Here is a 110,745-nt window from a genome sequence, read left to right as displayed (position 1 = left end):
CAAGGAAAAAGGACATGTGCAAAATCACAGCATATGTCAAGTTTCAGAATGATGGAGGCAAGAAAACAGGACAAAAATACTACCCTGACAGTTGAAGAAACCTTGTATTTTAGGGACTTCCCTAGAGCATTTCTGATTTTTGTCAACTAAAACACACACCAGACACAAAAGATGCTAAACTTCATATCAAACACAGTAGCTTTACTTTTAGTCACGTGAATAAACCAGCACTTACCACGACTTTCATTCCAGTAGCTGTGCTGTTATTCTTGTAACTGCATACGGTGAATATAGTATCATAGACAGCCACTACACCTTTTTTTTTTTTTTTTCAGAACCGTTAGGTCCATGTTTTTGCAGTCCTGCAGTGTAGTCTCTGAGCTGCTCTGCCACAGGGAAGGGGAACTCTCAAACTCTTCTGCTGAGGCTGCTCTACCCTGTATAAAGGACGAAAGCCAGACAGTTAGTGCATTCTCTGAGAAACAAACAGATTTGGGCCCGTTGCCCTTCTTCCAAGGTTTATTTCAGTATTTTTAATTGGTAATTATTTACAGATTTTAAATATGTGTGGATCATGAATTCAGGCCCATTCACAGGAGAAACAAATGCTTCACCCTCCAGTTGGGGAGTCAGGCAGAACAGCTTTCACAGGAACAGCTGTGGAGGCCTCCAGTACAGCCCAGAGCTTACTCCTCTGCTAAGCTGGGAAGTTGAGGCTTGTCACCTTTCAGACAGCAGAAGAAATTGTGGTCTCTTGCTGAGCACAGACTCCACTGTAAAAAGGGCTCATAGGCCACAGACAAACTTTGCTTTTTGTTTTGCCAAAAGAGGCTGGGCCCCTACCTCCAGGAGAGGTTCAGAGATGCGTACGGGTATATCCTGTAAAGAACATGCAGTCAATGTGCCAGACCCCATTCCAGGGCACTTGATGTTCCTGTGGCTTATATGGGGGATCCAGCTACCTAAAGACCAATCCTGAGCACCTCTAGCTCTTTGTATGATCCAGGCCTACAGAAACAGTAAGGATTTTGTGAATTTTAATTCCTCAGCCACCCCTTCAAGTTCTCTGTGACTGGGTACAAGAAATTTTAGGGAGCTGAAGCTATTCAGTGAACTAGAAAAAAACGTATTAGCAAATTAAGGAAAGATACTGTTAAACAAGAATGCTGCAGAAGTAGGGACCACAGTCTGCTTCACAAAAATCTGCAGGTCAAAAGAATTAAGAACTGTAGGTACAGATTTCTCACTTCATTGCATCACCAGATTAGGAACACTTTCTTACTTCTCTTTTTCTGTTTTGTCTACATTCTACTTTTTTTTCTGAGAAAGTTATTGCCTTTACCACCCCCCTGACACCAATTTAGAGTAAGTAAGAACAACAAATGCAAGTAAATATAGCAAAAGCTGCTTAACCACAGCCTCCACAACAAAAGATGAAGTAGACATTGCCAGTGAAAGCAGTGGTTGAAGAATTGTCCAGCAGGCCCTTTAGGGATCTGAAATATTACCAGCAAAAAAACCCCAAACCAAAAAACTCAACAGAAAAAAAGTGCAGCTAATGAATAAGCAGCTTACAGCTTTTAGAAACAACTTCAACTTTTATTTTTCCAGAGAAAACAGTAGAAGCAACAGTACTAATTTTTTCGTATTAATCTCCTGTTGTACTAAGTTTCTCGACTGTTTGATAACCCTTAGGGTCTTCTATTTAATTGGTTTAGATTACTTGTTTGGGTTTTTTTCTCAGCAAGCCTATAGAGGACTGGCTTAAGTCAGGAAAGGTATTGGATACTTGTATGAGTGTGTATAGGCCTTTTAAATTCATATAGCAAAGGAGGGAAGGGACCCTGAGCACCTGTTCTGGTGAAATCAGAAGACTGGCACTCTGGGAAATGCATCCTATCCCTCCTTACCACAGCGAATCTATTAAGTGACTTAAAACAAACTTTTGACAGGTGTCCAAACTGCCGAAGTTCCTTATTTTTGGAGTTTCCAAATCGAGTGATAAGAGATGATTTGCAGAAGTAACAAGTACCAAGAACTGCAGCTGAGAATGACTGAAGCTTTGACCATATCAAGGGATATATGAAGCTAAACACACTAAGTCTGCATCCAAGTGTTGGGAAGCAACACACCCCAAGCTGGAAGAGAGCTGATGACTTTGCTTTGGTCTGCCTTTGTTTTGGCTGTTTCTAAGTGACCGCCACAGGGTCTCAACAGAAAAAGCCTTAATAATTGCAGAGCATTTTGTCTCCCAGGTAACTGCACTACAGATACCTACAGCATGACTTAAATAAGGCCTAAAGCCATAAAGTGAATACAGAGGAGAAAATAAGCCATTTAATAAAAATATGTAATGTTTTCTTGATTTTTTCCTAACTGAAAGGATTACAGATACTACTGTACTTTTTAGAATCAAAACCAGTTACTGTGCAATAACGGGTATTTATACTCTCCTCTCTTGAGATACTAAAAAATAATTTTTTAATTTTTTTGCCATAACTGAATGAAGGATCAATACGGCCTTTTTTTTTTTTAATCTCCATTTATATTTAAGGCCCAAACCTCTTCAGCTTTGACATATCTTTTGCTTACCCATTTCTTACCGATGGCAGAACTTGATCCCTACTGAGTGTGTATTTCTACGTATCACCCAACTAGAAGACACTATCCTGATCTGTTAAGTAAACGCTGTGGCTTCTCATCTATTAATACAGAGCTGAGAATTACAACAATTCAGCCAAAAAGTTCCACAGAAATTGGTTCTCAGCCAAAGCAGGAAATCATCTTTTAAAAATTAATTAGAAGGTGACGCTATTAGAAAGTTAGCTATTTAATACCTTCTCTAATCCGGCCTGTCTCCTCAAAATTTAAACATTTTCTTGAACCTCTAACAAACCCTCTAAGCATATCTAAGGTGAGAGAGGTAAGAATTATTCTTGAATTAACACTATTTTCCAATATTCAGAAGAACAGAATACTTAACTGTAAACACCACTGCAACAACTGCCAAGTTATTCAACATATCCTTGTGCAGTTTACAGTGCAAGTTTCCGATACCATGCCAGTGCAAGATTCCAGGCAACAGTCCAAAGAAAAAGAGAAATCAGCTGACTTTATGTTAATCATGCGAATAAAATGCCATATTCATCTTAGAGGAGGTTCTATTTATTCTTGAAACAGAGACCGAGAGATTTCTCAGTTATTCATACCAAGGCTTTGGCATTGATAGTGCTCTACGATAGAAAGGCCATTATTTGCTCTGGGAAGCCGATTGGCTGTGAGGTAATGGCAAGTGCACAGCAGCAAATAATACAGTTTTGAACTACTTTATGCTATATGTTTCAGTCAGCAATTAAATGAAATCTTAATATATTTCATAAATGGTCAGGGTTTTCCTGCATACAAACCTGAAAACCAAACAAAAATTCATAAATTCAGTGTAACTATCTTTCAATTTTGTGCTGTTGAAGCAGTATTTGAGGCCTTACATCACTTTTAGGGTGTTGCTAATTTTTCCAATGTTCAAATAATTAGTAGTTAAATCAGAACCCTGAAAAAATGTTGAAAACAGGATAGTTTGTTCTGCAAAATCCTAGAAAACACTGGAAACTTCTAACAAGTTTTGCTTAGATTTATTTATTTTAAAACAAGGAAGAATGCTTTTCTAATAATCCCCAAATGAAGAAAATCTTGGTTTAAGTAATGATTCCTCTAGTGACCAAGGATTCTTTCTAGCTCCTAATTTACTCTAAAAGAAAATGATAACTCATGCAATACCTTGAATAATCACACAACATAATTTGACATGGCTTTCTAGCAAAAGGTCACTAAAATCATTTGCATGGTATAGTGACAGTCTTCTGTGGGATTATCTAATAGAGTTTGTTAGGAAAACAGATAATCCCTACGGTGAATCAGTGGAGACAAGCACTGGAAGGAGGGAAAATAAAAGAAACATTTATAGAATCATAGAATCATAGAATCAGTGAGGTTGGAAGGGACCTTTAAGATCATCAAGTCCAACCATTAACCTACCCTGATAAAAACACCACCACTCCTAAACCATGTCCCTAAGCACCTCATCTACCCTTTTCTTAAACACCTCCATGGATGGTGAATCCACCACCTCTCTGGGCAGCTTATTCCAATGTTTAATAACCCTTTCAGTGAAAAAATGCTTCCTAATATCCAATCTAAACCTGCCCTGACATAACTTGAACCCATTTCCTCTTGTCCTATCACTTGTCGCCAGTGATATTTTCTGGTTTGAAATAAAATAAAAAAAAAAAACAACAAAAAAACCCCACCAAAACACAGGTTCTGTTTCTTTTTTTTTTTGTTATATAATTTAATCTCTAATGAAATCAGTTAGCAGTACCAGAGTAGTAAATGAGATACCAAATGTTGTGACAGGCTAATTCTCACCTCTCCCATAGAAGCAAATACTGTTTTGTCTGATGAGGAACATAGCACACAGTTATTTTCTGGTGCCTTAGAACAAAAATGCAACGGCTCAGACAATCCAGCAACATTACAGAATTAATACATTCAAATCATAAGACTTGCTGGCAGAACTGGGCTAAGAGGTGAAAGAAGAGCTGATACAGTAGCTGAGATGAATAATCTGGCAGTTGAGAAGATGCGGGACCTCCCTCCACTGCTTAATGCTTCTGTCAGTGCAGTTCCGGGAGCTGCTTCTGAGTCAGAAGCCTGTTCTATTTGAGTTATTGTTAATAAGTTGCTCACACACAGAAGTGCATACAGTAAATGAAGTACAGGTCAGCTTCAGGTATGCACATAATTATTTAAAAATTATACCTCATGATAGCTCTCAAAGAGTTTATACCTTCTTTGGGTGTGAAAACCTATTTAAATATTTTAATATTTTAGGCTATCATGAGCCATCCCATCAAATTACAGACTGACCATTCAGTTTTTTAGTGCAAGTCTGCTGTACTTACTGACACACTATGAAGTGTTGTTTTAACACTACAACAGCCAAAATATGACAACCACAATATTAACACCATTAGTCATAAAATACACCTTTCCCCCATACAATTACAAATCCTACTGAGAAGAGCTTTACCAGTTTTTTTGATGCATTAGGTATTGTCTTGCTCTAATAATAGGTCTTGCACAAAGCTACTTTCCAATTAATGTTTTTGAAGTGTTCATCTTAGTAACTTCTGTACTTACTCAACAGATACATTCCGGTTTAGTTAGATGTTTTAGAAAAGGCTAGGAAGCTATTATTTTTGCAGTCTTATTTAATGCTAGTAGCTAGTCAGATCTACAAATGACTGCAATTTATCAGATATTCCTTGATCCTGCACTTAGCTGGCGGGACTGTTTTCCCCCATTATTGTGAAACTGTTGTCCTTAATCTGGGTTCTCTACCACGTGTGCAAATAGCCAATCTACAGAAAGTTGAGATACTTGTTTATTTCTTGTCTGCGCAGAGATGGGTGCTAGGTGGAAACTCCACAAAGCTAGCACACCTTGGCTTATACGTTGTAAGCTTTTATATTTTACAAAAATCAACTAATTGGCATACTATACTTATCATTGGCAGCTCATGATTTAACAAAAAGCTCCTATTGCTGACTTGTATTCTTGCTTTGAATTAAAAGTATAGTACATTTCTAAACTACTATGCATGCTCAGTGAGTAGGGGATCTCATCTAGAAGGTGTAGAGCGTAAGATTTGGAGGTGTGGTTTTCACATTATAATAAGCTAAGTTCACCTAAAGGACATATACTTTTTATTTTCAACACTTTGTGACAACCAGCAACCTTGAAGTTTTAACGGAATGCCCCAGTTTTCCCTAGTTGGTTTCCTTGTATCTTTTTGCTATCTACAGGCTGATACAACACACTTGTTTTCTTTGACTGCCCAAGGTCCTTTCTTCCTTAGCAACATCTTACCCGCTTTGCCTTCACCAGAACCCTTACCCATATCCTGAAGCTCAGTTGACTCCTTTCACTTTCCCACTTCCTTAACTCTGCCGCATAATCCACCTGCAATTTAAACAAAAGCAGAAGACATCTTTAACCGAAGGGCTGAGTTACCCATGTGACACTAGTAGTACACCCACAGTATCGTCATACTGAACTGCCCCCCAAGAGCTGTATGGCAAGAGGGGCGCAGGGCCCGCCGCAAGGCAGGGACAGCACACGGGGTTTGGCCCAGTGCTGACAGGACAACAGACTGTTGGTGTCTGCTGATGTCCTCAAACGGGACACGCAGGTGTGTATCATATATGTACATACATACTTTCTCTCCACTACTTTTTCCTTTTGGGGGTTATTTTCAGCAGGAGGCCTCAGAGGGCCTGTCCAGGTTGGTGTGCTTGGTGCGCACGCAGCCGTCACCGGTGGAGCGGACATCTTGAGACGCTGGACGAAGGCTCCTCAGGCTGCAGCGTGGCCCTGAGGAAGCCCGTGCCGCCGCCCCGGCCTGGGCGAAGGCTGAGAGCCCAGAGGTGACGGGGAGGAGCGGGGCAGCCGAAGGCACCTCGGCCACACGGACGCAAGTGAGGCGGCCGGTCTTCCCCGCCGAGCCCAGCGCCGGCTGAAAGGGGGTCGCTCAGCTCCGAGCCGCTGCCAAGCCCCGGCCGTGGCCTCTGGGCGACGGGCAACCCCGCGCTCCCGCCCCGCCGCCGGCTGGCCCCGAGCAGGCGGCAGCCCGGACCCTTTTCCCTGAGACACCTCCTGGCAACCCTGGCAACCACCGCGCCTGGCAACAGGGCTGCAGGGCCGGCCCGGCCGGTCGAGGCGGAGGATGAAGCAGGTAGAGGCGCCGGCGGGCGGCGCGGTGCGGGGCGGGGGGCGGCGGCGCGGCTCCCCCGGTCCCTCCCCGCTGACGGGCTGGCTCCCCGCCGCAGGCGCTGGTGGACGACACCGAGGATGTGTCCCTCGACTTCGGGAGCGAGGAGGAGCTGGCGCTGCGGAAAGCAAAGATCAGGTAACGGCGCGGGGGAGCCGAGCGGGCCCGGCCCCGGCCCCGGCCCCGGCGCGGAGGCCTCAGCCTGGCGGCGCCCGCCTCAGGTACCGGGCCGGGGCCGCCCCACTGCTCCAGCCGGACCGACGCGCTGAAATACAACAAACACCAATTTAAACACTCAATTCCCGTTCTTTACGGAGAGGGAGGTGGGGCGCTGGAAGAGACTGCCCGGGGGGCCGCGGGGCGCTGGGCGGCCAGCGCCGGCCGCCGGGCTAGAGCCGGCCTGGTACCGCCGGGCCTATCGGCCGCACCGCCGGACTCGGCGCCCACCTGCCGCGGGAAACTGAAGTAATTTTACATACCCAAAGTCAACATATCACACACACACACACCCCAACCCAACAGTATTTCCGTTAGAGCTGGAGAGAGTTCTTGTCTTCAGCAGAACAGGCTGCTCAGCAGAGTGCTCTGGCATTGCACCACGCACCTGGCTGAAGGGAAACAGCAAGTTATTTGCAATAAAACCATCATGTTTTCCTAGCGTGGGATGTGGTCGGAAATACGTAGAATATAGTATATGTTGTCCTTGTAGCTGTTACCTGAGAAAAGCCAACCCATTGACCCATCTGTCAGGTTAAGCAGTCTACCGTTACTTCCCAGAGGCGTCACTCAGCAGCTCTGTTCACACCGCCGTGCCGGGTGGCAGCTGTTGTTCCATCAGCGGCTTTTGAAGAATCTCCAGTCAAAGACTGTCAAGGGAAAAGTCTTATGTCAAAAGGAATTGCACTTGTCAATAATGTGTATAATCAGCTTTGAATTTTGCTTTCTTCCCTTCCACCTTGCCCCAGTTTACTCTGGTCTATTACAATGTTAGCATTTCATGTAGGTGTAAACAAAGGAAAGTAAGAGGTGTTAAGCCTAACAGGAATGTTACCTGAGATGTGCAAACAAGCAATCACATAGGCTTTACAATAAAATTACTCTGTTTTACTAGTGCCTGGTGAAGCATTTCTGCCCTTCCAGTGCATCTGACTTTGTACCTACATGATGAGCCAGCCGTGACACGAGATTAACATTCCCAGAGTTGCTTTGCGTCTGTGCTTTAGCAGCAGCACACATCTTAAATGAGGGGTTATAGTTTGGTGCATTCTTCAAGAACATAGTCTAAAGGATTAAAATAAACTGGCAAATGCATCTTAGGAGTGTGTCTTGAGCATGGAAGCCACAGATTCAGTCTATGGGACCAGACTAGAGTTAGTGTGAAGTGAAACCACCCTGAAATGTTTGTAGCAGGTCCACAGCACCAGTTACTTTACTCTAGACATCTGTTCCTACTGGTTCTTGCTACCCAATAATATAGACAGGCAAAGTATCAGTGACTATACTATTAATTGATCCACTTTGTGTAGATACTTATTTCATTAGAGACTGCTCTTTTTCTTGCCCTCATTGTGACAATACTAAAAGAATCTCATACTGAAAAATCTTCTGCTATAGAATACAGAAATGAAACTCATTACATCGTTCACACAGAAGTTTGTTTTTATATTTCTGAAGAATCTTGTGCAAACAAGCCTGGAACACACCCATGTGCTGCAAATTTTTTTTTGTCTCAGAGGACATAACAACATGTTCCAATCATTTATCTTTATTTAACTTTATCCCAATTTCATATATCTTGAACTTGGTTGGAATTTGCATAAGCTATGACAAGTTGTGCTTTTGTGATTCTCCAAGGTACATGCAAGTGCTCCTTAAAAACAAAAGGCACGTGGATAGTGATGTAGTTAGTGGCTCCATTCATAAGACGGTTAGGAAAAAGGTAACTTAGACCATCTTAGCAGCTTATTGCAGTTTCAAAACATTTGATCTGGAACAGTTAGGAGCGTGTGATCGCTTCTTTTTCAAATCAGCCAGGTAAGACAAGGCAATCAAGTCAGAGAGCCTATTTGTTCAAAATTTGCCTAGATATATTTGAAGTACCAGGCAGAGGTATAAAAAGCAGCATGTAGAGTGCTGCTGTGGCACTTCTGAGCAGGTACTGAGAATGACTTTCCTGTGCTTCAGTGGTATCCTTTAGGGTTGACCCAATTTGATTTCTTAATATGGGATGCAACTAAATTCATGAGACCTCATTCCTATCCTAATAGGCATCATGCTTGCAAATTGAACGGAGGTTATTGTAACAAGATAAATGGGAATCATTTAGCCTCAAGGCTCCAGTTCTGCACTGTATGGATGTTTAGGTGCAACAGCATATCTAAAAGTACAAGCAAGTGGGTTGCTGTGCTTTCAAATGTATGCCAAGCAGAGCCAATGCAGAGTTCTGGTTACCTTTAGCCTTTATTGGATTTGAATGCAAAAAAAAAAAAAAAAAAAAGGTTATCATGTTTTGAAGCCTATACTGTTCAAGAAATCATGTTAATTTATACAATGATTTCTTAATGCCATCATATTTCTGGAAACTAGCTTTTTAAAAAAATTTTATAAAGTATAATTGAATTCAGTATAAATGCATTCACTTAAGAAAAGCTGTATGGTTTTGTTTCAAAAAGGACGCAGATGGTTTAGCTTCAAGTTTTAAGACAATTTTACCTGGGATTATCTACTTATTAAAAAAAAATCTGTCCTTATACGATAGGAACTACAAGTTTCATCTGGTGGCTGTGAATTAAGAAAACACATTTTTTCTGTTAAGTGAGGAAGTGAATGATTTATTTACTGGATTCCATTAGTTTCAGGATTATTAATTTTTTTAAAGGTGTATATTTTCTGAGATTGAGAGAGTTGACCAAAGAATGAGGTGCAAGTTTTGCTATATCTCCATATTCCTCCCCTGGGACAAGAACCTGCAAGTCTGTGTCTTTGGCTTGACTAGCCATATCCTTGTGAGAGGACTGATAGTTCATAATCTCAATAAAGTGTTTTGTGCTGTAATAAATGTGAGCCACTTGCTCATGAAGTGTTTTTTTTTTAGAAAACACACTTCAAAGTTTGATATTGGAACATATTCAGCATCCACACAGTAATACATCGTCTGACTTCCAGAATGAAACATTAACTACTTCTCCAAAGTTACTTTCACATTTGAAGCATTGATATGGTTATAAAAACCCAGTCCACCCTGATGCGCTTCAGGGTTGCGATCTATGAGTAGCTTGTATTGATACAAGATACCATGTATGCAAGTGAACTCTTACGTCTTCTTGAATGAGATCAAGACTTGAAGTAGCAAGACATTATCTGTTTTTGACAGTTCACAATATTCCCTCTGCTCCACCCACCCACCCACCTGTCTGCTTATGGCAAAAAAAGCTCCTTTCGCTTAAAATGTCACATGTTTAGTTTTAAGTCAGAAGTAGTTTTTGGAAAGTTTGAGGTTAGCATGGGCATGATTAAATATAAACTACAGCTGTGCATCGTTTCTTCTCCAGTCATGCGCATGTAGTACTACAAGCACAATATTGCTGTTATAGAATAGGTAATTACTAGAATAGTTAAAGAGCTATAGAATAATAGTATTACGATAAAGATATAACCATTATAATTGAAATCTAATTATAATGGAAGCTTGTAATACACAATTATAATTGTGTCTATACTATAAGTATCATTTTTTTATACACAATAATAGAATAACAAATTTAATAGTTGATTAGTTAATTATGACCTAGGCCATACTACTGTTCATTGTCTATAGAGGTAGAGGAGCTTAACAGGACAATCGCTGACTTAAAAAAAGTATTATTCAGAACACAAGTTTTATTCACTCACCTTCAAGGGAAGAAGGTGCTTAAATGCAATATTCTTTAGTTAATTGTCACTTTAAAATAATTAACACAAACAGAACTGTACAGAATAAGTTTTTGTACTTGGCATGTTACCCTGAAGATTGTACTGTGCTCATTATAGCATCCTCCAGTCCCCCTGGCTTACTGCGCTGGCCAGTATTCCATGCCATGTAGTTACTTCTTCCACTGAAATTCCCCTTTATTTTGTTACAGGCAAAATTTTTGTTTTATGAGCAAAGCACAAATATCTAGTGAAATTAATGAACGTTCATTCATAAGAATGGTTAGATTCACAAATCATACTCCCTCTGTAAAAGGAAGTGTTTGGTTTCAGACATTACATATGAAGGTTCATTTTATCTTATACACAACAGTTTTAGTTATTTATTTATTTATTTTTAGTTTCAGAGTTCCTTTTCTTGTTTTCAAAAGAGTTCTGAAAGTCATCAGATCTGTCTCAATTCTTTTGTGCCTTGCTATGCTGATTTATTTCATGAAACTATGAGGATTTTAGGGTGCAGTGTTGAACACAACCATTACATTACTTCATGCAGTATCAAGGAAATTGGTGAAAGACTAGATTTTGTTCTATCTTTGAGAAAGTTTTGACATGAACAACATGTTCCATCTTTTAGCTTTAGATTGGAGGTTGGCTATTGGAAATACCATTGCTTTGATAATGAAGATATACATCAACATATGAAATAATAGCAGCTACAAACCGCAATACCATTATAGACTACAAATAGTTGTGTTATACTACATTGTTAGCAAATTCTGTAACATTCTTTCCTGTCCCATAAATTCCTAAGTGCTCTGGGTTTTTTGTTTGTTTGTTTGTTTTTTAGGCATCCACTGGCCACCTTTTTCCACCTGTTTTTCCGAGTGAGTGCTATTATTACCTACTTGTTCTGTGACTGGTTCAGCAACAGCTTTGTTGCCTGTTTTGTCACTATTCTGCTCCTTCTATCCTTTGACTTTTGGTCAGTTAAGGTAAGATGACCCTGAATAGTAATTGCCTTTGAAAGTATTTTGCGTGCCATTAAATAAAACATAAAGGGAAATAGGTATACTGACAAAAACATTGTGATCTGATGATTTATTCAATGTCTACCCCACTTAAATTTAAGACATTTACATATCTTATATACTGTTTATCACCATGTTCTCTATGGCTGATGGGAGCTACTAATATAGTGAGAAGATTGCCTTGCCATAGGTAGATTTGTTTGTATGTTTGCCCTCTTAAAAAGGCAAAAAATAAAGTAATCCTGGCTTTCAGTACTGGGTGCCAAAGGGTGTCTGAAGCTGCAATACTGTGCCCAGACCCAGTGTGCAGGAGCTGCAGAAGGCTGCTGGGAGCCCAGCTATGGCACCAGTGCCCTGACCACAGGCAGGGGGATCAGGCCAGCCCAGAATCCCAGGGGCTTCACATGTGGAACAAGGCTTTTGTTTTGTAGAAGTGAAGCACTGATGTGACCCCAGTATACTGAAAACTAGTATTCATCCAGGTACAGGAATATCTTCTTAATTTCTTTGCTTGATTCCATGCAGCTTGCTTATAATTAATATGCCATTTTTCAGTGTTTTTGTTCACAGTTCTCCTCTCTTACTGAGAAAATTTATTTATTGGGTGCTTCTCCAGCTGACTGACTTAGAAAAGATACATCCTGTTATTCCATACCTAAATCAATATTAATGTGCTAATTATCATATTAGAAGAGAACAGGCCTCTAAATTTGTGGTAACTCATCCATCCTTAATGACTGTTGTGCACAAGCTGGCACAGCTTTTAGAACTAATTTTAGTATTTGACAAAAGGATATGATTTTCAGACAGACTTGTCTTTTTTAAAAATGTTATTCTGACAAGTGAATTATGCAACTGATTAATGCAAATAATTGTTTCTGTCACTAGAATGTGACAGGAAGACTCTTGGTTGGTTTGCGTTGGTGGAACCAGATTGATGAAGATGGAAAAAGCCACTGGGTGTTTGAAGCAAGAAGGGTAAGTATGTTAATAAAAGTAGGCACAGGGCAAACAGAATCCATAGGAAAGCTTGCGAAGCTGATGCTAAGTCAAATAAAGAAGTAACAAATAGAACACCTTTGTAACAGTTACTTTTTATCCAGCTTCTATAGAAGATAATCCAAGTATTCAGTTGCAAGCACATGGGATTGTCACATCCTGGAAGCATTCAGGACAAAACTGGTCTCACAACATTATCATCATATGCATCAGCAGAATAAATATCCACAGCATGGTACTATTGGTAGGAAACATTTCTGGTAGTTCTATTTTATTTTCTAGTGAGAGCATCTTGTAGTAAACAATGCAGAATCCTCTTCAGGAAAGATCTACATCAAAAGCAATGCTGAACAGTTCAAATTCAATATTTTCAAACAAATGTTTTGTTCATGCTCAGGAAATATGGTGGGGAACAGAACCTGAATCCCAGAGTATTCCAACACTGCTAGAGCTCCCCCGAATACCCCGAGCGAAATAAAAGCTATAAAATGGCACTTGGCATGGTTGCCAGAGTCAGGACTGCAGGTTTTTGCTCTCGCTTGCTAACATTCTCTCCAGATCCCCGTTGAGGCAGGAGCCTGGCAGGGCAGCAGCTGAGGCGCTGCTGGCTCGGGCATCCCCCCGTCCCAGGGCCGGGGCTGCCCTCTAGCAGCGGCAACGCGCCCGAGCAGGAGAGCGAGCAGCAGGCAGAGCCCGGCCGCGCACCATCCAGAGGTCAAAGGATGTTAGCGTTCTCCCTACGATCTAAGTGAAGCCCAAAGAGAGAATCTAGCAGTCCAACATGAAAGCAGAGAAACTAGGAGACCTTCAGAGTTTTAGTTTTGTCGAGACAGTAAGCAAGAGCTTTCTTAGCACTTAAAAGTAGTGACAGCCATAAAAGGACCTCCTGACTTAAAATTACTGTAAAATGAGCAAGCCTACTTCACATATTACAGTTTGTTAATTCTAGCCTAGAAGTACCAAGTTGACTCATCTGTGTGGGCTAAAGCCTTCCAAAAATTCTGGCAAGTGGTAGCTTGATTAACATGAAAGTGATAGTATCACAAGAAGGAACGTATCATTAGAGTGGATGGTATTTCTGTCATGGCTTATCCATGAGAAATACTTTGTCATGGCAAGGTCCTGGAATACATGCAATTCTCTTACTTTCCAGAGTCAGGTGTGCCCCACCTCCTTTGCCAGTCCCTGGCAACTTTTTAAGATCTCTTTCTTTATGGGTAAATTTGCTTAGAAAGATTCCAAGTCACTCACCAACAATAAACAGCTAATTCCTGGTGTACTGCTGGCACAACAGAGGTTTGCCCTTAAAAGCCCATCGTCTGCTGAGGTTTATTTAGCTGGAAGAAAAGTAGTTCTTACACTTACATTCCAGACATCATAGCTCCCCTCTTCCTTCTTCGGGATCACTGCAGCCTTTTCTAATCTTACACATCAAGTTAACTAGGTCTTTTAGGTGCAGGGTTCTCAGGTGTACTGACTTTTTTTCTCCTAAGTAGTGCTAATGCAATGTCACTGTTGGGTAATTTGTCAGTAATTTGGGATACAGGTGATTTCTTTGATTGACTCAGAGCATCTGTTTTTTTCTGTAACTATGATCATAGAACATTATTCTCTAGACCTCTGCAGCTATTACTGGTTTAGAGGGTACATGAAAAAATTAAAGACACCTTGTAATTATTGCATCTTGCAGGGTTTTCTTAGGCAAGATAGAATAACTTAACCATGTTTATAAATTGAATGCTATTATCTGCCTCATGATGGATGGATGAGGCTTATTTTTACGTGTAGAGTTCAAGATACTGAAAATTAACTAAGAGGCTTTTCAGAGTGGAAATGTCCCCATGGTTTTCTTTTCCAGTTGTGAAGCTTGTCTTTCAGAAGCTAGCACTACTGGTGGTTGAGTGGTCTGAGGTTTGGAGTGAGATTTTGAATCCTGGTCTCCTAGGAAAGGTCAGAACCTTCTGAACCATTCTTTTTCTTCAGTTTCTCCTAAGTGTTAGGGATTAGCAATGATCCTTTCAGTGTAGATAGAGACACACGAGTTGTGCTGACATGAAGAAATCTGCAACCAGAGCTTTTTGCAGCCCACATGAGTTTTTTCACTCTCGCTGAAGAACACAAATAGAGCACAGTGAATAAGGACGCCTCTTTCAGAGAGATGCCAGCAGTTACTATGGTGTCCAACACTAGTATTACAGAAGAGGCATTTTTGAAGCCATGGTTCTTAATTTATGCAATATCAGTGGAATTCATAAGCAAAACTGAAGTATTAGTTTACGTAATAGAAAGCTAAGCTTCACGCAAGATTTAAATTAAGCTAAGATACTGCATGTTTTTAGGAAAATGTATGGCAATGGGCGCTGTTATGAGAATTCCATTGTCTGAACTGGAACCAACTGATAAATCCTAAGGGGGATCTTTGGAGTTTGCTTGTTAGTGCTTGCAAGAAACAGCTCACTGCAGTTTCTGCACTAGGTACTATAGCTTTTCTGATACCGCACTGACTTTTCCCCAAACACTTTTGATTTGTGAACAGGGCACGTGTCATGAATCTACACTACAGACAGTGAAGCACTCACACTAAAGTTCTGCTTGTAACCTGTCTTCTGCTTCATGCTCCTCTAAGGCCTTGCTAAAGTTTGACTCTAATATCAAAGTTAACTTAATATTTCTGAAGTTTAAAAGCAATTGTCAGTGTAACAGAACTTTGACTTTACAATACTACTAATCCGTAGTGTTAGTGGGAGCTAGCATTGACAAAAGGAATAATTATCTCATTTAAATGTGAACAGAGAGCAGAACATTTTGAACAGAAAATGCTGTCATTTGCAGTAGGGCAGCAGGCAGAAAACTTGTCATAAACTACTTCTCTTCTTATTCAGTCTTCCTTCCATGTGTATAATAAGTGAAATCTAGGTGAAGAAGTAATTTTGTCCATTCCTCTTCCTCCTCTGCTTATTTGTTATTGTGGCATTTATCTTTGTGGCTAGTAGTTTCAATAATTTTCCTTCTAGGTGCCTACAAGAGCTGCCTCAACTGAAGCCGAAGCTCGAATCTTCTGGCTCGGTCTCATCATCTGCCCAGTTATTTGGACAGTGTTTTTCTTTAGCACCTTGTTCTCCTTGAAGCTGAAATGGCTGGTAAGTCTGGGGGTACTGAAAGACGTAGGGCTGACAATGTTAGTAGAGAGAAGACTCAGATCTTTTAGTTTTGCAACGGTCTTTGAACCAAATCTTCCAACAGTACAAAAATTACACCAACAGCTTCAAGCCATCAGAGGATTTCCTTGCACTCTGGAAAGGATCAGTAATTTGTAGTCCCACTTCTACTAGGCTATTGGATGTCAACTGCTTCATCTAACTTGAGAACATTAAGTGGCTGGCAAAATTTCAGACTTCTTTTTAACTGTAGCAATTTATTTTTCCCCAACTTATTTCAGTCAAAGGAAAGTAATAGGAGAGGACAAAAAATGAACCAGTGGTGCTGGTTTTCGGGTTTTCACATCTCCTTGGAATGTTACTTGCTCTTAAAAGTAAGGATTTTAGATCTCTGGTACAATTTCCTTTTGAAAGAACCAGTATCCTAGTGCTTAAAAACTTGATAAATTGAGCCATAAATATATATTTTGTAATTACTGTGTTTATAAGCCATCTACTCTATGAAGAAAAACATCACACATTTTTCTAAATAGAAGAGGAAATTTACCCTGTATATTGCATTATGTTATTTTTGTCTATGAAATCATGTTTACCCCTGTAAACATTAAGTGCTTGGATAATCATCATAGAATTCATTTTGTCAAGTTCCCAGCCTCAATAACTACAATTTCTTCATTCAGTTTGAAAAGATAAAAAGTATCTTGCACACATGCAGCTACATAACCAGTAACAGCCAAGATTACATTTCATTATTAAATGAAACAGGATTCAGCTATGGGTATGAATCAATTGCAAATCATTAACTGCTTTCTAGTGCCCAAAGTGGCACAGCTAGACAAGCAATAGTTAAACCAACAGTATTTCTCCACAGCTCCACCTTTATTTTTGAAAAACAGAGATTATTTGCTAAACTCAGAGCTGGTTGGAGAAGGAACCCTAACTAGCACTGGAGGTAGGTTGCTCAGGTGCTCGTCAAAGGCAAGTTAGACAAATGAAAACACAATAGCTTCCAGGAAGCTGTTTCTGAGGCTAAGAAAAACAGTTTTTGTAAGTTATTTCATTAGTCAGCCAGATGGGTTCTGCCTGCTGCTAAGCCTACAGCATCACAAAAGGATCTAATTATTTTCACTGCCTGTTAATGCTAGATATTGATTTGTATCTATTAATGCTCTTTGTAAATCTGTAAGTTACGGGATCTTATTTGTATGTAATAAGGCATTTGTCAGCTAACCAAGCCTGCAGTCTTGCTATGTATCTGGATGTGAAACTTTCAGATACAAATCAGGCCTAAAAAAGTGAAATGATGATGAAATCAGTTGAACAGGTCCTTTTGGGAAAGTAATGATGTCTTTCAAGACACTGAATGACAAAAAAATATTGTATCACTGTGTTGATAAAGAGAGGCACTAGAAAGGAACTATTGTGTTTAAGTTTGACAGGATTGGATGTCTTTGAAGGTCATTTATTACTGGAACATCCCCCTCTTCTAGCATGTATGTATATCTAAATAGTATGTATACATATACAAACACGTGTGTGCATATATAGTCTACACATACAGTCTATATATGGCAGTGTGTTTGTCCCAGCTGAACTGTTGTTTGTCCACAGGCTCTTGTGATAGCTGGGATTTCCCTTCAGACCGCTAATTTATACGGCTACATCCACTGCAAGTTAGGAGGACAAAAAAGCATCAGCAGAGCAACTTCACGTTTTTCTGTCACAGCAGATGTTCCCAAGAGTAAGTACAGAGTTGCTCTGCCAGCTACAGCCCCTGAAGCATCACACGTTGACCTGCCCCATGCTGTGGGTTTTGGCTCTTCCGAGCTCTTAGTTCCTAAAATAACTCCTGGCAGGGCTACCTTCATTCTCCAATAAGCCTCTCTTGTGGAACTCGTTCAGAGGCGCCGTACCCCACGTCCCTTTGCTCTGTGTCCAGAAGCCTGCGAAAGCTTCGCAACTGAGCCGCTTCCAAGCCCCATGAAGAATGTCACCCAAGTTAAATCCTCAGAGGGGTTACAATGCCTCTGCCTGGGCACAGCTGGGAGAGCAATCTTCAGCCCTTGGGCTTCCACCTGCCTCAGCCCCGCCTTTTAGTAAAGACTCCTACGTACAAGGTGATGCTGACACCCGTGCTTCCTTTGCTCATTCCATAGGACAGAGAAGGAGAATGTCGGAAGAGCACATTGAAGAACATGGGAAGAAAGGCACGAGATAATCAAATAAGGAAGAACAAACAGGATGAGCAGTAAAAATACTCATTTATGAAAGCTGTTCTTCAGAAGAAGGTATTTCAGTAAAGCTCTTCTAGAATTATGCCTGCACAAAATAGTAATGATTTTATGTCATTTGCGTTTTGAGTCTTCAGAGTCTGAAAAGTTTCCAGTCTTTGTTACTTAAAGTTTCACTGAAAAGCAGTTTGTATAGGCACAAACTCAATGCTTACGGTTTATACACAGCATAAGTCATTAAGAAAAAAAATCTGTCAACTAGCCTGAAACGGTTGGATTATCTTGACCAAGAATTTGAATGTAATCAAAGGACAATGCTCATTTGTTTAATTTTTGAGCTACAATAAACAAAGTCAAACTGCCTTTCCCTCTTGTATACAATACTGATTTCTCAAAGCTTTGATTCCTCAATAAAAAAAACAAACAGGAATTACAATCACAAGCAGCCTCTTAAAGATACCAAAGGTTTATTTTTTAAGTGTTCAGGCTCAGGGTTGAGTAGAAGGAAGTACAAAAGTCATGTAGCAGGTTCACACAGGACTTGTGTGGAGCAGTCAGTTACGTATAAACAGTTAAACTGTTAATCTTATTCTGATGCCTGTAATAAAAAAATACTGCACTTGTGCTATAATTAACTTGCCTAAACTCTAGTAGGGTTTTTTTTATAATTGGCATCAGTCTTAAAATAAGGAGACAATACAGCACTGAATTTTACTCTAAATATAGACCTTTTCCACCAAAAGGAAAGACGCTGAAATGTTGTTATTTGGTAAGAGAGCGTGGGCATGACAATTCCTCCTAGTGCAGAAGGCAGACCAAAGCCTACCCCGTGTGCATAGCAGATACATCAGACACAGTGCCCCAGTGTCAGCAAAGCATATTTTATATTCAACTTTCTAAATAAAATCTTGTATACACATGTCTGCAAACACCAACTTCATATGCAGGTTATTAGTACCAGGCGCAATCTGTATCCGCTGCCATATGTAGCACAGATGAAGACTCAGTTTTATGGCTTTCTAGCAAGCTTTGAGACCACCTGTGAACTACAAGAATGACGAACTATGGAAAAAAAAACTAAGGTAAAACCATTTATATTAAGAATTTATTTGCAATATACAAAAAGAATACATTCCTTCTATTAAGTCAAGGCATAAGTTACTTTTCTATAATTAAACATGAGCTACATTTTTATTCCATTCATAGATTAGATAATCTTTTCTTCATGAAAATGGTGTTGATCACAGTATTCCTGAATTCCTGCAAAGACAAGGAAAAAAGGAATATAAATAATATTTCAGTTGCCCATCAGGAGTCAGTTCGTGCTGCATCCCTCTGCCCCTATTGCTACAAATATCACAAGTTGGGCATTTATCACAGTGAAAACGGCTTTAGGAATTTCCCAGCTGTTTACAGTTTTAAACTGCACATCACTGGCTCTTTAGGTAGTTTTTGTAAGGGTTTTTGGTGCAATTACAATTAGAAGTGGAGGTGGTAATTAGCCAGCTGTATCACACTCGGCTATGGTGAGCAGCCCTCAACAGGCCTGCTGGAGAATCTTAGAGCTTTTCTGTGAGAGCAAGTACACACACGTCTTTTCTGAAAACGAATGACTAAAACCAAACATTGAAACTAGTTATTAACTACAACTTTGTTGTCACTTTAAAAGCCTGTCATAACTGATGCCCAGAAATAAACATAGTATTTGCATCTGTTACTTTCATAATTGCTATGCACATCTACTGTTTTTATTTTTTGTGGCAGAATAATGTAACTCTGGCACCTTTATGTATCGCAGAAGTGCTCAGAACCGAGAGGATTCATTTGCGCAGCAACTTTCAGACTTACTTTGAATGATATTCCTGTAAGACAATGTAGCTGGAGACTCAGGTGCTTCAGACAGAAAAGACCGGCCTTTGTCACAACTTTTTCCTTGAAGGACAGGGCAAAAGATGAAAGCAAAGCAGCAGGGAAAGATGAACTTTTATTTTACCCTTTATCCCGCTCCAAGTTAGACCTTTCCAAAGAGCCACTTGCACCTATTGCTTTTAAGAAGTCCCTATGTCAGTAACATACCCTGAACTACAGCTCAGAGTTTTACAAAGGAATGCCGTTAGCAGAAACCTTCAGTCATTATTTGGGAAGTACTGACCCATTCCTTGATGTTATTAAATCGAGTATTGCTAATACCTAGTGAGTGGGCAAGGAACCAAGCCTTCTCACTACCCACAACACAATTTGGGTGGTGCCAGTAACAGTGAAGTGAAAGCACTAGTTTCAAATGCTTAATGCCCACAAGATACTGGTCTTCATAGTGGTTATGCTTTTATTCAGCCTGCACTTCCAGGTGATTACACTGGAGAGGAAGACATGTTGTGCTTCAAATATGATTATACAGCTGAAAAGATACATAGTCTAATCTTAATCAAGATTAAGTTTCAGGCTAAGGAAGTTATCCTAGCACTTCCCTCTTTTCACTCCATGCTATGTCACAGTTCCAGTAACTTCTGATTAAAGAAAAAAAGTTGAGGGTAAAGTGGATATTTACCTAAGAGACAAAATGTTTAATATCCTAATTTATCAGTGTCCAAGTCAGGGTTTTCCAGTAATAACATCATCATAGGAAGAAAAGCTTGTTTAAAACGTAGTGCAATACAGTAACTTTACCTATCTGAGGATCTAGAGGCACTTTACCCAGGAGGGAAACCTTTAAGTTCCGGCACATCTTCTCTGCACCTCCAGTAGTCGGGGGAAAGATCTGAGATTCATTCTGGGACAACATGAAAATCAGAGTTAAAATATTGCAATTCTGAGAACAAGGCATTTTTGGAGCAATGTTTTATATACAAACAACGTCAAGATAAAACGTGCTGTAAGATAAGCCTTACCTTACACTTTGGACATATAAAGCCACTCATATTTTCCACAACACCTATGACTGGCAGTTTCACTTTATGGCAGAAGTTGATCTCCTTCCGAACATCCTGCAGCGATACTTCCTACAAATATTAGGAAATACTGCTATTTTGACTGCAATGTTTTGATGCTGAATCCATAAAGTTACATCCTTAGATGTAACTTTAGAAGTGCACATCTACTAGAGCTACTCTGAAGAAAGTTCACAATGAGTTATTACTCCTGTCTTCATATTTTGAGGAACATAAGCCTGTGGTATGTGCTCTAGCAACAATTCTACAAGCAGCAATAGAACAGGTACAGCAGTTCTAGCCCACTGAATGTGGTTCTGTTTTGAAATCTGACTTGACTCTAGTAAAGATTCAGCCATATTTATGTTTTATCTCCTATTAATCGCATATCTTTAGTTCTTTAAACGTAACTTTTTCCACATTTTCAGTTTACAGGAAGACCCTTGGCATTCTCAATAGAGCAGGCAAGGACAAGAACCACCAGCCTTATGCTTGTTACCTCTTCTCAAATTAAATTTCAAATACCTTATCATTCTCTCAGATTTTTCTCATATACGCCTGCCCTCATTCAGTTCTCCTGTTCCCTTCTCCTCCCCTCACCACCTCTCCGATACCACCCTCACCACTTCACTTCCTTTACATTTTATTCTTTCAGCTGTTGTGGAAATATCCAGTGTCTTTTGCTAGTTTCACCTCCTGCTCCATTCCAAACCAGGCTTTAAAACCTATGTTTGAATTTGACATATTTTGAGTTTCAGCTCTCCAGAGGCTGGTTTTTCTTTTAAAAAAGCACACCACAAAGTTGCCTACTAGAGGCAACAGGCTACTTCATGTGGTGTCAAACAGTGCACACCTGATCGCTTAGAAATAAAACTTCTTACTGACTTCTGAACATTAAGCCGTCGGTGAGTAAATTACAAATTCACAGTCTGGAAGAAGGAAGCGAAATACTGCATTTCCCTTCACCAGACAGGTCATGACAACTTTTGATTGTGAATGGCTCAGGGGTTTAGTGACCCACTCAGATCCCTGGCTAAGACACACATCTAACTCGCAAACCAGTCAGGTGTCAGCACAAAACAAGGAAGTCCAACTCCCTTAACTTCTGTACCGCCAAACAGAGACTCTAAACCAAGGATTGGCTTTAACTGCCACGCTGCTTCTATCAGTGGAAATTCCGTTCTCGCACCTGAGGCGTGGTGATTATAACAGCACCATCTATGTGTGTTGCACCGAGATACTGCACAATAGATAAGTGTTCATCTGATGTTCCTGGAGGTGTATCTACAATCAGGTAGTCAATTTCACCCCAGTCCACGTCACGAAGAAATTGTTTGATCAACCCTAAAAGAAAGGGTAAGAATGTGGAAGAGGTAAAAAAATATCTCTGACTTGTCAACTTAAGTACAGAAATGCTTATTTTGCCAAGGCTTAAAAAAAAAAACAAACCAACAATACAGCATCTGACCTTCTAAATTTATCAAATGAATATGTTCAACTAAAGAAAATAAATAACTATTCACTCATTTTTTCCTATGGCTTACTATACTATATTTACATTATTAATTAAGCAAGCTCATAATACTAAATCTTTCAAACACATCAATTGTAGAAAACACTTGATACATACCATTTTTTTTTGGTCCTCTCCAGATGACAGCATCATCAGGACTACTAAGCAAGAACCCCACGGACATGACACCTAAGTTTTCTTCAACATACTAAACGAGAAGTAGAGAAACTCTAAGTAGAGCATACAGAACAGTAAAGAAAGAGCAGAGAAACCAACTCTAAACCCAGAATTTACAGAAAAAAGCAGTTGGGGAGGTGGAAGACGTTAAGAAAATAAAGGCAGAGAACTTTATGCTTCTCTTGTCAAAGGGCACTGAAAACTACAATTTTTGTGCAACACTAACTCACTACACTCACAGACTGAAAAAAATGCAGTTACAGTATGATTTACAGTGGTTTATGGAATCACCAGAGACAGCATAAGGATAAAAGCAGCTTTTCCTCTCAGCATCAAGCCGTCTTTTAACAATGTACACACTACAGATGATCTTTAGACAACCAACACTGCTGCAAAAGTCTCCTTGCATTTTCTAAAGATTAATGAGGTTCTCCTTGGGTGTAAGACACTTTTTGCCTGTCATTGAAAAGGTGACATACTGTACAGCTGCACGATAACCAAAAATAATAAAATCAAGTAACTTGTATTTATGGCCCATAGTATAGTAAGAAAGTAAACAAGCAATACTCAATGAAACTATTTTAGAAACGTAGTCATATTATGATTAACAAAAGAAATTTAACACTCTGATCTATATAGTCTGTATCCAGACTCTGAATCTGAATATTTACATTGTTAGAAGAAGAATTGATAGAAGTACCTCCTGCTCCTTCCTCACTCGTTTTTCACTTTGGAAGACAGAGCCCAACCCAAACAAACCCAATAAACTTTCTGAAACAGTTACGCCAGCTTACCACTGGAGACCATCCAGATCCACTCTGGTGAACCTGAAAATTGAAGCAATACATAAAGTTACATTAGAAATAAATACAGATGTTACATAAAACGTGACTGTAAATCAAAACTGGGTGAATAGATATCCTGCCTATAGGTACAACACTGATTTATTGGAGCAGCCAAGTCAAAAACTGCAGAAGGACCAGATGTCCATTAATAAGTAAATAACTGTGGCACCCTTTTGCAAGAAATTTACTCATGACTTTATATATTTAGCATAAATATTCTAGGGCTAATAAAGAGCATCATGCTAATGTTACTTAAGTTTTAAGTAGTGATGAAAATGTAGCAGATAAGCAGCAAAAGTTGGTTTACAGAACTGGTCATCCTGAAAGCAGACAACTCTCTTACAAACTAAATGATGCTGAACTCTGTCTCACCTTCTTCATTGGCCTACCCATTGCCACAGAGGTTTCCCAATAAACAGTCCTTTCAGAAGCTTTAAATCTACATAAACCCTAAAGTGTTAATAAAAAAATGAGCCAAAACGCTTTAAACAACATGTCCGAGCTTCCACTTACCTGTTCTCCTTCTAGACCCATCATTTTAGGGATTGATGGCCCGCAGATGTCGATGTCCAGCAGCGCAACCTGGAAAATACACCAACCACCCCACCCCACTGGAAACAAGCTTGCACAGGACTGTTTCCAGCGTCTAAATCGCGCAATGAAAACACTGCCGCACACTTAATACAGGCCGTAAGCGCAAACCCTTAACGAGAAGAGGAACGCGACTAGTGCAGTCACTCCGCTGCTCGGTTATCCGCGGCGCGCCGCAGGTCAGGAGCCCGGGGGCGCGGCACAGCCCGCTGCTGCTCCTCCCGCCCGCGGCTCCGGGACCCTCCGCCTCCCGCCTTCCAGCCGCCCCGCCTCACCCCGCGCTGCACACCTGCTTGGCCTCGTCCGCCGCCAGCCCGTGGGCCAGGAGGGAGCTGAAGGTGCTCTTCCCCACGCCGCCCTTCCCGGAGAGCACCAGGATCGTGTGCTTCACCGACCGCAACCGCTCCCGCAGCTCCGCCGCCTCCGCTGCCGGGCGACACGGCGGCGGTCAGCCCCGCCATGACCACGCCCCCACCTCAGCCCCGCCCCTCCCGCACAAGGCCCGCCCCCTCGCGCCTCAGCGCCCGCCCCCTCAGGCCCTCCCTCACCCGGGTCCGGCGCGGCGGCGCCGGCAGCGCAGAGTCTCTGGTTGGGGCACCCCTGGCAGGCGGCCGCCCTGCCCGCCTGGGCGCTGCTGGTCCCCGGGCAGTCTGCAACGGACAACGAGAGATGGAGCGGCGGCGACGGCGGCAGCCGCGGCCCGCCCGCCCCCGCCGCGCCCCTCACCCTCCGGCCGCGGCCCGCCCGCCGCCTCGGCCATGGCGCCCGCCGCTGCGTCACCTCCGCCGGGCGCCGAGAAGGCGGGGCTGGGAGAAGGCGGGGCTGGGAGAAGGCGGGGCTGGGAGAAGGCGGGGCTGGGAGAAGGCGGGGCTGGGAGAAGGCGGGGCTAGGAGAAGGCGGGGCTAGGAGAAGGCGCCTCGTGCCGCGCGCGCATGCGCCTGCCGTCCCCTCTGCCGCTAGGGGGCGCTGGTGGGCCGGGCCCGGGCGGGAGCGCGACGCGGGGCGGTGAAGGGGGCGGGGCGGTGAAGGGGGCGGGGCGGCGGCGTGACCGACTCCGCTCGGTGTGCGCTGCCCCGGGAGGGAGCGGAGAGCATCCGCCTCGGTGAGCACCGTGCCCGTAGGCAGCGGGGAGACGCGGGCGGGGTGGCGGTGGTGAGCTGAATGAGACTCGTCACGGAGAGCGGCCTCTTCTTACCGCTGCGTTGGCGTTTCTCCCCCGGAACCGCACCGGACGGAAGCCGTTGCCAGCAGCGCCCCAAAACCATGCGGGTGCCAAAGCCCTGGCGCCGGTGGAAAGCTGGCCCGCCCGCTGGGGGCCGTTCGCCCCGGTCTGCCGCTAGAAGGAGACGTTCTCCCACAGTTGAGCCCGCTACCGCATAGCACAGCCTCGGGCAGCTGTCGAGGAAAGCATCACAGGTTAACACACTTCGCTTTTGCGTTTCCGAAGCTTTATGCCTGGGACATGATGTGTCACTTCAGAAAAATCATGCCATAGCAATTCTGACGACATTAATGACGACATCTACCTTGCTCGTAGATGATTTCTATTCACTTAATGGGTACGTTCGTTTGCAAGATTACTCCCCCAGAACTTGGCCAATCAACTTCCAAGCAATCAGATAGTCACTCTATTTGTTACACAAAAATAATTAAATAAATTAATTTTCCAAACCAAGGAAGTGTGCACCTGCTTGAGATGTAATGTTATTTCTGGCCACTCATCCCCATCACAGCTCTCCCACGGCTGCCTGAGCACGGCCTTGTCCTCTCGCCGATTCATAACACCACCGGCTAAGGACTGAATTACAGGTTGCGAACATGGGTGGTTATTGCTTGTACCGCTCACCGCCCCAGCACAAACTGCCGGTACCCCCCACTGAGAGCTGCGTGACTAAAACCGGCAGTTGTAAAACTGGATCACCTGCAACTGAGAGTCCCCAACAGGGGACACCTTACCAGCGTTCAGCTGAGGACAATTCCTGCCTCAAAAAGCTTCCAGTCTACGTAGAAATGAGCACTAAATCATGGAACCATATTTAGTCTTATGAGGAGGAAAATGTTTTTCCAAGACAGCTGACAATCTTTTCACCTTCCCCTCATTTTCCCATTACCTATGTATAAAGTTCCCGCAATACTGTCCTGATTAAAGCATTGCCGAGTCCCAGCCGTCGTGGATGCACCAACCACCACCTGAACGGCTGTTACACACATAAAACTTGGGTGTTCAGAAAAAGGCAATAAACAGCGTAACCACTTTGCTTTGGAAAAGTGCACACAATACATTCACATCCTTTAAAGAAGTTATCATTTTTTCTCCTGGATATAACAGGTTTCAGCCTTGAAACAACAGTCCCTCGTGTCGTGGCTACTTCCCGTGAGACAGACTGACTCCTGCGGCAGGGCCTGTGAATTCTAGTTTAAAAGCCACCGATGGTAACTCAAGCTTGAGAGAAAGGCAGGTTGGGGCAGTGGTTTTGGAGGAACCATGAATGAACCAGCCCGTTTCCTGCTCGCAAACCTCCTTCTACTGCTTTGGTTGAGGGTGCTGTAAAAGGGTATTTTTCTGATTTGAGCAGTTGGGAGTCTCGAGTATTCCCATCTCTCACTGATTAGTCCCCAAACTTGATTGTTTTAACATGCAAGCGTCTAAGTTACTATTTAAGGCGGTCTCATCTTGGAAACACAATATGTAGAAAAGAGTATCTGGTAATTTTTGGAAAGGTACCAGCACAACCTGGTGTTAAATCTGTCTTTTTTGAGAGAAAAATACTGCAAAGTTATCTTCTTATGAACACTCTCCACTTTGAGAACCACAAGCTTTTCAGAAAGAGCACTCTGGAAAAAAAAAAAGCAACCAAAACCTTCTGAATAACTCTCTATGTACAAAAAAACCCCCCCAAAATTATTTAAAAATACATTTAGGTAAGGTATTTGAGGAGTTTGGCCTCTGGCTTTTGGTCATTAATAAATAGGCTATTGCCCATTTTCCATTTCAAGTATATATACCTCAGGTAAATGCTCGTCACCGCTTCATACTTGCACAACTTCTGTACTTAACTGCTCTGTAATTACCTTCCATGGGAAACTAATGAAAAAAATGTTATGTGGAAGTGGATCCAAATGTTTAAGCAAATTTGAACGTCTGGGGTGGGAGGAACTGGCCCAGTAAGATGTATCTGAGAATTTTATACTCTACCTTCCCCATGAAAAATTTGGCTGTGTTTTAGACCGCAGCTCAGTACAGCACTTTAGGTCTGTGCTTCCTTTCAAACATATGGATTCGATTCACTGATGTCAGCAGGACTTTCAACATTTTAAACTGAAGTACGTGTTCAAATACTTTTCTTTTGGGGCCAACAGATCATTTCCTGTTCCCGAGGTTATATAGAACATTCCCCGCAAAAAGCACCAAAAAGGAAAAGTAAGTTCCTTCCTCGGCAGCCCCCATCCTCCGAGCCAGCAAGGGCGCTTCTTGCAGGGGCATCTGGGCAAAAAATAGGCTGTAGGAAGTGCTGGAGTCAGGCTGAACTCGGCGGTGAACCCTGGCAGCACTCTTGCAATCTCTCACGCTCAGGAATACCTTTACCCTCCTGGGCAGCTGCTGAGAGTTAGTTCCATCAGTTATTGCAAGAGGAAAGTTTTTTGTGCGCGTGAGCATTTGCAGTATCAATCTTACCCCACTGAGACACCCCAGCCTGCTGTCCGTCCACCGCCTGTGGCTCCACTGCCTGCACCTCACCTCCCTACTCTTGGCACTTACATTTGTGTATGTCAAACATTAGGAGAAGACAAAATTAACTTACAATGACCATTTATTTAAAATTACCTCTACCGGTTTTAGCTGGTGTGTAATGTCACGCTAGCTTTCTGAGACAAGACATTGTAATGTAATGCACATATATACATAAACATTTTATTTCCCCAAGTTGAAAAAAGGTTAACAAGCTGTTGCATAGTTGTATGTCTGGAGAAGAAGAAATGATGGCAATTGTCTTGCATTCAACCTAGAAGAAATTTGTGCTGATTTGAGCGCTCTTCGGATAGTGAAATAAAGTGTCTAATTACAAATGATTATTTATGTTCAAAATTCTTGGCACAGAAGATGGGTCACAATGCAATTTTAGAGCACTGGATTTCAGAAAGAGTTTTTTTGCCAGAGAGGCCAGAAGGCTGAAAGAAAAAATTCGAAAAGTAAGTTATCAGAGAAGTTACTCAACATTTTAAACTGGAGAAAAATCACCATCAGAGAAAGGCCTCTGCCATCTTTGGTACTTTTTACAGAAGATGAATACAGTTGAGGGGAAGAGTAAAGCCCAAGATAGTTGCACTTTTTTTTTGTCCATTTGGACCAAACCATCTGCAGAGATCCCTAGACAATTGTAAGAGGTGACTCCCAGAGTCTGTGTTTCAGTTCAGAAGGATTGTCTCCACTGCTGCATTTCCCTGCAGTCACCAACTGATATACGTGAACCACTCTGAAGTAAAACATTTATTTTGTTCCGCTCAAGGTAAGCTCACTGAAGGCCAACCTACATGCCCACCCAGAGCGAGCCTTTGGCGAATCCCTCTGCACTATAAGCTAACAGTCTCACATCATGTCTAGGTCCCAATGCGCACAGCGCTGCTCTGGGGGGGAAAGCACTGCTTCTTTTTGGGAAAAACAACCTGCCCTAGGACGGGCGGTACGAATGGAGCCCCCCAGCGCACCAGGACCCAGGCCGGTCCCAGCCTGCTGGCAAGATGGAACAGCCCTCGGAGCTCTGTGACACCTGTGCCGCGTCACAAAGCGCTGCACAGCCCGGAGAAGGCTGGCAGAGGCGCTGGGGCTGCTCAGAGCGGCTGCAGCCGCTGGGCAGCCTGGGGGCAACTGCCTGAGCCCAGTGCAGGATGGAGTTTCTGGGGACCACGCAGCTAGCCAGTTACTGCAGCAGAAGGAAGAGCTGCCTGTTCCCGGATCTAGCTCCCACCAGCACCACCAAGGACACCTATCAGCCCTACTGCCTACCCGGCTACCGCTACCTCAGCTCCTGGAGGCCTGGTCTGCTTCACAAAGTGGCTCTGGACCCTGCCAGCTCTGACAAGCAATTTAATCCCAGTGGGCGGCCGCCCACTGTTCTGCCTGCGTTACGCTCTAGCCTGCACGCCCGCTACAGCCCTCGTGACTGGCACCATGCAAACATGGTTCAGTTAAAAGGCTCTGAAGCCTCCAGGTACTGTGCAGGTAGACTGAATGCTGATTCAATGAGACTGATGCAAAATAAGGATCAACTGACTTATCAGATGCAAGACGACAGTAGAAGAAACCTGGCAGAGAGGATCTCCAACATTGATTTCTGGAGATCCGAGCTCATCTATGAGCTAGAGTGTCTGCTGAAAGAGACCCGAGCTTTGGAAACAGCAAAGCAGCGGCTCGAACGTGCTGCAGAGGAAATGCAAGGGCCCCTGAAGGTAGGTTTGACACAGCGAGTTATTTCATGACTGCACTGTGGAATGGGTAAAAAAAATGGCTTTATCTCTGTTGAATACTAGTATGACTTGTACTGTTATCATCAAGACGCATCTTGGTGAAACATTACCCTCAGTAAGAAGGAAACCTGGCCACCATGGGTTTTGTATATAAAAGTCAACAAAGCAACCTATCAGCACACTTCTATGCCTTCTTTTTATTCCTTTCTGCTCGAGGCTCCAGGAGGCCACGTCTCCCTCATGCACTGTCCAGGCAGCTCAGTACATCCAGGAGAGCAGAAGATGGCCCTCTAAGCTGCAATATCCCCATACTCTTATCTAGCTCTGAATTTTCTGCTCTTGCTTGGTGAAAATAATATTTTCACTTAGAATGGCATATCATTTTGAAGTTCTCCAGAATCTTAAATGCAAATTAATTGCAACAGAAAAAGCAACAGTAATATAAGGCAATGAATGATGCCAGCAAAAACTCAAAACGTGCAAAAACTACAGTCAAAGTTGTCTCATAAACATCTGGAGTATTGCTGATGGAAGCTATGTCTATGAGAGATGTTTCTAGCAAGTACCAATAGAAACCCAAAATGACTTTTTTGGTTGTCTGTATCTGCACTGATTCAGAGCGGCAGGCTGAGGATGCTTTCTATTCAGGGAACGTTTTGTGCCGAAAGGCTTGGTGCCAGCTAATGCTGTTTCATTTGTTAGTACGGTTCTAAACAAGTGGATGAGACAAGAGTAAAGTTAACCTGCGGGGGCATTCCCTCTTCAATGACTGTAGTTATGCAGTCATTCTCTGGTATAGGTATGAAACTTCCAAACTTTGGCACTGGGTAAGGGAGGATGAGGGGAAATGAGATTAAAGGATTTTGCTATGCATGAGTGTAGAACACTGCAGGTGTTTTAATCCACCCCGTTTACAACAAAGCTTGGGCACGTTGAGATGTAGGCCTTGCTGCATGTTAATAAGCGGCTAATCAAATGGCAGTTAATCCTTAAAAGTACGTATTAACAGGTAAGTAGGAATGAGCCACTAAGGTGGGTGAGTTGAGCGCAATGAAGTCACCTCCTATTCTGTTCCACCCTCAATAGATGGTCATTACTTGACGTGCCAGCTCAGTGGCCCCTTCTGCAAGGTTCAAGGTTTCACTCCACAGTGCAGTACTGAGCCTGTTACACGTGTCCCTTGGTTTGCTTGCAGACAGCCCTAGAATGCTTGTACCTCCGGGAGACACGGAAGGGCATAGACTTAGTGCATGATGATGTGGAAAAGAACCTCATAAAGGTAAGATCAGACTTACTAGTTTATTTTTCAAAGTGTGGGAATAACTAAAATCCAACTAAATGCTTATCAGGGTAAAAGCATTGCACTAACTTCTTCCTTTTGTTCACTTGGAAGGCTGAGGGGGGAAAGGGGAAGAAACTAGGTAAAGCTAAATATATTGGGAATGGTTAATGTTCTATTTGTCCTTCCTGGAGCAACAGGAGCCCAGCATCCTTGTAAGGTCTTGTCCACTTCTATCTTCTCTGATCCTATAAAACGATGTAGAAACATTTCTGAAGATGTTTTTCTGCGCCCTGGTCTATAGAAGCTCAGAATTTGTTAGGGCTTACAATATAAAATGCTGGTTTACTGCCTTGCTGTATATGTAGTGTTACTGAACAAAGAAAATGAGATGGATAGTAATGATTGCTAGATCTTTTAAATAAAAAAAATAATCAAGTAACATTTTGCTAATGTATTTGAAAGAAGTTATATTGGATGCGTATGAGAACAAAAATACTAGAAAAGAACATTATGGGACAATGGCATTGCTTCAAGTACTTTTCTGTATTAATAGATTCCAGAAGGATATGCAGACCACTTGGATAACCAAGATGCTTGTTCAGAGCCTATAGCCTGCAACTTGGAGTTTCAGAGTTGTAATGAAGAATCAAGGAGCTAATATATATTAGTTTAAGTATTTCAGCACTTAATTTAGCATGAGAATTCAGGGTAGGATGAAATACTGCTAAATGTTCCACATGAACAGATGAAAAAAATTATTTTTTCAAAATGAAAAATAAAGACTATTAGCCTGATCTCCCCAAGCACTGCTCTGACTACGGAGCAAGGTAGATAGTGACAATAAAGGACAACAAAGGCTCATTTTTTAATACCAGGAAAGCCAGCTATAAAGTTGCTGTCACTCCTACGCATACTGTACAAGTACAGAAACAAAGCCTGTATTTTTAAATTTGGAGCATCTTAATGACTTCCAAATAATTTAAAACACTTTATTCACTGTTTCAAAACTCACAAAAGTGTACACACACTTAGGTAAGAGCATATGTTGGGCTAAAATAGAGTTTTAAAAAAAGAAAGAGGCTGGGACACCATAACATTGTTTGAGGGACCGTAATTACTGTGGTTGCATAGTTTTCAGTGTGGTTGGTTTGAGTACTTTTTATTTATTTTAAGCTGCGTGGAACCTGGCTATGAATTCCTTTGACTAATATTTATAGTTTCGAACAATATTACGATATACTTTCTTAGGGAGCCTGTTTCTGAAATCAGACGTTTTTAACCTACTCCACTATTAACAAAATACGCGTGTTGTTCAAGAGAAATGTAAAAGTAGTTAGAGAGGGTAGTTAATGGATTAAGGTTTATGTTTCAAGTATCTTCATTATACTTAAGACAAGCAAAATTTGACTTTATGTTTATTAGAATAACCCCATCCAATAAAAGGTGCTATAATATAAAAAGTAATAGAAAACCAAGCCAAAAGATACAACTTTGTAGCACTGAGGAAGAGAGGGACCAAAACAGATCCTATGAGGACAAGCTGAGAGATCTGGAGTTGTTCATCCTGGAGAAGAGAAGGCTCCGGGGAGACCTTATTGCGGCCTTTCAGTACCTAAAGGGGGCCTACAGGGAAGATGGGGACAAACTTTTCAGCAGGGGCTGTTGCAAAAGGACAAGGGGTAATGGCTTTAAACTAAAAGAGGGTAGATTTAGACTAGATATAAGGAAGAGACATATTTTATGCTGAGGGTGGTGAAACACTGGAACAGCTTTCCCAGAGAAGTTGTGTATGCCCCATCCCTGGAAACATTCCAAGTCAGGTTGGACGGGGCTCTGAGCAACCTGATGTAGTTGAAGATGTCCCTGCTCATTGCGGGGCTGTTGACTAGATGACCTTTAAAGGTCCCTTCCAACCCAAACTATTCTATGATTCTTGACCTACATTGCGTTTGAGATATGTGGGAAGGTTGCAACATCTAGAATGCAGAATAAGAAGGGTAAATAAACTGAAACAAATGAAGTTTGATGAAAGCACTGACACTGTATATTTTCCACTGTAGGAGGTTGATGTATTCAAGGACTGTCAAGAAATATTGACAAAACTTGCGCAGAAAATCAACCAACAGTTGGGGTAAGACTTTATATTTAATTCCTATTTTAAAGATAGGAAAGCTGAATTCAGTGTTAGCTAGTATCTAAAAGACAGACTAAAAAGAGCAAAGGCAAAATTAGAGATTTAGCCTGTTAGATGCTCGTTGCCCTCCATTTCTAATTTGTACCACTGATAGAATTTGCATGTTAAACTGCAGAACAGCAATACTTACTATTTAAGGATGACTGTGACTAAATTTTTAAAGTAATGTTTAATCTGAAATCTTTCATTAAAATTAGGGACACAAAAATTATAGCTTAGTTCTGCCAACGTTACTATGTGGCACACTGGAGTGAAGTTGTTAATTACAAAACTACATTCAAAGGAAATTCATTATTGGCAAAAGGAACAGGAATCTAAGCACATCATAAGGTATGTGATGAGTTATGGAATGGACTTAATTTTTTTTAGGTATATTTGTGTATATTTTTGTTATGGGAGGCTTTGGAATTTATTTTATTTATTTGAGAGTTCACAAATATCCTAGTAAATGCAAATTATATTTGTCTTATTTAATTAGGTAAAACTATTCTGAATACAGTGTTCTGCTAACTATACAGAACTGGTATTTAAAAGGCATGTTTATATGACATGATGTGATGCTCAAAAGAAACAGTTCAAGTACTCACACACGAGGAAGATAACATTGTAAAGTTCTTGATTATTACATTATAGGAGAAAAAGACATAAGTAGATTTTATAAATGATTGCTCTTGTTAATGGCACTCGGGACTCACATGAGTCAGGTTAGATGCATTTCTGCAGTTCATTCCACTATTGTAATATATTGGGTATATGATCAGATGAAAGCTAAGTTCTTATTTGGTGGCATGAACTCTGTGTAGCTCGTTAGGCTGGCATTTCTGGTTACCTTCGATTCAGTTCTGTCACCACATCAGGCAGACTAGTAGTCATGCCAATTGACAAGTGCATCACAGAAACAGCAATATTTGCAAAAAAGCGTCACTATGTCTGCTGTCTTCCTGATGCACTGGAAAGAAAGACTCTGATTCTTTCTTCATCCATATTACTCCTATTCTAGTCCAAAGTCTGCCAGGCCTTCTCCCCTTTTGGAAGAGCCAAAGGAGATTAAGTTACTCCAAAAATTCCTCGTGGCTAAGAAAGCAGAGATGGAACAACACGTTTCCCTCCTTGTGATCAACATGAGCAGAAATACTTAAACAGATTTTCCAGTGATGTACAATTTGAATTACACTAAGTGAATTTGTCACCCAAATCAGGAGAGATGGGAAACCACAGCTCTGGTCTGCCCTTTTCTTTCTCACTTACAGCTTTGCTGGCATGAAGGTTATCTCTGAAAACCTCTTCCCTTTTGCTCTGGGGCTTTCCTTCATGCCACGCAACAACTACCTGTTGTTTTTCACTCTTGTGGTGGTCTTTCATCAAAATGACAAACATTATTAAATGCAGTGAGTTAAATGCAATTCTTTGAGGAGCGCTCACTAGAGGCTAAAAGGGATGAATACTACAGCAGCTCCCTCTAGATAAATCACAGCACCAAGCATTTTCAAGCCACTGAAAGTGCCAATAAACTATAAAATGAGGCACTGTAGGAAGCTAATGAAAACAATTAGCTATTTAGCATAACAGCATTAAAGATGGTTCAAATTAAGTTGTCTGTCTTCTTCACAGCATCAACAGAGATGCACAGCATGCCCTAGAACAGGATCTTTCTGACAAAAACTCAGCCTGTTTTATTGATGAGAAGTGCTTTAACCTGAAGAACACATCGAACAACATCAACTTTTACCATGGAGTGGAGAAAGCAGATGGGACGTGAGTATGAGTGTCTATTGTAGCCTTCTCTTTCCATGTTCCCAGCTGTAAGTCAAAGCCTGATTACAGCACAAGCGCGAGCCTTACCTTTGAGAAGTGATATAAAAAGAAGCAGCTTCTCTCTCCGTATGGCCCTGTCTTTGCTTGGTGTGAAACCCTCCATCATCCTCAATTATTCCCGTTGTTGGAGGCCAGGCAGCACCCACAGCACTGATGTGCAGTGCGCTGTGTTTTTCAGTGGGGACGACTGTGTAAACTGTGTCGCAGGTGACTCCGTGCCCTCAAACTCCTTTGTGCAGGTCAAAACCCCTCTGGTTTTGATTTATACTGTTCTGTGGCCTTCAGGGTTCAAAACCACATCCAATCAAATAAAAATTCAGCTAAGGCATGCAGTTAAGTGCAATGTGGTAAATATCATGCAAGCATACACCACGGACTATATATATTTTCTGTAAAAATAGCTTGGGTTATTAGGAAATTAGGCCATCAAGCTACACACAAATACTTATTAAACAGGATGATCAAAAAGATTTGGCACAGCTTTAGCACTGAACACTGAACTAAAATTACTGAACTAAAACGTCTCACTTGTATACAGTTTTAAAACTGTTTATTAGTAGTGGTCTCATCAAGACCTGCATCCAATCCAAAAGCAATAGCAGAATAAAAGCAGCTTGCAATAGAGGGCAGTGTTTTTGTCCTAATGACTTGTTAGTTCCCTTATCACTCTTTAACATAGCGATATTTGAATGGTGAATGTACTCCACAATCTCAAATGATAACGACTCTGTCTTGTTGGAAGGAATAAAAAAAAATCAGTATTATTTGTTTACTTATGTTCTGCTTTTCATTAAAAGTTCACCTCATTCAGTACTGAAATGAGGGCATATCCGAAGGAAACTTGGCAAGCATTCTGCTGACTGTAGTAACACTACCTACTTCTAGGATTAGCAATGAATAAAATTATTCTTGTCAGCTCTAGCAAAAAGCAGATTCATGGGCATAAGTTTTACAGCCTTTTTCCTTTCTCACCAACCATTATCCAAAGAAATGACATTTTTCATTAACATTTTCCTGAAACCATTTGGCAGACTGAGACATACCTGCAGCACTCAGGAAAAGAGCAGGTGTTTTCTGCCTCAGCAGAGCCAGCTGGATAAGTTACAGTCTGAAAAAGCAATGTAAAAGAACAGATTAAGTACTAAGTATTTCAGATATTCAAGATGGAAACCTATTTGGAAATTTAATTTTCTCATGAGAATATGATCATCAGACCATAGATGGAAAAAAAACCCCAAACCCAATATCCTGCAAAAAGTACACCGAGATTGTCTGGATCAGCAGCTGTAAGCAATGTCAGCTGGGGTTTAGTACACTGATTTATGTACTTTACTATGGTATCATGTTGGTTACCTGAAACTGCCTAAATAAACATGTGCCACTAAGGAATTCCAAATCGTTTAGGAAGATCAGTACTTCAGTTTGGAGAGAGAGGAATACCCTATGAAAGACTGAAAAAAGGGCCCCTGAGAAAACAAGCACTGACAAAATTTACTTTTTATTTTTGCACCCTTTAATATTTATTCTCAGTCATTAATTAAAATCTAAAGTAAATGTGAAACTCAATAAATAGTGACCTTTCCCTGCACAGTTTAACATACAGGCATAATTCTTAGAAGGAAGTTTTGTGTGAACAATGAAGTCTAAATGCGGACAGAAGTTTGTCTCAGTGTTTTAGTTCTGCAAGTAAAAGATCTGTACCTTTCATAAAATATGCTAAATATTTCTGGGTGAAAGGAGAAGTGATCTAGTAGGCTAAGCAATGCATTAAAGTAGGTGGTGACTTTAGCTCCAAAGAGAGTAGCTTACGCATCAGTTTTCAAGCCGGGGGCTCTTTAGAGCCCTGCAGATTCCCAGTTTGGAAAGACTTGAGTGTAGGATTTATGTTCATAATTATGTTAATTACGACAATGAAGGCTACCTGTGAAGCCTGGACACAAAACCAAACATCCCAAAGTTTGTTTCCATACAGGACATTGCAGCAGGAACATTCATGGGTGGTATTTTTCAGTGTAGGAGCCCTATATTCAGTTTTTCTCTGTATATTCATAGGCTTTTCCATAGCGGAGCCATTTCTGCTTGTCTCATAGACAGTACTAAATTTAACTGTAACAGCAGCATAAGTTAAAGCAGAGGTGTTCATTTTAATACATAGAGAATTAAGAGGATGGAGATATTTATCTGAACGACACAGGAGGACAGTGTTGGGGCTGGGAGAAAAATTCCAGTTCTCCTTACTCCTAGGTCAGTGCCTTGTCCCTTTTGCTGCGATCATTCCTTTTGATGGTTAAGGCTACTAGGATATCAGAGCCACATGCTTCATTATATAGGTCATACATATCTCATGAGGTAGGGCTGCTCTGATAGCAGACCAGAGCTGTCTGAAGAGCTGTGTAACAATCCTTTCCTCATTGGGTTTCTTTCTTATTTTCCCTAAACTAGGTTGGGAGCTTATGTTCTCTGGGGGTTGGTGACACATGACTGTTTCCCCAGGATAAAGATTTAGGTTCACAAAAGTAGATGGTACTTGAATCTAATTTAATGGTGTGCAATGTACAGGAGATCATGCTAAATAATCTAACAGTCCACTAAGGCCATAAGCACTCTGAACCTTGGCACATAGAAACGTGTTAAATTTCAGCTGAGATAACAGCAGCAGGTATGAACTCAGACCATCACCTAGTCCGTTAAAGACATGAAGAAGGTGTGTTGCTGACATTCATACCTGATCCTGAGAAACTATTTTTAAGCATCAATAAACAAAAAGCATGCAAGAAAAGGTCATGCTTTATACAGGAAAACATAAACTTACTTTGGAGTTGATGCAAGGGCCACACACTATCCAAGCAATCCATAGAAATTCTGTTGAAGCAACAGCTCTCCAAAATCTTCACTTGCTGTCACCATATCTCTGGTTTATAGAGGAAAAAAGGAAAAAGAAGCGGGTATAAAACCAACAGAATCATCTGATTTATGTGATCACACAGTTTGCACAGTTCAATGCATGAACACTTAATCTCAGTGTAATTCATTGTAATTATCACTGAACAGACAATAGCTCACCTAAGCTTTTATCTTTCGTTTTCCTCTTATTTTAAATTCCTTACTAGTGTTTCAATTCCTGCAACGTGGGCTAAATTCAGTGAAGACAATATCAGGTGCTCTCAGCATGCAAGGGCCAACTCTGCCAAGCTCCGAGAGGATGCAGAGGTTAGACTGGAGAGCATATCTGAGGAGACGTGGAATCATTTCATCAGTACCAACTTGGCCTTTAATAATCGTATTGCTGAAGTAGCTGATGCAAAGAACAAACTCCAAGCACAGCTGGCCAAGGTAAGATTCCCTGAGAGCTGGCAGCTGCGTGTTATCTTAGTTGTACCTGAAAGGCGTAGAAATCTTTTCCAGTGTTTACATTCTTCCCAAATAAGCCCTTCCTCAAAAGATATACCTGTATTACCTGTCCTCAAATGGTGCATTTGAATCACACGTGGCCTAAAGACAGGCAGACTGAGAAGATGACAAGGTTTTATGAGGAACCGTGCAACTTCTGTCCATAGTCGTGCACTGATTATATTCATTTGCAACTTACATGCTAAAAGTGGGGAAAGATATCTTCGATAGTATTTTTTTCTGTTTTACATTTATTGATGTTATTCCCTGGCCATTTCCTGATACAGAAATGAATCACTTTTTTTTTTTAACAGTGAACTAACTTTGAAAAGCACGCAAATAAAAAGGCCCACAGACAGGAGTACATTTAGCTGTTTTAGAGGAAGGAGACAAGATTTTGCACTTTCATTTTGCAGCAGGAAGGGAAGAGCCCTAAATTAACTGAAATTTATAAGTATTTACATACAGAATGTCATTAGTCTACCTTTGACACCTAAGTTCCAGGTTTTCCTCTCCTATTTGTTAAATATATTTCCGCATCTTTAACCTGAGTTTTAGCCCGGTTGTGGTTGGAAACAGCCTGATCTTTTGGAGCAGGTCAGACAGTGAACTTTTCAAACATTTGTTCTGCCTTCGTCTTCATATTATACAAAGCAGAAATGGCACAGAAGGAGACAGACCTGTATTAATCTCTATCTGTATTACCTTTTCAGTAAGTTTTCACTGAAATAACCGACGTGTTGGAAGTGTATTAGTTGAATTTTGAAACATGTATTCTGAAGTTAACAAGAGAAGCTGCCTTTGTACTGACAGATAAAATCTTGTTAAGCTAGCAAGACTCCCTGTGTTACTTTCATATGACCTCAGTCAGAGTTCAGTAAGTTCTTCCATTAAGACTCTGTCTCTTATAGAGAAGCCTCACGTTCAGTCATTTGTTTCAATGCACATTTGGAAACAATAGAGTTTTCCTGCCATTCTATTTGCCATAAGTAGTTTATGATGTTTTCAGTTTATTTTTACGGACTCTTAGGAAAGTGCAAACTAGCCAGCTAAATATGTATTAAATCACAGCACATAAATTAATGTTTTCTTCTTCTTCCTCCCCCCCCCCCCCCGCTTATAAGGCTTGAAAAATGTTGAATGTAGTTTTGAGTGTGTTTTTGATTGTGTATGACCTAGCCAACTGTAGCACTTCATGCCTGAATTGGCCATCCATCTAAGTTTCTCATGGATTTAATCTATGAACATTTGCTTTACAGTTTCCATTGACCTCTTCTAGTGCTTTTAAACGCCCGTTTTAGAAAAGAATTTCTAGCTTAAGGGTAGCACATGGTGCACATACGGAATCACAAAGTGCACTGTAAGATACTAACATATGAGCAGGGATTTTGTCACAGAGTCCAGCTGATACTGTGACATAACAGCTGACAACTGATATACAATGCAAAAAAATTATTTATGTCCCTATACCGTTACACCATCAAATAGCTATAATAAGCTCTCTGGAGAAACTTGAATAATTATATTTGAATAAAGAATAATTAGTTTGCATGGTATACATGGATAAAAAAAAGTGTCAGATTGCAGTCTATGAACTAACGCTGCTGTTACTGCTGAGTTACTAGTTAGCACACACACAGCAGAGATACTTTACTCATCACAAACTCCATAGTAATGTAGTTACATCAGCATAGCAAAATGCTAGAGAAGAAGAAAGCTGCATATGCTGGAGAGGAGTAATTCAGGCTGGTCAGTGTTGTCAAAGAAAAGGAAAATACTATAGGTTTACTGAGAAAAAAACATTGCTGGTTAAGATGTGGGTGAAGCTATATGGTAGAAGTCCTGTATTAACAGGACCCTCTTGCTCGTGACCATACCTCAAAAGGACAAGGGGAAGACAAGCGAGGGCAGAAGTGAGTAAGGAGTGAGTACTTATTTAACAGTTATCTATAGGTGAGCATAACAGAGTACACTTTCTTCTTTCTCAAGGCTGGCAGTATAGTCTATAATAATTAGAGAAAAAAAAATTGCTAGGATATGCTTTAGTAAAACAGCCAATGGCCATCTCTTAAATTCTACTGCACTTCTGTTCTGCCATTGGGATGTGATTATAGTCAAATGCAGCTACTACAGTTCCCGTTCCCTTCACATCTAATTAGACAATTAGACAATGGGTGCCACAATTTTGGTTTCTATGTTTAAAAAAAATCGGTCAGTCTTTCAAAGGCTGTTTTTGCACTGACTTCTCAAGCAATGGGTGCCACTCAGAGACATACTTCTCTCTGCCAAATTATTTTCCTAGCTAAGCAGGCTAGCGCCATAAAATGAGAAGAAAATGAGCATAGAAAAGATTTGCTATCTTGGAACCAGGAAAAGCTATTAATTTAATGAAGTCTGGAGGCCATTTCAGAATGTAAAATACTTTTCTGATTTGTGAAACAGCAAAATCTCTTCCAGACAAAAAAAAAAAAATCCTATAGGGAACCTCCTGCAACCATTTGTTTCTAAAATCAGTACCCTGAAAAAGGAAAGAATCAAAAAATACATAAAAGAATAAACAGCGCGAATATGATGATGATCTAAAAACAATCCTATGTTGAAATAGCACATTTTCTTCTGTTTATATCATTTGCACATAAAAGATTGGCTGGTTAAGATTACAAACCAAATGCCTAATGCCTTACCTTATGGTCCACTGCATGCTCTTTAGAACCATAGAGCACCAGGTGGAACAGTTTGTCTTACACACTGTAGATTTCATCTATTGGCCCTGCAAAAATTTAGTTTTCCTTTGGAACTAAGCTTTTTGTAAAAACTCATCTAATTACATTTAAACTCTTGGATCAGTACACTCTACTAGTGCCCGTCATTGATATTGTGGTGGTGATTACGCTGTGTGCTATGGTTAGCATTTGTCGTATGTGTACTTAAAATGTTTCTCCTGGCCTAAATTTTTTTCATATTGCCTGTATGTATGATGGCTTTATGGCCACGTTTACAGTTCTGACTTTCTGTGCAAGAATGTCATTGCTTCAAACTTGTTTAGGGAAATCCACTACCAAAAGGAACATAGGCATTGCTCTGGTAACGGTCTATTGGAAGATTCTTGCTGCACTCAAATGGTAAAGGGCCTTCCTCTTCCTGCCTTTCTTTCACTTGCTTGATGACAGTCTTATATCGCATGTGAGATTATCTGAGCAGAGTGCTATTCAGTTATTGCTTGGAAAACAATGAACAGGAATAAAAATATAGGAACGAACAAGATTTAGTTATGAGTTTACCCAGGCAAGCTAAGGAATTCCATGTGCAGTTTGATGTACCAGTTACTTCTAAAGACCTGGGATTTTCCCCTCAGTAGGCGTTTGCACATATTGCATCATATACCTCCTTTCCTGGGTGCTGCTGTCTGCAGTAGCCCTTGACAGGACTGCTGTTCTGGAGAAGGTTGCTGGGTTGATATTCTAGTTCAACAGTAGTTGATAACAGTTCTGTTATCAAAGGCTCTGTATGAACAATCTACAGCAGTCCTTCCAACGCTTCCTTCTACTCCTAAGTAACACTAAATTTGTATTTCTCGTATAAATGAAATGTAAAGAAAAAGAGTGATCCACTATTATTTGGTTTAGTTTTATTCTAGGATATTGTCTTCCTTGATGTCTAGACAAGTGTGTCCTATATACAAAAAGATACACAGAATGTATTTATGTGATGAAGGTATCCTGGTTTTACTTCTATCAAGCATTATGCCAGGAGTTTTGCCAAGACCTTCTCCATCAATGACATCATGTCTCCATTTCAGGTTACAAACTGTACAAGTCTCAGAGTAATAACTGCACAGCAGTCCATCTGTTTTTCTAAGCATTTTGTCTGCTTCTAGTACTGCTGGTGGACTTGTACCTCAATTTCTAACACGTTCCTGCACTGTCTACCTTGAGTTACTGAAATACAATTGAATAATAGACTCCAAGAGTTTTCCTGTTGTAACTGGTTGAGGTTCTGTCATAGTAATTAACCTAGGTTCACACTACAGTGTTCACACATATTTAGAAGCACGTGAACAAAATACAGTCTTCAGAAAAAGACTTCAGCTAGTTTGCCTTAACTATACATACTTTCCAATCCAGGTAAGCCAAGAGATACACCTAAGAACTTTTCCTGGTAGGCATTTAAAAAACAGATTTTTGCTCCTTAAATAACTTTCTCAAACCCCAACATTCAAACTGCTTTGCCTCTTTTCATGTCTAAAGCAGTCCAAACAAGACCAAATGCCTTAATTTTCTAGTCATCAGACAACACACATGATGAAAACATTCATACACTATCATTTTGTAATATATATTGACCTGTCCCATCACATCTTTTACTATAAACCTACAACAACTTGCATTTAGTTAGAGGCTGGTTTAGCAACTTACAGATGTCTTGTCTTGGGGTAGATCAGATGTGGTTTTTTTCCTTTGTTCTACTTGGAGTTTGGTCTGAATCCCAACACTGGGTAGGCTCCAAATTCAGATCAAGTAACCAAGTCAGCACAAGGGAAGTCTCCAAAGAGCACTGGTTGTCAGTGACTCCCACTTGCTCTTCTGCATTCTCAGTCCAGCTGCCGTCTACTCTCACTGTTACTTCATTGATGTATTCAGGAAATTGTCCTAGTTCTCTTCACTTCAGATTTTCATTGTCTGCTATTTGGCTTTTCTTGCCTGCTGCTTCTTTTGGGGAAGCTGGCTAGTGGAGGCTGACAAACCCTAAGTCTATCAAAAGTCTTGGAAGTGATTTGCATAGAGGAACAGTAAAAAAGGATTAAATTGCTTTTGTATAATTTTAAACAAGCAACTATTGAATGCAGAAGGGAAATGCTGCCCTTAAAAACCTGTTTTATATGTGTCCCTGTCCAGTTCACTGTAGAGCTTCTATGTAAAACTACTGCCTGCCCACTTTTGCTTGAGTTTCTTCTAGAGGACTGAGACAATTTGCCATCTTTACAGTGGCAATCAAACTGAGTAGGTGGGAGCAAGGCTGTAGTAGAAAGCATTTCCAACTGCAACTTCAAAGCCCAGAAGTCATCACAGCTACAAGAACGATTAGAGGACTAGAAAGCAGGCAATTGATAGAATAAGTTCCTCAACTTCCTCTTTAGCAAGTTGATAAGGGGTGATATTAGTAGCCCTAGATGACATTGCTTTATTTAGCTTATCCAAATAACAGTTGGGGTAGGGGCAGAGAACTTGCTAAACCCAGAAGTGTCTATACAGAATAAAAAAGAATCGTAATAGAATACTTTTTGCTTGAGCAGACAAAACCAAAAGAAGAATCAGTGGCCAGACAAGAGCCAGACAACTCTCAATGGAAAACATAAGCACTTATTTTTCAGAGCAAAGGAATTCATCACTGCAACAGCTTACCACAGATTAGCACCAGGAACTCAAAATCAAGATCACTGTTCTCCCTGAAAGCTCTGATCTCTCTACAGGCACTGGCTTACAAAGAGGAATTTCTACAGGATAGACTAGCGTGACCTGCAGGCGGTGCAGACTTAGTACATAAGTAAGACTTCTTTCTGACCCTAAGATTGAAAATGTCCCATTTCCATTTCTGTCCCAACTGCACAAGTCTATGATTAATTTATCTTACTTGATTCTGGGATTAATCTTGGTCCTGACAATGCAAAGTTCATCCAGAATTTGGATAGCAGAATGCTGGAAATATGAGGTGCTGGAGGCAGAAGCCCAGAAGCTCTAGCTAGGTATTTGGCAAGAGTTAGATCACAAACCAAAAAAGGTATTACAGCTCTACTGTGTTCTATCATTACCAGGCTCACAGAGCATGTGGTTGTTTAAGGATGCAAATATTCTGCAGGAGTCTAATTACAATGTATGACTCTAGTCAGGCTCAGAGCTGCTCTAGGACCAGATTTTTAGGCTAGTGAACAGAAAACATAGCGTACACAATTCAGTGTGGAAGAGGGTGGTATGTTGTCTTCAGCATGCCTCAAGAAACACTCAGTTTATGCCAAGAGACATTATGGTAACAATATCTTACATCTGGTGTAAAAGTACACAAATCTTTAGAAGAAGAAGGAAAACCTTTAATTGTGGTGCCAGCCCCTCATTAATATGTTTGCATCTCTTTTCCATAAAGTTAATATTAAGATAAATAGTTACCTTGGCTTCAGTCTCCTGGAAATAACCAACAGGGCAGGATGTTTACACACATTAACTCTGGGAATCACTCAGACCAGGCAGCAAGTGACATGTTTACATAGTCCAGTATTTATACCATACCTAAATAGCAGATTATCTCTGCCAGCTCCAACACCTGTACTGTGCTCAGAAATGTTTCTATGCCCAGAGGCAGAGTGCCCAGCACCACCCTTCCTGCAAGCCTTGCTATCCCACTACCCGGGAGCACAGGCATCAGAAAGATGCTAGAAAAACAGGTACCTGTTTAGTAGAACCATGAAAAAACAACCACCTGCTCCAATAAACGAGTAGCCATGATTCTGAGTTTTTCCACTCAGTTCACCAAGAATGTGTGCTTTTAGAAACAGCTCCAGTTTTGTTTTTGTTGTTTTTGTTTTTTTTTTACCCCTGGGGTGTGAAAAGGCAGTATATTACATCAATGTATGATGGAAATTAACTCTCACTTTCCTTTTTTCCTGGTATATTTTTACTCTATACTTGAAGAACCTACGGAACTTTGTTTTTAGTAAGTTACTCCATCTCTTAAATTAGTTGAAAAGGACACAGCCCGCTCCTCTGAACAGGAACATAAAGAAATACTAGAATACGATGGGAGGTGCCCATGCAAGAAGCATGCAGGAGAGGTGCAGCAGTGTTGTGAGCTGTGGGAAGGAGTATGCGGATAGCAGAGGGAGTCCTTGCCCCACGAAGGCTTTCATCTCAGACCCCAGTGTATCCTCACATAACTGTTTTAATATATTTTTGTTGATCGCTTTTTCCCCTTCCTCTTTGTACACCTTCAAAATCTCAGTTATTTACAGGTTTTCAAGCCTGTTCATGGTGGCTGGGTATACAGTTAAGCTTATCACTTAGTATTGGAACCTGTATGAGAGTAAAGTTTTCAGATGATTAACGAAGAGTGAGTGACTCAGAAGCGGTTGGGAAGGTGTGTGCTGGTTGGTGTAGGCAGTTCAAACTTGCCTGGAAAAACCTGTTTGAATGAGTAAATAGTTCTTTAAGCTAGGAACAGACTTTTGCCTACAAACCAAGAGAAATTACAGATGAAAGCTAAACCACTCACTTGAAGACAAAACCAGATTTCTCTCTCCTAAAATTGTTGCTTAATCTGATGAAATCATAAAGACTTGCACAGACTACATCAAAGTACGAACCATGGGTAAGTGGAGAAACCACGCAGGAGAAGCCTGGCTCCTCAGCGTGCCGTGCAGCAACGCTCCGCTTCATGGATTAGCCTAAGGGGAACATGAAATGGGGAAGGATAGAGTTATCATCATCGAGTGACAGCCATTGCACATCAGGATGTGTTCAGGTTGTTGTGAATCCAGTTGTCTTTATTTGCAAAATAACAGAAATCTCTTCTCACTCTGAGGGATGCGCAGCTGCTAAGTAAAGGCAGCCTGGATTGAACGGATGCGAGACTTTGCTGGCATTGATATAGAAGATAACATCTTTCTGCCGCAATATTTGCGTGAGAAACTGAGGTGGTTGCTACTATTGCTGCTCCCTCCCCTGCAACCCATCTGCACTCAGGCAATCCATATAAGCTCGGCAAAGGGAACAGGATTTAGATCAAGGCTGCAGTGCTCATATATATTTATAAAACTGTTCCTAATTCTCCGAAAGGACTGTCTTGCAGTAAACCCAGATAGACATATGTAGTAGCTTTTCTAGAAAAGAAGCATTTTCAGGCTCGAAAGGATCACAAGGCAAATGCATTGCATTGACTCTAAAGTCAGGGCAGATTTAGCTAACCATGACTGGGTTGAAATTTCATTAATGACTAAGAAGAATCTCATTCCTGATCAGAATCAGTATTATAGAATAGCTGCATGAGCCACAGCGGTTTCTCTCTGGCACCATGTCTTCCTAGAAACATCTCCTCTCTACTACAGGGATGCACACCCTTCTCTCAGATGAGGTAACTTGAGACAAAATCAAGCATGCAGAAGGCCCAAACTGCTGTTTTTGTTGTTATTTTGACCAGGGTTAGCAAAAATATGTTAATAACATAGCACTTAATTTTGTTCTCCTAAATGATCATGCACTCTTAAAATTGCTGGTCCTGCAGTATCTGAAAGCATGATACTGTGCAAAACGGAGGAGAAATACAACAGAACTCTGGCATTTGTTCTTCAGTAGTTAAAAGCGTAGCGAGGAGGTATGCAAAGAGTTAAGCGTTTCCTTGTGTATAGTTATTGCTTCCTCTGTTATTTTGAAAAGATTTTAGAAAATCCAGGCCAAGTTAAATGATCCCATGTTTTTCCCCCCTTTAATTTTAATAAAGCTGTTTTAAAATAAACATCTTGTACATTTTTAGGACCAGTGGAAAAGTTAAATAGAAACTGATTGCATATAAATGTGAAATTGATTAGATAATTTTGAGAGATTAACATAAAAAATGTGTCCTGGAATTCAGTGGAAAGAGGATTTTTATAAGATTGTAAATTGTTATACCGACCAAATGAAAGGCCCAGGGTCCATGGGTCCTCTGTTTCAACCTATGCTGAATAGACCAATCAGTGTAAGGACACAGATTAAATGTCCAGATGTATATTTAAAGCCTTCTTGGTTTTAAAAGTATAGTATTTACATTCTGATAGTTTCCCCTTTTCTGTGAAAATGTCGTGTTTAAGACAGTTATAAAGAAAATGTGGGGGATTTTATAGGTATCCTTTGGGATGCGTAGAACTTACAGTATGCTTTCAGATCTGTTGACTGTATGCCAGCCCTATTCCCATTGTTATGAAGCTTTATAAATAAAAGCTTGCGATATTCCCAAATCCAGACCAATCTCTCCACTCCTGATATGCTTGATGAATTGTGCAATGCATCGGTTTGAAGATATTTTCCCGGGGCGCAAACTAAACCGCTGCTTCTCTTAACTATGAAACTCAGTCATCCCATATGAGTATACACAGCAAATGCACAAAAGTTACTGCTCAGAATGATTCTGACTCTGCTTCAACACACTTAAATTATCTGAATGCATTACCTGCTGAAGTCACATTCTGTTGAGTGTGATTTTTTTCTTTTAGACGTTCTTCTTTTCTTGAAAGATTCCTGGACTGTTTCCCACCACCATCTGATTAAAAACAAAACAAAACTCAATAAGTCATAAAACAGTGACCTACAACTAAGCTTCAAAAGAAACAAATAAACCGTAAAACAAACAACAGCAAGGGATATGGTAATCTCTATCAAGAATTTGGCTATGACACAACAGTAAAAACTGTCAGGTCCTAATCAATTTCAGATTTGGGACCTGGATTATATTTGTAATCCAAAGATTGCAAGATATCATAGTTTTTCTTTGAAATAATGCAGTCAGGTACCCTAAAATTAATTGTGAAATCAATCACAATTACACTATTCATTTAATTACGTATGATAACCTCAACAAATGTAACTTTTACAAAATAATTTGGATGAAATGTCGAAACATGGATGAAAATAGTTTAAAAAACTGTCTGAGAGGCAAACTATTAAATTTAAAGAAATTTATAAAATGGGAAGCACGAGAATGTTCCGCCATATTACTGCGCTGCTGCTTTTTGCATTCAGATACTAAACACTGAGCAAACCTCAGAAACAACAAAGAAACAAGGATAGCTGTCAGACTGTAGCATTTTAAAAATGCTTACGTTGTACGTAAGACTATCCTGATTACACGATGAAACATGTGAGACTTCAATTACTCTTTCTCTTGGTCTTACTGTATCCAGCCTATAAAAATCATGGCCTTGGTGAAGTGAGAGAAGAGTGGGAGCGCAGTTTTCTACAAGCTCCCAAGAATGCTGCAGCACAAAACTTTACTCATGTCCTGGAAGGGAAAGTTTCCGGATGGGCAGCTGCCCGAGCCAATCCCTCACCATGCTCTTAGGAACATGCTGCTTCGCATTTGTTGTTTTTGCTTCCTGCCTTTGGAGGTCATCCAGAAATGACGTAGCCTGGTGCAACACTATCTGGTGATCCTCCCCACCAATCCGTTTATGTATAGCAGATTATCTAAATCATTTTATCCAATGTGTGGCCAGAATGCGTAATGAAAAACTGTTTGTACAAAGCTTCTGCAATGTGTTGGAGGTGGTTCCCCCGAGGACATTTTTCTTTGTATGTCTTAAATGACAGTGCTTTTTTTTTTAAAAAAAAAAGTAAGAAAAAATGTGAGAACACACAATGAACCTAAACCACATCCACTTACATGCAGCCAAGCAGGGCTTGAAGATGGATGTATAGTTTCACGTTTGAATTTTGAGTTCACAGGCAGGTTTAAACAATTTTTCTTAGGCAAATGACAGAGGAGTTTGCTCAGTAGCACCAATCAATTGCCTTGGTTGTACATAATGTGCTTGCAGACTAGTCCTACCTTTATGAGCAGGACACCACAGCACACAGGGAAGTTGTGTGCCACGGTAGTGTAGTTACTGCACATTGTGGCAACACAATGTTATAAAGTTTGGAAATTAAACTGAGTTTTCAGTGACTTTTATCTAAAAGCTCTCTTTTCCTGACTAATGAACTACTGGATTCTGAAGAAAGAGAAACATTTTCTATTTAGACTTCAGAGCTTTCCCTTTTTGAATGTTAGCATTGTGTGAATTTGCGGGCTGTGCAAGCCCTACAAACGTTGAGTCACTTCGACATAGAAGACTACTATTGTCCTATGTCAGTTATATGCCATTATTTACGGGGGAGGCGCATACATGTCTTAGTATTCTAAAAAGAGAGAACAATACAGTCTCCTGCTTCTGTGTGACTAAGGGAACAGCTATGGGTTTGCTGTGCGTACAGAAGGCAGTGAGGACCAGCCAGGTGCTGTCTGGCAGCACAGCACAGTAAGCGCTGTACAGGAACGGAAACAAACCTCAGGTTTGATGATTACCAACATTCATGCAATTGAAACGTTACTATTGAATTTGAAATGCATGGGTTTGTGGTCTGGCTGTTGTACTTTCACTCTGGCCACATGTGAATGCATCAGAAGAAGATTTGAGAAAAGCGTGGGTTCAGAAAACCACTCTCTGCTAGCTGAACTTAAAAGAAAATGGCCTTTCCAAGAGAGTGAGGACAGTTTATACACGGGCAATCTGCTCAACATTGTCTGTACTAGAATCAGCTTGTTCCTTCTACATCCTAAGAAAAATATCTGATATGTAATTTATTTTTTCACGCAAGCAGAATGGAAGAGTAAAGGGCACCCAACCATTATAGAAGCATTGTCACATAGTACTGGAATGGCCATGGTTTGCTCTAGACAATCCTTATATAATAAGGATTTATGGCAGAGGACTGGCACTGTTACCTGAAATACTAGGCTACTAAATTTCTTCCTTGGTCCTCTTACAAATTTGTGTAATGCTTCCAGAGTCTGCTGCAGTATGTTTCTGTGCACATGCCATGTCCCCTTTCATGGCTTCCTGCTTTCCTTCCGTGTGTGGAATAAACATGAGATACCTATACTGTTTTCAAAGAGGGCAGGAAGAAAAATTCTCACAGAAAATATTAATTTCATCCTGTTCTCTAACCTGATTAGAACAATTAGCGCTAATTAAGTGTAAGAGATCTTGTAACTTAACTCGACTTACTGAATAAATTAAATTGCTTTGATTCATATTATCACAGGACAGAAAGCATCAGCACAGTGACTACGTTACATGCTTGTCATAACAGAAGCACATTTCTAAGCTGTGGCATGGCTCTGGGGAACGGGTTTCACAGTTGTGGTTCATTTCTAACCCAGTGCTCTGGGCTGCTCTTGTTGCACTGTTTCATTGATAGATTTGCTCCACAAAGGTGAATCACCATTTCCCCTGCTGCCCAAGAAAGCGTTACTACCATTAAAGCTCCAAGTCTGAACCACAAAGGTCCCACCCAGAGTCTGAACTGAGAGTACAAGTCCATGTTCCACCATAAGTAGAAAACAAATAACCCCCTCCATCTTTTCTGAAACTTGGCCTTAACTTTGCCCAATTCTTACTGGGTTGAGATACATGCCGCTTTGTTTCATTGTTTTTACTTTGAATCACAGTTTTTATTGAAAAGAAATTAATCTTCTCACGCTTTGCTCCAAATTGTAAGTAGACTTAATGTAAGAGGCCAACATCTTCACCATACCCCACTGCAGGTAAAAGAACTAGGGCACAGTGAATTTGGCTCACTTGCACACAGCGAGGCGTAGCAGGGGAAACACTGCTGTAGCGACAGAAGCTGTAACATAAACACAGGAAAGGAGGACCCTGCTGAGCAGCGGGTGACCTCTGAAAGCACTGCGTATTCTTTGCCTCGCAGCCTTGCTATGTCCCCACAGGTTGATGTTTTTGGTTAGCGATGAAGGTGAACAGTGGGAGCAAAGGATAGGACTGAGGGGCTTGTAAAACTCTCCCTGACGTACATCTGCTTAATCACCAGCAGCCTACCTTGGAGCTGGACCTCATCTTTCGTCATGTGCAGGTGAAAACACATTGGATTCTCGTAGGGAGGTTATAAATAGCAAAGCTCTGACAACAGCACAAACTACTCAAATTCTGTATCTGAGCAGCAGAAGACCCAAAGTATGTGTAACCAGTGAAAGCGTAGATAAGATGAAAAATGGTGTATCAAACAATGCACTCTTGTCATAAGCAGTTACACTGCAAAACAAATAGCAAAATGGATTACCTGCATAAATATTCTCTGTAAAACACAGCTACCTTACAGTGATTACCTACTCAAGAAGGAACCATAGCAGAATAAAATTATAGGGAGAAATTAACGGTAGTAAATTTCTACTGTTAGCTTCACTTTCTTCCATACTGCGTTCCCTTCATAACAAACCAGATTTTTTTTTCTCCCTGCAGTCTATAAGCAATTAGTTTCTTTTTGGGTGAAGATGCTCTCAAGCTAGCCCTGTGAGAACCAACCTTGGACCCAAAGGGCTCAGTGCAGTGTGGAGACCTGGCTTCTAATCAGTACAGTCATGTTCATATGCTGCTGCTTCAGGGTCCAGGATGATTCATCTATTGGAAAACTGCATTGCTGTAAGGGTTCAACTGGTTTGGACAGTGCTAGCCAGGAGATCTTTCACATTACTCTACTATATAATATCAACAAGCCCTTAAGGATTTGGACTGGGGTGCAGGTTCCTGGCACGCTTAACTCTTTGGGTTTTGTCTATAAATAACCTTTCAGCAGCAGAAATTAATTGAATTTTCAAACCACACACATCATTTACAAGCCTGGTACAACTTAGTGTGTAAGCAAGATCTAAATAGCAACATAATTTAAATCACATTACGCCATTTTTAGTGGTTGTTGAAATTCAAGCTGCATTGATTTTAGTAGACTGGCTGAGAAACTACATTAGTTCAATTTGTTCTCTTCCATTTTAAAGCTGTGTATAGGAAAAGCTTGAACAGGTCCACCACAATGGTTGTAATGAATTCTGATAAATGAAAGTAACATAATAATCAATTGGCTGGGAAATGTGACCTGAATATAAACATTTTCTCCCTTCTTTAAGACTGAGCAAAACTTTTTCCTTGCAATTTCTCTCATTTTTTCATACAGATTAAAACAGATAAGAACCACTTACAGGATTCTGAGGAATAATATGATTGTATGATAACATGCACTGCAACTAAAAACTATGCTAAACTAATTCCATGGGCCTCTCCTTTTTGGTGATGTTTCGCTCCATATCTTCTCCATTTACAGACAATAAGCCTTTAAAGGAATTTGGTCTTCCCTCTACAGTTCCCAGTGGAGTTTTCAAAACTTTGAGAATGTAGTTTCAGTATGAAAATATGACTTGTGTTGCTATGTTCTTGCAGCACATGTCCCCACAATACTTGGAGTATGAAACAATTTCAGAGGGGACATATTTGATTGCTTTTGAATTTTTATGAGGCAAAAGGAAATAAGAACTGAATGAAGAGTTAAATGAAAATGTCAGTTTATTGGAATTTTACGTTTGCAAAGTGTTCATAGATCAAGCAGCAGATTTTTTTTTTTATTTAGGAGAAAAAATAGATAATGAAGCAAAATGGAAATAAGTCCCTGTAGAGCTATAAATATTGCCACTATGAAAACGGCTTTATCACAAAACCACAGTTGGAAGTTCCCCCATCACAATAATTCAGTGCTTCCCTTCAGCTTGTAATACATTTATATTCCAATTTGCCTAAAAATTTCTTAATTTTATAATAGGAAAGAGGTGGAAGTTGTTTGCCTGTTTTCCAGGAACAACTTCTTTAAATGCTTTCACGTGATGTATGAGTGTACAGCCCCCTTCTTCTGGCTCTCCTATGAGATTTGATTACCATTTAAAGAAATGGCAAGATCAAGCCAACGTTATACAAATCCATCTGACTGATGTGAGTATATAGTGATCTCCTCCCCTAAATTAAGCAAAATGACATGCCAGAATGGAAGCAGTTCCAATAGGAGTGTTTATAAGCAGGGGTGACTTCTGATTTTGTATGCACGCGAGGCTTACAAAAACGTTCTACTTTGTTCAGATACTTCAGGAAATCTTCCAGACAGAAGATACGATCATGTTACTGGAGAGATCCATAAAGGAAAAAGAGTACCCACTGAAAGTGGCTCAGACTCGCCTGGAAGGAAGAACTAAACGACCCAACATAGAACTTTGCTGTGATGCACCTCAGCTCCAGTAAGTAAAGGCCAGACTACTCAGATGAGAATTGCATTCATTACATTGCAATACAAATTCCGGGAGAAAGAAGTAAAATCCAAGTAGCTATGTTGAACTAACGGGCCAAAACATCTAACGTTCAGTGTGCGTAGCTGCCTTTAGAGTCCCTATCCTAGGACAGTTAAGAACTCAATTGCTTCTTGGTGGCTGATATCTTTTGGGATTCAGTCTCATGTCTGAGCTGGGACTTAGGAACTGATCATATTTCCATTCTGTATGAAACAAGATTTCACTTCAGGAAATACCCAATTATAGAGACACGTTATCCCAGACAAAATGCTGTAAATACCTAATTATAGAGACACGTTATCCCAGAAAAAATTCTGTCTTTTGATGCAAAGATACCCAACAGTCTAATGGTCAAACTCCTGAAAATGTTAATTGCAAACAAGAATGAGGCAGCACCTCTTACTGCCTCAGCTAATTTCCAACTATACAGTGACTCCAGTATCATCTTGGTGCAGGTGAGCTCATTTGACATGCATTTTGGTTAGATAGCTGTGAGGGCTTCCCAGCACGGGTTGGCATCGGCTTGGTGATCCCTGTGCTATGATCCATTGTATAGTGTGTATTGTGTCTTTCTGGATATACAAGACGACATCTGAGATACTAGCCTTCCTTCCCTAATGACTGAAGAAGGGTCTTCTGAATTTTAAGCCCATTTATCCTCCTCCAATCCAGTTGGAACACAGTGTTTCAGAAGAATCCTATTGAGTATATCTTATTTAAAATACTGTCTTCAAAATAGTCTGTGGGGGTTTTCAAAGAAATACTGCATCAGGGTTCCTCCCATAGCTGAATTTCACAGTCCAGCAAGAAAATTTTGCGTATTTTTATAAAAAGTAGAAAAACTATTCCCTTTTTATTTTTGTCTCTAAAAATTCCCATTGTATACAACGGCTTAACATACAATGAGGTTAAAGTAGTACATAATGCTTTAAACCGAGTATTTATATTATTTTTCCTGAAGAGTGTTTTATCAGTTCAAAATGCTTCTACTCAAACAAGGAAGGGGTAATAAATCATAGTTTATTGTACTAGCATCTTTTCACTTTTTCTAACTCCTTAAACCACAAATCATACAATGCAAAATATCTTTTTATCAGCCTTGTACCTCCTTAATCAGATCTTGACATTTCCTTTGGCATATCCATATATGAGATTTCTTCAACTTCACACTCTGCTCTCCACATCTATTCTGTCACAAAATATTGTTTTGTATCTAAATTCTTTTATATCCACTTGGATAGTTTTATTCACGTGGCTTTTCATATCACATAAATCATGCCTGTTCTAGATGCAGGAATTCAGCTGTGAGAAACCAGAAAAACTTCTGATTGCACTGTAGCATTCACTTAGCAGTTACATTTACTATGGGAGCAGATCATTTGCCACTTCAGCTACCACCACACCACCAATTAGGTATGCAAATAAGCTAGTATCAGCATTTTATTAAAAAACCCCCACCCAAAACTAAAACAAGATGGCCTTAAATATTAATACACAACTCCAGTCTTATACTCACTCTGAGTCTTGTTCTCTCCCTAATTCCTGCCTGAAGATCTCTTCCACAAAAATGTCTGCAGCATTACGATTGGTATCAGTCCTGTCAGCAGGATTGCATGTATCCAAGATATAAAAGTTGTTTGATTTAGGACAAAGCAGAGTGTCACATTATCACTGCTTCTTCCCACAATTGCCAATGACACTGTTAATGTTCCAAAGGGTCCTGTCTAAAAAAGTTTGGAAGCTTCATTTAAAGTCACTGGACTGTCAGAAAGTCTTTGAGTATTTTCTCCAATTAGAGTGAAAGGACATTAATGTGACATACTTAAAAGCAAAAAGTACATAGGGGTTCTGAATCAATCGAATTCCTACTAGCTTCTAGGTTATATGAGAGCTTCACAAGCTACACAAGCACAGCTACTCAGAAGTATTTTAGGCTTAACATACACATTAAGTTTTCTGTCAGTCTAATATGATTTCATTTTAACCAAAATGTTTGTAGCAGTACACTGGTTACTGAATGCAGTTATACTGACAGATCACTAGCATATCCAGTTCTTCTTCCTCAAATGCATATGAATTTTGCTCTACCACAGCTCCCTGATCCAGACCAGATTATTTTGGATGCCTTATCTGATCCAAATAACTGAATGTTATGTTCATCCTAACCGCAATTAGAAATAGAAATTCTGACAGGGAATTTGAGATTTGGACACTTTTTTCTATCACAGATTTTGGCTGAGCTCACATCTCAAATAAAATGTATTTTCTCAGAGACAAAATCCTATCTGAGAACGTAAAACTATTTGTTAATTCACCTGTTAAGGATTTTTTGCTTTTAAATAATTTTAGTGTATTTCTCTCATGTGGTTTAAAGCAAGAAGGAATTCAGCCCAATAGCTCAACTGTAATAGGGAAAGAAAATATCAAATGAACTACTTCTTTGTAACATGTAAATGTTATCTGAGTTTGCTGTTTATTTAAAAGGAAGTGCTGATGTTGGCACTTGTTCTCTGTGCGTGCTGCCAACTTTGTAGTTGAAGGGATTAGACAGAAAACAAATTAATAAAGTCTACTTTTTTTTTTTTTTTTTTTGCGCTGAAACAACTGGGACTATCCCAAAACAACTTAAAGTGGGTTTTGGAAAAAACAATCTTTCTTATATCCTATAGTGCACTGAGCAATTAATAGCACATTAGACAAAACACAAAGTTGACAGTATTAAAGAGAGTTTACCAGCTCAGTGACTATACAAGAAGATTCACCACATCTCCATTGATATGCCACTGAAAGAAACATGGCTGATACCAGCTCGCAGAAAATCTTGATTTCAGAGCTCCACATTCAATGGTTATTCTGGCAAGTTATTCTTGTTCCGATTAACATGCTTCTGCACCAAATCTAGACTGTTTAGCACATCCTGCTGCACAAGTTTAAGATCTCATGAACTACACCAACACTTGCCAGTAACATCCACCCCAAACATATTCTACAGGACCACACGCAAGTGCTCAACACAGCCACGCTAGCCCTAGAGAGGCTACGCTAACGAGAGGCTGCAAGTGCATCAGATCGCAATTGCAGAGATCTATCAAAGCAGAGTGGCTTAGTCTGCTGCTGAAGATCAACGCGAGCAAGAAATCACCACCTCTTATAGGTGCTATACAAGCTAGTTTGGCAAATAGGTTTCATATTGATTCAGTCCAAGACAACTGTTTAAATCCTGCCCGAAAGCATGACCTTTCCGCTGTCAAAAAAGGAACATGGTGTGGGACCGCTAAAGTTATGTAAGCAACCTGCCCCCTTCTCTTTTTTCAGGCTTGTCACTGAAGTTTACACCATAGATGACACCTTACAGACCTTAAAGAGACGTCTGCAGGAAGCCCATGACACTCTGCAGATGCTGATCCTCAACAAATCAAACCTGGAACATGAAATTTCTGTGAAGGCAAACTCCTTCTTCATTGACAAGAAGTGTATGGACATGCGCAAAGTCTTCCCCAGCACCCCACGGCTCATTGGCTACACTTGAAGAGTAACCTCTGATATCTTCACGCATGATATAAAAGTTGCAGAGGTTGCAAATATTTCCTGAAGGAAATCACTATTACTCTGTTTTCTCAAATAACAAAGTCCTATAGAATTAAACTAATGAAAATTAATATCATGCCTCTTTCCTTTGAACAACCTCGTATTCTCAGCTGTAGCTGCTACTAATTCAAATAGATTTAGTAGACTTATTCTAACAGAATCAGACCACACTAAAATAACCAGACAAATACTGCGAGATGCATGTGAGTTACTATCTAGAGAAACCATTAGACTGAAATGCAATACTTCAACAGAATTAGTACAGTACAGGATTTAACTGTTCAGGATAACCTGCCATCTGTGTTTCAGTCCTTGTCTGGAAAAGTCCAGTTTAAATGCTTCCCCCATTCTTAGACTCTCCCACTGTCTAGCAATGCCAGATTTGCTGTTTGGAATTAGAGGAGGTTGAAAAAACTTGATTCACAGAAGCTGAAGGGCAATTTCAGTGCAATGACTTCAGGTACACGCGTAACCTGTATTCATCGAGAGGGGATCTTTCCATTTCTACTTCTTTTTTTCTTTTTATTTTGATTTGTGACTGACGTGATATTTGCCTAAGTCTGAAAGTTCTTAACTATTTAGAAATATGTGCTATCAATCATTAGATCTTAGAGGAGTCACACTCACCAGCAAAGACAGTACCATTGCTCTATTGTGACTAATGAGAAAGTTAAAGACAAAGTGGGAATAGAACCTGCGTACAGCAACATGATGTGCTTAAAGTGCACTGAAATTGTCCTTCAGTCTGTAAGTGAAGATTGCTCAGCTTTCTAGTTCTCAATGGAGCACTACTCTGTGTAGCGGAAAGGAGAAGGATGGAATGGGCTTTGAGATCTGACTTTTCTGGATGGCAGTTGAAACACATTAACAATGCAGTAATCCTAGTAAAGGATTTGAGGAAGAACTAGTTTTAACTAGCGGTAAAGCGGTCTGACTGCTTTGGACAAAATAGAGTAATAACGTTTTACTGTTATTTGTGTTTCTTTCCTGGATTTACTCACACTTATTTACAGAGTAACCGGCAAACTACACTTCTAGTAACTGAGCCGTCTCCTGCTACCTCAGGGTCCTCTCTATGGGGCAGCTCTAGGAACACACAAAACGCATTTTACGCTGGACCAAAGCCAAATCCGAAACAATGCTAGATTTGAAAGTCTCCTGACTAAACTGGCTCTGTTCCTTATCCTTTGTTTTGTGTGGGTGGGTGGTGGCTTAATCTAGCAACCAATAAAAGTGACATTGATGAGGCGCGCCGGGCTGAGCGGTGCTGCTACTTCCTTGCAAGTTAACCTCGGTTTTCGCTGAGCATGGTTGTGGCTGAGCTATCTTACTACATTTTAACTGAAGGAGAGAAATCGAGCGTATCTCCTGGCTATTGCATCAAACCATTTACACAGTGATACGTTTCTAAAGACTTAAAATCATGGGAAACCATTTAGGAACACAGGATTGGGAAGTGACATCCAGGCCTACTTGCGCAACTCATTAAACCCATCTCACGTTGACTACACTGCATCTTGATTTTCTGAATGAGGATAACACCGTAGTCACGCTGCACATGAGTATGGACAGGGCAGGCTGCCCCATCCAGCAAGCCGATGCAAAATGGTGGCTTTTCGGGAGGAATTTCTCCAGATATAGGGAAAGTACCAGAAGTAACTTGTGTTTGTATTGCAATATACAACTGCAGAGCAGTTCAAGGGGTCTCCAGTGATGTGCTGCTGGAGATAGGAGAACCTCAGTTACTGAAGGCTTCACTGGAAATCTGGTTTGAATTAATAGTCGTACCTTGCTGTTTCTTACTCAGAAACACTTCACAGCAAACTTCTATCACAGAACCCTCCTTGGGACATGACTTTAGGTGGGAGGAGTGAGGAATCTCGCTGCTTTGTTTCCCAGCAGGGAAGACTGTTACCACTGGTAACGTTTTCCTCCCCCTCTATGCCTTTGTATGGAGGCAAGGGAGATTTTATCACTTGCTTCTGTTACTACCAAACTGTAGAATAAAGCACTTGATTTGCATTTCATATACTATTTTCACAATGTATGAAGAATAATATTTGTGTTGAGCTGTTAAATATTGACAATAGTCCCACCCTATTTATCAAATACTGACAGCTGACCAAGCAAAGGAGTAAGAGTTATTTGGAAATTTGGATCTTCTTGAAGCTTTTAAATATATTTCTAGAAGTTGGAGGCTTTCCCAGTTCACACAGCTACTCTAATAGCTAGAAATAGTTTCTCCCCTCCTTATGCCAAGAACTCAATTAAGAAATATATAGCAGAAGGGAGGCACTTTTAAGAGAGCTGAGTTCTTTTAACAGTTCTGGACAGAAGGAGAAAAAAGGAAAAAAAAAAATCTTTGTTTGAAAACAATCAACATCAGCGAAAAGTCAGCCTGAATCAAAACCCTGAATTTGAAAATTTGGGGGCTTTGGGATTGAGATGGTGGGGCTGAACAAGAGTTTCGAACATCACAAATTCCAGCTCCTTTCTGACTGTGCCTTTGTTCAGCAGTGTTCTCTCCAAGACCTCGGCTCTGCTTTTGGGTGGAGTACTCACTTGGTACATTGTCAGTGCAAACAACACTGAACTTGTTTGAACACAGTGTGAACTCCTACTAAGAGTGAATTCCTAAAACCATGGATCTCTGACAGTACTGTTCTTTGAGAGCATCATTTTCCACCAATTCCCTGAGATTCAGCTACCATCAGCCAGAATAATTTTTTACTGAGTACTGCAAAAATAATAATACCGTGCAAAAATCATCTTCTTCCCTAACTATAACTGACCATAAGATACTAAGTATATTACCCTAGTGGAAAAAAACCTCAGTGAAGAAAGTGCTCTTGTTGTTCATTAGTAGTATCCATGCATGCAGCACATTTCAGTTTGCTATTAGTGCACATCCTCATTTTAAAAGTAAACAGTTTTCTTTAGGCTATCAGAAAGAAGGAGACTTCCATGGACTTAGGCTAAAACTTATATAAATCCAAAAAGACTAGAAACAAATCACCATTTGCTTCTTGGAAGTCAAGGTAGGTGGATAATGCAGAAAACCTGGACTGTAGTCTTGTTCTGCCACTGATTTACTATGTAAATGAATTTACACTCATCCTCCAGAATGCCGTTAATCCCGGTTGTGATGGGGATACGTCAAAGGAAACACATTTCTAAACCATAAAGATACTCACCAAGATAAAGCTGAGAATCTCTTAAAAAAGACCTCAACAGAATAGAAACATTCTTTCAGCTTTTTTTTCCACAGATCTCTCTTCTTATGAACTAAATCATTAATTATTGTACTCACATGCAGCCACAGACATCAAGAAACAAGATCCACTGTATTTCCATGTATAAAACCAGAAATTTAGCACACAGTTCCATAATACTTGAAAGATAAGATCTTTTTAATAGCAAATAGACTAATGCAGAAAAGACCAAAAACCTGTCCCTGCCTGTTTCAAACAATGAGATAATTTTAGTTCCAGACAAGCTATTTCCTAACATTATCTAAACTATAGCTCATAAAAGTTTATGGACTGGGCCTCCAAACAGAGAAAGAAAACAATGGATCTAAGTATCTTCACTAACAATAATCCCAGTTCAGTGGCACAAGGTTACTGATTATAGTGAAAGTATCTTATTTTACCCAGATCTACTAGTAGTTTATTCCTTTCTTTTTTTTTTCTTTTTTTTTTTATTTAAAATCACAGGAAGGAAGCAGAATTTGTCATGTACAGATTAAATGCCTCACCACACAGAATTTACAGATGGCATCCCCAGTCAATCTATGTGTTGGTGCTCATATGACAAATCTTTTCAGTGTAGCTACTCACGTGGGTAAGATCTGGCATTTGCTTTCAGCACAGGATATTAAGGTGTGAATAACAGGAGACAAGGAATATTAACTATGGAGACAAGAGAGTGCTGAGTTTGGAAATTTGCATTAAAATACCATTACAGTTTGGTAATAGACTTGCACAACTGCACTTTTTCATAACATTACTGTATTTAAATTTTATTAAGGGGGATAGCATGGGAGGCACCTCTCAACACCTGCTTTTTTTTTCCTGCCTTACTATTGGTGCATTTTGGTATTTCCACTTTTACCAAAAGTCAAGGAATGTCCAGGTCTGTATTTACTTACAGCACGTGCAGGCCCATTAACATAATAAGAAATCCCAAATCAAATGAAGAATATATGCTAAGTTCGGTAAGTAACTACTGTCTTGGGCGAGGTTATGCACTGACTTAGACCTCTGCAATATTCAATCTGAAGATATGAAGTTGGAGTCAAAGCTTCAGGTCTTCACTCTGCGGCTGCTTCAACAACACTGATTTCATGGAATCACAGAACAGTTGAAGCAACCTCTGGAGATCATCTGGTCCAGCCATCCCCTTGCTCAGAGCAGAGTCAACCAGACATTGCTCAGTGCCGTGTCCAGTCAGGTTTTGAATATCACTAAGGATGGAGACTCCACAACCCCTCTGAGCAGCCTGTTCCACTGCTTGATAACCCTCACAGTAAAAAAAAAATTTTCTCAAGTTTAAATAGAATTTTATTTATTTTCATCTGATCCTCCCCTACCAAGCATAAGTCTTCCTTGCTCCAGACTTTCCCACTGGCCTCAAGAACCTGAGGTTTCTGAGGACACACCTTACCAGTAAAGACCAAGGGTGAAGAAGGCATTGAGTATCTCAACCTCTTCCATATTGCTGTCACCAAGTCCCCTGCCCCATTCACCCAGTGGGCCACATTTTCCTTAGTCTTTCTTTTGTTGCCAATACACTTGTAGATGCCCTTCTTCTAGCTCTTCATGTCCCTTGTAAGATTTTGGCTTTCCTGACCATCCCCTCATGCTTGGACAGTGTCTCTGTATACCTCCTGTGTGATCTGACACTGCTTCCACTTCTTGCATGCATCTTTCTCATGCCTGAGCTTTGTCAGCAGCTCTTTGTTTATCTGTGCAGGCCTCCTGCCACCTTTGGTTTATTTTCTGCCTGTTTTAATAGACCATTCTCAAACTCAGAGGCCATCCTTGAAAAAAATAGTAGGATCTCGGTGACCCCTCTCTCAGGGACCATATCCAATAGGATCCCTGAACAGGCCACAGTCTGCTCTCCCAAAGCCCAGGCTTGTGATCTGACTATTCGTCTTGTTTCCTTTCAGAGCCTGATCCTCAGAATTATGTTCCTTAAAAGAAGGAAATAAAAAACCCCACAACCTGGATATCTCATGTGAAAGCTCTGAAATTAAACATAAGAAGTTAAGCCTCTCCTGATGGCAGTGCAACAGAAGAAAACCCAGACATTACTTAAGCCTATTCCATAGATACGAATTCTCTCCTCTTCCCCATGAGAATGGAGGTTGGGTATCATTAAGTTAGAAGAACTTGGGGAACCCTCGCCTTTCGCACTCTCCTTTTCAGTTCAGTTTTTCTTTTTCATTGGTGAAGCTTGTTCTTCAGCACGCTTCTCCATGCTCCTCTTCGGAGTATATGCTGTGTCTTCTTTGAGACAGACCCAGCAATTCAGCATAACCTCCAAGCCTGTTTTGCTTCACTCACTGTTTGCAAAACTACACATCTGTTATTCATCATTGTTAGGAGACAGGAAAGAAAAACATAGATTGATACTAAAGTGGTGCACCCACCCTTCTCCCTAAGGAAACCATCTTCCAAAGTCTTCCTCATCCCACGTGTCAGCTTGGAAGTTTTTAACTAGAAGACACTGCTCATTCCCTAGTATGGAGGAACTAAGTATTAGCTACTTGAGAAAATAATAATCTCTCAGAAGACCTATTTCTGAAACCATATTGAGTCCAACCATTTCAAACCGATGTCCTTGGGCCTTTTAAATTTGAATCTAGACACATTCTGAACTGTTACACATCCCCAATCTATGCTACTACTTTTGCCTCAGAACATGATCAAAGCTTATTCTTGTACAGCAGTAACACATAGGAGCCCCAAAAGGCCTGTGTTTTTCACTCTGTATAGACGTAATGTCATTTTCATTAATCAAAGCACATTATAATAATACACTCATACACAAAATGGTCAGAATCAGTGAGTCCCCTGGAACAGTTAATGACTGCAGACAGTGTGAGCTCCAGGGTAAGATGGTCAATACAACAGATCTACAGACCAAAAAGGATTTTCTGAGATTCCTCCCCTCCTGCCACGAACTTAAAGCATTATGCTCACACATTTCCCTAATACAGCAGAACTCCTGATAGCTTTTGGAAGTAATGGCAAAGCGCATGTATCTAAACTATGTTCAGAGATGAGATTTCAAATTTCTGTCTCCTTGAATCCTGATAAGAGAATTTTTGGTTGAATAATTGAGTTTTTAACCCACAAGCAGCTATGATACATGCTTGTCACTACAAGCAATGATTTATTGGCTCATTTTCTTTCATCATTGTGTGTGAAAGCATACGGGGCAACGCATTCTATAGAAGAGATTCAGGAGAACAGAAGAATTGCAACACAGTAGAAGTAGATATACTAGTGACAAACAAAAGCAAAAGCAGATGGCTCTGGACCTGGATTCCGGCACCAAAGCAGCAGTTTACAAGCTACCATGAAATTTTCAGCTTATTTCTGCATTTCTTCCCCCAAATTCTTTTTTTGAGAGAGAAACCCATCCCAAGTAGATTACAGGCTTCTATTTTAAACCAAGGGATTAAATTCTTACAGTAAAGACACAACCAATTCCAACAATGAAAAATAAATAATGTGTTTCTGTGCAATAAAGAGTTTAAATTTGTACAGGATGTAAACCAGCACATCTTTCTTCCAATGCAAATTGCTTTGAAATATTAGAGAATGGTAGAAATTTCAGTATCACTGAATTATGACCCCACATCATGTAAGAACATGCTTGCTCTCCTCTAGTCATAAAATAACCACTGGGTCCTTATTATGTGCATTACCTGTTCAGATCTGTTCTCTGGCCTCAGGCCTGCTGAAAACCATGCTATAAAACAAACCTTCTATTAAAACTTAGTCAGGAGACAAAGAGACAGGTCAGACTGGTCTAAGTATTATTTGATGAAGGAAAGGCCCTCCTAACTATTTGGACTTTATAGCTCTAGTTATTTTTCAACTGGAATCCATAAATGTTTATCGAGTCTTCCTATGATGTCCTTTGATCTCTTACATTTTTTATTTTTAAAAACACAGATAACATTCCTGTATCCATATTAGACAAATAAGTAGAGGAGACAAGACGGTGGTTTGAACTTTTGTTTGGATTTTCTCTCAGGATTTATAAACACCAAGGCAGTCCATCATTGGTTGCCAATGCAAAGATATTCAAGCTTATATAAAAACCCCATGCTGAGCTAGTGTATTTAATGCAAAGCAGACCTATTCTATATATATGAGACTCCCGATCAGTTTTGTTTGTTGTTTTAATTTTGTTTTTTTCTAAAGGCATTTACTGTTGTATTACTATCACCAAAGCCTCCGATATTGAATGGAATTTTTAAAGTGGATAAAATTGAAGGGAAATATGTCTAAATAAACAAGGCAGAGGTTGTCTTCTGGTGGGAAATTTCTTAATGTTGTGAAACAAACATTCATAAGAAAATTCAGCCCAAGAAAATCAGGCTTTAAACAAACAAAAGACAGTCGTGAAAATAATCTGCAGGTCAGAGGGCAACAAGCAAAGTGTGGTCAGGAAGGTGGTGGGACAGCGAGTGTCAGTGGGTCCCCACTCTCCAGAGTCTAAAAGCCCACCACAGTAATTTCACAGCCACGTGGAGCTGGCACAGCAGGAGCAGGGCGCTGCAGTGACACTGTGGGGTCCTGAGCAGCACAGGCTGATGCACTGAACCGCATCGCAGTTACAGTCCCGAAAGCCATCCTGCACGCTGCTCATCGCCTGGGTCACGGGCATCCTGCAGCAACACCTGCGAAATGCTCCTTGTGGCTTATGCATCCTGGTTTGGTCCTTTGCTTTAGCATGCAAGAAGGAGAAGCATTTATCGAACAGATATCTGATATAGTAGGGCTCAGGCTAAACATCTAGGCACTTGACATGCCATGGTGCAGTTAGGGCACTGTAGGAGGAAGAGCAACGTTGTTTTAAAAGCTCAGCTTCAGAAACAAACACAGTCATGTTATTACAAACATGCAACAAAGAGAGGAGTGTATTCATCCCCTCATCTCACATCTGTGCCCTGCAGGCAATGTTCTGACAGAAGTCTGTGAAACTTGTACTCGCAGCTATCTCAGACAGCTCCACCTACAGCTGTCTCAGCCCTGGCTCTCCCAGGGCCTGACACGGCGCCAGAAATGTGTACGTGATCTCCTGATGTTCCTACGCAGTACTAGCTTTGTTTAACTAGTAAGCATTTACAAACATACCATACAGGAAAGCAAGGTATACATGAAAACGGACTCGGGAGTTTTATTTGCATCTATTGTGTTCATTTGCGTACGCTGTGGAGGAGCACAGTGATCAACTCCTGAATCTCTCAGGGAAGGACTGTGCTGCTGCTCAGTCCTGAGGGAGCTCTAATCCAGCCCTATGTCCAGGCAGTTTGTGATACTTCTGCACTGCAGACGCTGCTGTGGCTTCAGCCCATGGACTGAGCTGATTAAATGTTAACCAAGGATTTTGTACATGTTTTACAGCCAAAACTGAGCTCCATGCTACTATGGTTACTGCATTACCTCCACCAGTTGCAGTATGGCTGGATGCTTTCCTTACAGGCTATCTGTCCTGTTGGCCACGCTCTCCTCCAGCATCAGCATCTTCTAGACCTTGAACATCCTAACCCATAACTGGCACAGTCCTGCTGTTTTCCACTGGCGCCGGATTCCTTGTCCCAGGGTCCATTCCTAATCCCACTCCTTTGAAGAACAGAAAGGGCCAGCTGAAGAGCTCAGCCAGACATCCTTTATTAAGGGAGCACGAGAGGCAGCAACTGCCAGGCTGGTCTATTGATGGCTGAACAATAGCTGGTTGGCCAAACCCAGCAGGAGGAATTCAAATTCAACTACCCACAAGCATCCTTACACGTTACACACATTTTAATAGATTGCAGGATACGTTGGCTATCTGGCTAAAAAGCATCTTTGCCTACACAAATCATTTTCTTGGCATATGCTTTTTGCTGCTTTTGCAGCTGGCTCGTCTTATGAGCAATCTATACATATTGTTAAGCTGAGCTACAGGTCCCTCCTTTTCAATAGCCTGTCAACATTAACATTGAGTAGCATCACACCGCACGACGCAGAGTACTTAAGGGATCTGCAGTAACTGACAGGTCCCCCATTGATTATCAAAGCTTTTACAAGTCTGCTTTTTACAATTCCATTTTTACAAAGTTTTTACAATTACTCTATGCCAAGGTCTACTGTAACCACTATTGCAGAGTTATGCAAAGGTACAAGAAGTGGCTGGTGAAGAGACACCAGAAAAAACTCATTTGGAAGAATACAACAATTTTAGCTTCATTACTGTTGACGGCTCAGAGCAGGAACAGTGCTATTACTGGTGGCTGGAGACATGCACTCATGAGCTTTTGCATAATCTGCACAAACAAGCAACCTCTCTTCATCCTCCTGTAGCAGAGTACCTATTTGAGTGAACCATGACAGTACTGAAAGGGACAACTTTTGTTGTCAGGGAACCAACTATCTTCAGATACCATGACAACTGCTTTAGTATTGGCAGGTCAACAGTTCTAGCCACGGTGGGGACTTGTTATGAATGTCGTTTACCTCAGCAATGTACCTGAAACAAACACCTGCCTCTCAGGGGATAGATTTTCAAACGAGAATGGAATTAGTGATGACTGCTACACGTCCTACCTCGGACCCTTTGAAGGAAGGAACAAGAAACTGCTTTCTCTGCAGGTTTTGGGGGAAAATCCCCATGGAAATCCCTGGGCACAGCCTCGTTAGAGTTTCACAGATCCTCACAGCCTGCCCAGTGAGGAGCCACTGAGAAAGCTCAGTTACTCGTGTAGCCATTGCAGAACCAGGGTTGTGCACTCTGACTGGTGCGGTCTAGCTCGGTTGAACTTGCTGCTGAAACTGCAGTTGCTTGTTCTAACCCGCCTCTAGCAAGCTCTAGTCTGTGCCACTGCTGCTCCCTATCCACACACCCTTCCCTGCCCTCTCCTTGGGAGCTGCAACGCACAAGCTCTCCTCTTCCCGCCGTTACTGCTCTCTGCTTGCTCAGGCTCAGTGTCCCCACTTCACCTTTCTCCTATATGGGAGAGCACAACCCTCGCCGGGCCCCTCCCTCCCGCCATCCGACACGCAAAAGAAAGGGCACCACCGTCCCTCCATTTCACGTGGGAAAACACGTATCAAACAGACCCAGGGAAAAAGCTGTTGGAGGCCAGCGTCACACACGCTGCCCGCACAGCGCAGCCTCCTCCATCTCTGCAAACGCATACATAGTCCTACGAAGGGGGCAGGTCGCAAAAAGCAATTAGCTTTCCAGCTGAATTTTGTAACTAGAAAGTGCCACCCCAAGCTATGGGGGGTCAGGGGTGCTACAGAAATTAAGTGACATATAACCCGTGTTCAAAACAGAGAGAGTTTCGTAACTACTAATGGGTGCCCTGTACCACACACCAAAATATCTCTCCCTCTTCCAGAACCTTAAAGCCGAGATTATTCCTTAAGTCTACTGGAAAAAAGGAAGAGTTCATTTGTGCGTTGGACTGAGCATGAATGGACTGATTTGCCCAATAAAAATATCAGTTCATATATTTCTCCTCATGTTTGTTAGTCTGAGCAGACAGAGTGCAGGTTTGCAGCTAGATGGAGGAATGCCTTTTAAAAATGTACTCTGAACACTTCATTAAAGATTTTTGGCACAGCTGAGGTTTCCTGTGTCCTGAACACTGAGCAGACAGTAAGTGCCTAAGCAAACAACGATGTTTTACTAAAGTCACAACTCTATACAAAGAAAAGCTCAGGAATAATATGGCCTAGCAGAGAAGTTAAGAGTCAGGGGAGACTGCTGAGCGGGTTTGGCTTGTTTGTTAACCTGCAAGTGATGTACAAGGCTTTGCTGCTAAACAGGTCATCCAAGGGTGGGTGGAAAAATATTAGTTTTTCCCTCATCTGCAGTTTTTGCAGGAAAGTTGACCGACTTGCCAAGCAGACAGCCCTAAATGATACATTATTTTTTGTACCCCAACTGAAAGCACTTACGCAAAAGAACTGCTACCTGGCTCTCCCCAGGGACAGTTAAATTAGTGCTACGGATTGGAGAGCTCCACAAGTTCTATACATAAACATTTAAGCACTGTGATTTATTACTAGTAGATAGCTCCACCACGTTAATGTTAATTTATCTTTCGTATTCCAAGAGCAGCAGCAGAACTATTCTCGGTATGACAACATTTACAACAGTTTATGCAGCCAGATTTACTGACTTAAGGCCATCACTTTGTATTCAGGCCTGTCATAGTCTTGCAGAGTCCCCTGGCACACGGCCCTCAGCCGGGTGGCAAGGAAGCGTAACACCTTGAGCAAAGCAGAGGCAGGGCGCACTGACTGGGAATATCCAAAGCCCAGATGAGGGGAAGGGGGAACAACTGATGAGACAGCAACAGACTTTTTCTTTCTGAGCTAAGCAATATGCAGGGCTTTAGAACACACTTCCAAAAAACAGAACAGCTAAGATATGAGCTAGGCCCCTCACTACAAGACAGACATTGAGGTGCTGGAGTGTGTCCAAAGAAGACCAATGAAGCTGATGAAGGGTCTAGAGCTTAAGTCTTATGAGGAGCGGCTGAGGGAACTGGGGCTGTTCAGCCTGGAGAAAAAGAGGCTGATGGGAGACCTTATCGCTCTCTACAGCTACCTGAAAGGAGGTTGTAGCAAGGTGGGGTTATGTCTCTTCTCCCAAGTACCAGGCAATAGGACAAGAGGAAACAGCCTCAAGTTGCGCCAGGGGAGGTTTAGATTGGATATTAGTAAAAATTTCTTCACCAAAAGGGTTGTCAAGCATTGGAACAGGCTGCCCAGGGAAGTGGTTGAGTCACCATCCCTGGAGGTATTTAAAAAAAAAAAGTGTAGGCATGGTGCTTAGGGACACGGTTTAGTGATGGAGTCGGCAGTGCAAGGTTAACAGTTGGAGTCAATGATCTTAAAGGTCTTTTCAAATCTAAATGATTCTATGATTCTGAGTGCAACTGAAGAGAGGACAAAATGACACAGATTTAACACAGGCAGAAACTATCCGGTAACCTGATCTCTTCCCTTGAGAGAACAACTTATGTTTTTTCTTTTAAACTAGGGAAATGTAGTAGATCTTGTCTATCTGGATTTTTGGTATAACACTTTAACTCATGGGGAATTAACTCTGTTGAAGGCAACATTGAGTAATACAAGAATTGTTAGGCAAGTAGCTGGTCAACATAAGGAGTTTTACAGTCAGATGCTGCACTCTCCCTCCCCTGTCTCTGCTGGTTTCCCACTCCCTCTAGTTCCTGGGTTGGGCTGCTGGCCAAGGACCAATCTGGCCTCTCCTGCATCCAGAAGAAATGTATATAATCAACTAACCATGACACAGTGGTAACAACTGGTCAAATAACTCAGTGCTGAGTTGCCTGAATGCATCCTCTGGAATGAAGGATTTCCTTCAAGTTTGTGTAACTACCTAGAAGTCATTTAATCAGAATCATGCCATGTATCCTCTTCCCCATACCATCAGCACTCTCTCCAGTACGTGCTGAAACTTTGTTAGAGCTGCTCTACATTTTATCCTTACAGTTTCTTTATTTTTGAGCTAATATTGTTTGATTTTAAAGAAGCCCAGAAAAAAAAAAAAACCTTCAAAGATTGCAGTGAACAGTCATTTTCCTGATCATTTTCCATCAGCTAAGGAGCATGAAGGGTGGAGTACCCCAAGAGAGCTCCTAGCCTGTCTTTGTATCTGCTTTTATCAGTTTTGATGGGTTAGGCTCCCTTTGCTTCTCTGCATTCCTGTAGGCATTAAAAAGTCTGAAATTGAGCTTGTGGCATTTCTCAGAGTTTCTTCTTTTACACCAGGTTTGGTATTTCTGCTCAGAGGAAGACTCTGCTAGCTGTTATTGTGAGAGAGGCAGCTTTATCCCACAATGTGATTCCTGACCCAGCTGCAGATGCTCTTGAGAAGCCAAGAAAGACTACTTCTAGCATGAGCTAACAAGCATACCGTGATCCTATCAGCCATCAGGAAGAGCACCTATTCTCACCATTCCTCTTGGGGTGTGTTTGGAAAAATTACTTTGCAACACTCTCAGCTTTGTAAGTAACCACAAAAAGACCCTCCAAAATAATTTAGAATTAAAAAATCCAACCCAACAAATAAAACATGCAGGCAATGGAAACAAATGCAATCCTGCATCAGTAGCACTATGTTTATACAAAATTGTTTTCCAAGAATGATCCAGAAATTACAGCTCTGCAACGAGTGGTTTAATTTTTTTCCCCCTTTTCATTCCAAATTCTGATGACTTTCATTTTTCAACGCTCATCCTAGAATGGAAATCTTAAGATTTCATTGAAAAAAAAAATTAACATACTGGAGTTTCTGAAACCAAACTCAAACGGCTACACTGCTACTTTTGAAGGACAAGTGGTGGGAAAGGAACAGATCTCAACAAGTGGGAAGAGTAATTTGGAAGAAGTTGTAAAGGAGGTGGGGGGTGAAAAGCATACTAGCAATACAGGGACGGGGAAGGTGTTCAGAGAAGGAGTTACAGGAATCAGCACAATTTTATCACATACACAAGTGAAGTAGAGAATGTAATAGTTACCATCCAAATTCCTTCTTGCAGAAGGCATTTCCTTCCTGCCTGACAAATTCAGCAATGGTGGCTTAAGCAAACTGTGACCTTTGCTTTTCAGCTTGTCTCAGTAATGAAGTGAAAGAATTGCAATGAACAGCATTAGCTACAGTATAAATATACTGTTTTTTAGACTTAGGCACTGACAATGAGATATTCCAGACCTGCAATTCAGTCTGTGCTATATAGTCATGCTAAGCATTCTCACTGCAAAACTGTATGTGCTTTATTATGTCCGCCCTGTTCCCTCACTTGCCTGCTTCTGTACAATAAACAGCAGATTATGGTCTTAGCCCATGATTCTCTGTGTTGAGATGTTCTACAGTTCTTTCCCAGGCCACTATAGCAGAACAAGTCTATCATCTGGAAAGACTTATGGAAAGTATGTTGAAGGGGAACCAACATTTGAATTATTTTTGCCTGCTTCCTCATAGCAAAACAATAAGGCTGCACCAAACTTTTAAGTTTGCAGTTCCAGCTGAATGGTAATTTTAAAGCACTTCCATAGGTATGTTGAAGCTGAAGATCTGGATAATATACTTGGCAAATCATACAAAGTGTAAAAAGAAGCATGTATCCTTCCCTTGTGAGCAGAAGAAAATGACACTGATAGCTCATCAGTGAGAATCACTCACAAACAAGTTTTGTTGATGTTAGTTATCAACCAACCAGCCATTGCTTATAGAAGCCTGCCTACCTGACGGCTGAATATTGATTCTGGATTCAATAGGCTCTAGTACCATAGCTATGGCAACACATTTTTTGTGATGGAAAGGCCTATTCTAGTATTGTCAAAGGCCTTCAGCACCAAACCTGTGAACAAGCTTATACAAGAGTAAGGTGGTTTGGTTGTTTGGTTTGTTTAAGTGTGCTCCACTTTCAGTAATGACAGTAATTAACAGTCAATTGCTTCTTTAATTGCTCCTTTACCCATTGGACCCTTCAATCTTCATGATTTATGTGCTAGCTCATCAGCAGTCCAAATGCTGAAGTAGTTCGTCACACACAGAAAATGTGAGTGACATTTCTTTCTTCAGAAAGAAACAGTCCGGGATTTATATTGGGTAGAGATGTTTGCAATGTATGACTCTCTAGGCATTTCTAATTGTTCTGAATATTTCTCATAAACCGTATCATTACCAAATCAAAATCAAACTTCTCATTTGTTATTTCTTGCAAAACTAGGAGAAAATAACCTCTTCTACAAGTCTTCTGCATTCTTCTCTTGTTTAGAAATGTCAGGGTGTAAACAGAAAACAAAGTAGTAGCTTGTTTCCATTTTTGCCTCCCAGAGTGCATTGAACAAGTGGCCTCTTACATACTGGACACAGAGGGGGAAAAAAAAGGATTCAAGTAATTAAAATGCCAATTTTATTATTTTCAGACTTCTCACATACAAAACATTCCTCAATATTAGCAAAGCTAACACCCATTTATTTTAAAAATAAAATTATTCTGAGAATCTAGAAAAACCTTGAGGAATTTACACCATATCTCTAGGACTAAAGATGCCCAATGTTTCTATACAATACTTCTCACACTAATCTTCCCCCTAAAAAGCCTTCTACTTGCCAAGATATTTTTTTTCCTGTTCCTTAAAAAACAAACAACAGCTTGTTTTGAAAGAAATACTAAAGGAAGCAAAGGAGTTGTGTTGAGCCAAAAGTCCTCCTTTCTCCACCCTCACTGTATTCATCTGGAAAGCATCTGGCAAACAAATCCATTGATAGTTTAGAAAAGCCTTTTATCTGTCCTCACAGCCTTAAGAATGAAAGTCGATAGCATACACATTCCATGGACTAATTGTGCGTTCCCTTTATATTATTGCCGTTTTGAAAACATAGGAGTACAGCATAACATCTACCATGCTCAGAAAAAAACCCCACCCACCTTCCCTGGTAAGGCTGCATGAAACCCAGGTTAATAAAACTTACAGAATAGAAAGCCAGCGACATTGATTCAATACCATCCTCCCAACAGCAGCACAGCAAGGAGACACCAACATACGGAAACTACTTAAGTCCAGTTGGGCTTATTTTTCGTTATTTGGTTATGCTGGATCAACTACACCCATTGCCTCAACCTCATTTTTCTGCCTTATTCATTACTTTAAACCACACATCCCAGGTCTCTGAGATACGCAAGTGGCTGGACTGCTGCTGAACCTAGACAAAAGGAGCAGAAATTACTCCAAACTATTTCTGTATGTATTTGCTGGGCTCTCTCTTGAGCCAGGCTCCCCAGCTCCCACATGCTTATTACTAATGACCCAAATAATGAACAGTGGACTGCAGTTCCCTTTAAAATGTTACTACAATCAAATGTAAAGCAGGGCTTTATACCAAAGACAGAGCAAAAGTTTAACTCCCTTAAATCATTTTAAATGTTCACTATAAACTACCATTGCCTGGACAACACCAGTAGGCAGATTACTCCTAGAAATACTGTCACTCAGACAGTGAACCAGTACCATCTGAGATCACTCTATAGTGAGAAGAGCCACATTTCGGATAGTCAGTGACCTGCCTCTCTTTCTCGCCTCAGCAGGGCCAGCACGTCTGTGCTTGTGGATGCACGCACACTTCAAGGAAGCAGCATAGAAGGGAGCGACTCTACACCTCCATCTTCACACAGACTAAAGCAGAGAGATTAAGGGCATGGTATCTCTTCAGAAGCATGAAATGTAGTATTTTTCTACTAAAACTATATAAATGCACACCGTAGCTAGACCTTAAACTGACAGGTTGGGAGGCACATGCAAGTACACGCAAGTCTTCCCAGACCTGATTCATCCCATATGATATTAAGCCACATCTTTGTTCTCCTATTTTCCCCTATCTTAAGTCAAACCTGAAGTTTACGTATCTGAAAAACTAGTTATGGTATGGTAGCACTTGTAGTGGCTCCCCAGTCCATTAGACCACTGTACAAACTGTCTCAGTTGCCTCGGGACATTAGTCACAGTTATTGCCTTAAAGATACCATAGTCAAAGTAGAGTTTTCCGCTGTTGCTGTCAGCAAGAAAGAGGTGCAAGTTCAGAGATGGACCCAAAACTTTAGCTGCTGAAATTCAACATTTACAATTTGACCCCTTATTGTACCACTGGCATAGCTATCAACACAGACCACACTGGACTCCCTAGTTCAACAGATTCCTGAAATATCTTCTAAGTTGCAACTTAGATACTTCAAGTTTTCAATAAAGCTTCAGTCGTTACATCCTGTGGGAGTAATTTTCTTCGGGTAACTATATTAACACAAGTTTATCCCATCCTTTATAAACCAACTGCTATCCTAATACCAGGAAGTACAATTCTTCTCTAGTATAGAGTATAACAAGTTCCAGTCTCTCAGATGACTACTTTCCGTTTCAGTTTTTGGCTTTTTTGAAAAAAGTGGTTTTGTGTTCTTTAATTTTAAAGATGAGATTATAATACTGGCACACCAAAACCATAGATCAGTACATTGCACTCTATACAAAGAGCTGGTTAACAATAAGTAATCCAAATAAACACGGATGCAGAGCAGCCTATAAATCCTGCCTCCATACTGCAAGTCATGCAAGACCAGGCAACATATTGTCCTTAACTGAAATTACAAAATATACATTCCTCTACTGGTACATAAATTTAAAGCATGTAAGGCACAGTGAGAGGAGGAAATTATGATCTGCACTGCCTTTCATGCACTTCTATGTAAATTCCATGATTACATTAAGTAATCAAAACAGCACTATGTAAATCTGAACACAAATCATCAAAGAAATGCAAATATTTATATAACAGATTAAGTGGGAAACATTTAGGATGGTTCTTTGCTAAGAAAAGATTAATTTTCAAATAGCTGATCATTGCAAAGTTGGAAGTTGGCTGTTTATTAGGATTCAAGCATTCCGCAGACTTTTGGGGACCTAATTCCTTTCTGTGCTTACAGGTACCATCAGGAATCAAGTTCTCCTCAGAGTGAAAACCTTAACCCTAAACCAGTATAAAATGCCTAATTACTATCCTGTATATAATAAAATCCCAGTTTTAGTTTGCTTAGTATTTGGCTTCCTGCAATAAAAAATACAAGTACTCCAATGCCATTTCCCACATAAAGTGGCCACAGTATTGCTTTCTCACTCCTTCCTCAAATATGCAAGATACACATGCAAGATTAAAAAGGAAAAAAGAGATCAACCTGTTTTTAAAAGAAAGATTATATGAACCATTGTAATATATTCTTTGGCAGATACATAGTCTCAAAAGTTATTTTAAATCTGTTAAAGAAGTTGAAACAGGTTTGCAAATGACTCAGAGTTTGAGGAGGGCTCTTGGGAATGCTTCTTGGCTGTCTTGCAATCCAGAACTAGAAGAGACGGGGGAGGAAGAAATAGTATTTTATTGCAGGTATCTTCATGTTTTTAGTACTATTAAACTGGGTTTCACAGGCCATCACGGCTGTCTTAAAGACTTCATAAGTCTTGCAAACTTACGTAGCTCAGCTGTACAGTATACTTCATCAGGAGGAAAGAGCGTCAAATTACTAGCAATGAGGAAGAAGTCCCCTAAATAGTATGAGCCACTGAATTTCTGGGATGACACTTCCAGCTGGGAAGCAAAATAAAAGCTCTCATTTGTCCACGTTTCTACTTCTGATTTATAACGAGGACTAAAATTTGTTTTGAAGGGTCTATTTTAGAAGGCAGCACAGATCTGTGGAAGCTGCCATGCTAACGATATTACATGATGTCTGGCAGTCCTCGCTGTCTTGCCACATACCCCTCCCAGCTGCAGTTCTGTTTTAGCCATTCCACTGAGCTCCCTTTCATGGACCATCAGTCACTGATGTTAACAGCTACCATCATTAAAAAACAAAAGTAATTACAAATAAAAGCCAAGTTTCCTTTTCCTAAACGGATGACTACTCTTCCCTTCCTAGAGACAGCAGTTACTTGAGACCGAGCGAGTTACCATTCTAATACCATGCTATTACTTGCGAATCTCTAATTGACTGTCACACACCAGGGAGAAGTCTCACTGCCTCCCCAATAATCTGGTTTATGCACAGAAGGGTGCAAAAGGTTCTCTGCCCTGTTCTTTTGCTTTCTTTGATTTCCTTCTGCTCACTACATGCTTTATCTCCCCATCTTTGCATTCAATTATTATTCAGAGTGTAACTTCAAGCGGACAACATCTATGCTGCTAGATTACTTTTACACAGTGAGATTTGGGTTCTTTTTCAGGTTGAGTAAGCTAGACAAAGATTTAGTAACAAAAAAATTTCTAGCACTGCACAGAAATTCCAAGAGCTGCTTGTCATCTGTTGGCTAGGGAAAGAGACAACCCCCAGACACATTTAAAAAAAAAACCAAACCCCACACCTCTTTCAGTAGAATAAAAACAATATTTATAGGATTCAGACTGAGCTAACATACAATGGAATATTACACCTGCCAATCCTCACTCATTCTTTATTTGTATTATCTACTTTTTAATAATTATTATAGCATCCCACTTCTCTCATGAAACATTTTATAATATGTGTTTCATTGAGGATTTTAAAGTTTTTATTATTTCAGCCACGTAATTCTGTCTCAGACTGGGAGGACAGAGTATATTCCACTATATATACCCACATCAGTAAAATTGTGCCAGCACACTCGATTTCTACAGCACTCTTCCAGAAATTTCTAGTTTTAAGCCACAAAAGTGATCCGACTGTATGCTTTAATTTTCATTCAAAAGAAGACTATAAAGAAAATACGAATGCACTGTTTAGAAAAAAATACACTCCTCCTATGCTATGTCTTCAGCTATAGGTATGTGCACGTACCTATCTCCTCCTTATTTCTGTGGTCAGGCTCTCCTCCCAAACTCAGCAGCACCATCATGAATTAATGTACACAAGCATGGGCTTAATGCAAGCTTCATTTAATGCAAAACAATGAATGTCACAGGGTCGGAAAGTGACAGGAGGTGACTATGTGCTTAAAGTTGTTTCACACTGCCACGAGCACAGGAGAAAAACTTATCTGCTCAGGTAGTGAAAAGCACAGCCATAAGGCTAACTCTGCTAACAAAGCAGCAGGTGCATTTCGGTTAATTATATCCTGCCTTCAACAACATAAAAGGAGAGCTAAGCCTCAGTTTTAAGATCTTGAATGTCCTGAAATGATGTGGTCAGATTGCATGCTGGCCATTTAGCACCCACATACGCGCTTGGCACCCCAGGAGGTTTCTGCTCTGCCTTTCCCTTTACAGCACTGGCTAAGGTTCCATCTATAAAGCTTATTAGAATCTTCTGAACAAAGATCTTTCATATTATTAATTTAGAAGACAAGCAGCAAGCACTAGCAGCATTAGTCAATCTAGACCAAGCATCACCGCCTCATGAGACAAGTTTTCCAGTCCTTTAATAAAGGCTTTCAGCAAAAGGAAAAGTTAAATGTAGTTTTTGCTATTTAACACTTTTTTCCTTTTTCAAGTTTGCATTCCTCTGAAAAAATACAAGCAAAAACATCTGTTCTACTTCGGTTTGCTATATGTGCATTCCTCTGCAGGAGCTACATATCTAACCGATTACTACTTAGTTTTATTAGAGACTGTGGAGCCTTATACCTTGTGGCAGTTAACACAGCTCAGCGTTTCATGAAGAGCTGAAGCCTCTGCTCCCCCTTCTCGGTCCACACTGTGGAAATTCTCTTTATTTCAGAACATATTTGTAGGTCCTAACGTTGCTTTGATGCTGTTGATACTAACCCACAAAGCTGAAAGTATTAATGGCTAAGGCTAGAAACACCCCACCCCCCTCACCCCAAATTCTCACTCAGACAGGATCTTCAGGTTAGACTCAAGTTCACGACTATTACACTGTGAGTTAACATCTGGTTATTTTTAGGAAAGAAAATCACAACTAAAATGGGTAAACCAAGTGTTCTTTTGACACCTTCCAATAACAAGGATCTTGTTCTATATCCCCAAATAAAAGAAACTCCTGAAGTTTTACTCATTTCAAAAAGAGTGCTCTTCCTGTTAACTGTTATCCAATTATCATCTTAATTTATAACTGGGGGGTTTTTTGGTTTGGGGTTTTTTTTGTTTTTTTTTTTTTTTTTTTTTTTTACAAAAGATGATGCTTAACTTATGAGATGGAAAGCAGGATGATGATAAATATTTTCCTTACACCCAGTAAACTAAAACTGAAAATAAAAAGGAAGCCCCAAATACACAGAGCATTAGAAGTTTATAAAAAGGGAAAAAATAAATCAGTAGTCATTGCCCTTAAAGTAATTCTCTGCTTGGGGCTGCCCTCAGACCAAACTGGAACAGCATGGAGCCTTGCCAGCCTGAGGACAACATCCAGCCGTGACTCACCGGTGAGCAAGCACCAGTGAGAACCTGGCAGCTTTCCACATCTCCCAAGGCCTGGGCTGGTGATGTCCTCTGGCTCCCCTCCAGCTCTGCCCACAGGACTGCTGCTAGGTCATGGTTACAGGTGAAGTGCAGGCTCCTGGCTAATAACAGGTTTGTGCCTCAGTGAGAAGCCTGGTTCGGAACCTGTCAGGTCTGCACTCCCACAGCAGCAGCCAGGTCAAGCCAGCCAGTTGCTGAACACTGCACCGTCTGCATTTGCTTGTAGCACTGCCTCCTCTCTCAGATGTCAGTGTGGACGTTCTGCCAAGTGGCAGTGGGTATCTGTGCCCCTTGGATGTCATCATCCAGGAGAAGCAGCAGCGAGACTGAATCTAGACGTATTAAGTGGAGTTGCTTTTGCTAACACATACAGCCCTAACATGAAGCGTCCAGTTTGTCAAAGCAGTATTGTAGACGGTGCCTAGATTGCGCTTACAAAACCCAATTCTTACACATTAACTATATCACAAAGCCGTCCCCTTGTACTATTTGGAGTCTACTTGTGTCTTCTAGATCTTAACCCTCACAAATCTTGGCACGCCTGAAGTTATCCTTTCTTAAACAAGTTTTCTCCTTCTTCCTGCTTTACCCACCCATTGTAAGTAAACGTACCTATATTCCCTTTGATAAAGGCTGCTTGCAAGCTGACTCTTGCTAGATATGCAATAGTTAGGTGAGAAACATGGCAGACATGCTCTTAAAATTCCTGCGCACCTGCTAACAGCATGATGAGACAGCGAGTTAGTATGTACCTCTAGAAGGTTTCAGGCAAAGCAATCTCCATCAGCATATTACCTACATACTCCTACACAAATCCTAACGGCCTGTCATTTAACCACAGTCTGTCAAGCAAGCCACCCTTCTAGACCTTTTATTTTTCCACTGGAAGAACTTTAAATCAAAATTACCCTCTAGATAGCACTGATAGTGGTACAGTTGTGCATACAGACATTAGATAACCAAATAAAGCCTGTAATCTATATTGACAGGTTGTGATGACTGTCCTTTATTGACATGTCCTATAACCTAATGCTTCTGCAGTCTTAACTTCTCCCTCTGGATCCCCTAAATTACTGACTGCTGCTCCCTGTACATCAGGATTTGCATTGGCAGAGAAAGTGCTGCTGGCTTTAACAGAAAAGGACAAACACATAAGCATCAAGCCAGGATCTCCACAGATATCTGAAGAGGAACCTAGAAGAGCAGGGCCCAACTCCAGCATACCTACTGTACCTTTCTCATCATAAAGAAGCTCTACCCACATAAAACAAAAGCACTTAACAGATCACAAATGCAAGACTTAACAGGAAAATCTATGAAATGACAAACAGGCACGTCACCCAATGCACCCAGTGATAAAGAGCAAATTTGAAATACATTTGTTTTTATTTCCAGAGTGACGCTACTGTCTTTGTAAACTCAAAGGAGCATCACAAGCTAAAACAGTATTCAAACCTAACACTAAGGTCAGGATTCAGCTGCCTACGCATGGTATTCTTAGTGTCATTTACTCTGTGCACTGTCCCATCGTGCCTCTTCCTACCATGCTGGAAGGGTGTTGGTCTCCTAAGCCCTGCATCACAGCCTCCATCCACCCTGTGCACAGGCCTCAGGCACCTGAGGGCATTTCAACCAGAACCGTAAGTCATTAACCCAAACACATAATCCCTCTCCTCACATCATCCCCTCTCCCCAAAGATGAGCACCCTCTTGTCTAAAAGCTACAGAACCTCTGGCAAATTGGGGGGGTGCAGAGATTAGCTTACAATTGAACCAATCAAAGTGTTCCAAAATAAAGCATATCTATTTATAGGCATAAGGAATTCATGGGTATTAAGGTCTTTCTCAGGTAAGGAATGAGCTCAGGAACATACTAGAACTCCAGAGTCTAGAAGCAATACTGGTTTGTGAGCTTGGGTCTGTCCCTAAGCTCAGATTTCAGTCACTTTCATGTGATAGTTTTCAACTCTCCAAGTTTGTTACAAATCCATGTCCAGTCCAGATACTTCTCTATATAAATATCCTCTATTCTTAACTAGTTTTCAGTATACAGCAAGCATAAGCTGTTTCTTGACTTAGGACAAGGTTAAATAACCAAAAGAAGCAGCAAGCCCAGCATTGCTAACAGTCAGAAAACCTCCTACTTCAAACAACAGAAGTACTGTTACCAATTGCTGTGATGTTATTGTTGCATGACCTCGCAGGAATAATATACAGCAATCATTTCCAGAACTCAAACTGAGGTGCTACAAGAGAAGTATTATAGACTACAATTCCTTCTTTCGCAGCTGAAACAGAAAAAGTAGATACAGGCCCCCAACACAGAGCAGGTTACATGCAAGTCAAGAATTTACCTGTTTAATGATTAAAAAAAAAAAGTCACAGAAGTTACAACAAAATCCTCAAGTTCTACTGTGGTTACAAATCCGGAACTTTAGGCTGGGATTTGAGAGATGTCTTCTCCAGCACAGGAAATGTCCTTTCTTAGGAAGAGTCTGAATTTTTATTTAACAAATTTCATAATTATCGCAATGACCCAAAAACTTGTGGAAAACTTCATCCTCTTATGCTGTCTATGGCTTTGGGATCTTCTTTACTGGCATGGGATTTGTTATATTGTTTTGGAAAGTAATTTTGCAGTCCAGTGGCCTATACTGTTTACTCCTTTATACCCTTTTGAACTGGCTACTTCTGCACTGTCACCTGTAACTGCAAGGCTGACCTGACCCATGGGCTCCCTTTTCAGTCCAATGGATTACATTTCTTCTTAAAAGGAAAGAGCAGGAACCTTAATTTGCATTGCCAGCAGCAATACACACAAAACACTACAGCTAACAATATTACATCATATCTAGTGATACTACAGGATACCACAAGTGTGAGTTCTTTTCCTGTTGTAAATATGCCCACAGAAGCACAACACAGAAAAAAGAAAATTACTGGGTTTCTTTTTCCACATTGCCATTTTGACAGGCTGTCTTTCAGGATTTCAGTCTATAGCCCATGGGCTTTTCTTTTACACTGAGAAGTCTGTCAGACTTAACATCAGGTTTGCTTGCAAGGAGCAATACAAAGTGTTATCCAGAAAGCTAGGAATAGATTCCTGTATCTGTTGACATATTTTGCTCAACCATCTCTGCTTATAGAAGGGTTGGGCCTCAGAGAAGAAAAAAAAAAAAGATTCATTACATCTAACCACATCTCAGACTCATGAGCTTCCTCTGTGCTTTGAAACTCAATGCAGTCTTATCTACGTCTGCTTCCTCCGCAGCGATATCCCTCCCACAGCCCCAGTACGTAGCAGAGATTTGCATTCCTGCTGGGTGCCTCTTTAATTTTGAACGTATACATTCAGTCTAATGAGAAAAAAATGAAACTGGGTGCTTAGACTGATGGTGAGCACCATTAAATGCACAACTGCAGGCAAGCAAACATGCTTACTGTTTATTTCCCACAACAGGTTTTATCCAGAGACATGCCTTGAAATTAGAGGACAAGCAAAAAACTTAATAAGGGAGAATGGAAGAGAAGGAAGATGAAAACAACTCCCTTTAAGCATCCTCTTTGCCACTCTCCAGACTACTCCTGTTTAATCTTGCCTTGAGGTATCATTAATAAACATTACATGGAAATACACCGTATAGGGGTATAAACACTTGTCCACATACACACAGCTCTGATGGAAGAACAGGATTATTTCCTGGGCTCGTTCATTCAGTGATGGGATCATCCAGTACCTCTTACTCCTCTAGACCTTCCAACAAGGCTTTTCCTGACAGTTCTCCTTTATTTAGTCCTAAATGGGAGAAATTCACCCGTCTACAGTGTCTTAGAAGACCAGGCAAAGGTATCGCATCATCTCCTGAAAAGTCTTTGGAAATAAAAAATAGAAACGACTACTCCCCTTCCGCACTCCCTTGCCAGTCCTGGGGTTTACGCAATGTCGCAGAAATTGGAATGTAGGAAATATATGAAGTGGTAGTCAGAGGAATTGTTTTCTGCCTGGTCTTTATCAGAGAACGCTTGCTAGCTGGTATTTCTCTCTCGTATTCAACCCTTTGTTGTATTAGCTATCAAACCAACCTCTGCAGCTTGGTGGGAAAGTCACCCTGAATTAGCTTCCTGAACCTTTTCTGGAATCGAGTTCTCTATTACACTACAATAAATACAGCTATTTTGGGAAAAGGCAAGATGCTTTATACTTGGCACAATTATGTGAGGCTATCATTAATGCTAGGCAAATCCAAAAAGGCAAATAAGTTTAGTCTAGCAAAGCAGAGGGTTACATACTTGATTACAAAATAGGAAATAAAAAGTTATCAAAAACAAAACAGCAAGTAAGACACAGAACATACTTGAAACAGCTCAGTTCTCCCAGCTGTCTCAAGTCACGTCCCAGGAGCAGACATAAGAGAAGATGTAAGGTAGTTGTACTGAATCCTAAGTTTTGACTTTTAGAAATAACCTCACATTACTGTGGAACTAGAGGGTTACCTCTGCTGAGGTCCCTCAGAGCTGAAGCTACCACTCTCTTCACTTCATGCAACATCCCTCATTTTTGTTCCCAGCTTAAATGACACTAACGTTCTCTCTGCCTGGGTGATTTTCTGACTTTACTGTCTGTCTTTGTACATTCTTTTAGCTTAAGTGATCTTCAAGAGGGATAACATTCTTCAAGGCTCATGCAGCACTTTAAGACACATCTCATAAGCAACACTACTATACCTACTAACTGAACACATTTTAGTATGTCTTTATACCTTCAGCGAGGTCACGATACAATATTAAACATACAGATGATACACTTGGTTGCGGATGTCTGTTCCCTCCCTAACATTTAAGGGAAGCAGTCTTCAATTAAGGTATGTTCTGCTTTTCCCTGTCACAGAACGGTTGAGGTTGGAAGGGACCTCTGGAGGTCATCTGGTCCAACCCCCTTGCTCAAGGAGGGCTATATTTTCTCCTCTGGAGGGCGAGGAGAAACATCTCCATCTCTGGAGTCTGCTACAGCTGATCTGATCTAATGACAGCAATAGCCCTGCTTCACTTACGAGGTTGGATCAGATAACCTGCAGAGACACTTCCCATCCACATCTCTAATCCCATAAATATGAGCGTGTTTCATTCAGCTGAAAGATTTTCCTCTTTTCTTGGTCAAAAAGTACCCATATCCAGGAAGTCAAAGATCACTTCATTCAGCATGCCTTATTCCATCCGATTTTGTTCGCACATCGGAGTTCTACATCCACTACTGGCAAGCACACAGCTTCCTGCAAACGGAATACTTCAGGTGCTGTCTTACTAGACTATATATAGCTATGTATTTTTAATGCTATGATGGTTTGGTTTCTTAACAACTATAATTGAACCTTGTCTTCTTTTCATAAAATATTTACAGCTTTTGGGTAATATTTTGTACACCTGCTTTTTTTTTCCATCCATCTAAAAGCCATTACTAGTGTTTGCATAATAAGGGGTGTTTTAGTGAACAAAGATAACCATAGGTAGGTCAAGAACAACAGGAACAAATTAAAACAGGACATAAAGCCACTTAGAATTCAACAATACAATATACACAGCCACAGTATTCAAGTTGTTATTGCCTACTAACATAAATACTATTCTTCACAGTATATCTTGTATCAGATGATCAGAAGTTGAGCATATATTCTACTTGCCTATAGTAGTGCTATCAGCTTTTACTAGATGTTGGGGACAATTCTACTGTGTTTAATTAGCATCTACAAAAAAAGCTTCTATTTGAAAGTGATAGAAATTAATTTTGAACTATCACTGAAAGCTACACAACCAGTTGCTTTTCTCTTATTCACAGGTTAAGTCTGTTCCTGGAAACGTCCCTTCCCTCCTTATCTTAGCATTCCCCATGATGGCTGCCAGTTCCTTAGTTTCAGCAGAATGCAGCCATCATCAGAGCTTCAAACATTTAGGCACTTAACCTTCCACAGGGTTAGTCTATCACAGAGGTCTTTGGCCTGGTATGGATTTGTATTCAAGGGGAGCTAATATACAGAATAGTACACAGAAGCCACGTGGTCCTTGGAGTCATCTGTTCATGGAAGACAAACTTTGACTAAGATTTCACAGTGCTTCCATTTGATACTGAAAATTCATTTTTGGATGCATATAGATGTAGATTGCAGAAGAACACACATCTTTGTTATGCAGTCATATCACTTTGTAGAAGGGTACATCTAAAGCTACTTATAGTTTATTTATTATGAAGGAGAACATAAATCTGAAGTTTTTCAGTATTTATCATTTCTATTCCCTTAACCGAGTATCTGGATGAAGAGGTTCAATACAGTAGTTCTATACTGAATGAACCTGGCAAGAAACAGGAAGAATACGCAATAATTTGATCTATTGATCATTTAAAACCACGAACCATTTAAAAATCTTTAGTTACATACTAAGAAGTTAACTGGATTCTTGTTGGTACATAGCAGCTTCCACCTTTGATAGTCCAAAAGCACTGGATGCACACTAGTGAATGGGTTTTAAAGTTATATTGGAAAAATGTGATCTAGCTACTGGCCGCAACAAGAGAATTACCTGCTACAACTACATGCTAGAAGAGACAGGAACGAGACTCATCATTTCCTTAGTGGAGGTGGAAGAGGACTGATGGAAGAAACTGCTTAGGAGTACATGGAGAGAGATCACAACGAAAGGGGTGGATCACTGTTCTGATAAAGAAAAGAACATTTTTTCTTGCTCAATGAAAATGATTACACTTAATATATGCCACTAATCTTCCCAAGTGCCCTGGAGACCTAAGTGAGCCTATGCACATTGTTCTCTGATGTTTCTGATGGCAACTAATTAATCCTAATGAGAGGGAGTGCTGAGTTTAGGGGTTTTATCTCACTGCACTGCAATTTATTTTCACTGGCAATTGGTTGAATTTTCCTTTACAACATGCAGGTTATGAATGTCTCATTTATTTTGACAATGTACTCAAAGATTGATACATCTATGTTTAAAGGATTCTGTTTTAAAAATCTGCAGTTCAGAATCCCATTTAGGTACCGAGCCAACAGCGATTTAAGGCTTTATTTTGCTCTCAGTTACCAGTTCAGTCGCTTTTGGAGCTTTTTCTCTGGCCTCTACCCTCAGTTCCTACTTGGACACTCTTGCACATCCTCCATTTCTATTCTCCAAAGACTTTGGTATCCAAACCACTGCCTTATTTTTTTCTTGCTTAACAACAGCAACAGAAAGCCAGTAGCAAAGGAATCTGGCAGAGGAACTAGTCACCACTAACTAGTTCATTAAAGCACATATCATTTGGAAGAAGTTACTGTATACTAAATATGCTGCCTTGATTACATTAAACAAATAATAAAATTCTACTTCAGCTATAAATGTGAAAGATAAGTAAAGAAATACAGACACAAAACCATAATTTACTATGCTGATGAAAGCAAAACCCACCTATTCCTTTCAGCTCCTGAATTTAAATGTTGTGACAAAAGTGTATTTTCAAATTTGAGTGTTTAAAGCTAAATAATAAGATAGAGAAGCAGTTTGTCAAAGTTAGATTATTTTTTCTTACAAGAAAAGAGAGCATGGGGGGAGAACTTGATCATTTTGAGTGACAGAAGTAATATATTCTTTGATGTTGCCCCAGGCCCTGGCCTTTGCATTTGCACGGACTGTATGCCACTGTATTTATTTTAAATTATTAGTTCCATCGCAGCTTCTTTCTGCTGAATAATATGGCATTATTTATATTTAAATGTTCTCTTTAAATCAGATAAAACATTTAAATGCTTTGGTAGCAATTGTGGCACTTCTGGTGACATTTCCCCATGAGGAGTACTATAAGCTTCCATCTTCCTACCTGGGGGATGTCGAAATATTATACATGAGATACTTGTTAAAAGAAAAACTTCTCTCATTAGGCTGTAAAGCAGGCAGGACTTGTCAGAAACTCTCTAGTAGTGGGTATTTCTGATAGCAAGACTGCTGGATAGGAGCACATATACAGTAGTCTCTCTGTTTCCATTTCACATGGTCTTTCATTTCATTTGTTGGCACACTTCCAATCGCATGTGTCTTTAAGCAAAGTCTTCCCAGGGTTTTGCAAGGCAATAGGGACAGTTTCTGACTTTTCATGAAGTCCAGCCAAACTCTTATAGCCTTAATCAGAAGACTCAGGCAATGACTTGATTGCAAAACAATCTTGAGTGCATGAATTTAACTGGCACCATCCCTGTTCTACCAGTGATCCCCTGTAAGTCACCATTACTAAGTCCTAGATGCTTTCCTTGGCAGTCGAGGTCCTTCCACACCCACACAGAAGTGGAACATAACCTTTTAGCTTGAGGCCTTAGTATTCAGCCCCATCACACAGAATTGTAAAGATGCAAAGTGGAACTAAGACTGTAAAGATGGGGTTGTACTGCAGTTCCTACATTTTCTCTTTCCCAGCACATGCAAATCTCATTTCAAGTATAGACCTTAATAGTGAACTACAAAAAAAAAAAAAAAAAAAAAAAAGAAAAAAAAAAGACTTAATACTGTGAAACCAGCCATCTGCTTCTGTTGATCAGCTATAGGTTTTAGTCTTCTAAGATGTAAGCAAAGCAAAATAAGACCTTCTGCTCTCCCTTCCCCCCCCCCCCCCCGAAAAAAAAACACCGCAAAGAACAAACCAAACCCCACCTCAATCCCCTCAGTCAAAATCTAGCTTGATTTTCAAGGCTGCTGTGCAATGGAGACCAGTTACTGCTAATTTATCTTTCATTTCCCTCCACCTCCAAGATCATTTGAACGTTGAACATTGGTTTCATGTTAACATATTAAAATCTGTTAACAATCTTAATCGTCCCAGACTGAGAGCTCTCAGAATAACCAGCACAGGTCACAGCATTGCCATAAAACAGAAATATGGATTGAGATCCAGCAGTATCAGTGCTGTTGGAACTTGAACGCATTCAGGTTGAACAATAGGCTACTAGTAATTTTCTGTATAACTCTTTGCCACTGCTCTCTCCTGGGAAGCAATGATGAAGTTTGAGAAGTACTTAGGCCCTAGTTTCAAAAACATCAAGAGTTTCTCAATACATCCCGTACATCAGCATAATGAACTTAAACTATTCACTGGCTGGTCAACTTATAACAATAAACAGAAATAGAAGTCCAAGTTCAAAACCTCAGAGTTACTTTGCTATTACTTCCTTAAGTGCACATGAAGACAGAAGCATTTTATTATTGCATTACATATGTGTTCTTAAAAGCCATGAACCACGTGCATTTTGAACTGTAGAGCTTGAAGAGAAGTATGTTAGAACTTTACTACCTAAAACCAGAAGAGTTGTGAAAATTCCCAAACTTACCTAGCCACATTGTCCAGAAGTATTGCAAGGCAGAAGAATAAAAACCCCTTAAGTTATTTTTCTCCTCTAGTCCATTGTAGATTTATCTAACATTAAGAAGATCTTCCTGCTGCTTCTCCACAAGTTACTCAAAAAGGCAAATGAGGGCATTCACGAAAGCACTCTACTAGCTTAGTCACTTTTACTGGATTAATTTTCATCATTAACAAACATATGCGTCGTATTTGTGATTTAGGGAAATCTCACTTATACATTTCTATATAGGTTTGTTGTTTGGTTTTTTTTAAATGCAGATAACTTCACCTGTAGGAAGATTTCTGACACGTTATACATATAAAGAGGACACCCTGCAACGTATCTTGCCAGTTTTTTTAATGATTTAAGATAAAAAACAAAAAGGTATAAAAATCTGATTTCATCAACACTTAATCATACTTCTATGATTGCACTGGCTCATGTTTCCTGTAAGTGCTAACCTTATTGATATCATGGCTCTCTAGCACTGTGGCAGAAAGTTTGAGTCCAAACCCTATTGTTTTTTCACAAAAATTAAATTCCACAGAAATGCTCCCTATCTTGTGTAAGAGAAGCAAACAACTGGCCCAGTGAAGATCCGAGTGAGAACTGCCACAACTTCAGACCAACCAGAGATGGCCTCATAAGACTTAACTACATTTCTGCACCTCTAGTAGCATAAATATACTGCAAAGACATGCAAAACAAGCCAAACACTTGTTTGTACTTTTCCCATTATTTTCCATTTCTTTTCTCCTTTTACTCTGTATCTTATGTACATTTTGACAAAGTTCCACTTTTCCAGAAAGGTTTCTACTGACAGGAGGCTGTGCTTCTGGTTAAAACATCAGAATAAACAGTGGGAATTATTTTCCATCCCTGCTATACTATCCAGTGACTGGACTGTGTATTTTCCGGTACATAAGCTTAACACCTCCTTCACAGAGGGATTGTGCATCAATTTCTTAATGATTAAGACTACACTGAACTCTGTGTTTTATTCACAGACATTTCTCATTGGTATTATGTGACAATCCTGCACGTGTATGGCTGTTACTTAGATTTCTCCCTCTTTTCCCCACACGGTAATACTGGCTTGGCTTCCACTTCTCTGGACTGTTGGCTGGAGAAGGTAACGAGGATAGGCTGCTTTTAACAAGCAGCAGATTTTATTTTAAACCCTTTTGTACAGAATGCAAAACCTTGAATGTTTTTCAGAAGTCTGAAGTGTGTTGACTTTTGTACTCAGAATAATAAACACAACTGTGCTTGTCTAACTAAAAAAAAAAAAAGTGGAGATGCAGTTCTGTTACCCATTTGTGACAAATCAGTCAAAATACTTTCACCCTATCTACTCTATCAATAAAGGTAACATCACTGTAGCTACAACTGTTATATATTGCTACCCATGCTTTTAATGAAAATGGGTATTGAGCCTTTAACTTAACATATCCATCCCTGGAGGTGTTTAAGAAAAGGGTAGATGAGGTGCTTAGGGACATGGTTTAGGAGTGGTGGTGTTTTTATCAGGGTAGGTTAATGGTTGGACTTGATGATCTTAAAGGTCCCTTCCAACCTCACTGATTCTATGATTCTATGATTCGATATATCTGGGTTTCCGTGTGGAGGTGGTGTTTTTGGGGGGTGGGGCAATGGGTAGTTTGTGGGTTTTCTTGTTTGGTTTTGTTGGGTTTTTTTTGTTGTGTGTTTTTTTTTTTAAGCAGTTTCTTGGACTAGCAGCCAAGATTTCAAATAGTTCCCATTACACAGATGACTAATAATCAAGGTGCTCCTCAGTCTCGGCCATCAAATTGTGCAATTCCTTCAGTATGGCGTTACCCTATGCTATGTGCAAACTGAGTGTGCCACTTTGCATCAGGAGCAGACAGCCTGGGAAAAATACTGCTTGCCTAGCATCATAATTCTTTAATTAAAAAAAAAATAAATAAATCTTCATACTCTAAAGCCTTCAGGGATGTTAAGTTTAGCTAAAAATCTAAATGTTAAATTACGCCGAGCTGGAATGCATAGCAGCATCTCAAAGTAAGATGCTGTGACTAAGGATATGGTAATGCCAAAAAAGTCCAAGCACAGCCATGCCCAAGTTAGGCAGTTTAAAACTGACTCTGGTATCACAGAAAGCAAGTAATGCCAATTCAGAAAGCGGCATTATCCAGCTTCACCTCATTCTGCTCTTATTTTTCTGCCTAGGCAATACAGACGCTCAAGCCAATACACAGCTAATTTCTATCCCCAGTCCTAGTAGCAATGCCATAGCTAGGCTCACACTGAAAAATTTAAGCAGTCAAATTGCTCAGGTCACAACTAAGCTGGGGCAACAGGAGAGCTGCCAGGGACACGGACTGTGGCAGCTCTCTCTGAAGTCAGTATGAGGTCTTACTATAACCATTGCTTATCAAAGCATCGGCCAGAGGAAAAAACAAATGTGGCCAAAGGAAAGAGGTGCATTCTAGGTACTGGCACTGTCTCCTTTTGTTTATCCTCCTTTCTGCTGTAGATAGGCAGAGAATATTTGTCTTTTGCTGTACATGTTAGTCTAGTTTTCTAATTGCATTTGTCTTGCTTACAAGTGTGAGAACAAGATCTGGTCTTCAGCTTAAAACATTTTCTGGCCTTTTTTGGTATAAAACCTTAACCACTTCATAAAGCACAAGGGATATTCTGTCTATGCTTTTTATTAACAATCTAGAGAAGCTCTGAGATTTTCTACTATGATAGGATAAAATATGTCACAGACTGAACAACATTAATTGTTACCTACTCTATCATCATCAAAATGCAGGAGAGCTCACAGCATCTTTAAGACAAAGAAAACTACTGTTTGCAGATTTTTATTTTTTTTTTGAATGGGAAGCAATTTTCTTCCAGAAAATCCCCCTTCCCAGTTTCAAACAGGAAATCACAAAGAATTAATTTGAGCCTACGTATTGCAGTTGCTTTCCTATTCAGTGTGATCTACTGTTCTTCTCACTGCTTCCTTTAATATTTGAACTAGAACAAAGGGAAGTCCATCAAAACCTTTAATTCGTTAATATGAATATCTGAGCTAATGAATGAGATTTTTCAAAAGGCAAAAAAATTGGTTCAGACAAGAGCAGAACAAAGTTGTTTCCTTTTCCCAAAAGCACATAAATATAACATTTTTATATACATCTATAAAAATATAAAATCAGTAAACTAGTGTAGCCTCAAAGGACCATTCATTTTGCTTACTGGACACTAACAGCTGTGTTAAATTTTGAACTTCATACAGAGGACCATGAGGGGAAGTTTTTTTACAAGTGACCAGATTTCTTATCTATGAAATACTCGAATACAATTGTTAAGTAGACATAAGCAATTTGCTTTCCGAGAGTTTTGCTCCATTTGTAGTGAGAATTTAACTGTTCACTTCTGTTTCAAAACACTGCCACTCATAGTGCACGTGGCAAAGTTCCAGCTCCACACAGGCTCCCTGTTTAAAGCCTGTCACTGGCTCAAAGACTCAGCTCCACTCCAATTCAACTCTACCGCTGCCACACTCCACCTTCATGTCTACATATAATCTGAACTTTCCCTTTAAAATCCTTAAAAATAATCCAGCCCTACAACTGTTGATAAGATTACATCAGTATTTTACTTCCACTTAAAACAGCAGAACAAAAGAAAAAAAAAGCCACAGAGCCCAATCCACCAGCAGGGATTAAATGGACAGAGGACACTCATCTGGGAGGAAGCAAACAACTTCTTTTCCAGCTTTCAGGAATACCCGACAACCTGGGAACTTTTCAAATCACAAGATCCCTGCTAGGTTCTCATGGAGGCTTTTTAATATTACAAAATATTAAAATAAACATTTCAGTTATACTCCTCCAGGTGAAATCTTCACTGTAGCCCTGAGTACAATGCACCTCACAGCAACTTGTACAACGTCCTGCTGCTGGTGATGCAAGGCCAGCGAGACAGTAAGCACCAGTGATGATTTCAGACTCTCTTGGAAGGCTGCCTAACTTCTGCTTACTGTTTAGTTTTGTTTTGATTCTCCCTGGGCCAAAACACATACTGTATATGTCAATCTGGCATTCACAAATCTGCCCTGGATCTAAAAAGGACCATGTAAATACATTTACCCTTGATGTGGTTGCCTCTGGAGAATAAAGGCAAAGCCGTGAGATGGGGTTTCAAGCAATCACCTTCCAAAGCTAACAGGCTTTACTGACTGAGGCAGAAGACTCCCCTGAAGGGGTTTGCAGAAGGATCCAATGCAGACTGTGGCACCAAAACAAACAAGGTTGGCTACTATAGTGTCAGGAAGACCTTGCCATTAGGGTTCTCCACGTCTGCTGTGCTTTAAAACCTTTTTATTGCATAATCTAGGGGAAGAGGGTAAAGAAGCCTGTGATGCAACACCGTCATTTTAACAAGGAGTCCCCTGAAATGTTCCTCTATTAGTTGGTGATAAAACTGACACATCACAGAAGCATATTAGTAGGGAAGAACGGAAGAAACTGGATCACCTGCTTTTCTGTATAAGCCATTACTCCCCACTAGATTAGTGAGTAAAATCAGAGTAAGATAATTCACGTTCATCAGCAGCAAAGATCTCTCTTCTTCCTGTATGCTTCAGATTCCACCTGAAGACCTTGGTCTTCAAAGCCATCAGCTGTTTTTCAGTGCTAGGAAGTCCTCTGTAATACTCCTGCCTTTGATAACATTTGCTCAGGATCACCAGCCACAGGGCCGTTGATATCTTAATATGTTATGTGCTGCTTTAAAAAAAATAAATAACTTAGGCTACCTAAACTTGAAGCTACTTGGATGCTCTTCCACACCAGGGCTTCCACACCTGCTACATTAATTGACTGCATTAGAACCAATAATAAAAGCCCTTATATAGATGTGAGTGAAATAGCAAACTCAGCTCAGTTAGAAACACTGTTCATTCTCTTCACTGATAACAGCTAAAACAATAGTTCCCTTTGGAGGGGGATGCAGCTCAAAGTTTTGGAGATAGGACCCTCTTGATCAAAGTGCTGTAGGAAAAAAGCTCCAAATTAAGTCAAACTAACAAAAATCATACTGAGGCACATGCAAGACCAAGGTATATCAGGAGGACTTTTCAAAAGAATGGGAAGTGGATGATGGGGAGTAACATGTGTATTTCAAACATTGTCTTATGTAAGAGGGAAAGGGGAAGATAAGATGCTGTGGGAACAGGGAACGCTTGGGGAGTCCCACAGAAATCTAATTTACATAAGCAGCACTTAGTATTGTCTGCAAGGCTCAGTGACTAAAATATTTAGGAAATATGAAATGGCATACAAATATTTAAGGAACCTTTCAGTAAAAAAAAAAAAAAAAACAACAAAACCAGAGACACACAGTGCAGTCTTGTGCAATCTTGAGGCAACACTTCAACATGGTTCTCAGACAGGTGGTTCTGCAGTCTCCAGCACACAATGGCACCTTCATCAGCAGTGAAATAATCCCAGCAGTTGCTTCTGAAGAAGCATGCCCAGGTAGTAATACCTGCTTTGAGTAGTCAACTTCTGAGCTGAAGCAACTGCTGCATTACCTTCTGATCCTTTTGTTGTGAAGCCAAGAACAGTAGGTACTACTCCGCTGTTGATGGTGAACTCATATCTCAGTTGTAAGGGACTGGACTCAAAAATCTGTTGTGTATCAGAACAGGTCAGAGAAATACTTGGTTATCTGTTGGATGACTAAGTTTCTAGTTTACTTGGTTAATTACTTTTTTTGGCTAATAATACTAGGTAGAGAAGTACTGTGAACATAGTTGTCTTATCATCTATTAAGAATAAAGGTAGTCTAGGAGGTGTCCAAATTTTCAAGTCCACAGTCTGATTTTCTTGAGAAACATGCAAAATCTCCATGTACCAGTGTTGGTTATAGCCAGTCACCTAGTTTTCACCACGCTTGTATCAGTGATGTTGGGCATTGGCACTGGAGTAGTCACAATCTCATTTTCCCTTCAAAGAAAGGACTCAAAGGCAGTATTATCTGGAGGTATCTTTGAGCAGTTTGCTGTTCATACAGCACAACATCCCAAGATGCTGAGGATCAAGATGCTGCAAGTTCTCCACTCAGGAGTATCCTTTCATATAAATCTCTCCTTCGAAGAGCCTGTTGGCAGAGTTCTCCCCTTCTCATGTCCAGAGTCAGCAAAGAGCGCCTATCTGCACACCTGAACTCAAGACAGGACTTTTCATGTTCCAAGGGTGGCCTCAGAGGTGTCTCTCTGTGTATTGAACCAGATAGCACTAGATAAACAATTCTTAACTGGAAAACAGTTTCAGCAGCTAAGTTAGAAGGCCAAACAGCACAAATCCTGTGTAAGTATAAATCTAGCGGTTGTGCCTTTTGCTTTCTGTCCTCCTGCCATCTCTAACTTTGGCTGACAGTGTTTCCTTTGGGAATCTAGAAAAAACATGCAATTCCCAGCAGCTCCAGCTGCAGTGATTAACTTCCTCTTGGTGAGAGGTACACAGAACTAAATCTCTTTTGGCTTTTTTTTTTTTTTTTTTAAACTGGTAAAAATCCAGATAAACTTCTCTAGGTTTCATTAGTCAGTCTTTAGGGGTATCGCAGTGAAAATAAAAGTCCACTCCATGGATTTGTTTATTTGTGATAATAACAAGGTTCAGACTTCAGGGGGCTACTTGTAGCCAGCTAGGAGCCAAAACTTAACAGCAGTAACAGCTGTTTGCCTAACAGTTACAAGTTACAACAAATCGCTAAGGACCACAGCAAGTTTAAACCCATTTCTTTTCCAAATTCTCACACAGGATAAGCCATTTACTGTTTGAAATCTGTAATCCTTATTTCTACTCCTCCACTTCCCAAATCAAGTTTTATGTAGATTGGCAGGCAAAATTCTACTTGTTTGGGTCATAATAAGTGCTACTTGATTCCATGAATGATTCTACAAAATATTATCAATCCTCAATAAATATCCACAATATCAAGCAGATATTTCTTGAGCAAGATCCAATCACTGCTCCATTCTACCTGTCTGTTTCATTTTAAAAGCTAAACATGACAAAAAGAGGCATGACCTGTTGTGCATGGATTACTTCAAAATATGTTGTCATTAATTCTGCAAAGAAGAGTGAAACAAGTCATCGGGTAATAGTTTGTTTCATTTAAGAAGATATTCTGGCCCAGATTTCAAGACAATCATCTTTAACACTTTCTACAACAAAAAGGTAATGTTCGTTTTCCCAAACCATTATAGACTCAAGACACAACAGGAGTAACATTCTGTTAACCCTGAAAACCATGGACTGACAGACTACACTAGGTGGCACTGCTACACATGGCTTACGTTTCTTTACTGTGGGTTCAAATTAAGCTGTTTTTGAACAAATATCTGAATTAAGTTTGAGGGAAGCGTTTTGAAGGAGCTTTGGCAACCACCTGTCCTGTAATTACAGACAATTTTTGCTGTGAAGTTATTACTTAGAAACCAGCCAGTAGGAGTCTTGATGATAATGCTGTTCCCTCCTTCAGGAATTGCATACCTGCTGTGTAAGCCTGTCCTTGAACAGTCACACATAATCTAAACCAAACATTGCCTTTGCAACACAGACAGGAGCCCAGTCACCGATTTGGCAAGATGGAGAACTTGACCTGAAAGAGCTGGACACTACCAAAGACTACAAGTGGGAGAAGGATGACAGTACTTCAGTAGCCAACTGGGTTAAAGAGATAGACAATAAAAAAGTTGTCTTTATATGATACTGTCTAAATAATGAATTCATTTAGCTGTCATCTTTTAACATTATTCAAAGGTTATCGCTGCATTAATGGTGTTCTACAGTTTGTATTTAGACATGCATTACCCTTTTGTTTACTGTTACCACTTAACAGGACACTGTTAAGAAGTCCCTGAAGATATTGCAAAATAACTACCAAGACATATATAGCATTACAGAAGATTCAAGCAAATCACTAAAACCACAAAAGACATGCAAGTAAAAAGGAGAAACAGGAGTCCTGCTCTACATAATTTTATTTTTGTGCTGCGTCTGGCAAGATCACTACTTATTCCTCTGCATCCATACCTGAATGGTTGAGGATGCTCACTCTTCAAAGTCCTATTAAATCTCATGGAGATCGGGGTGAAAAAGCTCATGCTGCTTGGAAAACATCCTCTAATACCATATTCTATGTTAACTGAGAATGTACCATGAGCTGCACTCAAGCCTCATTAACTCATATTTGGAGACCATTGTGTGAAAAGATAAGAAAGGCACCACCACTTTGGCACACCCACTCATGTTTCAGCCAAATATGAGGATGTACCATCTAAGAAAGCCACTTGGAATTTAAGCAGAAAGCACTTCGGCAATCCTGCAACCTAATAGCCTAACATTTGTGGATGTGCTTCAGAAGCTGAAAGACAGCAGGCTTTGGCCTCGATGATTTTCAAACATAGATCCACTTAAGATGACTTACTCTGGATTGTCATAAAATGAAAAGGAGCTTAGTTCTGTTCTCCTCCTCCAATTAAAAAAAAGCCTTGGTGTTTCACTATATGCATAAAGACTTGATAAAGTTGGTTGTGGTTATCACTACAAAACTTTTGATTTGCAGCCAGTAGGCGTTCAAATGCAACAATTCAAGAGTGCTGATTAAACTCCTCCTAGTCACAGTGATTGGAGAAGACCTGTAAAGGTTTGTCCAAAAGTAAGCATGGCAGACTAGTTTTTAGATAGAAGCACAAGCTTACTCTGCAGAATTACAAAGTTTCCGAAAGTAGAATTTGTTATGGCCATGTTAATCTTTCATTCTAAGTTTCAGAATTGTCAAATCTATTGTCAAAGAAAGTACTGAAACAGAAGAATTAGTGAGTGCAGTGTCTTCTCATACACCTAGAGAGGGCTGTATATTGGGTTTAATCCTATTCACATGCCTTTAGGACGTTATACTCCTATCTTGCTGAGCATCACAGAACTCAAAGTCACTTTTTTTTTTTTTTAAAGTTAACCTACAAGAAAGTTTCCTATGACTTAGGGGTAAAAAAATAGCACTTTGTAGGATTCTCACTCTTCTGTGATAGATATCACCATTTCTTCAGAATCTCCTCCCAAGTCTTCTCTGAACACAAACATTTTACAGTGCAGTAGAAGAATCTCGCTAAGCAAAACAATGGAGCTTTTAACATAAATTAATTATAAAATAGGTCTTTTTACTTAAGGCTATTTTTTCAGTATAATCAAAAAAGTCAGTCTTGGTATGGGAGAATACAATTTTTCCTTTCAGACTAGTGTCTTCACCATCTTTTCCTCAGAAAAAAGAAAAACACTTAGTCTGTGAATTTTAGTGAGAACTACATAGAACTTTTTCATTCTTTGCTTGATTCAAAACAGGAAAAAAGAAAAAATAGAACAAGAACTATGATCTTGGCAACCAATGTGTCTTCACTGTACTAAAAAGCCCTCAGAGATAGTTTATAGTGGTCCCTTCTTCAAAGGAGCATTAGCAGACATAGCTACACCAAACACTGATTTGTGGGATTGCTGTTGATTGATTGAATTTTCACAATCATAACAGAAAGCAACAAACTGAAAGCAGATATTCCTTCTCCTGTCAGATTTTAATATTCCTTAGATTTGGTTTCATTTCAAGTGTGTGACATACACTTATCCAAGAAAGGATAAAAAAAATAAAAATAAAAAAATAATCAGCGTCTTATGGAAGACTGCAAAGTGGAAATACTGAAAGGTATTAAACAGCTCATTGGCAGGTACTTCTGACAGGAAGTCAAACTATTCCAACAGACTGCATCGTTCTTGGAAGGCCAGAAGTTATCAGGCAGTCCTAAATTATTGAACACATTCTACTACATTACTTCAGTTAAAAGAAAACCAGTACTAGCTATTACCTTCATGAACTTGAAAACGAGCACTGTAAGAAAGAGTTTGCCATATTCAGGCCTCTGATCCTGTGATGGAGTCCAAAAGCGCAGAATTAAACTGATAGCATCCTACTGAATTCCATAACACTGGAGTGGTGGTGGGAATCATGCTCACTTCAGAGAGGGAAACAGGTTTACATCCCATGATGCCACATGATTTGAGTACCCTTTTCTCTATGCAGACGAAAGAGGTGTCACTAAGCTTTTTTTTTTGTGGAGGACAGGAGAGAAGACATATAGCTGATCCAACCTAGAAGGGTAAACAGCCTCAGAGACAGGCTACTTGGAGGTAAGGATAAAACATGAATTGGATTGATTGGTTCAAAAGAGGAGCTTTATCCTCAGCCTGTCTTTATTCAACTGCCAGATGATTGGCAAACACTTCCAGGGCAGATACCTAGCATACACTAGGAAAAACAGCGCAGGAATTTGGACCAGGGGAGTTGCCTAAGCAGACTACATACAGTTGGTCCCAGTTCTCTCCTGAAGCGTGTTTAACACAGATAAGAAATTAAACAACTTCAGCAGGAGAGAATAAAAGCCTTATACAAGTCACCAGGCAAGGCTTACAGCAGAACTGTGAGCAGAGACTTAAGGGCAACCAAATTCAGTGGAGAGGTGGACATGCAGTGGAAGATCTCTCGTTCAACTGAAAAGAAGCCTTCCCTGTCAAAAACCCCAAGAAAATCATTGTTTCCCACAAAGTGATTTGAATTTTGACAAGTCAGTATTTTCCCTTATGTATTTTATGTAAAGCAAAGCAGTCATTTTAGGTAAGGCCATTAGGAAAATTCCTCAGAAGAGCTCATATTAGTATTCCACTGCAAGTTTGAGATCTGAAAGGCAATACTGCCTTCTGCAAGATTTCAAAAGAAACAGGCCCCCGCAGTTCTTCATATTACATGAAGTCATTTCTAAAAGTCTTTTATATGTCTTTACCTACTGGATGAACCTATAAGGTTGGTTTCCTCATGTTTCTGAAAAGTCAGACCAGATTGCTTTTCTTTCTCATTTCTTAAATGAAAACTTTGAGTCTCATGTAATACTATCTTCCACAAGAGAAGAAATGAGTGACTGGGGGGCAGACAGGACACAAACAAACTGAAATGGCAAAAAAGAAAACCAAATTAAAGTGTTTGCTCTCCTCAAGCCCATTAACACAGCAAAACATGGAAACTTGTTAATATCAACACTGAAATTGTTTACGAAATAAGAGTTTGCATTCCAGTATCTACCGACACATGCAAATATCCCATTCAACAGTAAAGCTACTGCAGTACTTTTAGTATAGGGCTTAACACAGTGGAATTGCTTTTCAGCTCGCAGTACTACTGGTCATGGGCCTGTGAAGCGAGTCCTTCAAGGCAAACTCCATGTAGGATTATTTTTGAAAAAAAAAAAAAAGAAAAAGCCCACCACCACATCACTACTTATCCTGAATATGCAGAAAACAGTGAGAATATAGGAAGTTCACTAAGTAATAATTCTGCTTTTGGAAAAGTAGAGAGTGCTGTTCCGTCAGATTCTAATGGAGCCTGCAATCTTTACTCTTAGCCATGAGGAGAAAACAAGAAAGTGAAATTCCGAACAGGCAAATTCTTATTTTCCCATTATGGGTTTAATTATTCAGTACTAACTGATACACCTCCACGACAGCAGACGGGGCTGCTTTCACCACAGGTGGTCTTCTTGGAGCACAATATCTAAGCTTAACATTCCCTTCTATAGGTTGGTAAAAGCAGGTTTCCCAGCAAAGATAAACAACTCAGCACAAGGCAGTTCAGCTCCCATGCAGCCACACCTCGCACCTGGCAGAGCTGCAGGCACTATCAAAGCAGGCAGAAAAACCACACCAGAAAGCCTGTTCCTCACCTGTCCGGCTGGTTTTAGGTGCATGTGAAGGAGGAGGGCGAGGGAATGACTCTCCAGCACTAGCTCTTCAATGAGTTCGGTCAGTCCCCAATGTTTTCAACACAAGCGATTCAACAGTTTAAGAGTTGTTTCATTATGCTGTGCCTTAATTTACAGCATGTATTTGTGAATTCCCTTTTTGGACAAAGCTACAAGAATTGTGGGGTGCTTAATTTGTCACAAACATAAAGCGAAGGCAATTGCAACAGCTGGTCACACAGAAAATTGGAAAAACAGGTTTAATCTGAATGATGCTGCTGCTATCACTTAGAGTACAGCCCCCCCCCCCAAAAAAAAAAAAAAAAAAAAAAGCCTGAAGACTGTAACAGCCAAAGGTTTGAATAAAAATGAGAGGTTGCTGTAGTTCCGGGTTAGCTGTCAGAAGAAATAAGAAGATGCACATCCACCCTGCCCCCTCGTTCCTCATGGCACACCCACTAGGTCTGGTTCCAATTCCACCCTCTTGAGGAATTCAGCAAGCGCTGCCAATCAGCCACAGCAATCTATAAACTATCGTGAATATATTGGAACAACTGCCAACAGGTTTATTGACAGTTGATTACTTTAAACTTTTGTTTTGGTGCAAGTAAAAGCTTTAATCCCATTTGCCAAACACTGGACAGTTAAGGCAGAAGAGGAAGAAGCTTTTATCTTCTACAAATGTGACTGTCAAAACTTGCAGGGAATTAAAAAGCTCAAATATAATCTTGTTAGACTTAAAAAAAAAAAAAAAAGGCAAACAACCCAGAACCTACAATCTCAAAGCGAACACAATTTTAGGATCACAAGCTAAGCACTCTGAAGTCAAACTGTCCAAATTAGTGCAGCATCAAGTGAGCTTCTGTGCCCTTGTAGTAGCTATTACAATAAAGTTTAATATATTATATATATTATTAGATCCCATATTTGGCTTACAAAATAAACTATCAAAAAGCCTTGCCTTCTCTCTCCTAAGAGGAACACTGCAGAAGTGAAGATACTGCGGTAACAGTTGAGAGACTCGGCACGGTTTATATACACAAGGGGATGAAACATAGTGCAGTACTGGCTGACAATATACAACAGATTCCATATGTGCAACATTGAAGTGGTTGGAAAAAGTGAATCATCTTGTACAGAATGCGATGAGCAGTTTATGGCATTTGAAATGCACATGAATCTGGATTCAGAACTTCATAACAGCCCTCACTCATAGATGGACTCTTTTTTATGGGAAAAGTCATTTCTTTAAAGCTTTTTTTTCCCCTCTCCTTTTTTTTATTAATAAGTATTGTACTTTTGACTTACTGGGGTAACTGAAGTCAGTTTTGTTCTCAGGTGTAAGTATTTGCAAGTGCACCTTGCTAACATACAGCAGCACCCTTTGGGCTGAAGAAGTTATACTGACACTGTATAGTATCTTGTGGTTTGCAAAAGAGATAATCAAAACATGTACAGCAAGAGCTATTAAGCTAGTGCCTGAAGCAAGCAGTAAGTGCAGCTAACTCCAAAGACGAAGCTGATTTTTAAAATGCTGATAGCAGGCCTAGCAAGTAGAAGCTCCTTGTTTATAGTAAAGCCTCGCTGGAGAAAATGAGTAGTGTTGTGTACCTCCGTGGACTCGCTGCCTCCTGTTCTTTCATATCTACCCCAGGGCTGCAGGTTCCTTTTCACCCCTTGTTTCCTCCGAGGCTGCTGCCAGGGCCAGCTCAGCACCCGGTTGAGCAAGCCGGGCAGGGAGAGGCTTGGGCTGTCCACGCAGCCAGTCTCAGGCCGTTCGCCCAGGCTGTCTCAGCAGCTGTGATCAGCGCTTTGCTCCTGGGCTGTAACTAGTGGGACGAGCAGTCAGCAACTAATTTATGCAAACCTTAGAGGAAAGGGAGTTAGATAAATGTTACAGGTTAAACAGAAGAGGAACTGAATATATATTCTTGCAATTAAATGAGGATGGCTATGTATTATTATTGGAAATGTATTGATAAATTGGAGGAATAAGTCACTATGGCAGCAGCAAGTTTGTGCATAATTAATAAAGGAATAATGAGGAAAAATACAGGAATATTTTTTCAATTATAAATCAAGAGGCTATGACATAGGTAACCAATGAAAGGTGAATAAACTGCTTGATACGGTTCATTCAGAAGACTTCAGTAACATAAAAGGCTCAAAGTTCTCAGACTCCAGATCTTTTTGAATTTCAGTACTGCCGTTCTAACACATTGACTCAAATGAATTCTGCTCTTCTCACATAAGGAAAATAGCCTGTTTCAAAAAAGAACTAGAACATTTACGGAAAGATAATACATGAAATAACTTAATGCTGCTCTAGGATCTTTCATATTTGTGCCCTTCTGGGGCTTAAACAGAAAGCTGCTCTTACTGCATTGAGTCAAACCTGTTCATGGTGAAGGCAGAATACCGGTGACATTTAATTCTAATTAGATCCTTAAAAAAATAATCATCAGAGCCTCTTTATTGAATGGGCAGCATTAGCTGCCTCCTAAACCACATCAGACCTTAAATAGAAGTTGGTCATGTGGCTAACAAAACCGGACATGTGGGTGAAGAGGGAAAGGAACTGATCCCCTTTGGTGTGATGACTGGAGGTACCTCTCTGGGACAGCAGCCTCTTAGGCAGAACAGGTACCGCAGTATTACACACACATGCCCAAGAACAGATGGAAGCAACTCTGACCAGGGGCCCACCAGGAGGAACTGACACACAAAAATCCAGCCTCCATTCAATTCATACTGCGTTCAAACCAGACAAAGCTTTTTAAAGCAGAACAGAGAAACGCACCTTGAAACAGAAGTTTGGAAACTGAGAGCCCATGCAACGCTTTCTTAAGATGTGGTAAAAAGCTCCCCCAGAGCTTCTGCAATGCCATCCTGAACCGAATGAAGAAACCCAGGACAAATAACATCAATGGATGAGACTAATGGGGAAATTCAGATGAGAACACACTGGATAAATGACTCATCCGAACAGACTTCACATATTCTTTCAGCAACAATTCAGAAATCCCATACAGCTTTTGAACTCAAGCAATTTCAATGTTGATTACAGAACATTGCTACATCCCACCAAACCCACAACCATTTGCACCTACAAAGTGTTATTAGGTCCATATTTTCACAACAACTAAATTCTGTTTTGATGTGCTAACTACAATAGCTTCCACATACATAAAAGGTTGCTAAGGACAAGACCTTTACCTTCCAACAGCTTCTGCAAAGCAGCACTGCACTGAGACTACAGCAGTCATACCAGGTTGTGGCAGACTAAGGAAACAAGCTGATCTGTCCTGTTTGCGAGGAGGAAAAAAAACAGAGGGATTGAGAAAATAAGGAAAGAGCTTCTACCTTTCAACTAAATGGAAGGATAAGAAAGCAAAGAATATTCCCTCCCTTCCTTCCTTCCAGCTAGAAAATCAGCCAACCAACAAACCAATCCCAGAAAAAGCAGAATTTCAGGGGCCACAGCCTTACAAAAGTTACAGATAGACAGGAAACATTCTCTTTTCATCCTTTAAGGGGAATTTTCGCAAATACAGTATTTTGGGGGATTGCCTGTCACCATTCTTTCGAATATCTGACACTTCTTAATGATGCCATGGACTGTGGACATGTTTAGACACTGCTCTCTATTGCTTCAGGCCAAACAACAAAGCTCTCCAGAAATTAATAGCATATGACATGCATTTGTTCAAGGTGTAGCTTTCTGAACCCTCTTGTTCCTGTACAAGTGTGAGTTTATACGTGTCTATAACTGTTCCAGGAAAAATAAGATTATATTTTAAATATCCTAATTGTGTTATAAAGTGGATTATTTCAGGGGGAGGTTGGGGCACTTCCCCCAACAGTTAAAAAAACACTGTTTTTTCATACCATACTGCATCACAAACATTGAGAGAAGATGACAGATGCCAAACTTCCAACTTGACTTCAGTTAATAACCTGATGAGCAGGAACACAACACAACAAATGGCCATACTATCACAGAACTGAAGATAACTGGCTTCATGGATGAAAAAGCTTCTGAATGGGGCTCTCTCATCACTTGTTTGGAAAGCGTCCGTCCATCCATCCATCCACAGTCTTTCTCCTAACCAGAGGAAAGGAAATATCTACTTCTGAATATATAAGCAAGAACACTTCACACAAGCTCCATATCTAAAGAACATTACCATCACAGCCCTGCCTTCCCAGCATTCACCATATGAGACAAAGAGAGGAGGAAAGAAAAAAAAAAAAAACAACAAAAACAACCCCCCCAAAACAGCTACTTACTTTACCAAAATGCCTCTGATCAACTCAGCCAACAGCCATTGAGATTTTTCTTCCTCCTACCACCACCCTCAGCCTGCAAGTCACCTAAATGTGCCCAGATAGATTTATGCTACGCAGCTGGGGTACCCCGATAGCATAGGAACAGCACCTGCTCAGATCTCAAACACCAAGCACTCAATATCCCAGGTCCAGAGTTAACTTAAATCGCCCATCTTGAATGCTATCATTATTATCCTTCTCTGTACCCCAGTTAGCTAGTTCAGGTAGCCTAGACACAGCTACACAAGTTACAGCTCCATCTCTAGCCCACAGAAGTTCTACCTTTCAGACACCACTGATAAAAGATACAGAAATTCCTACCTTTGTTGCAGAGTCACTTGTTGACATTAATATTACTTACTGAGGAAAAAAGAATCAGAAAAATAGATATTGCACCAGCCTAACAAAGCTAGTATTACAAAACCCGAAGTAGCTTACTTGTACTCTAGATAGGACAAAGGTGTCTTATCCCAGCCCTAATCTTTTGAAACTGTTAAAATTAATACATCTGACTCTTTTACAAAACACCGTTTGAAAAGCCTTCACCCATTTCCAAGGAGATGATAAGAGCGAGCTTATCCAGACCTTGATGATGAGATTAAATTTAAATTCACAAAGAAAGGGAAGTACATTATGGTACTGCTGAATAGCCAGTGGAGACTGGCAAATGTGTGAATTTTGGGTTACGTTCACCCACCGTACATCAGCACTACTGAAAAGTATGTTTATAAACTAGAAAGAGAAGGCATTAGGAAAAAATGGAGAATAAGATTTGAAGGAAATCCAAGGATTGACTATGGACATGGAAGTCGTCTACAAGGGACAAAAAATCCAGAATCAAAGCATGACCCAACACTGATTACCTACAGTGTGCCTGCTCAAAGTGCCCAAAGATTTTTGACAAAGTTTAGTAACTTGTAGGTTCATTGCAAAGATGCAGATTCACAGACAAGACTAACTGGTAGAGGTATGTATAAAGTGGTCCCTATTATACAGAGTTTCCAAGCAAAACATTTTTGTTTGTTTTAAGGAGGAAACTATAAGGAAAAAAATGGTTAAGTAACAAGTAGAAGATTTTGAAAGAAAAAACCCTATTTGAATTAAGTGCCTATCAAGTAGATATGCATTTATCTGCATGAAAATCTGCTGGTAGTTCAGGAGAGATGAAAAAAGCCCAGGTCATGACTTTTTAGGGTTATCAGCTTTTTGAAACTGGAAGACTCCACATAATCATTTGACTTCAGATTTTGTTATGTAGTAAAAGCTCTCAGAAAGAAGAAATGTACAGACAGGTAACAAAAATCAAGGCACGGGAAACATCTTGAATGAGGACATTTTAAAAGAATGAGTCTCTCTAGCTTATCAAAAGATGAATAAGCTATTACAGAATAAAAGTAAACAAACCAGTGAATTACATAGTTAATGTACTTCAGAAACATTTCTCGCATTATGACTACCGAATATTCACTTTAGAAGAGGTGACAAATTCAGAGCTGGAAAAAGTACCACATTTCAGCAGTGCATAGCTGACTCACTGTCACAAAACATCACTGATGTTTATTGCTTCACTGCACTCAGAAATGGGTGAGATGAGTCTATTAATAGTAATATCCACAGTTCTAAAATAAGTATTACAAAATAGCCAAAGCTTTGAAAGTGATATAACCTCTTCAGCTTTGGAATAGGAAGAACTTTGGCCTTTTGAAGGTTAAATGAACTGTTGTAGTAGTAACTGTAGTATAACTGGTAGCACATTAACTGCATTGCTAAAATCGGGCATTTTACCATATGATACCTAAATATTTTAAATTTTTATATTTATTGCACTATTTATGACCAGACTGAATGCCAACACAGTCTGATTTTCCAGCTGTACTCTTTTCAGTCTGTGTATGCAGACCAGCCTTATCTCTGTCAGTGGAATAAAGGAGGAGATGGATAATGTGAGATGTCAAAAACATTCTTTATGTTCACTTCTCTAGTACAAGGGCAGAAAGTGGAAATTACTGGGAAAAAAAAAAAGAAACTATTCCATGTCCCACTTTATTATTTATTCCCTGTATTGTCTCATCTCTTCCAACTTCTGCTTAGCAACACAGTCTGTCTGACAGCAGTTGGCAGGCACAACAGCAGGCTAGGCATTACACAGTCTTGCTATCTAGGGAGAAATTCTGCTCTGTGATGTGATCTTCGTGCTCTTCTTTCTTTGCAACCCCCCAGCATGAAGAGGGGAAAAATCTATGAATATAGTAGATGCACCAGATAACTAATTAGAGAACTTCTTGAACAGACCTGTCAGTGGACAAAGGTTACCACGGAAGTGCACTGCAAGCAATTAAAAACTTAACATAAATTTGTACCTGCTTCTTTACAAAAAGCATTCTTACTTTTATACTCGTCTAAAAGTCTTACAAGCCCTACTATGAGTGGCTAGAGATCTTGTCTATGCATTTAGTGACTTCATACTCTGTAGATCATTAATGTACCGAAAAGTGTTTGCTAAGCAGTAAATCTCCTCAAAGAGGGATTACTGTTATCAATCAAAGGTTGAATATGAGAGACCCTAAAAAAGTTCAACACCCTTCCTGTGAATTTAGACTAAACACATACTACATTGCAGACTGCTCCGCTGTTTGTTCTTTAAACAAAATGGCAGACGGATAGTTCTCAGTCAAAAATGATGGAGGTATAGGAAGAAAAACTACTGAATGATATTTAGGACTATGGTCTTGGTAAATTAAAGTTTATTAGAGCATAGAGGAAAAGATTTGTCAGTGTTTTCCAACAAAAACAGCTGGTACTTATGAGCTCTACTCATCCCGTTGCACTTTTCACATTGAATGCTGCGAGATTCAAGGACTAAAGACAGTTCCATGCAAAACATCATTAAAGGTGTTTCCGGTTCTGTAAGTTTATCACTAGAACATACTAGAAAAATAACTTACAGTTTATACTAGTTTATGTTAGTTTCGTTTATATTATTTTACAGTTTATATTAGGTTATATTATTTATATATCACTTGGCATCAGGTCAATTCCAGTATCCTATCTCACCTATATTCTTAACTGCCCCTTGCTTTGTGCAGTGTTTAAGCAAATAATTTTGCTTGACTCTCAAAACCCTCTTAGATTAGAGTATACACTTTCATTTACTGAATTATATGTATTGCCAGCCATACTGGCACTGGGACAAAGTAACAGCAATTAAAACCTGTAAACTTTACTAAAACTGAAATATTCTCTCACGCTGATGCAGTGACAGCTTCAGCTAAAAAATGACGAAGCCAAACAGGTCATGTGTACCTTTCTTCTAGCATGTTCATGCTAACATATGGCCATGTGCCACAGGGAACAATTTGCAAATGCATACTATTACATACATAAAGAAACACAGAGCTTCTTTAAATGATGAATTTATACATAACAGAGCAAGATAACCTTGTTGCTCTTGTGCTATTGAGGGACACAGTTTCTTCATTCCTAAGGTAAACTGTAGGTTATACAAAAATATAAATTATCGTTTGTCCTGACTGATAGATTTTCTATTGGATATTCTTCTCTTCGCACAGGAATCTCCAGAACATGGGCCCTGCAGGCTCACAGAAATTTATTCCTAGAGTAATCTGTGTTCATGTGAACACATTCAAGTAGAAATAGAAGGGAATGGTTAGACACATACTATTCACATTCTATGAAGACCTGTCATTTTTAGAATTTTCAACTTCCTGATAGGTATATAATGATTCACTTACCTGTGTCTAAAACCTGACTAAATAGGGAAGTAATGACATAAATACATCCTCGGATTATTAAAAAAAGTCATTGGTAAGAAACTTCTTGGCAGGCTCACTACCTCTGGAGAACTGTAGATAGCAAAGCATCACACACCTCTCCCTTGCAGGTGGTGCAACGCTACTCACCAGATGCAGCCGCTGTGGCACCACGCTCTCATCTGGCTTTCCTGCTTATTCTCTCCCTGCTGGTTTCATTCTGTACTGTGCAGGAAATCTTGCACATGTCCTACAAAGACAGTATGTGTTTAGGCTGGTGAAAATGAGGCTAACAGGAATTCTAATAACTGCCTACAACTATTTGAAAGGGATTTGTGAAGACATAAGAGCCAAACTCTCCTACGTAGTGCTAAGCAATATAGCAAGGGCAATGACCACAAAACACAGCTCTGAGTGTGCCAATTGGACTTCAGGAAAACCTTTTTTACCAGGAGGGTAGTGCAGCATTGAGACAGGCTGACATGCAGGTGATGGGATTCCTGCACTTGGGAGATTTAAATACTTAGCTAGGCAGGCTTCTCTCAGTCTTCCTACCAACATTTTTCTATCATTCCTTACATGCAAGTGAATCTCAGATCACCATGAAAGTAATGCAAAAGTACTACAATAAGAACCGTATCAGGTCTATGGAAATAATCATAACCACCGTCTTGAAAGGTTCAGAGAATTCTTCATACGTGGGCTGATGAAGCTTCGTAACAAGTCTGGATGGCAGGTAAGTTTAAAGTCCATTTCATGGGTAAGAAGTGAAGTCATCAGCTAAGCGTTATGAGAAGACTAAAGCAAGCAAAGGCTCAGCAGTCTTGAACTTCTGTTCTAGCCAACAGAATGACGTACCATAGAAGAGAAGCAAACTCCAAATCCCTCTGCATTGTTCAATAAGCTCCCCAGGAAGAAAGGCAGGTTAGCTGCCCAATCTCAAAATATAATCATCATCATCACCATAACCATCATCATCTGATTTTGAGACTTCTAATCATTCCTGCAAGCGCCCTTTTACCAAGCCTTTTACCTTCAGGACAGGTTCAAGAGATGCACTTGGCCCCTTCGGTTACTCTACAGGCTAAACAGACCAAGTGATTTACATAATTCATGTGGAAATAGATTGCAAAACCTCCCGTGAACTCCTGTTATTCCTTTCCTTCTAAAATATTTTGGATTTTATCTGTCATTAATCTTTATGAATACACACCTACAAAACAATTTTGTACAGGAACAAAAATGAGACACAGGTTCTGTCAATACTCAGTGCCCCGCCTTGAATCTTAGTAGCTATTAGCCACTCAGTTTAAGTGAGAGAGGAAGAACCGCAAGGCTAGCTGTTACATGAGAATATGCTTTTCCACGCATAGGATTGTGAACCGCATCCTATATGGTGTTTTAGCCACAGAGAAAAGAACACAACACTGTTTAGACAGAATTCTTAAAAGGAAAGGAGGTGAAGCTGCTGTGGTTTTCCAAAAACAGGCCAGCCTGGGCACTCCAGCCACAGCTCGTTCAATCCGAGCAGCCCACATGCAGTCAGCAAGACATATGTTTCCTAAAAATTGCCAGGAATGCAAAGCAATGCTAGACAAGTCTAGACGGATCGCAGGATAAATGCAAGAAGCAAAGAAGTGGATCCAACTGTGTGGTGGATGACATTTGCCTGGCAAGGGAACAGTTACAAGTGTTCAAGTCCTGGAACGGGGCGAGAGGGAGAAAGAAACAATTTTCCCAGAAGTGCACTTGGTTCCAGAGGAGACTTCACCTCCCATCAGTGGTGAAATTCAGCTTAGCTAAGTTTGCTCTCCTCTTTCTTAGACAAATATATCTCCGTCTTTCTTGACACAAGTATGTGCAGATCAGGTTGAAAAAACAAGTCCCGAACACAGCTACCGCACAAGTCATGCAAATCAATCTCACTCAAATCTTTCTGCTTCTACTCAAAACGCCAGATTATGCCCTTAACACTTGCTCTCTCCATCTTTTGTAGGCGTGTACCCCATGTCCCTTCAGTTATCTAAAACTTATTTGCACAGATCCTATACCCTGTCTCATCTCACCTCTTGAACATCTTAATGATACCGTCTCTTATAAATTAAAAATAAAAATACAGCTTTAATAATTTCTACTTAAAATTTATAATGCTGCTCCTGCCTTCAACAAAGTCCTGCTTCTTGATCTAAATCCTACCACTGTCCAGTTTACTCCCAATGATGCTGTTCAAATGGCCCAGCTAATTCATTCTCTATAATGAAGGGCAGATGTCAGTCCTGAGCAACTGGCCATCCTGGTGGAGCACACTTAGATTTCCTTTTGACTTACATGTGTGTATTTCCTTCCTGTGGAAACAGGGAGTGGGGCAGAGGGAAAAGGCGGGAGGGCTGTACACACCCAGGTCTGCAAGCCCAGTACAGGCAGACCTAACTTTTTCATTAGTACTTTCCTTCTCAGCTTCAAATCTTCTTCCATTTATTAACAGTCTTTTGGTTTGAACTAATCAGAAACTCTTGTCCATTGCCTTTATAGCAACCTGATTTTTACTGTCAGCTGCAATGCTGCAACATTTACTTCCTTCCCAAAGTTTACTTAAAATTATAATACATATACAGGTCCTAGCTATTACCATACAGCTTCACCTGCTTTGTGGAATTATTAATATTTTTGTGGAATTATTAATATTACTTGGATGAAGACCCATATGATAACATGTTAGTATTGACGAGTATCTACATTCAAAAAACCAGGAGTCAGGTCACAATAAATTTTATAATTTGCTTAAAAAATTATAGATTTCAAAAAATTAATGTTAGGCTTCCTTTAGATGACAAATGTATTTTCTTCCTTTTTTTTTTAATATGAGGGTAAAAGGCTTTCTCATATTCCTATGACCATCTTTGAGAAAACACTAAATGCCTCGAGACTCCTAATAATGTTGCAAGAGTTACAACACACTGCTGTTTCCCGATACCCTTATGCACTGTTTATGTAGTAGGAGTTAAAATATAAAATTTGTAAGATTCTTTAATACTTCTAATTTATGTTTTTTATTAAAATTTCCTGTAATTCACTAAAAACTTAGCTCTTACTAATGATAGGGTTCATGCTGTGCCCATTTAGTATTAATACTTGCAATCACTATGAAAACAATTTCCACTTTAAGAGTATACAGGTCCAAATCCTGCCTGTGGCAACATCCACTTAAGTCAATGAGAATAAAAAATGCATATCTGCAGGCAGAATCTGGTTCATTGCCATGTCTGCGTCTCATGCAGCACCCCAACGCTCCCATGAAGGGTTAAATCCATACTCCAATGACTTCAGCAAGTGTTAAAATCTGTAGAGACTGAGTTTTCTCTCTTTTCTGAAATGCTTTTCCTGTG

The 110,745-nt window shown here is 40.3% G+C and overlaps 3 protein-coding genes and 1 long non-coding RNA gene across 5 annotated transcripts; 2 read left to right on the top strand and 2 right to left on the bottom strand.

Annotated features, from left to right (window-relative positions):
- Window positions 1–6,872: 6,872 nt before the first annotated feature.
- TVP23A (trans-golgi network vesicle protein 23 homolog A) lies at window positions 6,873–18,141 on the top strand (the record flags this gene model as incomplete). Its single annotated transcript, XM_082490724.1, has 6 exons — window positions 6,873–6,967; window positions 11,586–11,730; window positions 12,655–12,744; window positions 15,780–15,905; window positions 17,535–17,664; window positions 18,080–18,141. Coding segments are annotated over 6 exons (648 nt in total), but the record flags the coding sequence as incomplete, so codon positions are not given.
- A 1,099-nt stretch (window positions 18,142–19,240) lies between these two features.
- Window positions 19,241–25,904, bottom strand: NUBP1 (NUBP iron-sulfur cluster assembly factor 1, cytosolic). 2 transcript variants are annotated; one of them, XM_082490773.1, is made up of 11 exons: window positions 25,403–25,904; window positions 24,756–24,857; window positions 24,497–24,633; window positions 24,130–24,198; window positions 23,566–23,598; window positions 22,712–22,802; window positions 22,271–22,425; window positions 21,043–21,153; window positions 20,822–20,924; window positions 20,003–20,086; window positions 19,241–19,414 (listed from the first exon to the last, which is right to left on the bottom strand). In XM_082490773.1, the coding sequence occupies exons 1-11, from the start codon at window positions 25,470–25,472 to the stop codon at window positions 19,362–19,364; spliced, it is 1,008 nt and encodes a 335-aa protein (XP_082346899.1). In that variant the 5' UTR covers window positions 25,473–25,904; the 3' UTR covers window positions 19,241–19,361. The 2 variants fall into 2 exon arrangements, with proteins under 2 accessions (XP_082346899.1, XP_082346900.1); XM_082490774.1 differs by lacking the exon at window positions 25,403–25,904 and adding an exon at window positions 24,934–24,982.
- Window positions 25,905–29,088: 3,184 nt separating this feature from the next.
- On the top strand, window positions 29,089–56,784 carry TEKT5 (tektin 5; the record flags this gene model as incomplete). The annotated part of the gene is made up of 7 exons (XM_082490772.1): window positions 29,089–29,655; window positions 30,869–30,952; window positions 33,016–33,086; window positions 34,761–34,904; window positions 38,075–38,297; window positions 53,050–53,204; window positions 56,571–56,784. Exons 1-7 carry the CDS (start codon window positions 29,095–29,097, stop codon window positions 56,782–56,784), a joined length of 1,452 nt encoding a protein of 483 aa, XP_082346898.1. The 5' UTR covers window positions 29,089–29,094.
- On the bottom strand, window positions 47,598–107,524 carry LOC309677877. The gene is made up of 3 exons (XR_014269714.1): window positions 107,510–107,524; window positions 93,006–93,102; window positions 47,598–47,636 (listed from the first exon to the last, which is right to left on the bottom strand). It is a non-coding gene; the product is annotated as an uncharacterized lncRNA (long non-coding RNA).
- Window positions 107,525–110,745: the final 3,221 nt, after the last annotated feature.

Source organism: Vanellus vanellus (genome assembly GCF_965231255.1).
Source record: "Vanellus vanellus genome assembly, chromosome: 14".
NCBI lineage: Eukaryota > Metazoa > Chordata > Aves > Charadriiformes > Charadriidae > Vanellus > Vanellus vanellus.
The sequence above is the reverse complement of the archived record's forward strand: the minus strand, read 5'-3'. Positions and strand labels throughout refer to the sequence as shown.

Excerpts from the sequence above, each read along its gene's own strand:
- NUBP1 (XM_082490773.1), bottom strand. The coding sequence starts at position 25,472 with ATGGTTTTGGGGCGCTGCTGGCAACGGCTTCCGTCCGGTGCGGTTCCG. Across the intron at positions 23,599-24,129 it reads TGGGTCTAGAAGGAGAACAG|GTTCACCAGAGTGGATCTGG; the intron begins GTAAGTGGAAGC and ends TTCAATTTTCAG. Across the intron at positions 21,154-22,270 it reads TTATAATCACCACGCCTCAG|GAAGTATCGCTGCAGGATGT; the intron begins GTGCGAGAACGG and ends TAATATTTGTAG.